The 144,179-nt window shown below is 41.2% G+C and overlaps 2 protein-coding genes and 1 long non-coding RNA gene across 4 annotated transcripts; 1 reads left to right on the top strand and 2 right to left on the bottom strand.

Annotated features, from left to right (window-relative positions):
- Positions 1-5,829: 5,829 nt before the first annotated feature.
- LOC137097086 (uncharacterized) lies at positions 5,830-13,458 on the bottom strand. The gene is made up of 2 exons (XR_010909965.1): positions 13,305-13,458; positions 5,830-6,208 (listed from the first exon to the last, which is right to left on the bottom strand). It is a non-coding gene; the product is annotated as an uncharacterized lncRNA (long non-coding RNA).
- Positions 13,459-37,322: 23,864 nt separating this feature from the next.
- LOC132776391 (solute carrier family 2, facilitated glucose transporter member 3-like) lies at positions 37,323-71,492 on the top strand. The gene is made up of 10 exons (XM_060777994.2): positions 37,323-37,583; positions 47,435-47,530; positions 53,639-53,799; positions 54,548-54,788; positions 55,797-55,959; positions 57,594-57,781; positions 60,986-61,090; positions 63,047-63,148; positions 65,556-65,759; positions 67,323-71,492. Exons 1-10 carry the CDS (start codon positions 37,569-37,571, stop codon positions 67,548-67,550), a joined length of 1,503 nt encoding a protein of 500 aa, XP_060633977.2. The 5' UTR covers positions 37,323-37,568; the 3' UTR covers positions 67,551-71,492.
- A 2,008-nt stretch (positions 71,493-73,500) lies between these two features.
- On the bottom strand, positions 73,501-143,352 carry ABLIM2 (actin binding LIM protein family member 2). 2 transcript variants are annotated; one of them, XM_060777996.2, is made up of 21 exons: positions 143,234-143,352; positions 121,952-122,092; positions 118,708-118,891; positions 116,501-116,610; positions 111,805-111,931; positions 109,770-109,863; positions 108,105-108,192; positions 107,640-107,698; positions 105,219-105,302; positions 104,164-104,310; positions 101,798-101,918; positions 99,477-99,575; positions 92,490-92,591; positions 88,905-88,958; positions 87,260-87,306; positions 86,129-86,273; positions 83,973-84,031; positions 81,983-82,037; positions 81,827-81,834; positions 79,612-79,692; positions 73,501-74,102 (listed from the first exon to the last, which is right to left on the bottom strand). In XM_060777996.2, exons 1-21 carry the CDS (start codon positions 143,247-143,249, stop codon positions 73,989-73,991), a joined length of 1,935 nt encoding a protein of 644 aa, XP_060633979.2. In that variant the 5' UTR covers positions 143,250-143,352; the 3' UTR covers positions 73,501-73,988. The 2 variants fall into 2 exon arrangements, with proteins under 2 accessions (XP_060633979.2, XP_067325055.1); XM_067468954.1 differs by lacking the exons at positions 73,501-74,102; positions 79,612-79,692; positions 88,905-88,958; positions 99,477-99,575 and having other exon boundaries at positions 81,741-81,834.
- Positions 143,353-144,179: the final 827 nt, after the last annotated feature.

Raw genomic sequence — 144,179 nt, 5'->3', positions numbered from 1 at the left:
CTAAGAGGATATGGAAAGGCATCAGAAAGAAATAAAAGCAAGTGTATAGTATGTAGGGTGTGGGGGTGGAGGAGAGAAAAGGAAAGAAAAAAAAGAAAAAAAGAAATATATATATAGTATTAAAAGCATAAAAATTGAAGTGTTAAAAGTATTTAGTCTCATTTTCTTTTTTTAAAAATATTTATATTCCACTTTATTTCTCCAAATGGAGACTCAAAGTGGCTCACAATAAAAAACATTACAATTTAAAATATACAAATATATAATAAAACAGTACATCATTATATACTATTATAATTATCAGTAGTATTATATTTCATTATCATTTCCTTGCATTGTCTTAACAAGTGATATCTCCTCCTGGGGGGGGGGGGGGCATCTCTCAGCTGATTGGTTCCCCAGCTGGAAAATCCTTGGCCATCATTTCCCCATGAAAGGGAATCCTTGTCTGGAGGTAGCAATGTCAGCAGCATTCTAAGCCAATCAGGCTGCAAATCCAGACCAGCCCCTCTAAGCAGAAGTTTTGAATAGCTGTCAAACTGTGTAGCATATCTTGCCTTCTATGTTTTAGCTTGTATATTTTGAAGCTTCCGCTATACTTTCATCCCTTTTGGCTGAATTGAACCTCTGTGGTTTGTCTTCAACCTGGTGATTATTCCTCTGTCCTGGCCCATTCTGTATAATTTGCACTCGCCAGGCACAGATCCTCTTATCCACAATCCTCATTGCCTAATACATTATGGTGTCACCTACACCTTTGGAGCCCCCAGTGGCACAGTGGGTTAAACCCCTGTGCCGGCAGGACTAAAGACCAACAGGTCTCAGGTTCGAATCCGGGGAGAGGCGGATGAGCTCCCTCTATCAACTCCAGCTCCTCATGCAGGGACATGAGAGAAGCCTCCCACAAGGATGATAAAAACATTAAATCATCCAGGCGTCCCCTGGGCAACGTCCTTGCAGATGGCCAATTCTCTCACACCAAAAGCAACTTGCAGTTTCTCAAGTCGCTCCTGACATGACAAAAAAAATCTACACCTTTTAAATTCTTGGAGTCATTTTCCTGTTTTCATGCCTGTTTCCTCTGAGTCTCGTCCTGCTTTCATATGTGTTCTGCATATAAATAAATCAGACAGGACAATAACATCCAGGCTTGCCTATTCCAAAGAGTAAATTATTTTGGGACAATTAGATGTCGCACCTTCTCTGTTGGTGCAAACTGTAATTTCTCATGATATACACTGTCATCTATAAAATGCAAGTTGATTTTCTTTCCAAATTCACTGGAGTCTCTCATTACTCTATGTAAGTTTCTGATATGATCAATTTCTTTTCTGAACCCAGTTTGTACATTTCTTGTAAAATCTTGAGCATGACTTCACTTTATGAGAGATCCAACCCCTAGTGTGCTTTTCTTGGATGCTGGAATGTAAACTGGACATCTCATTTTTTTGTTTGCCAAAAAAATAACTGGCAAGTTTTTGTTAGAATGTGAAAGGATTCCTGCTTTATATCCTGAACTAGAGATCATTCTATTTGTTCCTAGTAATTTTTGAGGTTTTTTCATCTTTGCTTTGTGGATTCATCTTCTAATGGTTGTTCTTTGAATAAATTGTCATTATTTCATCTCTTTTCATTGTACCTTAGTGTGTTCCTTCTGGCCATTTTTTATTTTGTCATGATTGTATAAAGTGCTCCTGTCTTGAGTATATAAAAACCATATTCTTGGTTTGAATTTTCATTCATTTCTTAGGTCTCATGGAAGAGATTTCTTAGTCTACATTTTGGTTGTTATTTTAAATTTCTTTCCATATATACGGATTTTTATATTTCATCACATAATAGTCACCACCAAATAATAGTAACACCCTCATTTTCTGGGTGTTAAAATGTTATTTTTGTTTTCCTCACCTAATAGTCGCACCCCCATTTGAAACTGTTCTTTCCTTCCTTCCTTCCTTCCCCCCTCCTTCCTTCCTTCCCCCCTCCTTCCTTCCTTCCTTCCTTCCTTCCTTCCTTCCTTCCTTCCTTCCTTCCTTCCTTCCTTCTCCAAAGGCAAGGCAGTTTAAAAACTATAAAATTGCCGCCTCTGAAGCCCCACTCTCTCCTCTCTCCTTCTTCTGAGACAAGGCATTTTACAAAACCTGGAATTGAGCTTTTTTTGGAGAAAAGGAGGGAGGGAGGAAGATCTGAATTCTAGAGACCTCAATTTCAGATTTTAAAAACTGTCATGCCTCAGAGAAAGTAGAAAAGAGAGAAGAATTGAGCTTTAGAGACCTCAATTTTATAGTTTTTAACTGCCTTGCCTTTGGAAAAAAGAAGGGAGGGAGGGAGATCAGCCCCAAATGACTCTGTAGTTTAAAAAAACAAACAGAAACTGAACTGTTTTGTTTGAGGTTGGATTTATCCCTCCTTCTCCACTTTCAGAGGTATGGCATTTTATTTTTTAAAAACACACAACAGAAACCGGATAATTAAAGGCAGGGTTTTTTTCCTCATGTAAAGGTCATGCACTCTTTTTCATTGAAAATCGGAAAGATGTGACTAATATGTGATGAAATACAGTATTATACAAGTTCCCTTTGCCTCCATAAGCAAATCCTGGAACAGTTGCATGAAGAATGCTGACTTTATTTCAGTTGCATTGGTCATGTTTCTCAGCTTTCTGTCATCCAATTAGATTTTTCTTTCTTTGACCCCCATCTACACTTCCAAATAATGCAGCTTCATAATGTAGTTTGATTGCATTACATGGTGGTGTTTAGCACCACAATAATTGCCATAGCTCAATGCTCTAAAATTATGGGTTCTGTGATTTTGTGAGATATTTACCCATCTCTGTCATAGAGCTCTGATGCCATACCAAACTACAAAGCTCGGGGTTCTGTAGAATAGAGATATGACAGTTAAAGTGATGCTGAACTGTTACAATTCTGCAGCATGGATGGAGACATAGAGGTGGAAAATAAGATATGGTTTTCCTCCTTACAACGTTCCCTTGCACCTCTGCATTTCTAGTACTCCCACTGTGCATTCTAATAGTTGTCAGTCCTTAGGATGTTGATTGTAAATTACGTGTTTAATGTAAATTACATGTTCAGTCCTTAAGATGTTGATTGTAAATTATGTGTTCAGTGTGGCACTGCCTCTTCCTGATCCTGCAAGGGTCACATAATTTTCTTAACTTCCTGCAGAGATTGCTTGATGTAGCCCTTCTGGGATCCTTGAGCAACTAATTTCCTTTGTGTCTCTTGCGTCACTCTCTGTTTCCTTGTAACTCTTTGCTCGTCTGCCAATAAGTCCCCTTTACACCTAGTAACAGCCCCTCCACATTCATATTCTCTTTCATCTACTAGTTAGACCTCCCTGTCCTCTGAAAAGAGTGTATCAGATGGCTTCTCAATTTACCTTGTGAGTTTTCAGATTTGAGGGTTTTTTCCCTCACACATAGATCTATAGCTGAATTTGGAAGTGATCCTTTTATCTCTTCCGTACTGTTTCTCATCTTTGCTCCATTTCATTTCCAATGTATTCTTCTCCTTTCCCCTCACTCTCTAAACTGTGCAAAAACTCATTTGTCGTAAGATTTGTACATATGATGCAATATCAAGAAACACAAGGGGTGCCCATGCAAAAAAGTAAGATTCAAAACACTGACCTATGTATGACTTTTGGATGAGTTCTGGAAGTCTTGTAAATGACTCAAGGTCTCTGTCTCAGGAACTGCTTCTTCCTCAAAAGGGATGGGTTTAATTCCTCCAAAGGGCCTCAAGAAGGATAGTGAGGCCAGATGGTGAGGGAGAAGCCCTGCTCTTTCCCCAAATGGAGCATCGAGGGGGGTTGTGACAGGTGGGTGAGTGGGAGGGATGCCTGGCTGATATAGCCAGTCAAGGAAGAAGCCCCTCCAACACATGGATGGCCCAGAGTCAGGCAGAGACCATATTCCCATTGAGGCTTTAATGTGGGAAGTGAGCAGAATTCTGGGAAATGCAGTTTAGGGTGGAGCCTTTTGAATTCTCTGCCACAAGGGTCCTTACCTTCCCAAACTACATTTCCCAGAATTCTGCTTACTACCTCCTCCTCCCTGAAAGTTTTGGTGGAGGAAAGCCCATATTTATTCTCTAAAGGGATTTTGAGATAAAAGGGGATTGTTGGGAATTGAATCAACCCTGTGTGATAGACAAAGTTGAGAGGCAGTAACTCCAAAATTTACCTAGTAGGTTTCTTCTTCTTCTTCTTCTTCTTCTTCTTCTTATTATTATTATTATTTCAAAGTCTGGATGGGCATCTGTTGGGGGTGCTTTGTTCTTTTCCTGCCTGTCAGATGGGGATTGAACTGGATGGCCCCTGGGGTCTTCCAGTGAAATAGTACTGGTAAGTTTGTTGGTTAAAATTCCCTTAAAAATCAGTAGATGTGCAAAGCTTTCTGAAACTTGGGGGAATGATGTCCTGGTTATGTTGTATCATTAAAAATAGAAATTCAAGAAGATAGCTCTTGTAGGTTTTTTAAAAAATGTTGTTCATAAAAATCAATGGATAAGTGAAACACTCTGAAACTTGGGGAGGGGTAACAGTGGTAAATGTGTTCTACCATTGTAGCAAGTTTCATCCCAATAGCTCTAAAAGTGAGGGAGAACGAAGCCCCAGAAGCTCCCTCCCTGCACAATTACATAACAAAAAAGTAATGAACATTTCAAGATATCATTATAGTTTTGATACCGAGCCCTAACAATGTTTTAGAAACACTTTAGAAACTATTTGCTCTCCCCCCATCCCTACCCCCAATTTAGTAATGAGTATTGAAACATGCTTAGTGGCAATGCAATGGATGGTTTCTAACCAAGAACTTTCTTGATTGCAGCTGCGGGTCATGTGTTGAGAAATAAAGAGCTTTAATATTATAGAGAGAAGAAAAAGACACGTCAACGGCCCATATTTATCTTGTTTAGTACACCCCTCCCTCTATATATATTCTCAGATCCAGTGCTTTGTGATAATTCCCCCCTCCTCTCTAATGATGGATATAGGATTTCAAGTAGAGGTGGAAACATTGGAGAAGGTAAGAAGATCTAGCTGAGACAGGGGTGCTCCTGGGTTTGAAGTGAGGAAATCCTTCAGTAATAATCACAACAATACAAGCAATTAAAATAAAAACATAGACAATAGACATATAACATTATCAATAAGACAACATACAATTAAAACTGTGGGAAGGTCAAATGTAAAATTAAAATTGGAAATAGTGCTGAAACATGGACGAAAAGGTGATAGTGGTGTTTGTGGAAAGACATATGAGCAGACCTAAAAAATATAAAGTATAAAGTGCATTAGAAGGACAAAGTGCTATGGGATCATTATTCCGGGAAGGCACACTGAAACAACCACGTCTTCAAGCTCATTAAACCCTTGTGACGGCTGGACTGCTGATCTGAAGGTTGTCGGTTCAAATCCACGAGACAGGGTGAGCTCCCATTTGTCAGCTCTAGCTTGCAGGGACATGAGAGAAGCCTCCCAGTAGGATAGCAACACATCCAGGCGTCCCCTGGGCAACATCTCTGTAGATGGCCAATTGTCTCCAACCAGAAATGACTTGCAGTATGTTCTCAAGTCACTTCTGACAATAAAAAAGAGAGATGTTGTGTTCTCTTCATTATCATTTATGCATTTGTCTATATCTCTTATAATAGGTTGGTTTAACCTCCAGTTTACCAGTAAAACTTAATTACATTGCCGTGCAATGATGTATGTCTAAAAAGTGTGCCGCTGACATGAAATGTTTGGAAAGCTCTGGTATAGATATACAGTCTCTGCAGCAGCAAAAATCAATAAATGTCCCACAGCTAGCATTTATTTTCCTATTTGGGATCTTACAGAACTTCCCATTTTGCCTCCTTCCTGCTGGATACTAACAGACAGTATTGTAAGGAATCTGCAATATCAAGCAATATGGCTACCTGCAGTTTTCCCCCCTCAATCTTTCTCTCTGTATACACACATTTTTGTGGACGTGTATGGCAGCACGCAGCCCAGAGCCTCCTAGTGATGTCCCTATAAGCCTTCTTTTCCTCTTCATTGGAGTTAAAAGAGAACTGGCATCTCATCATGTGACCTGTGATCTTACTTTGTGTTTTTACAGGACTTCACAGCATCTTCTTTCGGCTTGAAAAAAGTTGAGCTTGGGCTAGAGAAACTGAGACAATGGAAAAGGAGGCTGATGGAAAGAGACAAAGGAGCAGGAAATTGGATGAAAGAACAGGAGGAGGGGAACACAGAAAAGAGAAGATGGGAGTTATAAAGTGAATGGGAACAATAAAACAATAAAAACTATTCCCCAGAAGCCATCAGCTATTGGTCTGCCTGTCTGTTAGCTCGTAGCTTCAGTGGAATCTCTTTGCACACAGCCACTAATACACACATATCTGGTAGACTTGAAGATATGTCTCTGTAGTACAGGTGCCACATTTTCTGAATGTTGGATTATCTATATTGCTATTGGTCAATGTCTGGGCAAATGAAGCCACAGCCATATGCCATGCCCTCCCAATGTTAGCAGCTACACAACTTGCATGGGACCTCACCCCTCCTTGACCTTTGATTCACAATGACTGTTCGGTCAAGCAGGACAGTGGCCAAATTCTCCTCCCTACATTCATCCCATGCCCTGTTCCTTAGCTACAATTTCCACTATCCCATTCCCTCATCTTTATTAAATTATTATTATTAAACTTTATTTGTACCCCGCTACCATCTCTCCAAGGGACTCGGTGCGGCTTACAAGGGACTCGGTGCGGCTTACAATACAACAATAAAACAATAGCAACAATAATACAACAATAAATAAAGTTCATAAACAGAAAATAGCAATAAACATTAACAATAACACAGCGACATTTAAAACCTATGGCAGGGCCAAATGTACTAATTTAAAAAATTAAAAAATAATGCTGGGCATGACCAGGTGACATATGAACAGGATAGAAATTTTGGAGACGGATAAAGCATGCAGACAATCCTAGATCACTACTAAAGTGCGTTTAGGGACATATTGCTGGGAGTTTCCTTATTCTGGGAAGGCGCACTGGAACAACCATGTTTTCAGGCTCCTCCTAAAGACTGCCAACATTGGAGCATGTCTGATGTCCCTGGGGAGTGAGTTCCAAAGTTGAGGGGCCACCACCGAGAAGGCCCTGTCCCTCGTCCCCGCCAATTGTGCTTGCGATGGAGGTGGGAGCGCAAGCAGGGCCTCTCCAGATGATCGAAGAGATCATGTGGGTTCGTACGCAATGATCCGGTCATGCAGGTAGGTGGGTCCCAAATCGTTTAGGGCTTTGTAAGTAAGCATCTGCACATTGACTTGGGACCGGAAAATGAACGGCAGCCAGTGGAGCTCCTTAAACAGGAGGGCTGACCGCTCCCTCTAAGGAGCACCAGTTAACAATCTGGCCACCACTCGTTGAACCAATTGAAATTTCCGGGCTGTTTTCAAGGGTAGCCCCACGTAGAGTGCATTACAGTAGTCCAATCTGGAGGTGACTAAGGCATGGATCACCCTGGCCAGATCTGCCTTCACAAGGTATGGTCACAGTTGGCGCACGAGTCTTAATTGTGCGAAGGCCCTCCTGGACACCGCCGACGCCTGAGCTTCAAGTGGAAGTGATGAGTCCAGGAGGATCTTGTTTACAGTTTGGCCATATCTTACAGTAGTTGCCACAATACGTCATTGTGCATTGTTTTGAGTTTTAAAATGTTGTTTTATATGCTATAGTTTTACTTTATTTTATTGTAATGTGAGTTTATTTTATGCTTTGTTCTAGGCACTTTGTGCCATATGTAAGCTGCCCCGAGTCCCTTCAGGGAGATGGAGGCAGAGTACAAAAATAAAGTAGTTATTATTATTTGAAACACCATAAGATGAGTCCACAGCAGACACTCTGCTGGCTGTTGTATTGGATCACACGTCGGACACTTCCCAAGTGTCTAGGACTGTGTGATGTGTTGGCGAATAATGCGTTCAGATCTCAGTAAGGTGGCCTTTTGCAGCTGGCAGCTGGTAATCTTGTCGGCGCTGATTGTATTTAAGTGCAGGCCAAGGTCCTTAGGCACTGCACCCAGTGTGCCGATCACCACTGGGACCACCTTTACTGGCTTATTTATTTATTTAGTTATTATTATTATTATTATTAGTATTATTCAGAAACTGGAAAATCTTTAGCACTGCTTCTTGAACTAAAGGTTGTGACTCCAAATGTGCTCTCCTGAGTTTGGTGTTGAGGTCATTAAAAAAATTACCAACAGTAAAAGGTTTCTGGCTATCACCCATTTACACAAATATGTTAACAATAATATGCATTGTATTGTCAAAGGCTTTCATGGCTGGAATCACTCAGTTCTTGTGGGTTTTTTCGGGCTATATGGCCATGTTCTAGAAGCATTTCTCCTGACGTTTCGCCTGCATCTATGGCAAGCTTCCTCAGAGGTGAGGTCTACTGGAGCTGGGAAAAAGGGGGGTTTATATATCTGTGGAATGACCAGAGTGAGACAAAAGGCTTTTGTAAGTTGGGCTGGGTGTGGATCTTTCAACTGACCACCTTGATTAGCATACAATGGGCTGACTGTGCCTGGAGCAAACTCTTCTTGAAAGGTGATTAGATGTCCCTGCCTGTTTTTCTCTCTGCTGTTTTTGCTGTTGCAATTTTAGAATTTTTTTAATACTGGTAGCCAGATTTTGTTCATTTTCATGGTTTCTTCCTTTCTGTTGAAATTGTCCACATGTTTGTGGATTTCAATGGCTTCTCTGTGTAGTCTGACATGGTGGTTGTGAGAGTGGTCCAGCATTTTTGTGTTCTCAAATAAAATGCTGTGTCCAGGTTAGTTCATCAGGTGCTCTGCTATGGCTGATTTCTCTGGTTGGAGTAGTCTGCAGTGCCTTTCATGTTCCTGGATTCTTGTTTGGGCGCTGCGTTTGGTGATCCCTATGTAGACTTGTCCACAGCTGCATGGTATACGGTAGACTCCTGAAGAGGTGAGAGGATCCCTCTTGTCCTTTGCTGAATGTAGCATTTGTTGGATTTTCTTGGTGGGTTTGTAGATTGTTTGTATGTTGTGTTTCCTCATCAGCTTCCCTATGCGGTCAGTGGTTCCCTTGATGTATGGCATATCCTGGCTACCAGTATTAAAAAAAATCTGGCTACCAGTATTAAAAAAATTCTAAAATTGCAACAGCAAAAACAGCAGAGAGAAAAACAGGCAGGGACATCTAATCACCTTTCAAGAAGAGTTTGCTCCAGGCACAGTCAGCCCATTGTATGCTAATCAAGGTGGTCAGTTGAAAGATCCACACCCAGCCCAACTTACAAAAGCCTTTTGTCTCACCCTGGTCATTCCACAGATATATAAACCCCCTTTTTTCCCAGCTCCAGTAGACCTCACCTCTGAGGAAGCTTGCCATAGATGCAGGCGAAACGTCAGGAGAAATGCTTCTAGAACATGGCCATATAGCCCGAAAAAACCCACAAGAACTGAATAATATGCATTGTTTACAGTCGACTCTGCAGAAAATGCTTCAGTTGTACTCCACAAATAGGAAAATTAGGCTGTTTGACAATTCTTGCAAATACTGATTTATTTTCAGTAAATGTTTGATTTTTAAACCTATTTTATATACAGTAGAGTCTCACTTATTCAACCTTCGCTCATCCAGCATTCTGTATTATCCAACGTAGTCTGTCTCATGCCCGGATCCACAGCTATTTCAATACATTGCGACATTTTGGTATTAAATTCGTAAATACAGTAATTACTACATAACATTACCATGTATTGAACTGCTTTTTCTGTCGATTTGCTATAAAACATGATGTTTTGGTGCTTCATTTGTTAAATCCTAATGTAATTTGACGTTTAATAGGCTTTTCCTTAACCCCTTCTCAGTATCCAACATTTTCACTTATCCAACATTCTGCTGGCCAGTTTATGTTGGATAAACCAGACTGTACTGTATTTATATATCTGGGGTCACAAAAAAAATTTCTAAGGCAGAAAAGGGTTGTGAATGGAAAATGTTTAAGAAGCCTTGATCTAGGTCAGTATTGGTCAATATATGGGGCAAAGGAGGTCACAGCCATATGCTATAGTGCCATCCTAGAGCTGGCAGCTACACAACTTCTGCGGGACACACACACACAAATGTACACAAGTTTTGCTTTTACTGTGACTCTGTTTTGTCAGAAGGGCAGCACCCAAGTTATCCTCCTTACTTTAGTATCAAGAACGTTTGCCAGTTCTCAGCTTGGGTTTTCCAACCTGATAGGGCACATATTCTTGTCACATGAATGGCAGGCGGCTGCAGTTGAGGACAGTGAGTTTTGACCTTCTCAAAATAGTATTTCTAATTCTTTCCATGGGTTGGCATTTTGGTTGTACTACGCTGCATCAAATGTTACTGCAACATTAAAAAATCTATCCCTTTCTTTAGCCTCCCCATCATGTTTCTTGCATATGCAGAAACTGTAGAAAATAAATCTGTATACATTTCTCTTTTAAAGAGAGAGCTTTAAAAACAGGGATGGTGAATCTGTGGCTCTTTGTGTGTTGCTGGGCTCCACTCATTCACCCTCAGTCAGCACAATGAATGGGTTAGTGAACAATAGGAGCATTGCCCGATGCCCACAATACCTTTTAGATCAGACACACATCATTTTTAAAGCACCATCAGATTTTCCTTTTGCTTTGGACTGAGGGCAGCCTTTCCCTGCATGAAGAGTACCCACAGGTATCAATACATGAAGGTGTGGATTCAAACAGTGGAGTGACAATAGCAACACTCTGCACAGAGAATGGTTAAGATGTGGAAATCACAATTCTGATCCACATGGTGCTGTCACGAAGAGGTCACCCTTTATGTCCACTTCTGCATATGGGGACTCTGTGCCTCCCCGCTTATATCTTTAAGTGTGATTATTGCTTTTTCATATTTTATAAATTGTCTTCAGCACAGTTACTATGTAAATAACAAGACAGAATGTGAACACATAGCCGCATACACATATATCCTGTATAACACTTTCATCCTTTCATTTTAATACAATTTTTTCCCCACTTAGAAACAAAAAAGGCCATGCATGCAAACCTTTCTATTGATTGTCAGGCACAGTGGAGTTCTCAACACTGTACACTCCTCCCCACAACTGCCAGTGGACCTTGTAGTACATAGGATCCTTGTTTGACTTACTCAGTATTGTTTTTCTTTAATCACATGGCGGTGCTGTTTTGAATATGTCATCACTACCACCATTCTTGTCCATGCTCTCTAATCACTGAAGATGAAAGCAAACTCTTCTCCCCTAGTCATGCCAAACAGCATGGACTCCGTGACAGAAACATGTGTGTATGTGTGTATTTGTGCATAAAATAAAAAAGGAATATATATGTGCCTCTCCCTGCCCTCTTGTTACCAACCCCAATAGATTTCCATTCGGATGGGCATTTTTGCTACATGCATATGTGAAAAGCCATTCTGTACACTTGTCATGTTACAATGTGGGAAAAATGTTTGGGACTGGAGAGAAGGACAGAGACACGATTCAATGGCTTCCCTGGCTATAGCCATAAAGCAGCCTTCTGTGTGCTTTTACCTCTCTTGTCCAGGGCCTGGGAATCATGCTCTGAGCTAGCTCAATACATGGAAGGATGAAGAGAGAGGATTTCATGGGCCTGGAACTTGGTATGCGTTAGTTCAGTTGGTCCTGCAAGGGGTGAAAGCTGTCACCAGCCATGGCTATCACGAATAGGTTGATATGGGACCTCTTCACATGCAAGAACTATGTAGAAACTGTAGGAGCTCAGCCATTTCAGTCCTTCTGTTAGTGGCATGCACTGCATAAATGTGGCCTCCACTTTTTACTCTTTTTGAATGGGTCTGAGGGCCCTTCCAGACAGGGTGCAAAATGCGGGCCCTGTTGGACTTTTATCTGAGCTGTCCAAATTATGCCTCAGGTAAAAGAGGATGAATTCCTGAATTTAATAGATACCCCATTAGACCCAGGCCTTCCTGAAAGGCCCGGGTCTAATGGGGTATGGGCCCTGTGGAGGCAGACTCTTTGATGTGGAGGGCAGTGGGGGAATCTCTATGGCAAATCATGGTGCAGCAGGGTGAATCCATCACCTAATGCCCCACATCACTCGCTTGCCTGGAAAGTGTACCTTTCCAGCATGCTCCCATGCTGTCCCAAGCATTATCAATCTGTTAATTGGTAGTCTCCTTTGTTTAGATTTCCCTATTCTAAAACACTTTTCCGACACAGCTAGCGTGGAGCCTCACTGGAAGTAACTGCGTCGTATGATGAGATCCGGTGGGCTCCGTGCTGGCTGCATCGGCAAAGAGTTCTTCAATATGAAGTGCTCTTTGATATAGTGTTCCCAATATGATGGCTGAAGGGGACAATTCTGTCAGGGCTGGGGAACACATTGCCCCCCCCCCCCCCAGTCTTTGCCATAGGGTACATCAGATCAGGCCGGTTGTACAAAACCCAAATATCTATTTCGAGGTTTGATTTTGGGGTGGGCATGAGGACTTAGCAGACTGCGAGAGTGAAGCTGAGAACCATACATACAGCCTTTCAGGATTCAGCCTATGGCCCATACTTGACCCATTTGACCTATGGAGGGATTTGAGACATTTTGGAGAAATATATTTTGGAAAACCCTCTCTGTCCTGCCTAATATATTTCCTGGTCTTTTGGTTGTAAAATTAGATAATAAAAAGTACAGTAAGAATACAGCAACACAAATAGTAGAGAGAGGCACAGAAATGCATACCCCACTCATCCTTGGGAGCCCTTGTCCTTGCTTAGAACCAGATGGCCAGGCTTACAGATATACATGCATAAATAATAAAGCTGTATATCTGTGTTTATTCATAAGCAGGCCTACTCGGATTGGAACACAATCTCACACCCACTGTACACATTCAAATGCCAAGAGACTTTGCCTGGGATGACCGGTCAACCTGGGAAAAGACACTGAGAGCTCGCTGGCAGCTCCTCTCTCAGCGTGCGCATGTGACTCCACTGGCTCTGTCTTTGCAACGTCATCTGAAAAAGGATATAGGCTGAGTCATGTGAACATCACACACATTCAGGAGAGTCAGAAGAGCAGAGGGAGCAAAAGCCTCTGCAGAACAGAAAGCCAAAATAAAGACACAGGCAAAAGAACCGTGGTCCAGCGTAGATGATTAACATTTGCAAGATGAAAAGCAAAGGGCAAATGATGGAGAGAGAGGAGAAAGGCAACCACAAAGTGTGACTCACATTTTGCAGCAGAGGAGAAGGCAAGGATCAACATTCTGGTCCATGGACCAATTCCTATTGGTCGAGAGGAGCCAGCATCCCACTGAACTGATGTTCTGCACGTACACACCCTCCAGTTATGACTTCTCAAGCACTGCCTGCCTGGCACACAGGCCATCCTCCACAGGCAATCACAGTGAAAACTAATTATTTGTTTATCGGGCCTCTCCTTACTATATTTCTTTCTCTCACAGTGATCTGCAAAACTGACAGAGAGAGATCTCTGCCTCTGCTGAGAGATTTTATATCCTGCCTTTTCTCAAATTAGCTGACTGCAAGCAGCTATCTCTCATGCAAGCTAATATACTGGGTTGTGGTTTCTCACTTCACATCAGGCATAAAAATGTTTTGGATAACCCTATCAAATAATATCAAAAGTCATTTCCAAATAAATTTCTTCATTTACTTTATTCATACCTCACCTTTCTCACACACTTTGGTCACAATTTAAAACAAAGCGAATACAAACATTAGAAAACAATTACTGTTTTTTTGTTGGTTTGGTTTTTTTTTTCCGTTTCAGGAATGACTGCAAGTCGGTTCTGGTGTGAGAGCAGGCATGTACCTTCAGCCCCCCCCCCTCCCCAATTCTCATGGTGGTCCACGAGAAGGCCTTACTGGTACTTTATTTAAACTGTTATGTTTATTCATATCATGATCTGATCACCATGCTCAATATATCCCATATGCATGGGGGTATTGGGATAACGATACAAAACATTTGCTAGGGTAGACCCTCTTTCACTCACGTCTTATACACCCAGTCGTCCGGAATATACGGATCCATTAGTACTCCATGATTTTGGCTAATCCCCTTTGAAAGCCATCCAGGTTGCAGGTGAAAACGCATCTATAGTAACACAGAAATATCCATGTGAATAGGAATAAAATACCAAATCAAAATCCCTTACAACACACAGTGAAATGGTGAGATGTATAGTAAGCAATATGCCAGATGTTATGGAGAAATTACACCTACAGCCACATATCTTCTGAGCCATCAAACAAAACCTCAGACAAGGTACTATATGAATTTGGGCATGAGTATGTGCTCACCCAGGAATGTTTGGATCAATATTCTACATTCAGTACAGAAGAGTTCCAAAAGACAACAAAAGAAGGCATACCAATAGGATATAAACTCTTTGGTCCCCAAACATTTTAAAAAATGCAATCAGTATTTGTTTATGAAAATGAGTGCATAACCCAACTAGATGGGACTCTCTTCCATGTGTCTTACAGAAAAGAAGCAAAAATAAATGCAGAAACAGTGGTGCTGATAGAGAAGAGACCTGTCAATATTAGGAGATGAAGAGTCAGAGCCAGAAAGTGCGCAGATCTGAATGAGGCCTCCGAGCCAGGAGAGTTGCAAAAGCTTAACACACTCAGTAGCACCCAGTACTGCAACTGTCCTACATCACAAGAGAAGATCAAATCCCTAACTATGGGGAAAATGTGTGGCCGAAGGCTTTCATGGCCAGAATCACTGGGTTGCTATGAATTTTCCGGGCTCTGTGGCCATGTTCCAGAAGCATTCTGTCCTGATGTTTCACCCACATCTATGGGGCCTCCGGTGGTGCAGTGGGTTAAACCCCTGTGCTGACAGGACTGAAGACCGACAGGTCGCAGTTTCAAATCCGGGGAGAGTGTGGAAGAGCTCCCTCTGCCAGCTCCAGCTCCTCATGTAGGGACATGAGAGAAGCCTCCCACAATGATGGTAAAAACATCAAAACATCTGGCGTTCCTTGGCAACGTCCTTGCAGACGGCCAATTCTCTCACACCACAAGTGACTTGCAGTTCCTCAAGTCACTCCTGACATGACAAACAAACACCCACATCTATGGCAGGCATCCTCAGAGGTTGTGAGGTCTGTTGGAAACTAGGCAAGTGCAGTTTATATATCTGTAAAATGTCCAGGGTGGGAGAAAGAATGCTTGTCTGTTTGAGGCAGATGGGAAAGGCAGTTAAAGAAGAACTGGATGCTTTTCACAGAATCTTCTAACTTGTCGCTTGGAAAAATACCAGAATACAAGTGGATCTTTGAGTAAAATGTTAATGGCAAGAACTAAAGATATAAAGCAAAGGTAGCTATGAAAGCTTATTCCCCAAAAACATGGGGAACACACAAAAAGAAAACACTTTATATCAGTAGCAAAGCACACAATTAGAATAATGTAAAATATTGGGATGTGAAGATAGCTTTTGCGTTGTGATATACAGCAGTGTATCTATGCACTGCAACGACCAGAATTTGAAATACTTGGAAAGGAGATGTTAGAATACAAACTACAGAACCAATATAGACCAAGAACAGGCAGCTCTCACATGCGCTGCTTTTTCCATTAGGGGAGGTCAAAACAGGCAACAAGAAGCTGATTCAGTTTGCTGAATGAATGAAGGCTTTGAATCAAGCAACAGATCTTATTAAACCAAAAGGTGAAAATTAAATAACTAACGTATTGAAAGCTTAGTTCTAAAAAGATGCATATCCAGCACCTATGGAAATAAGGATCCTCAAAATAATCAGATATGGCCAGGCAAGTTAAAAAGAAGCTATAGGAAAGCTTACATTATTTTTGTGTGCCTTCATGTTGATTCTGACTTATAGTAATTCTATCATAGGAGCAGTGTGGCATGATGTGTTCAGATAGAATTTGCCATTGCCCTTCTATAAGGATTTTTTTTCGTGTCAGGAGTGAGAAACTGCAAGTCGTTTCTGGTGTGATAGAATTGGTCATCTGCAAAGACGTTGCCCAGGGGATGCCCAGATGTTTGATGTTTTACCATCCCCATGGGAGGCTTCCATCATGGGAAGCTGGAGCTGACAGACGGAGCTCAATCCTCTCTCCCCAAATTCGAAGGACTGACCTGTCGGTCAGCAGTCCTGCTGGCACAAGGGTTTAACCCATTGCACCACTGGGGGGTTCCTATAAGGATTTTTTTTTTACTGTGGTAGGAGCCCCCAGTGATGCAATGGGACTGAAGACCGACAGGTCAGAGGTTTGAATCTGGGGAGAGCGTGGATGAGCTCCCTCTGTCAGCTCCAGCTCCGCATGCAGGGACGTGAGAGAAGCTTCCTACAATTGCAGATGACCAATTCTCTCACACCAAAACTGACTTGTTGCTTTCTCAAGTCACTCCTGACATGAGAAAAACAGACAAACAAGCAAAACCAACTGCGGTTCCATGGCTAGATGGAAGTTTCAGCTCTCCTCCCCTAGGGCCCTTCCACACAGTCCTATATCCCAGAATATCAAGGCAGAAAATTCCACAATATCTGCTTTGAACTGGGTTATCTGAGTCCATACTCAGACAATGTAAGATTTTCTGCCTTGATATTCTGGGATATAAGGCTGTGTGGAAGGGCCCCTACTCTAGCATTCAAACCATAGTATCACATTGGCTTCCAAAGCTTCTAAAACAGTGTTTCTCAACCTGGTGGTCAGGACCCCTGGGGGGGTCACGAGTGGGTGTCAGAGGGGTCACCAAAGACCACCAGAAAAAACAGTATTTTCTGTTGGCTATGGAGGTTCTATGTGGGAAGTTTGGCCCAATTCAATCATTGGTAGGGTTCAGAATGCTCTTTGATTGTAGGTGAACTATAAATCCCAACAACTACAACTCTCAAATGTCAAGGTCTATTTTCCCCAAACTCCACCAGTGTTTACATTTGGGCATATTGAGAATTCATATTGAGAAGTTTGGTCCACATCCATCATTGTTTGTGTCCACAGTGCTCTCTTGATGTAGGTGAACTACAACTCCCAAAACTCAAGGTCAATGCCCACCAAACTCTTCCAGTATTTTTATTTATTTATTTATTATTTCGGGTACTTTTACCCCGCCCTTCTCAACCCCCGAAGGGGGATTCAGGGCGGCTTACAAAAAAGGCACAATTTGATGCCTATACAAATTGCACATAATGTACAAACCCATAGTTAAAACAATTATCACAGTTAAAACAATCAAAACAATCAATATACAACACATCATATAAAACTATTCACATGCTCAGCGTTCGTCTTTCTGAGTTCCAAATTCCATTCCATTAGTCATTTCCTGGCCATTGTCAAAGTCCTTTCTTTATCTGCCCGATTGTCCAAATGCCTGGTCCCAAATCCATGTTTTCAGTTTTTTTCCTGAAGGAGAGGAGTGAGGTCGCAGATCTAATTTCCCCGGGGAAATTTTCTGTTGGTCATGGGAGTTCTGTGTGCCAAGTTTGATTCAATTCCATCGTTGGTGGAGTTCAGAATGCTCTTTGATTGTAGGTGAACTATAAATCCCAGCAACTACAACTCCCACAGGACAAAATCAATACCCTTCCCCAATCCCACCAGTATTCAAATTTGCTTGTATTGGGTATTTGTGCCAAATTTGGTCCAGTGTATGAAAATACATCCTGCATATCAGATATTTACATTACTATTCATAACAGCAGCAAAATGACAGTTATGAAGTAGCAATGAAACTATTTATGGTTGGAGGTCACCATAACATGAGGAAGCATATTAAAGGGTTGTGGCATTAGGAAGGTTGAGAACCACTGTTCTAAAACATAATAACAAGGCTTTGGGAGACAGCTTGGTAGGCTTTGTGATTATGTAGCAGCAGAGAAAGGATGCTGATGTCTGATGTCAAAAGATTACTTTATTATTAATATCATCATCATCATCATCATTATTAATATAACTGAAATAGTTAAAAGGACACACCTGAAACAGCAAACACTCCTAGGCTGCTGAGGTTTGTAGACATTGGCTTTTTCACAAACATTACTGATTGGAAAATACAGTAGAAGTGAGAGACTATGTCCAGCGAAAACAGAGAAAGTGAGCTGCTGGGGTACATAAATAGATGTTACAGCTACACATTACTACTTGTCTTCAGTCTAACTGAACCCAAATCCTTTAAGACATGTTGAAGTCATTCAAGGACACACATGATTTCAGAAGGCAGAAGGAGTGATTTCTAGAGTTGAGGCACTGCCTAACTGAAGAAATACAGAACTCTTAAGTGTGAATAGTTTTTCACATCTCTTAGTAAGTAGAATGAGGATTTTTATAATATTTCATTATCATCATTGTGTTTCTTATCACAAATAATAGCCTTCTTGCACCTAAGACTTAGAACCTAAGTGAAGAGTCTGACTACAAATGCATTCCAGTGTGGTCCCCCAAGGTGTTCTGATATTTCAGAGAGATATACTGCTTGGTAAGTCATCCAATTCACTCTGCTTCCATTAACAACCATTCTCTTCCAGTTAACCTGATAAATGCTGTGGCCTTTAATGATCTATTGTAAAATTAGTACATGCAAACATCTATTAGCACATGCAAACAAGCGCCGGGATATTCCCCGCACTCCTCCCCCACATTCATCAGAGAGGTAGCAACCTACAAGGACATTTCATTCAAACTGACCTAGTTTTCATGCTCTTGGCATTGCTCCCAGATATGCCACTTTCTTCTATTGGGAGGGGTCGCATTAGAACTACCCCTTCGAAGTAGGCTGCTGCAAAGTCCTTCAGTTTCCAAAAGCAGAGCTATTAATAACGTTATAGTGGTGCTTGGGTGTTTCGAGATGTCATCAACTCTGCTAGTACCTAATATTAGCCTGCAGGAGTGAACCAGAAAGGAGAGGCTGGTTTCTTGTGATACTTGCTGATGTAATAGGCTTACTGAATTCTCCTGTCCTAATTGCTCCATGTTCCTTCTTTAATAATCTCATCTCCTTTCCAGGAACCGAATGTTTGTATGTGGTGTTGTCAAGGTTTGCCCGTGACATTTTGCTGCATAAGATAGGAGAATAAATTATGCTTCTCTCCGATTCCTGCATCAGTGTATATATTCCCCTCAAGTAGATACAAAGTTGTTGGTATTTTTGAGAAAATGTTCGTGCAAAATCAGGTGGGAAGCAATTCAAACAGGTGTGCCACATGCTTCCTGGGCTAAATATGAGTTCTTGAGACAAAAAGAATAGAAGAGACACAAGACATAAACCGTTTTTATTTGCAGTAATGTGTACTATTGATTTATGCATACTTTACAGTAGTTTCTTATCATAGAATCATAGAATCAAAGAGTTGGAAGAGACCTCATGGGCCATCCAGTCCAACCCCCTGCCAAGAAGCAGGTATATTGCATTCAAATCACCCCTGACAGATGGCCATCCAGCCTCTGTTTAAAAGCTTCCAAAGAAGGAGCCTCCACCACACTCCGGGGCAGAGAGTTCCACTGCTGAACGGCTCTCACAGTCAGGAAGTTCTTCCTCATGTTCAGATGGAATCTCCTTTCTTGTAGTTTGAGGCCATTGTTTCGCATCCTAGTCTCCAGGGAAGCAGAAAACAAGCTTGCTCCCTCCTCCCTGTGGCTTCCTCTCACATATTTATACATGGCTAGCATATCTCCTCTCAGCCTTCTCTTCTTCAGGCTCAACATGCCCAGCTCCTTAAGCCGCTCCTCATAGGGCTTGTTCTCCAGACCCTTGATCATTTTAGTCGCCATCCTCTGGACACATTCCAGCTTGTCAATATCTCTCTTGAATTGTGGTGCCCAGAATTGGACACAGTATTCCAGGTGTGGTCTAACCAAAGCAGAATAGAGGGGTAGCATCACTTCCCTAGATCTAGACACTATGCTCCTATTGATGCAGGCCAAAATCCCATTGGCTTTTTTTCTTGCTATTTGCTTGTGTCACACTTGAAGTATGAAATCTGTATATGCTCCATGGATCTGTATGTATTATTTCACTTATAAAAATTCACTTATGCTAATCCTCCAGTACTGAAAAATTTGAAGACTGGGTTCTTGTGAGCTCTGTTTAGGCTTTTCTCCTGCTTACTCTAGTATTCATTGAGACAAATATATTTCTTTGGCTGGGTCTACATTGCCATGGAACTGCACTATGAAATCAGTGTAAACTCATATAATGCAGTTTAATTGCATTATTTAGGCCTACACTCACCATATAATGCAGTTTCAAACTACATAAAAAGGCAGTGTGGATTCAGCCTTTATTTACACCAAAGCATCAAACAAATGCATGTTTAACATTTACACAAATGATCAGCCACTGCCATAAGGGACAGAGGGTTTAATCTATGCTGATGATCATGCAATCACTGCTCAAGCACGGAGCTTTGAAATAATGGAACAGAATCTCTTTAGGTGCTTTTACTGCCTATTACAGGGAAAATCAGCTGATTTCTAATCCATCTAAAATGCAGACATGTGCTTTTTATCTGAAGAACAGACAAGCATCTCGAGCTCTGGGGATTACCTGGGAAGAAACCCCACTGGAGCATTGCAGCACACCAAAATACGTGGGAGTTACTCTGGACCGTGCTCTGACTTACAAGAAGCACTGCTTGACTATCAAGCAAACAATGGGTGCTAGAAATAACATTGTGCAAAAGCTGACTGGAACAACCTGGGGATCACAATCAGACACAGTGAAGACATCTGCTCTTGTGCTTTGCTACACTGCTGCTGTATATGCATGCCCAGTATGGAATACACTGCACCATGGTAAAACAGTGGATGTGTCTCTTAATGAGACATGCCACATTATCACGTGATATCTATGCCGTACACTACTGGAGAAATTATACTGTTTAGCCAGTATTGCACCACCTGACATCTGTCGGGAAGTAAGTAAAGGTAAAGGTTTTCCCTTGACAATAAGTCCAGTCATGTCTGAGTCTGAGGGTTGGTGTTTATCTCCATTTCTAAGCTGAAGAGCCGGCATTATCCGTAGACACCTCCAAGGTCATGTGGCCAGTATGACAGCATGGAGCGCCGTTACCTTCTTGCCAGAGTGGTACCTATTGATCTACTCACATTTGCATGTTTTCAAACTGCTAGGTTGGCAGAAGCTGAGGATGACCACCACTCCCCAGATTTTTAAGTCAACAAATTTAGCAGCTCAGCGGTTTAACCCACTGCGCCACTGGGGGCTCTATCAGGAAGTAGTAGCCTGTAATGAAAGGACCAAGTTCTGTTCGGATATCAGCCAGCATGCCATTAAATCAAGAAATAGCTTCCTAAGATCTACAGAGATACTTGCTAGAACATCTCAGTAAGCAAGAGTCCAAAAGTGGCAGGTTAAAACCCAGAACCTCAATCAGTGGCTGATACCAGATAAGAAACTGATACCTGGGCAGACAGAAGACTGGGTGACTTGGAAGGTGCTGAACAGACTGCGCTCTGGCACCACGAGATGCAGAGCTGACCTTAAGAAATGGGGCTATAAAGTGGAGTCCACGACATGCAAACCACAGACCACTTACTAGCAGCCTAATCCTGCCACATGCACAGTGGAGGATCTTCCTACAATGACACCACAGACATTCGAAGTGGCCAGCTTCTGATCAAAGGAAATTTAGTATAATGCCAATTTTTTTTTGCTTGTGGTTTTTCTATACATTGTAACTGTATTCTCAATTCACTTCTGACATGATAAATCAATCAATCAATAAATCATAATTGCAGTCAAAAGACAACAGTTGAAAGGGATGCGACAATGGGTGATCTTCTTGAAAAGCTGGAATACATTTTAACAGCCTCGGGGGTGCTTGTCCATTAGCATTTCATAAGACTATAAACACAGCATTAAATCTTGGCCTACATTCAATTGTTATTCCAAACTAAAGTGAACCCATTGAATCTATCCCTTCTCTACTCTGATGGGAATTGGCAATGGGATTTAGACTTGCCCTTGGAAAAAAAGATTCTATTCTGATAAGTTCTTTGAACAAAGAGATCTGAGTAATCCTAAAGCGCAAAGAACACCTCAGGCAAAAGACCTGTTTCTTTTGCTGTTGGGAGGCTTCCATTTTTGTCCTCTAGCCAGCAGCCAAAGAAAATAATGGAATCATTGAAGAAATGGTGGGCTACCAGTATTCAAAGCAAAATGGTGGGAACATTATTCTACCTCCTCACCACCTGCTGCCTAAGGCAAGATTCTTACTTGGAAATATGCCATATCTTTCTTATTTGTGCGTATTGAGTCATGCATATAAAATTGTCCTTGCTGTTGTCTATATACATCATCTTAGACAAAAGGAAGATAACATTAGAATCATAGAATCATAGAATCAAAGAGTTGGAAGAGACCTCATGGGCCATCCTGTCCAACCCCCTGCCAAGAAGCAGGAATATTGCATTCAAGTCACCCCGACAGATGGCCATCCAGCCTCTGTTTAAAAGCTTCCAAAGGAGCCTCCACCACACTCCGGGGCAGAGAGTTCCACTGCTGAACGGCTCTCACAGTCAGGAAGTTCTTCCTCATGTTCAGGTGGAATCTCCTTTCTTGTAGTTTGAAGCCATTGTTTCGTGTCCTAGTCTCCAGGGCACCAGAGAACAAGCTTGCTCCCTCCTCCCTGTGGCTTCCTCTCACATATTTATACATGGCTATCATATCTCCTCTCAGCCTTCTCTTCTACAGGCTAAACATGCCCAGCTCCTTAAGCCGACAACCTCAACAACCGACAACTATTCAACAACATCAAAATCTTGATATGAGAAAAAAATGGAAATGTAAAGGATTCATGACCATCACTGTTGAGGTGGACTCTGATGAAGGCTTCCTTTGCGTAGGTGTCTGGCTAACCATGTAACACATTCAATAGAGTGGCCAAAAAAATCCCACTGTTCTTTCCAAACAGAAACACTGATATCATGCAAGCTAGGGATGTGTGGGTGGGAAGACTCTGTGTGAAAATTTTGCTCCTTTCTCTTGAACCTCCTCAAGGTAGCAGGATAGACATTTCCCACTTGCAACTCCTCTGTTCTGTTGCCTAATAAACAAAAGGACAAAGGAAGAGTCTTTGGGAGCCTCCACACTCTGGAATTAATGTAATTTCTCACCACTTTTAACTGCCATAGCTCAATGATATGGAATCTTGGGATTGGTAGTTTGGCAGAGAAGGCTAATTTATTTATTTATTTATTTATTTATTACTTGCACTTATTTACCGCCACTCTCAGCCCAGGGGGCGACTCGTGGCGGTGAACAACAACATAGACAAGACAATTTACAGTAATCAGAACAATACATAACATGCTACTACTACTTGACATATACTTATACTAAAAATCCGCTTCGTCATATCATGGGTCATAGTCAGTCTCATAGTCGTGGTCCATTCCGGTCATCATTGCCAAGATATAGCACTCAGTTAAAGGCCAACTCGAAGAGCCATGTTTTCAGGCTCTTACGAAAGGCCATAAGGGAGGGCGCCTGTCTAACTTCAGCAGGGAGGGCGTTCCACAGCCGGGGGGCCACCACCGAGAAGGCCCGCTCTCTCGTCCCCGCCAGGCGTGCCTGTGAGGCAGACGGGATCGAGAGAAGGGCCTCCCCGGATGATCTCAAGGTCCTCGTGGGCTCGTAGGCCAAGATGCGGTCTGCAAGGTATTTTGGGCCGGAACCGTTTAGGGCTTTGTAGGATAGTACCAGCACCTTAAATTGGGCCCGGTAGCAAATCGGCAGCCAGTGGAGCTGGGACAGCAGGGGCGTTGTGTGCTCCCTACGCCCTGCTCCTGTTAACAACATGGCTGCCGCGCGCTGGACTAGCTGGAGCTTCCGGGCCGTTTTCAAGGGCAGCCCCACGTAGAGAGCGTTGCAGTAGTCGAGGCGGGATGTGACCAAAGCGTGTACCACCGTGGCCAAGTCAGACTTCCCAAGATACGGGCGCAGCTAGCGCACGAGCCTGAGCTGTGCAAATGCTCCCCTGGTCACCGCTGAAACCTGGGGATCCAGGCTCAGCGACGAGTCCAGGGTCACACCCAAGCTGCGAACCTGAGCCTTCAAGGGGAGTGCGACCCCGTCCAGCACAGGCTGTAACCCTATACCCTGTTCGGCCTTGCGACTGACCAGGAGTACCTCTGTCTTGTCTGGATTTAATTTCAGTTTGTTCGCCCTCATCCAGACCATTACAGCGGCCAGGCACCGGTTCAGGACTTCGACGGCCTCCTTAGTAGCAGGTGGGAAGGAGTGACAGAGTTGGACATCATCTGCGTACAGATGACACCGCACCCCGAAACTCCGGATGATCTCACCCAGCGGCTTCATGTAGATGTTAAACAGCATGGGGGACAGGATGGAGCCCTGAGGAACCCCACAGGTCAAAGGCTGTGGTGTTGAACAGGAGTCCCCCAATAACACCTTCTGGGTACGGCCCTCCAGAAATGACCGGAGCCACTGCAAAGCAGTGCCCCCGAGACCCATCTCTGCAAGGCGCCCCAGAAGAATACCGTGGTCGACGGTATCGAAGGCCGCTGAGAGGTCCAGGAGCACCAACAGGGACACACTCCCCCTGTCTAGCTCCCGGCGCAGATCATCGACTAAGGCGACCAAGACCGTCTCGGTACCATGTCCCGGTCTGAAACCAGACTGTGGACCTTGTAGATATAGAACCATGACTCCCAGGATTCCATAATATTGAGCCCGGGCAGTTGAAGTAGTGTCAAACTGCATTAATTCCACAGTGCAGAGCACCCTTAATTTGAGAAAATGATGGAGCGAGAGCTTGCAGGCGAAATACTTAGATTTTATAGACTCTTTCTTTTTAGAAAAATATATTTGTTTGCATGTGTGCATGTTCTGTGATGGTTCCTGGATGGCTTCATGGACCTGGACCAAACTTGGACCATCATGGTCCAACTTGAAATACTGCTGGGATATTGGGGTGTTGGTGGTGGTTGTGTTACAGCATGATGGGATTTTGAGTCCATCCATATCCGGAGAGCCATGTGAATCCCACTGGCGATGGATCAGGACCAAACCCAGCACACATATCCATCTTAAAATGCCAGTGGAGGTTTGGTGGGGATTTACTGAGGATGATGGGATTTGTAGTTCATTCACATTTGGAGAGCCATGTGAGTCACACCAATGACCAAAAGCATTCCTTTCCTCCTAACTGAGCAGGCAGCATATCCTACTCACCACCCTGCATCTCCCAATATCCTTACCTTTTTACTACATAGCCTAAGGATGATGGGATTTGCACCCCAACAAAAAAGCTTACCTGTTTGACCAGCTAGACACAGACTCTCAACTTCTACCCACCCAGTTCTAAGTCTAATGGGAGTTCAACACTAGACAGATTTGAGGCTGGCGAGAATTGCATCCCACCAGATCTGGGGGTAATTGGCATTACAGCTGACCAGATCTTGACCTCAGGAGAGTTGTATCCTGACCAGGTCTTTGACAAAGAGAAAGGCATCTGTGGAATTCCTTGTTCTATCTATTCAGTTCATAAAGGGAGATGCAATTCTTAAAATAGCCTAAACCAAAACATGAATATTTCTCAATGCACTGCATAGAATTAAGCTGTAATATTCATTGCCATGGGCTATTGTAACAATAAATGATTAAGATGCTTTAGAATGATTTAAGAGTGGGAAGATGAATCTGTCAATTACTCCTGGTGGCTGAGAATGGGTAATAATAATAATAATAATAATAATAATAATAATGCCTATATGTAAGCTGCATTGAGTTCCCTCTGGGTTTGAGAAAGGTGGGGTATAAATAGGACAAATAAAATAAAATAATACAAATAATACTTTATTTGTATTCCACCATATCTCCCCGAGGGGATTCAGGGCAGATTCCAGCATACACAAACACAAAGGCAAACATTCAATGCCTAGAAACAATGAAACACAGATAAATGTAAAGGCTTCCCCTTTGGAGGGGTGATGCTCATCTTCTGCTCTAGGGTATACTTGATTAGATATTCAAAAGATAAGATACGGGAAGAAATGTTTGAAAGCATTTACACTTGTATCTTGTTTGTGACCTTGAGAAGCTGGCTGCTGCTTGAGAGAGAAGAACCTTTTGCCTGATTCAAAATAATGATTGTTATGTTGCGGGACATGGGAAGAGTAAAGAGGGGGCAGGGTTACAGATTATGATATTTATTACCAAATATTTAATAATGCTGCCCATCCTGGTATTGGTCTCAGAATGCTTGTGGGTGCTTCTGTCTTAGAATGCCCTAAGAGTGTATATACTCCGCCATGTACTTTCACTCCCTCTCCCTTTCAGCGTGTTAAAGTGAGCATATTTTTCTTCCCTCTTTGTACTAATTGAAAAATCAAAAGGGACAGCTTAGGTGGCCATTATCCATGCCCTCCTTCAGTCAAACTATAGATCTTCCCACAATTAAGTAGCACCCCACACACTTCCAGTTGTAAGAAGCATGTATGGCTATTCTAATCCTAGTCACCTTTCCTTGGGGATAAAGGTAAAGGTTTCCCCTGACATTAAGTCCAGTCATGTCCGACTCTGGGGTTGGTGCGCATCTTCATTTCTAAGCTGAAGAGCTGGTGTTGTCTGTAGACACTTCCAAGGTCATATGGCCAGCATGACTGCATGCTCAACCCATTAGCAAAGTAAGCATTTGCAGTATAGTTGATTTTGCTCAGGGGCGCTTTTGAGGCGCTCTTGGGGGAAAATAGACCTCGACATATGCGAGTTGTAGTTACTGGGATGTATAGTTCACCTACAATCAAAGAGCATTCTGAACTCCACCAATGATGGAATTGAACCAAACTTGGCACATAGAACTCCCACGATGAACAGAAAATATATATCAGTGATTGGTTGGGGGAGCGCCAAAATACTGTTTGCTTACCTTTGAAAATGACCTAGGGCCGCCTCTGACTGCATGGAGCACTGTTACCTTCCCGCTGGACCTATTGATCTACTCACATTTGCATGTTTTCAAACTGCTAGGTTGGCAGAAGCTGGGGCTAACAGCAGGAGCTCACCCCGCTCCCCAGATTTGAACCTGTGACCTTTCCGTCAGCAAGTTCAGCAGCTCAGCGGTTTAACCCACTGTGCCACCAGGGCCCCTAACTTCCTTGGGGTAGTTCCTCCCTTTTCCAGAGTCAGGCTCCTTTTCTGAACTGTCTAGGAATCTCTTCATACTGTCCTGAAACAATCTTATAATTCTTGTCCTGGTCTTGCCACTCACACTATGAATCTAGTAGCTCTCCATCCCAGCTTAGGTCCTCTTGCTCTAGGCTCCCTGCTGTTACAACCCTCATCTCTGCCACTCATTTTCTTGTCTCATTTTTTTCTTATCTTGGGTTTTCCCCCAGGCCTCTCTGCATTTTCTTCCAACTTCTTCTGCTCTCTTCCAGCCTGTGAAAACCACAGCTCTGTCAGTTTGTTTCAATCTTGATCACTGAGGAGGACTCTACTAGTATTCTTCACTCTGAAAGGTTTTGAATTAAAGTCAACCAGTGTTGCTGTGCCAGTGTTCATTTGTGACAGCCAAAAAGCACTCATTTCTGGATTATTTCCATGGCAATATGGCCTCAGGAATGTAAACTTCAGCATTCTTGGAAACACAGGTTTCTGTGCCAGTGTCCCAATCCGACTTTTGGAGAGAATGAATGCAAGCTGCAAATAGGATGATAAACCACTTTCTGGGCTACACAATTTCAGGATTTGGGATGAGATGATTTATGCACTTCTATAAGAGAGAGAAAAATTCATGTGCATGGACATGCACATGGGTGTGGGTGTTGTATAATTCAGTAATGTTATCCTCACAAGAGAAACCAGGATGGTCACACCCTTGCTTGCCTTTTGCAAGCCAGCTAAGACATTCCTTTGCCTTCAGGCATTTGGGGGAGGATGTGGGGCACATTACTGGGAAGTTGTTGGTGGGAGCTGGGGAGGATGAGTTTTAAATGTAATTTTAATTGTACAAATTTTGTTATTATATCTTCACTGGACTTTAACTAATATCGATGACACAAATATTTAATTGTTTTTAAATTTTGTATTTGCCATCGATTGTGACATGTTATTGCAAGTTGCCTTGAGATCCCATGGGAAGAATGATGCATAAGAAATAAAAGTATTATTATTATAACCTCCTAAACAGGTCTGTACAGGCCAATGGATACTCCACCACAGACATCAGAATTGCTGCAAGACCAAGAACAAGCCGCGAGAGTAAAGACAAAGATCCACCCAGAGGAAAAGTGTTCTTACCATACATCAAGGGAACTACTGAGCACATAGGGAAGCTGATGAAGAAACACAACATAGAAACTATCTATAGACCCACTAAGAAAATCCAACAAATGCTACATTCAGCAAAGGATAAGAGGGATCCTCTCATCTCTGCAGGAGTTTACTGTATACTATGCAGCTGTGGACAAATCTACATAGGGACCACCAAACACAGCACCCAACACACAAATCAAAAACCCTGAAAGGGACTGCAGACTAATTCAAGCAGAGCACCTGATGAACTAACCTGGACATCAACACAGAAATGATGGACCACTCTAACAACCACCATGTCAGAATACACAGAAAAGTCATTAAAACCCACAAGCATGTGGACAGTTTCAACAGAAAAGAGGAAACCATGAAAATGAACACAATCTGGCTACTAGTATTTTAAAAACTCTAAAATCAGGGCAGTAAATAAAGAGCAACACTAAAAAAAAAACCAGGAGAATTCCAGACAGGAAACTATCAGGGCCAGCTAACACTCCCAACAAAGGATCCCCCAGGCAGGAATCAGCCTGTCTTTGAAGCTACAAGGCCATTCAATGCTAATCAAGACGGCCAATTGCAACATTCACACTTGCCTCAAGCAGACAAGTTCTTTCTTCCATTCTGGACATTCCACAGATATATAAACCTCACTTGCCTAGTTTCCAAAAGGCCTCACAACCTCTGAGGATGCCTGCCACAGATGTGGATTTTATTTATCGTGTCAAGGGCAACCAGACAATTGTATTACATTTCTAACAGAGCAAAACAAACAAACAAACAGACAGACAAAAGCTTGGTCGTTGATTAAATGTCCTTTGACCAGTATCTGGCCACTTGGGGTGCCTCTGGTGTTGCCGCAAGAAGGTCCTCCATTGTGCATGTAGCTGGGCTCAGGTTGCATTGCAGCAGGTGGTCAGCGGTTTGCTCTTCTCCACACTCGCATGTCGTGGATTCCACTTTGTAGCCCCATTTCTTAAGATTGCTCTGCATCTCGTGGTGCCAGAGCGCAGTTTGTTCAGCGCCTTCCAAGTCGCCCAGTTTTCTGTGTGCCCAGGGGGGAGTCTCTCATTTGGTATCAGGTTCTGGGTTTGAGCCTGCCACTTTTGGACTCTCGCTTGCTGAGGTGTTCCAGTGAGTGTCTCTGTAGATCTTAGAAAACTATTTCTTGATTTAAGTCATTGACGTGCTGGCTGATACCAAACAAGGGATGAGCTGGAGATGTTGCTGCCTTGGTCCTTTCACTATTGGCTGCTACTTCCCGGCGGATGTCAGGTGGTGCAATACCAGCTAAACAGTGTAATTTCTCCAGTGGTATAGGGCGCAGACACCCCGTAATAATGCGGCATGTCTCATTAAGAGCCACATCCACTGTTTTAGTGTGGTGAAATGTGTTCCACACTGGGCATGCATACTCAGCAGCAGAGTAGAATAGCGCAAGGGCAGATGTCTTCACTGTGTCTGGTTGTGATCCCCAGGTTGTGCCAGTCAGCTTTCGTATGATATTGTTTCTAGCACCCACGTTTTGCTTGATATTCAGGCAGATGTGGATGAAACTTCAGGAGAGAATGCTTCTGGAACATGGCCATACAGCCCGGAAAACTCACAGCAACCTGTTGTTGTTATTGTTGTTATTGTTGTTAGAGAGTGAGCAGTGCTAACACTCTGTGCTTGCAGCAGGCTTGGGTACCATGCTTCAAGTGCTTCACAATATAGATGTAAGCTGGAAGTTGGAGTGTACAGATGACACCTGGAAGCATAACCACAGTGACTACAGTGAAGTCCAGCTATGATCTCTAAACCCACTAGATTGGGGGTCCTCAAACTAAGGCCAACAGGCTGGATGCATCCCTCCAAGGTTATTTACCTGGTCCTCTAGACTTTAGACTTAGGGTCTCCCCCTAAGTCTGAAACAACTCAAAGGCACACAACAACAACAATCCTCCTAATTAACTTAATTATCTCATCAGCCAAAAGTGAGCGCCCACTGCCCATTGAAATACTGACAAGTTTATGTTGATTAACATTGTGCTTCATTGTAAAAATTGTATTATTCTTTTTTTTCTTTTTGCACGACAAATACGATGTGTGCAGTGTGTGCATAGGAATTCATTCATTTTGTTTTCAAACTATAGTCCAACTATAGTTTTTGGTTGTGTCAGGAGCGACTTGAGAAACTGCAAGTCGCTTCTGCTGTGAGAGAATTGGCCGTCTGCAAGGACGTTGCCCAGGGGATGCCCGGATGTTCTGATGTTTTATCATCCTTTTGGGAGGCTTCTCTCATGTCCCCGCATGAGGAGGTGGAGCTGATAGAGGGAGCTCATCCGCGCTCTCTCCGGATTCGAACCTGTGACCTGTTGGTCTTGGCACAGGGGTTTAACCCACTGCACCACCAGGGGCTCCTACAGTCTGGGGAACTGTGAACTGGCCCTTTGTTTAAAAAGTTTGGGAACCCCTGCACAAGATATTAGAGTGCATATGTTTGCTAAGGTTCAGATAACTCTAGAAAGAGGACATGAGTGCAAGGAGAAACTTCTTATTACAGCAATCACAGCCATGCCTTTGAGATTTTGGGATTGTTGTCATTTGATGTTTTGCAAGAAAACGGCCAAGACAAATACACCCATGGGGCGACAGATCCGTACAAGAGATGAGCTTACAGCATCCCTTGCAGACATGACTCACTTGGTTGCTAGGTCCTGTTGCTGTGGCAACAGTGATAAATTCAAAAAAAAGGAAAAGATGCCCGGCTAAAGTCTTTCCGGGTTGAAATGAGGAAGGTGGCTTGAAGGACTGAGAGAATAGGAAATTCCAGACAAGCTCTAGCGGGCGTCACGTCTCCCGCGTAGGCAGAGCCCAGCAGCAGCCACCTCTGCCCACAGCTGCAACAGCATCATCTTTCTCAAACCCGCCTCTCCTCTATGGCTCGGAGGGTTTCCTTTTTGGCTCCAATGGAAGGCTTCTCTAGGGCCAGGAGGAAGGGGCCATTTGTTGACTGCCCATAGGAAGCAGAAACATAGTGCAGAAAAGCTGCAAAGGAAAGGAATGCTTCTCTTCCCACCCATTTTACAATTATATTTAATTGTAATTTTTTAAAACTGGGGGGCAGGGGGAACTACCCAAAAATGTCCTTATTGCAAATATGACTAGTGTAATAAATGAGGCAATGCTTATTTCAGTTTGGGATCTGGAATTCCGAGGTTCGGAATAACTATAACCTTTGGGAAGGCATGACCTTGGTAGAGACCCTAATTTTTTGTAAAGTATGATCTTCCTGAGAAGAGTTAAAAACTTGCTTGGGTCAACCTTCTCCGAGTGGTAAATACCCACTAGAATTCATGGAGCCCCCGGTTGTGCAGTGGGTTAAACCCCTGTGCCGGCAGGACTGAAGACTGACACGTCGCAGGTTCAAATCCGGGCAGAGGCGGATGAGCTCCCTCTATCAGCTCCAGCTCCTCATGAGGGGACATGAGAGAAGACTCCCACAAGGATGATAAAAACATCAAAACATCCGGGTGTCCCCTGGGCAACATCCTTGCAGACGGCCAATTCTCTCACACCAGAAGTGACTTGCAGTTTCTCAAGTCGCTCCTGACATGACTAAAAAACAAAAAAAACAAAACTAGAATTCATGCAAAGCAATTAGGTTTCTCAGTTGTTAGACTGATATACCCAGATAGCTCTTTGAACTGTTAGGAACAAAGATATGCCAATGCACAAAAACATACAGCAGAGTTTCAGAAGTGTTCTTTTCAGTTGCCCCAAAACATCCACTCTCCCATAAAACATTATTTATTTATTTAGCGCTTTTATATCCCGTTCCTCTCTACCTCCATGGAGGGACTCAGAACGGCAAACTGCAAAATTCAATACTATACAATAAATCTATATAAATAAAAATATAATGTTCGTTTGTGGGATTAACAGAACTCAAAAACTAGTGGGCGAATTGACACCAAATTTGGACGGCATACACCTAACAACCCAATGTATGTCCTTCACTCATAAAAATACTGAAAAACACAGCAGAAGGGACTTAAAAGCCCCAAAAAGATAAATGATGAAAAGCTAAATGACAATACAGAAAAAAGGAAATAAAGAGGGAGGGAAGGGGAGAGAAAAAGAAAGAAAGAAAGAAAGACAGAAAGAAGGAAGGAAGGAAGGAAGGAAGGAAGGAAGGAAGGAAGGAAGGGAAGAAGGAAGCATGGAAGCAAAGAGAGAAGGAAGGAAAGAGGTAGAGAAGGAAGAAAGGAGAGGAAGAGAGAGGGAAAGAAAAAGGGGGAAGGAAGGAAAGTTAGAAAAGGAAGGAAGGAGAGAAGGAAAGAAAAAAGGGAAAGAAGGAAGGAAAGAGGGAACGAAGGAAGGGGGAAGATGTAGAGAAAAAGGGAGGGAAGGAAAGAAGGAAAGAGAAAAGGAAGAAAAGAGAAACAGTAGAAGAGAAAGAAAAAGGGGAAAGGAGGGAAAGAGATAGAGAAGGAAGGAAGAAGGGAAGGAAAGATGGGAAGGAAGGAAACAGGGAATGAAGGAAGGAGGGAAAGGAGAGAAAGAGAGAAGGTTGGCCACAGCAACGCGTGGTGGGTACAGCTAGTAGCATCATAGAATAACATACACAATAAATAGGTTCTAAAATACATATAAAAGACAATTCATCAAATTAAAACAACATCCAACTCAGTCCAAAGCGTTGTGGTCAAATAACTCTTAATCTATACCGGATCATCCATCAATCTGCAAATGCCTGATTCCAAAGCCAGGATTTTAACATCTTGGTTTAAATCATGCACTCAAGAAACCAAAAAGGAAGTAGTATCTGTTAAAATAACATAGGTTTACTTATAAACTTCATGTATTCAGCATACAGGTACACTGTATATCAATCCAGTTACAAATAGGATTTGAAGTAGTTTCTCTGTGTATGTAACAGAAGGCATCATTCTTATAATCAACAGTCCAAAGTCTAAAAGTATCTCTCTGTTCTGAGAGTCTAATAGAGACTATAAAGCATTCTGTTTCTAGTGGCTTCTGTAAAGAATACTGTTTTTTAAATGGAGTCTGAGTCTGAATAGTCCCAGATCTGGTCACATGGTTTTCTGCACCTCCCACAACACAGAGTTAAGGAAAACTGCATACCAATACACACATACACAATACAGTAAGCAATCTGAATTATATACCTAATAAATAACTAGTTTAGGAGGCTTGAAGAAGGTTGCTATTTCCAAAAAGGCCATCAGTTTATTTAGGCCCTTTCTACACTGCCATATAAAACTGGATCCAGTTCAAAGTAGATAATCTGGATTTTACATGGCTTTACTCTTCTTCCTGCAGTGGCTGGTTCTCCATGGGTTTTGGACCTTTGCTCCCAGAATTAGGGACACTTGGTCAAGATGGCTTTGTTGACATCCCAAACACCTGGAGGACCAAAGGTTGGGATACGCTGGTCTAGGGGAAGCTCCCAAGACGGACACAAGAACAAAATATTGTTTCACAACCAACCAGTATTGAAACACATGCGTAAAGTTGTGGAGTTTTGACCTCCTTATCAAACAAAACCTCTCTTTTGCATCACTTGGGAGTCTTTAGTTAACCCTTCCTGGCAAGTCATTACTATCTAAATTTCTGCCTGAAATAGTTATCTCTGCGATGCAAAGATTTGCATGCAAGACCAGGGTTATTTACTCTATTTCGATAATTTTAAATAGCACTGAAGCAATAGCCCTGTTCTGTATCTTCCCGCTGCATAAGCAAAACTAAGGTGACTTGGAAAAAAATGAATTAAAAAGCAGGTTACAGGAAGAGAATAATTTTTATACTAAACTTTTCTAGATATCTGAAATGGACATTTTAAAATGTTGTTGAATACATGGTTTCTTCTAAGGCCAGACTAGTATTCTTCACTCTGAAAGGTTTTGAATTAAAGTCAACCAGTGTTGCTGTGCCAGTATTCATTTGTGTGACAGCCAAAGAGCCCTCATTTCTGGATTATTTCCAAGGCAATATGGTATCAGGAACATAAATTTCTGCATTCTTGGAAACACAGGTTTCTATGCCAGTGTCCCAGTCAGACTTCTGGAGAGAATTGATGCAAGCAGCAAATACAACAATAAACCACTTTCTGAGCTACACTCCGCTTTGAACTGAATTATATGGCAGTGTAGAAGAGGCCATGGTGTAAATAAATGATAGCCTTATAGTTGCAGGCTGCCCCCCTTTGTCTCTTGGCAACTAATATTTTTAGATTTGGGCTATCTATACTGTTATATAATGCAGTTTGATGTCATTGAACTGAATTATATGACAACCCTTCTACATTGCTATAATCCAGATTATCAAAGCAGATAATCTATATTATCTCTTTTGAGTTGGATTATATTAGTCTACACCCCCATATAATCAATTTCAAAGCAGACAATCTGGATTTGATATAGCAGTATAGAATGGGCCTGGGAAACAAGCTATACACGTTTGGATGATCTCGTGGGTTGAGTTAGGTTTTAATAACTACTTGTATTGGTTTTTAGCTTAGATTTTCGAATTTGTTGACATTTGAAGTATATAACCCCTTGGGTTTGATGTGGATCTACGGGACTGGGCCCCCCTGTTATGATCTGGTCATAGACCGTAATAAAGTTTACTTACTTACTTAATTACTTTTTTTAAAAGCCACACACACAAATATCCATATAGATAAATAGATAGATAGATAGATAGATAGATAGATATGAATGACAGGGTTGCCAAGTTTCCAATCAGGAAGGGGCCTGAATCCACACTGTCACATAACCCAGTTCAACACAGAAACTGCATTATATAGCAGTGTAGATGGGGCCCCAGTCTGCCACTGCATGAAACCCCTTACATCTCTAAGGCCCCTTCTACACTGGCATATCAAATCCAGATTAACTGCACTGAACTGGATTATATGACAGTGTAGACTCATATAATCCAGTTCAAAGCAGATAATCTGGATTATCTGCTTTGCTTATCTGGGGGCCCTTTCAGACAGGCCCTATATCCCACATCTGATCCCAGGTTTTCTGTTTATCTCAGATTATCTGGCAGTGTGGACTCATATAATCCTGTTTAAAGCAGAAAAGCTGGGATCAGATCCTGTGATATAAGGCCCTTCCAAACAGCCATATAACATAGAACTAGCTGTCCCCTGCCACACGTTGTTGTGGCCCAGTCTGTTGATCTGGAAAATAAAGTAATGAGAAAGTGTTGTTCTAATATATGTAATGTCTTTATGCTTGTGGGTAAACAGTATTTCTTGTTTTTTCTTTGTCAGTGTTGATGTGGACAGTGTCTGGTTTGTCCACCCTGGAACATGCAAGATATCATTGTCCTTCTTTAAGGGTCCCTTTCAAATCTATGACACTATATCTGTGTGAGTGTGAATCATATCTATCTATCTATCTATCTATCTATATCTATGGCTAGATGGCTCTTTGTCAGGAGGGCTTTGATTACGTTTTTTTCCCTGGTGAAGGGAGCTGGACTGGATGGCCTTAAGTATTTTCTAATGGTCATGGGAGTTCTGTGTGGGAAGTTTGCCCTAATTCCGTCATTGGTGGGGTTCAGAATGCTCTGATTGTAGGTGAACTATAAATCCCAGTAACTACAACTCACAAATGTCAAGGTCTATTTTCCCCAAACTCCACCAGTGTTTACATTTGGGCATATTGAGTATTAATGCCAAGTTTGGTCCGGATCCATCATTGTTTGAGTCCACAGTGCTCTCTAGATAAAGGTGAACTACAACTCCCAAACACAAGGTCAATGCCCACCAAATCCTTCTAGTGTTTCCTGTTGGTCAGAGGAGTCCTGTGTGGCAAGTTTGGTTCAATTCCATCGTTGGTGGAGTTCAGAATGCCCTTTGATTATAGGTGAACTATAAATCCCAACAACTACAACTCCCAAATGACAAAATCATAATTTTTTGAGTGATGGTCACTCCTTGTGATGTGAGACATTTTGTTGCCAAATTTGGTGCTATTTCATTCATTGGTTCTTTTGTTTTTAAGGTACTCATTATGCACAGAGCATTTATATATATATATAGAAGATATAAAGACAGAAAATCCCACAATATCTGCCTTGAACTGGGTTATCTGAGTCCACACTGCCATATAACCCAGTTCAATGCTGATAATGTGGGATTTTATTCAACTGTGTGGCAGGGGCACCAGAATATCAAGGCAGAATAACTCACAATATCTGCTTTGAACTGGGTTTTCTGAGTCCACACTGCCATATAATCCAGTTCAATAATCCAGTTGAATAAAAGTCCACATTGGGTTGTTGTAGGTTTTTCAGGCTATATGGCCATGGTCTAGAGGCATTTTCTCCTGACGTTTCACCTGCATCTATGGCAAGCATCCTCAGAGATAGTGAGGTCTGTTGGAACTAGGAAAAAGTGTTTATATATCTGTGGAATGACCAGGGTGGGACAAAGGACTCTTGTCTGCTGGAGCTAGGTGTGCATGTCCACATTATTTGCTTTGAACTGGTATATATGACAATGTGGGTTCAGATAACCCAGCTCAAAGCAAATATAGTGGATTATCTGCCTTGATATTCTCATACTGGTCATATGGCTGTGTAGAAGGGCCATATGAATCTCATCCCAGGCCATAGGGCCTGTCTGGAAGGGCCCTGGATTGTAGGGCAGTGTAGATCCAGTCTGGTTCTCCTAAAATTGGGCTGATGCCTTGCGTGAGATGATAGGATTAGATAGCTGGTGTCAGTTTTCTTATATATTTCATTGACCCCCAGCAGTCCGATATAAGGAGGGATTGATTTGAAGGCGAGACAATCCGTTTCCTTGGCTTCGAAAAGGCCCAAACAGCAAGATTGAGGGAAATGGCCCGCCCGATTCAGAATTCTGTGCCTTGCGCCTCCGTGAAACATTAAAAACAAGACAGCCGTGTTAGGAGAGCGCGCGAGCGGCTCGCCGAAACAGGAACTGGGACCGATGACAAGCACTCAAGTCACGACCATCTGATGCTGCCGGTGGATTTTTTTGTAATTTCGCCTGGGATTTGGCCCCTCCCTCCTTGGCCCCGCCTCCCATCGCCATCAGAACTCATAAAGAGACCTGCCCGGCTGCATCAAGGCAGTCGCCCTAAAAGTCGCCCCGAGAAGCGAAGCGAGGACGCTGCAGAAAAAGAGGAGGAGGATCCCCGGAGCCAAGCCTCATGGAGGGCAAAGCGGTAAGGGCTGCTCCATCATTCAGGACCCTGGAATAAGAACCAGGACCAAGGAGGGATTTGCCTTGGGAGTGGCGAGAGTGGAAGAGGGGGCTCTGATGGACAGTTTTCCAAACCAATGTTTGAATGGGCTGGCTTTCTTTGGGGGTGTAATGGGGGCAGGAAGCACGTGGGGCCCTTGCAGACGTGTGCCAGGGAAGGCTCAAAAGATGGAGGCGGAGGGAGATCTCGGAGAAGCTGGTTCACCTTGGAGCTCAGGCATTAGGAGCCTGATTAGGAGCCTTGCAACTGTGTCATTCCTATATAGAGATAGAGATGGGGATGATAATATGTGGAGATATGTGTGTTTCTGGAGCTTGTTTCCAATGCTCCTTCTACACTGGAACATACAATCCCGATGATCTGCTTTGGACTGGATTATATGGCAGTGTAGACTCATATAATACAGTCCAAAACAGATCAGGTGTCTTATTTGCTTTTAAAATCCTGATGGCCTGCTTTGGAATGGATTATATGGCAGTGTAGACTCATATAATCCAGTCCAAAACAGATCACGTGTCTTATTTGCTTTTAAAATCCTGATGGTCTGCTTTGGACTGCATTATATGGCAGTGTAGACTCATAATCCAGTTCAAAACAGATCTTGTGGTTTATCTGCATTTAAAATCCTGATGGTCTGCTTTGGAATGGATTATAGGGCAGTGTAGACTCATATATAATCCAGTTCGAAATGGATACATGGCTTATCTGCTTTTAAAATCCTGATGGTCTGCTTTGGGCTGGATTATATGGCAGTGTAGACTCATATAATCCAGTTCGAAACAGATCACGTGTTTTATCAGTTTTTAAAATCCTGATGGTCTGCTTTGGACTAGATTATATGGCAGTGTAGACTCATATAATCCAGTGCAAAACAGATCACGTGGTTTATCTGCTTTTAAGATCCTGATGATCTGCTTTGCACTGGATTATATGGCAGTGTAGAGTCATATAATCCAGTTCAAAACAGATCACTGATGATCACCTTTGGACTGGATTATATGGCAGTGTAGATTCATATAATCCAGTTTAAAACAGATCTTGTGGTTTATCTGCTTTTAAAATCCTGATGGTCTGCTTTGGAATGGATTATATGGCAATGTACACTCATATAATCCAGTTCAAAACAGATAACTTGATTTATTTGCTTTTAAAATCCTGATGATCTGCTTTGGACTGGATTATATGGCAGTGTAGACTCATATAATCCAGTTCAAAACAGATACATGGCTTATCTGCTTTTAAAATCCCGATGATCTGCTTTGCACTGGATTATATGGCAGTATAGACTCATATAATCCAGTTCAAAACAGATCGCATGTCTTATCAGCTCCGATAATCTGGATTATATGGCAGTGTAGAAGGGGCCCCAAAAGGTACTGAATCCATCTGAACACATTCTACAGGAATCGAGCATCAACCATGGAGGAGATGCATCCTTTTGCTCCAAGGGCCTTTCCACACCAAATATCAAGGCAGAATAACCCACACTATATGCTTTGAACTGGGTTATGTTGACTCCACACTGCCATATGCTCCAGTTCAAACCAAATTTTGGGGGATTTTCTGCTTGGATATTCTGGGATATAGGGCTGTGTGGAACAGTCCTGAGTTATCTGAGTCCACACTGCCATATACTCATGTTCAAAGCAAATATTGTGGGATTTTCTGCCTGGATATTCTGGGATATAGGGCTGTGTGGAAGGGTCCTGGGTTATCTGAGTCCACACTGCCATATATTCCAGTTCAAAGCAAATATTGTGGGATTTTCTGCCTTGATATTCTGGGATATAGGGCTGTGTGGAAGGGCCCTGGGTTATCTGAGTCCACACTGCTATATATTCCAGTTCAAAGCAGATAATGTGGGATTTTATTCAGTTGTGTGGAGGGGGCCTAAAATGCAATTTCCCAAACCCTGTACTAAAGTGAAGGGATTTTTGTTTTTGCTCTGTACTGTATTATTGTATTCCCAGCCAACAATGCGCTGCCTGCCTATGTAACAAATTTGAAAAAAAAATCTGTTCCTGGTTGGAAAGTGTTACATCCTGTTTAATTGTGCAATACTTACTATAAATTTAGTTATTATACTCCGGAAACTTTGGTTTTTTTGTTGCTGCCGCAAACTGTGTTGAATTGGTTGAGATTCTAGGAGATATTTATTGAAAACTAGAGCAAAATGTGCTGCAGGACATCCCGCAAAAACTTTCCCCCCCATCTTTTTATGATAGAAAGGAAATGGTATTTGTAACCCAGGAAGAAAAATTAAGTTACATAATATCATTCATTTATCTCTCTATTTTTAAATAATGTGGTACCTTGGTGCAACAAAACTCCACATAGATACTGGTTGTTTCTTCGTCTCTCTTTGCAAAGGGAAGGTCCTCCCAGGAATCTCTGCCAAGGACACTTGGAGGATGTGCCTCCCTTGCATCCAACAAGTGATACAATTCTGGAATTCCTTTCACTTTGAGAAAGGCTTCATAAATCTGGAGCCGGGACATGTGCCTATTCACAGTCAGTGCGTGCCTGCGGAGGAGAGAGCATGTGTGTGCATGAGAAAGAAAGAGAGCGAGCGAGCGTGTGTGCGAGAGAACATTTGCCTGCCAGATTTGTCACAGCGCTTTTAGCTCCACCCCACCCTCCATTGGATCGTTCTCTTTGGAGGAGAAGATGCTGCCAGGGGCTAAGCGTGTTGGAGAAGGTTTCTCACAGACCCGCATGGAGCCTCAAGGCCTTTCCCCGCCACCATCTTCCCTTCATCTTCTGTACAGACAAAAAGCAAGGCAGGAGGACTTCCCCAGCAGGGCCTCCTGCATTGCTGTGCTTAAGAGGAGGATCACAGGACTATCGGAGATGTAAAGTCATCCTGATGAGTTTGCAGAAAAAGGAGAGGAGTGTGAACTCTGGGTTGCTGTGAGTTTTCCAGGCTGTGTGGTTATGTTCCAGAAGCATTCTCTCCTGACGCTTCACCCACATCTATTGCAGACCTCTTTAGAGGTTGTGAGGCTTGGAAACTAGTCAAGTGTGGTTTATATATCTGGAATGTCCAGGGTGGGAGAAAAAACTCTTGTCTGTTTCAGTCCGGGCTAGCTAATCGCCTCCCAACAAAGGATTCCCCCAGGCAGGAAGCAGCAAAGCTTTGAAGCTGCAAGGCTGTTCAATCCTAATCAAGATGATCAATTGCAATGTTCACACTTGCCTCAAATAATAATCTATATCAGTGGTTCTCAACCTGTGGGTCCCCAGGTGTTTTGGCCTACAACTCAGAAATCCCAGTCAGTTTACCAGTTATTAGGATTTCTGGGAGTTGAAGACCAAAACATCTGGAGACCCACAGGTTGAGAACCACTGATCTATATAAATAAAAATGTAATGTTCGTTTGTGGTATTCACAGAACTCAAAAACCACTGGGGCAATTGGCACCCAATTTGGAAACAAGACACTTAACAACCCAATGTATGTCCTTCACTCAAAAAAAATTGATTCTGTCATTTGGGAGTTGTAGTTGCTGGCAGGGGTGGCTCACCCATTACGCAAAGTAAGCATTTGCAGTATAGTTGATTTTGCCCAGGGGCGCTCTTGAGGCGCTCTTGGGGTAAAATAGACCTTGACATATGCAAGTTGTAGTTACTGGGATGTATAGTTCACCTACAATCAAAGAGCATTCTTAACTCCACCAATGATGGAATTGAACCAAATTTGGCACATAGAACTCCCACGACGAACAGAAAATATATATCAGTGATTGGTTTGGGGGACGGGGGGCAAAATGCTGTTTGCTTACCGTTGAAAATTACCTAGGGCCGCCTCTGGTTGCTGGGATTTATAGTTCACCAACAATCAAAGAGCATTCTGAACCCCACCAACGATGGAATTGAACCAAACTTGGCACACAGTTCTCCCATGGCCAACAAAATACTGGAAAGGTTTGGTGGGCAGTGTCTTTTGGTTTTGGAGTTGTAGTTCACCTACATCCAGAGAGCACTGTGGACTCAAACAATGATGGATCTGGACCAAACTCTACACGAATACTCAATATGCCCAAATGTGAACACTGGTGGAGTTTGGGGAAAATAGAACCTTGAAATTTGGGAGTTGTAGTTGCTGGGATTCACAGAGCATTCTGAACCCCACCAACGATACAATTGGGCCAAACCTCCCTCACAGAACCCTCATGACCACCAGAGTGGGCCACAGAAACACGTGGCAGGGGACGGCTAGTAATAATAATAAAACTTTATTCATACCCTACTACCATCTCCCCAAGGGACTCGGTGCGGCTTACATGAGGCCGAACCCAAAGTACATCAACAGTAAAAGCAATAGGAAAACAATCAATATGACAGTTAAAGTAAATCTCATAAACAAAAGTAAACAATAAACAGTAACAATAACAACAAGCATTTAAAATCTATGGCTGGGCCAAATGTAATAATTTAAAATTTAAAAAATAATGCTGGGCATGGACAAGGTAGGATATAACTGGGATAGAGTTTTCAGGTAGAGATGGGGCGCGCAGACAATCCTAAATCAGTGATAAAGTGCATTTAGGGACATATTGCTGAGGATATTTCCTTACTCTGGGAAGTTCTTTCCCCATCCTTGACATTCCACAGATATATAAACCCCACTTGACTACTTTCCAACAAATCTCAGAACCTCTAAGGATGCCTGCCATAGATGTGGGCAAAACGTCAGGAGAGAATGCTTCTGGAACATGGCCACACAGCCCGGAAAACTCACAGCAGCCCAGTGATTCTGGCCATGAAAGCCTTCGACAACGTAGTGAGAGCTCTGTCTGGTCAGAGCTGGGTCATAAGTGTGCAAATGTACATGCATGTTTTTATGTGTCGTTATTAAGCAATTGCATAGGAAACCCAGTCCTTTGCAATCGCTTGGTATCACGTTGTATTGGAGGATGAGGCTCTCTTCCGGTGTGGGCTGTTGAGCAGGAAGTCCTTGGTTCAAACCTCTTTCCAGCTACAATGTCATGAGCTAGTCTTGGGCAAGCAACTGTCTATGACAGAAGAGCAGTAATGACATACTTGACTATTTGGCTGTAATAATTATGGAGCGTTGAAGGACTTATACATTCTAAGGTGTTATTATAACACTCTGTCTTGGGAGATTCTCATCTTTCACAACCAAGGCATTTGCATAGATATTTTGGGATATTGTACTTCTGTCTCAATTAGAACAACTGCTTAAGTGGTGAAGCAGACATAAGTAGCAGCAGGTTTGATGTCTTAACTACTTAAACTGTGTATACATGAAAGGTGAATCATATGAACTCAGACTGCGTGCAGAATTCTTCCCCAAAACATTCTTACACTGTTCCTATAAAATAACCTTCCTCCTTTCATTTGTTTAAGACCACAAACTTCACAAGGAATAAAATGTCTGCGAGTAGGAGAGTAATAGGAAAAATAACACAGCCAGAAATATGGCTTCTTCCACACAGCTGCATAAAATCCATGTTGAACTGGATTATATGGCAGTGTGGACTCAGATAAACAAGTTCAAAGCAGATATTGTGGATTGTCTGCCTTGATATTCTGAGTTATATGTGAAAGGGCCCTTAGCCCCTTTTACACTGCCATATAAAATCCAGATTATCTGCTTTAAACTGGATTATAAGGCAGTGTAGACTCATATAAGCAGATAATGTGGATTTTCTGATTTGATAACCTGGATTATATTGCAGCGTGGAAGGGTTCTCAGGGTTTATATGACTATAAGATAAAGGTAGTCCCCTGACATTAAGTCCAGTCATGTCTGACTCTGGGGTGTGGTGCTCATCTCCATTTCTAAGCCGAAGAGCCAGCGTTGTCCGTAGAGACCTCCAAGGTCATGTGGCCAGCATGACTGCATGGAGCGCCGTTACCTTCCCGCCGGAGCGGTACCTATTGATCTACTCACATTTGCATGTTTTCGAACTGCTAGGTTGGCCGAAGCTAGGGCTGACAGCGGAAGCTCACGCCGCTCCCCGGAATCGAACCTGCGACCTTTCGATCAACAAGCTCAGCAGCTCAGTGCTTTAACCCACTGCACCACCGGGGGCTCTTCTTATATGACTATATAACCCAGAATATTAAGGCAGAAAATCCCACATCTGCTTTGAGCTGGGTTGTCTGAGTCCACACTGCCATATATTTCAGTTCAAAGCAGAAAATGTGGGATTTTAATGGCCCCAGTGTCACTCCTATATTTTAGATCACCTTTCATGTTTTGCTAAATTTGACTCAGGCTCAGTGCGTGTTCCAAAACACACATCAGCTTTTGCAAACATACATGCCTCCATATAATCTAGTAATAATCTAGTAATAATTACTAGTATTAGTCCTCCTCTTTTTTGCAGCTATGATCTATTCATAAATATACCAAAACAAGAAGAGTCCTGTGACACCCATGCAATGCTATTAGTTTATTTATTTCATTTCAAAAGCATTGCATAAATTAGTATAAAAACACTGTTAGTTAAAAACACTCTTTGTAAGCTTTTCGATTTTTATGGTTGTTCAGGCTCATGGCTTAACCAGATTGGTCTTTTCTTGGAAGTGACAAACTCTCAGCCTTAGAGCAATGTGCATACCCTTTCCAAAATACAGACAGTCCCCAAGTTACAAACAAGATAGACACTGTAGGTTTGTTTTTAAATTGAATTTGTTTATAAGTCGGAACAGGTACATTTATTAAGTGTAGCTCTTGCCAAAAGTATGCATTTCTTAGCTTTAGATAGCATAGGGAAGTGTTAACATCCTTGTGGTGTTTGCATTTCACGTCACTTTCTGTCCCTGTGATGAAAGGATTTTGGAAAATTTGACTTGTTAAAGTTCAATGGAGACTCCTTTTCTCCATGATAACTCTTTCAGGAGTAAATTTCTCTTCCTAGGGGTAGATTTCTCTCACTTCCAATTGTTTGTAAATTGGGTATTGCTTGTTGAAATCTTAATTAAATTACTTCCTTCCTTATGGGGTGGATGTACTGACTGTGATCCTCAGGACTGTGGTTTTTGCCTCATGATAGGCTTCATGCTGGGCTTTTTTCTAGATGTCATTTGTTTGTCTTACAGGGGCTATGGGAACCCACTGAAAAGGATTCCTAAATTGTCTCACCTTTGATATTTTAGCCCTCTTCCATTTGCCATCTTTCCTTCTGAGTTAGCCTTTCTATCAATATATTTGTATACTCCCCTCTGGTGGCTTAATACAAGTACTGCACATATTTAATTTTTTTTTTTGTAATCCTAGCACCAAAAAAAGATTTTTGATATTTGAAAACCCACTAGTATTTTAAGTTCTATCATAAAAGTTGTGTGTGCTATGTTTGATCCAGATCCAACAAGTCCTGTAGGAGCCTTTACGAAACAAGCAAACATACATACACATTTTCACTTTTATCTATATAGCGTTTTTATTTCAAAATGTGGTAGAATACTTTGATGGTATTTCTGCAGCAGTCTAGTGGACTGTTTTTGTTTTTGTTGTTGTTGTTGTTGTTGTTGTTGTTGTTGTTGTGTGCCTTCAATTCTGACATGGTCACCCTGAAGTAACCCTTTCACAGAGTTTTCTGGTGTTGAGAGAGGGTGACACCAAATGCATTTCCATGGCCAAATGTGTGATCAAACCCTGGTCTCCAGAGTCATAGGCCCCTTCTACATTGTCATATAATCCATATTATTAAATCAGATAATCCACATTATCTGCTTTGAATTATATGAGTCTACACTACCATATAACCCACTTCAAAGCAGATAATCTGGATTTCATATGGCAGTGTAGAAGGGGCCCCAGTCTCAACACTCAAACCACTGGATCACATTGGCTCTTCTATCACAGCTACCCCCAGAAATCAAATACAAAACACTCTTCTGGATCACTCTAATTAGGAAGATCCTATCCCATCTCTCCAGTCGCTTTAATTTTTACAGAACAAGGGAGTGTGAATTGAGGCCCCTTCTACACTGCCATATGATCCAGATCATCAAAGCAGATAATCCACATTATCTGCTTTGAACTGGATTATATGAATCTATACTGCCCTAAATTCCAGTTCAAAGCAGATAATCAGGATTTTATAAGGCAGTGTAGAAGAAGCTTGAGAGAGTTCGCAAGTAATCTTACACATCAACACACAAATGCCAGATTTGCTGAAGAAAAGTCTTTCCTGGATTGACAACGCTGTAGAATGTGACCAAATTACCCTTCCCCGTGCACATAGAAGGGTAATTTGCACTCAGACAGGCCCTATATCCCAGGATATGGTTTTTTTGCTTTAAACTGGATTATATGAATCTGCACTGCCAGATCATCTGGGATAAACAGAAAACCTGGGATCAGATCCTCGGATATAGGACCTGTCTGGAAAGGCCCTAAGAGGGATGGACAGAGAAACCAATCTTTTGAATAGCCTTTCCAGTAACTATCTCCAAACACCCTCAGGCCCTATTGTTGCATTTCAAAAATATTTAATGGAGGAAAAACTGACATGATGGGTTTTCTGGGAAATTATTTTTTCCACATTTCATCCTAGCTCTGGAAAAAGTAACAAGAAGCCTTTGAATACTTAATTAGGCTCCATTATATTGTCTTCCTTGATCTGAACACGAACACATTCCAGATGTGCTAAGAGGCTATCAGTAACTCATCTCTCCCAAAAATGGTCTTCATGAAATTTAGCAGGGGGAAGGTACCAGCCATTTTATGGGATTAACACTGAATAATATGGTGGTCTGGTCTCAGAAAACTAGCTGAAGTTTTGAGTTGCTTTGCTTCCATATGTCTCCAGACAGAAAAATCAAATCCTAGGGCAGGTGACAGGAAGAAGTGACTTTATATGTCAAGTAGGTTGGGCACAGATCTCCAACTGGCACCAGGGCGTGCATACAGTGCAATGTTGGTGTATCACGGTGGAGTGGGGAGTTAAACGTAGTAATACATGCATTCGGTGTATTGTGTCAATTGCATCCAGATCGGAAGTAGAATGCCAGTATTGCCACCCCTGAGCTTCTTTATTTGTACAAGTTCCAGCTGTCATTTTTACTCTCCCCCAATGGTTTTGGGTTGCATTTGTACTTAGTTAGCAAGCTTAATCCAAACTTTGAGCCCATTGGCTCAGAACCATGACATCTTTTTACTCTTTATCTCCCAGTCTGGTTGGAGGAAAGTCAGTTGTGCTTTATGAAAGTACGAGCTCTTAGATCCCAAGAAGCATATTTGTGTGTGTGTGTGAAATATACATAAAGGAGAATATAATGAGAAAATATTCTGGAGCATTATACCTTTTCTAAATTCTCTGTTGGGATATTGGGTGGGAAATGGGAGATTTAGCTGTTTTGTGTAGCTACTAACATGGATCTGCATTTCTTCATTTTTGAATGGATCTGTCTTGTTTTTTCAAGAACCAATTAAAAACTTTCCTGTTTAGACAGGCCTTTAGTGAAGGAAACTAAGCTGGAGTAATAAGAAACATCATAATGTTTATGGACTGGAATAAAGTGCAATATAATCTGACATGATGCCACAAGAATGTGTATATTATTGTTTTAAACTGTTTATTCTATGATTTATACTTAGCATCAACGTATTTGGATTGTTGTTTACATTATTTTAATATGTTGTAAGCCACTTTGGGTCCCATGAGGGAGAAAAGCGGGATATAAATAATAATAATAATAATAATAATAATAATAATTATTATTATTATTATTACTCTGATATTTAAGAAATGATAAAAGGAGATCCATTATGTGTAATTTTCTTTCTGGAAAATGTGAATGAAGTAACCACTCTTTCTCCTTCCGTTCATCCACAGAAGATAACCTGCCCCCTTCTCTTTGCTTTGATTGTTGCTGCCATTGGACCTCTCCAATATGGGTACAACATCGGTGTCACCAATGCTCCTGAGGAGGTAAGACAGAGAAATGGACACTTAATTGACTTTAAACCTAAGTTTCATTGATAAGCACAGGATTGGATTTGCCAGGAAAGTTGAGAAATGATACAGCAGATGTTGAGCAGGAGAATACAAAACTGGGGCCACCTTGGAATACAAAACTGTCACTTGTAGTAGAGATGCAAGCAAAACCATGAACAAATCTAAATTTAGACTGATCAAGTTAGATGATGTGCTTAGCACATTTTTAGAAAAGGTGCTCCCTCAATCAATAAAAATGTCTGTCATAGCATATTATTTTCTAGAAGTGTGGATCTTGAATGTGGAATGCTTTGTTTTGAAACTGATCATTAGAAGGCAAAGATGGACTTAATTCACAAGACTAAATTGTTCAAATCAGATGATATGCTGAGCACATTTTTAGAAAAAAATTGGGGAAAAGTCTGTTTGCTATACCATTTGATTTCCTCTACTGTGCACCTGGAACTACGGTCCTTTCCAAACAGCTGTATAAAATCCACATTGAACTGGATTATATTGCAATATGGACTCAGATAACCCAGTTCAAAGCAGATATTGTGGATTATCTGCCTTGATATTCTGGGTTATATGACTGTGTGGAAGGGCTCTCACTGCTCTTAGAATGCATTGTTTTGTAATTAAATCACTCAACTACAGAACTGATGTTAATTTGCAAGTCCAGTTGTTGAAGCACTTATCTCTGAGGAAATCACCTTATAAGAGGAAGTTAACTGAAGGATGATCAGCAGAGTCTGTGGGATGGAGGTGGGGTTTGTCAATGGCTGAAATTCAGTGTATGATCACTTGCTTTGCCTATCAGTGGAATTGTAAAATTCCTTCCTTTCAGAAGTAAGTGGGAATAGAAAAGCATTGTTCTCTCTCGGGAAAACAGAACAATTGTCATCTGATGTTGGAATGTGTGTCACCCTGGCTATTGTGTTTATGCAGCATGACCATTTTCTTTCCAAAATTAGAGTTGTGCCGAATCATTGTGACTGGAACCCACAAGCCACAGATAATTTCTTGTGTTGATAGCGGAGAGTTAAACTATTGCTGCATCTGTGTGTCTTCAAGTTCTTCCTTTGCTAGGGGTTTCTTACCAACATTTGTTTAGAGTAGGTTTGCTATTTAACATATACATGAAGCCACTGGGAGAGGTCATCTGGAGCTTTGGAGTGTGGTGCCTTCGATATGCCGATGACACTCAACTCTTACTTCTTTCCACCAAAAGCCAAGGAAGCTGTCCTGATCCTAAAGCAGTGCATGTCATCAGTAATGGACTGGATGAAGGCAAACAAATTGTAATTTAATCCAGACAAGACATGTGCTCCTGGTCATTTGGAAGGCAGATCAGGGAATAGGGATCCACACAGTGCTGGATGGGGCCACACTCCCCCTGAAGACACAGGTCCTCAATTTGGGGGTCCTCCTAGACTCAGTATTAAAGGGATCTTTGGTGGCCAGGAGGGCCTTTGCACAATTAAAACTTGTATGCCAACTGTGTTCATTCCTTGAGAAGCCAAATCTAGACATGGTGATACATGCCTTAGTTACATCCCATCTGGATTACTGTAATGTGCTCTACTTGGGGCTGCCTCTGAAGTGTGTTTGGAAACTTCAGCTGGTCCAAAGAGCTGCAGCCAGGTTTCTAACTAGGGCTGATTACAGGGAGTGGACAACCCCTCTGTTACAGCAGCTCCACTGGCTGCCAATTTATTTCCAGGCACAATTCAAAGTGCTGATTTAAAGTCCTATACGGCTCAGGTCCAGGCTATTTGGCTGATTGCACATCCTTGTACAAACCTGTCCAGACCTTCTCTCACTCCCACCTCCTTTACAAGCTCAGTTGGTGAGAACAAGAGAGCCGTGGTTGCCCCTCAACTCTGGAACTCCCTTCTTCTCAGGGAAGTCAGAATGGTCCCCTCCCTGCTATCCTTCAGGCAAGCTTTGAAATAAGGAGTTTTTTGAGGTCAAGTTGGGTGTTATGATTTTAGGTTTTTGATTGGTTTTAAGGGTTTTAATTGTTTATTTTTAATACTGCTAATGTTTCCCTCTATTTGGATTTTTGTGTATTTTTAGGTTTTAAATTATTTTGTATTGGTTTTGTTGTGAGCCACTTTGAGTCTCTTTTTTAGAGAGATAAAGTGGGATACTACTACTACTACTACTACTACTACTAATAATAATAATAATAATAGAGAAACAACTGGAAAGGATGACACAATATGAGGATTTAAAGATCGAGCTACAAAGACTGTGGCACAAGCCAGTAAAGGTGGTCCCAGTGGTGATTGGCACACTGGGTGCAGTGCCTAAAGGCCTTGGCCTGCACTTAAATACAATCGGCGCTGACAAGATTACCATCTGCCAGCTGCAAAAGGCCACCTTACTGAATCTGCACGCATTATTCACCAATACATCACACAGTCCTAGACACCTGGGAGGTGACTGACGTTTGATCCATTACAACAGCCAGCAGAGTGTCTGCTGTGGACTCATCTTGTGGTGTTTCTAATAATAATAATAATAATAATAATAATAATAATAATAATAATAGTTTGCCTTGGCCTTCCTCTGAGGCCAAGAGAATGTGACTTGGCCAAGATTTACAATGAATATTGTGTGCCTAAAACATTTTTTTTCTTTACTTGAGAGTAGATGTGAATCCAGTTTGAGTCCCCCAAAGATTAAACCTTCTCAATTACTTCCCTCTGTGAAGGGGATGAAAGTGGGGAGCAGTTAGAAAGGAGGAGGAAATAAATACCACTGGCTCCAATTCAGATTTTTAAAGAAAGCCCCCACATATAGTGTGTTAGAGGGAGAGGATTTGGAGAGAATGATAATTTAGAGGGAAGCATTAAGCATCCAGATGAAAAAAGAATTGAAGTTCTGCAGTGTGATGCATATTTAATCCTGACAGTCCAACCAAATTGGAAAACTAATCCTGGCAGTGGGACATTATTGGTGGTTCCGAACTAATAAATACGGAGGTATTTCTTAGAATCATGGAACCATGGAGTTTGAAAGGGCCTCATGAGCTATAGAGTTCAGTGCATGACATCCAGCTAAAGCATCTCCAGCAGATAGCCCGAAGATAATAAGGGAGACCTGACTATTTTGCTAGGCAATTGGTTCCATTGCTGAACTGCTCTCAGTTGAGAAGTTTCTCCGAAAGTCAACTGAAATCAAGTTTCTCATAACTTAAAACCATTAAACTGGGTCATACCCTCTTAGTTGATATTAAAGAGGGTAATTTTTGAGAGAGTGATTTGAATCCCAAGTATTGGTTAGGGATACATCGAAGCAGACTACTTTCAAAGCATCAGAGGGAAGAGCTTGGTTATGTTCAACCCATGAGCAAGTCTTCAGAACTAGGATCTGAGTCAGAGAAAAACTGTTCTTTTTCACGAATCCTAATCAGTTGTTTCATTATAAGTAATTAGCTTCCATCCTAGTATAATTTTTGCTGCTTTCCTTCATGTACACTGTGTACTCTTTCAATCTGGTTGGTTTGGAAACATGGCCTTCCAGACTACATCTTCCATAGATCCCAATCAACATAGTCACTGTGGATTCTGGGCACAGTATCACCCAAGGGTTACGTATAGCATCTAATTTTGCAGCCCACGATGCTCACCATAACTTGTTGCTGTCAAAAATTCTTTTTGCTGTCAAAATCCTAAGGCAAACCATTGCATTCAATATAGACAATGGGGAAAGGAAAATATTGGCTGCCTAGTTGAATTTTGATCATAGAATAGTCGGCATCATAGTGAAAAATCAATGTAATACTGAACATCATATTAAAATCAAATTAAGGGGTTGCAGGTGGTGCAATGGGTTAAACCTTTGTGCTGCTGAACTGCTGACCTGAAGGTTGGCAGTTTGAATGCACAGGACGGGGTGAGTTCCCGCTGTTAGCCCTAGCTCCTGCCAACCTATCAGTTTGAAAACATTCAAATACGAGTAGATCATATCTATGTCTCTGCAGCGTATAAGTAGATCAATAGGTACCACTCCGGCAGGAAAAGGCAAAAAAACGCTCCATGCAGTCATTTTGGCCACATGACGAGGAGGCGTCTATGGATAATGCAGGCTCCTTAGCTTGGAAATGGAGAAACTCCTCCAAAGCAGGAAATGAAGCTTTTGTATGTGCATTTGTGTCTCATCATATTTCATTGTAACAAGGCATTGAATGTTTGCCTATGTCTATTTATATCAGGGGTCCTCAAACTAAGGCCCGGGGGCCGGACACGGCCCTCCACGGTCATTTATCCGGCCCTCGCTCAGGTCAACCTAAGTCTGAAACTACTTGAAAGCACACAATAACAACAACAATCCTATCTCGTCAGCCAAAAGCAGGCTCACACTTCCCATTGAAATACTAATAAGTTTATATTTGTTAAAATTGTCCTTCATTTTAATTTTTGTATTGTTTTAAAGTATTTTTTGCACTACAAATAAGATATGTGCAGTGTGCATAGTAATTCATTCATCTTTTTTTTTTTCAAATTATAATCCGGCCCTCCAACAGATTGAAGGACTATGATCTGGCCCTCTGTTTAAAAAGTTTGAGAACCCTTGGTTTATATGCTGTAATCTGCTCTTAGTCCCCTCATGGAGAAGGGTGGAATATAAATAAAGTATTATTATTACTATTGAGTAATTAAATAAAATAATAATCACATATAAGTGAAATCATTGTTTTGTTAACAACCAGTGGGACAAATTTTAATGAACTTAACTGTTTAATGGCGATTGAATTTGTTTTGGTATCAGCTAATTTAACATTGATTGTATGCATATGTAACAAAGTTTTAGGCATTTTAAACTGTAAAGCAAAATATATGCAGGCTGCAAGCATTTTACTAAGTTTGAGGAGTAGTCCTCCGGCCCATGGAAGTTGCTCTCCTCTGACTCAATATATTGGACTCAAGTCTGTACCTTTTAGCGAATTACTAGTCTTCCCAGTTAAAATCTTACCCATCTTCCTATTTCATTCCTTTAAAAAATCATGCAAGGGATAAAACAAGAAGGGAAGAATATCATTATGGGGGCGGGGTCTCCAAATAATGTGTCTAGAAATTACACCATTAGATTATTTGGAGGAAGAGGGATGGGACTAGTGAAATGCGTAGGTTGGCTTCTTTTCAAGAATGACTCACGTATACCACATCCACCCTAGTTCCCGTAATATAGATGTCATCACTAGACGGGATTTCCGACAGGGCTGAGCCAAGCTGCTGTGCTTACATGCCCTGCTTCCACCTGGTGGTAAACACAGGACATGTATGTGCAAGAATCTCAACATCAAAGAAAACCAGCATTAGTACCCAGTTTCATCAGGGTGATTCCGATGCAAAAGTATGCAGAATTCCTGTAACCCTAATAGTCGTGATCAGTAGAAGAGAGAATTTCAACAGATGTAGCTTTTCTTACCTCTATATGTCTGATTGCACCAGCCAAGACCCCCTTTTTATTATTCAGAAGCTTTCTATGCATTGAATGATAGTTTTGGATGACACTTACTTGTCTTTCATTCAGTTATATTCTCTTTGCTGTGCTTCTAAGGTCACTTGGTTAGAAAACATGTTTCAAATTTTGCCAAGATGCCAAGAACAATTGGGATTTTGAGATATACAGTGATTAGTACCAGGCCTTCTGATTTAGTATTATTTTGTCACATCTGATGGTTATTGGCAAAGGAATGTGGCAGACATGTGAAAACAGCCACTGGCAAAGAGTCACAAGGACACAGAGAAGCAAACATCACAGATCTGCCAATGTGACTGTGGCCCCAAAACCGCATTGTATAATCAGCGTAGACTCATATGATGCAGTACAACGGAGCCTGAGTCTCTTGTTTACATCTGAGTATTTTTCCCCCCTTGGCAGCAATTTTAAAACATTGTGCCTTTCTGACATACTTCTAAAACTATCTAAAATTACTAATCCTTTTATAATCCATTCAGATTTGCTTTTTCTCCCCTCCCCCTTTCCTTTTGTGTGTGAAGAAGATATTATTTCATAGGTATTAAAATGTTCTTATGTGACCATCAAAACACAGTTCTAATCCAATGTCTGTTTTCTACTGTTCTGCAGATTATCAAGAACTTTTTCAATGAGACATGGACATATCGAACAGGAAAACCTATCTCTGAGAATCTCAAAACTTCACTTTGGTCCCTCTGTGTGGCTATTTTTCCAATAGGCGGGATGGCCGGCTCATTTTCTGTTGGACTTTTTGTCAATAGATTTGGCAGGTATGTTGGAAAGAGGAATTTCACAGTATTCTTCTCTATTTGGAGCATGGGAAGGAGATAAGATGGAAAAGGGATGGGAAAAAATATTCATAAACAAGGAGAAGACCAGTGGTTGCACGATTCATTGGGAACTCAAAGGATCCCCTTCTAAGAGATGAGGGTGGGATGCTTTAAGATGGAGATTTGAAGCTTCACAAAGAGCAACAAAACAGAACAAGGGAAGACCCAACACAGTCTCCCAGGAAGTACCTCTTGCATGCCCTCATATTCAGATGAGTGTGGAAGTCTTGTTTTCTTCGGCACAGTTCCCAGAAACTCAACCAGTAATCATGCTGACTGGTTAGTGCAGTGGTTCTCAACCTTTTGGTTCCCAGGTATTTTGGCCTACAACTCCCAGAAATCCCAGCCAGTTAACCAGCTGTTAGGATTTCTGGGAGTTGAAGGCCAAAACATCTGGGGACCCACAGGTTGAGAACCACTGGGTTAGTGGATCATAGAAGCTGAAATTCAAAAACTATTGTTTTCCAACCTCTGCAGATATGGCTTCTCTGATGTATTTTTGTACATGAATGTTCCACTTGTAGCACAAGTCCTTTGTTAATTAGGACTTATGTGTCATTGCCCCCTCCCCCACCCCGGCACCTTCTCAAGCACCGAAGCTCAACCAAGCATATAGCTATCCTCTATCTAGTTGTTTCCTTTCTCCCTGGTTTTATATCTTAATGCTTTTTTTTCTCCTCTTGTACAGACGAAACTCTATGCTGATGGTGAACATTCTGGCCATTATAGGTGGCGTTTTGATGGGCTTATGCAAGTTGGCAAAGGCTATGGAGATGTTCATTATTGGCCGCTTTGTCATTGGCATCTTCTGTGGCCTCACCTCTGGCTTTGTTCCCATGTATATCAGTGAGATCTCTCCCACCGCTCTGCGAGGGGCTTTTGGCACCCTCCAGCAGCTTGGCATTGTTGTGGGCATCTTGGTGGCACAGGTAAGCCTGACTTTTTCTTCAGTTGCAGCAAAACTGCACAATTTTGTGATTTATTGCTAGTGTTTAAGGGTAGTTAATGCCTGAGGCTATAATCCTGCCTGTCCCTATAACTCAGTTGACCTGTGACTCAGTTTAAAAACACACAAGAACTAGTTGGACAAAAATGTTTTTCTGTGTATACCTAATTACAGGGATTTTGAATAAAAAAATAATAGAAACCTTGCACAAAAACTTCATAGTTAGCCATTTTGGTGTTGCTCCTTCTGATGATGTCACTCAGTGTGATTTGAACCTCCTGCACACCCCTAGTGATACCACTGATTCTGAAAGCATTTCGGGTTTAAGAGTGATTTAAAATGCTTCAAATAAATCGGTTAAATGGGGTCAGATGGGTGAGGATTTGGGCAGCGCTATCCTAGTACAAACTGCCAATCTCTTATCTCTGGGATGTAGATCACTGTAGAGTAGTGGTTCCCAACCTGTGGTCCTCAATAACTAAAATATGATCTGCGGCCTCACCGTTACTATACCTCTACAACAAGAGCAACTGGTCTCATGAAATCCTCTTATAATGCTGAGGCATATTAAATATGGTTTTCTGTAGGTGAGCAGATGGCAACTCCTGGATGGCATATGTTCTGTATCAGAAACTAGAGCTGATGTGGTCTATCCAATACAATTTTCTGAATCGGCACCCCTAATAACCAAACTGAATGTAAAGTTGACAAAAAAACTGATTCATAACCCTTTTGGTACTAATGTTGGAGAGTGGTCCCTGGTCAAAAAAAGGTTGGGAACCACTGCTGTAGAGAAACTTGAGATCTATAACAGAATCGGCAGCTCCTCAGCAAACTACAGTTCTTGGGGATTCATGCAGGAAGTGATGACAGTTGAAATGATATAAAACAGATGCCATCCAAATTTAGACATGCTGTAGTCAACTGTCAATATACAAGAATAGTTCCTGATCCTTCTTGTCTGTCTTTCTCCATCAAATTCTACAATTAGATCTTTGGCCTAAACGTCATCATGGGAACAGAAACTCTATGGCCACTCTTACTAGGCTGCACCATTGTTCCATCCATCCTCCAATGTATACTGCTGCCATTTTGTCCTGAAAGCCCACGTTTCTTGCTGATCAACAAGAAGGAGGAAGACAAGGCACAATTAGGTAGGTACAAAGTAAAAGCATTACCAAACAAGCAACTCAATTCCCTTCTGCCAGTACATATTTTTGTGTTAGGGCCACTATACCCTTGTGTCTAAAAGTAAGGGTTTCCCCTTGACATTAAGTCTTAATTGTGTCTGATTCTGTGGGGTGGTGCTCATCTCCATTTCTAAGCCAAAAAGCCGGAATTGTCTGTAGACATCTCCAAGGTCATGTGGCCAGCATGACTGCATGGAGCGCTGTTACCTTCCTGCCGAAGCGGTACATATTATCTACTCACATTTGCATGTTTTTGAACTGCTAGGATGGCAGAAGCTGGGACTAACAGCGGGAGCTCACCTTGCTCCCTGGATTCGAACTGCTGACCTTTCGATCAGCAAGTTCAGCATCTCAGCAGTTTAACCCACTGCGTCACCAAGGGTTCCACCCTTGTGCTTACTGGAGTATAAATATTGTACTTTTTATTATCACCTCCTAACCACCACTTTTGAAAGTCAGTAATGGTGGATTCCCACCATTTATTTAAACAGAATTGTCTGCTTACTATCATACTTGGACAGGACAGTGTTTCAAAATACAGTGCTTTGGGTGTGTTTTAGATTGAAAGTTGTAAATAAGAAAGTTTTAATTTAGATAAAAGTGTAAAATAGTTTAATGTTGTTATATGCTATGCAGTTGCGATAATGTGTTGCATTATTAATTAACAATGTGTTGTTGATGTTTTACTTTAAAATACAAGACATGTCTTCTAAAAACATTTGGAAATAAATTCCTAAATCCTATTGTTAATTCTGAGTAAAGCAGACTCACTGAATCAATTAGAGTTAGGTATTGATTGACTCACAATTCAATCATTGCTCCAGTTGATCTAGTCTAGTTGGGATTAATCAACAGGATTCGAGCCAATGAGTAAATGTTTCACAATATTCAAAAATATGCATCATTAGCATGACTGAGGTCAAAATGACTAAAAGTAGCAATACTGGAATTTTTTATATGAAGAAAACTTCATAACATCTACTGTGCTACTTCAAAGTTTTGGCTTTGCGGTGAGGAAATGTAGGAGAAAGAAGTTGCATCTTATTAATAGCATTCTCAGGGAACAATCTTTGTGGGAATGATTATTGAATTTATTTTGGTATTTTTGAAAAATGACAGGAAGCATTTCTAGGCCTCCAATATGGGTTCATAGATCCGGGTAGTTTATAGAATTTTCAAAAGCAAAATACAATGGCAATCCCTTCTCCAAAAGAGGGTGGCAGACCTAATATTACTCCCAAGTAATTGGAAAGAGGAGAGGAAATCCGGATGGCAAGGGATGGATGAGGCCACTTCTACACTGTCATATTAAATCCACATATTAAATCTGCTTTGAACTGGATTATATGGCAGTGTAGACTCATATAATTAGTTCAAAGCAGATAATGTATGGCAGTATAGAAGGGGCCTGAGAGGATTTGGGTAAAATTTGGTGATAATTAATTGGATTTGGCTGAAAGTCAATTCTTCTCAGAACTGAGCAGAAAATTAGGACAATATCGATTTGAAGAGGTAGGGGGGCATCTCATCTGATATAAATTAAGAAGAGTCATTGGTTTGGACTTTCATAAGGCTGATGTTTGATTCCCCTTTTTAAGTTCTCCAGAAACTTCGTGGTGTCCAAGATGTTTCGAGTGATATTGATGAAATGAAAGAGGAGAGTGTCAAGATGTCCCAAGAGAAGAAAGTGCCCATTCTTGAGCTCTTCCGCTCTCCCAGCTACCGCCAGGCCATTATCATTGCCATTTCACTCCAGCTCTCTCAGCAGCTCTCAGGCATCAATGCGGTAGGTTTTCTTCCATTCCAAGAACTTGTTTCTTACCTGCTAAATACCTATGGCATTAATAGAGATAGTACCTTATTCTGAGTGGCTGGTTTTCAGAGAGAGGGGTATCCCACAGGGGAAAGGAGGGATGGTGCATTAAGATCATTGGGTGTTAGGCAGCTGCAGTAATTCACTCCCAGTTCTCCAGACATATTATTGAAAGAGGTGTATACACCAGCAGAATCTATATGCCAGGTAGAGGTCATTAGAGGTTGAATTGTTAAATTGTTTTAGGAACAGAGAGATGAAATATTGGCAGTATGATCTTAATTTTCTGAGATAGTCAAGGTCCAGCTGACCTAACAGAAGCTCAGTCTGTGTTGAGGACATCCCAGTCTAACTTTGTGTCAGCATTTTTGGTTGTGTCCTTGCACTGTAAACCGTTTGGATGTGACATAACTCACCTCCTCCCTCACCCCTTGTGATGTTCTGTTGACTTCTGCCCCTTCCTAATGCCCTACAGATTTTTGAGTTAGGACTGCTTAGTTCTAGTACCATGACATTGAGGGCCCTTCCAGACAGGCACTATATCCCAGGATCTGATCCCAGGTTTTCTGTTTATCCCAGATTATCTGGCAGTGCGGACTCATATAATCTAGTTTAAAGCAGAAAACCTGGAATCAATTCTGGGATATAAGGCCTCTCTGGAAGGGCCCTTAGCTGGGAGTAATGTTTGTGTATATTTATAAAGTTGGTTGTATTCCGGCATTGAATGTTTGCTGTATGTACTCTGCCCTGAGTCCCCATTGGGGTGAGAAGGGCGGAATATAAACGGGTTGTAGTTTTTTTGGGGCTATATGGCCATGTTCTAGAGACATTCTCTCCTGACATTTTGCCTGCATCTATGGCAAGCATCCTCAGAGGTAGTGAGGTCATTACCTCTGAGGATGCTTGCCACAGATACAGGTGAAACGTCAGGAGAGAAGGCCTCTAGAACATGGCCATATAGCCCAAAAAAACCTACAACAACCCAGTGATTCTGGCCATAAAAGCTTTCGACAAAACATGGAATATAAACGCTTCAAATAAATAAATCCAACTGAGTTCTCCTTGATTTATTTCAAATTATACAGGGCTAAAGTAACTTTTTAAAGGATTTTGAACAATTCTATAAACTGGATGTAGTTCATGATTTCACTACACCAGTGCAGGGATCAATTGCAGGATCTGTTCTTGGATACCAGCTTGAGAGCTATTCCTTGCTCTGAGATGGGCAACTCTTTCACCACTCTAAATCTGTGAATTGAGTAGCTGTTAAGGGCACAAGACTAGTGCCACTTAAAAAATACGGCAAGTTACTAGAATTGAATACATTGGAAAAAGAATCCAAAGAGCTATAATCTCTGTAGGAAGAAGTATAAGAGAATGGATGGATCAAAATGTCTTGTTAAAATAATTCTCATAAAAGACCTGCAAAACAGGTTAGGCTGAGGATAATGCTCGGCACAGAGAGAGGCAGGCTGGTGGAGTAGATGTAAGAGGCTGGGTTCCCTCAGTAAGTGAAATGCTATGATAATTGTATTGCTTTCTTTTATATATTAGTAATGACTGGTTATGTGGACAACATAGATCTATTCTTGCATTCCTGTCCTTGATATTAAATGGAATGGAATGGGGATAATAAGGCTTCTCCTTCCTCCCTGGCCCCAGGCAGTCCACATGCTGGGAACAAGAGCTGTAAAAGGGAGCCTGCAATATGGGCATTGCCTTCTCCTGAAATTTATGAGCTCAGATCATAAATTTCAGAAGAAGGCTCCCTCCAACACAAGGATTTTGTGGGCAATGATAGGGAGGGCCCATTGCAGAAAGCCCAAATCTTTTTTGCACACAGTTGCAGTTTCATAGAGAAAATGACTGCTACCAAATACAATTGTCTCTCTGCTTTTAAGCACTGCAATTATAAACCAAAACAGAACATCATAAAAACAGAGTATTAAAAAATATAATAGAAAAGTAAAATCAAAATATTGTTTACAGTCAACATGGATAACAAATGATTGGGGATATATAGAGCACTAAACAGAATACCACAATATTACAACCTGTGAGAAAATATACATGAAACACTGACAAAAAGTAGTATTACAAATATAGCAGGAAAATCAGGAAATAATGCATGATATCTAAATAAATCCAGTCTAAAGGGCCCTTCCAGACAGGCCCAATATCCGAGGACCTGATTCCAGGTTATCCCAGCGCCCTTCCACACAGCTCTATATTCCGGAATATCAAGGTAGAAAATCCCACAATATCTGCTTTGAACTGGGTTATCTGAATCCACACTCAGATAATATGGGATTTCTGCCTTGATATTCTGGGATAAAGGACTATGTGGAAGGGCCCCCAGATTATCTGGCAATTGGAACTCATATAATCCACTTTAAAGCAGAAAACCTGGGATCAAATCCTGGGTTATAGGGCCTGTCTGGAAGAGCCCTAAGCCTTTCAAGGATTACAAGCCAAACTATAACAAATAAAGAAAAATAACGGGCACTGTCCATTCAGATAAGCGCCCATTTAAAAAATCTATAATATATTTATACACTACTTGCTGCATTAATTTTCTCTAATGAAGCAAACATCCTGTATTGTGATGAAGGACATATCCACACTGACTGTTTAAAGCAGTTTCAAACCAATATTGCTGAAAGTGGTTTCACCATGCATATGATTACACAGGAAATCCTGGAACCGGTTTGAGGCCTTGATGGTGATTATGCAAACCACAGAGTCCCGATGCACACAAAGGGCAGCTTTTTGTGCACAATATAATAATAATAATAATAATAATAATAATAATAATAATATGCCCCACTCCATCTCCCCCAGGGGGACTCGGTGCAGCTTACATGAGGCCATGCCCATCAGTACAGTACACACATTATAATACAAAAACATAATAATACCAGGAAATAAAATACATACAATAAAAACATAACAATACCAGGAAATAAAATACACAAAAGAAAGCCCTTCATATGTTACCTGCATGTTGCAATTTTAAGTCTTGCTTTGAACTGCGTTAAATGGTCAGTGTAGTTGGGGCTGATGTTTGTATATCAGCAGTATCTCCTGGTTATAATAGTGATTTAAACCAGCTAGCTAAGATCCAATTCTTTTTCCTTTCATTTTGAGTAATGGATCTCCACATTTCTCTCCCTCTAGGTGATATACTATTCAACTGGAATATTTGAAGCTGCTGGTGTGAAAGAGCCTGTCTATGCAACCATTGGCACTGGTGTCATCAACACAGTTTTCACAGTAGTATCGGTAAGTATTACTGAACATATATTAGGTTCTCCAATTTGTTTTTGGAATGGGATGGTATGTTTCCATAAAGTGACACCAGCATTCATGTTTTGGGCAAGCATGCGCTTGCTTACTTTCTCTGCTACTACTGAAAAACATAATCTTTTTCAAAGTTCCTTCCATTGCATCTTCTCTAGATTAGAGCCATTGGGTTAAATGCAATATACAAAGTAAAGCAGGCCTAAGTTTATGGATTGCAATAGGGAGAAGCCTGCTTAATTCTGCAAAGAATTTAAGGCCTTATTTCCTCCTCCTGCTCAGCCACCTGGGAACCATATTAGCAGGAAGTGCTGATTGAGTCAGATCCTTAGACCTTGGGAGGTGGAATGCTGTTGTCAAGTGAGGGGTAAATGAATAGTGCCCATGTTTGCATTCCTCCCTGATAATGAAATGCCACCTTCAACTAGAGGGTACTAAGCTTGGGCTCTTAGCCAAGGTGACCTGGAGCACATGGTTATATCGTGTAGGACTGCAGATATTGATTTAATCAGTTGGGTAGCTGATTAAAACTTGGGAGTGTGTCTTTCTGGAATTAGGCCATGCTTTAAGAACACACTTGCTGAAGTTTGATGTATTTTTGTATCAGAGAATGAGAAATGAAATATTGCAGGTGGCTTTTCTTCTTCATAATGATTGGCATTCTTACACTAAAGCTCCTTCTACATTGCCATATAATCCAGATTATCAAAGCAGATAATCCAGATTATCTGCTTTCAACTGGAGTATAGGAGTTTACGTTGCCATATAACCCAGTTCAAAGCAGATAATATGAATTTTATATGGCAGTGTAGAAACGACAGGTAAAGTTTGAAGACATGGCAGAAGAAATTTCAGGCAGGTGAGAGACAGAATCACAAGAACTTCCAGAATCCTTATATAGAACGCACATGTTTTAGTCAAGGCCCACGGGCCAAATCTGGCCCACCATATCATTTTATGTGGCTCGTGAGGCTTTCAATGCCAGGGCAACATAATTACATTTATACAGCCTTACAATAAGGAACAGCCCTTTGAAGGCAACAATAAGGCTGATATTTATTTATTTATTTATTTATGGCATTTATATGCCGCCCTTCTCACCCCGAAGGGGACTCAGAGCAGCTTACAATATATATATATATACACACACACACACAATATATTATATTATTAGCATAGTACAGTATCAGTATTATATATTACTATATTGTACTATACCGTTATATTGTAATATTATTAGTAGTATTGCATGTAATATAAATATATAATTATAATAACATATTATTAGCATTATAACATATTACATTATAATATTATAAATATTATATGTGTATACAATATATTATATTATATTACATTATATTATATTATTAGCATAGCACAAGAGACAAGATGGAACTGTCCTCTGGCCCAGTGAAAATTGGTTTGACACCCTTGTCCTAGGGCCCTTCTATATCCCAGAATATCAAGGCAGAAAATCCCACATTATCTGAGTGTGGACTCAGATAACTCAGTTTAAAGCAGCTATTGTGGGATTTTCTGCCTTGGTATTCTGGGATATAGGGCTGTGTGGAAGCGCCCCTAGAAGATTGCAAAAGCAATGTGTTGTTTCTCTATTAATTAGTACTGGGCATCACTGCTAAATGGAGCGTCAGAGCCAGTATACCTCTGAATGTAAGGGGATTGAAAGATATGGCCATTGTTGGAGGGGTAGTTGGCGTTGTTCTGTAAAGCTCATAAAAAGAAAAGAAAAAGATCTTTTAGAAACATCTCTTTGGTCGGCAAGCTTTATCATCTTGTTTTCCAAGCTCAATAAACCGCATTAAACCTACAAGGCTTGTTGAAGGAAGGACAAGAGACACTGGTGGCTATAAGAGAGATAATCCCTACTTTCAGTTCCTGGCAAAAGCAATGTGTTGTTTCTCTCCCATGGTGCAGCTCTTCCTTGTGGAGCATGCAGGGCGCAGGACGCTCCACTTAATTGGCTTGGGAGGCATGGCTGTCTGCGCAGCGATCATGACCCTCAGCTTGGCATTAAAGGTAAGCTGTCAGAATTATCCTTGAGCAGAGTTAGAATATCAGGGCTGTCTCAGGTCAGGAGATTAAGTCATTCAGCTAGACAGTGTTGCATGGGAAGGGGGTCTGTGCCAGTGTTTATGTGCATGCATAACAAAACATTGCGAAACATCTCACAAATGAATTGTGGAGGAAGCTGTTGTGTGCCAGAAGTAAATGTGATATACAAGAAAAGGTCTCTTGCATGATATATCTATGAAGAAGAACAAGAAATACTATTTTACGGACCATGTTAAGAGTTACTTACAGCTGTTGGATGCAAAAAAGGTTATACCATGATACATTTGGATTGCTGTGATTTTTCTAGGCTGTATGGCCATGTTCCAGAAGCATTCTCTCCTGACGTTTCACCCACATCTATGGCAGGCATCCTCAGAGGTTTTGAAGTCTGTTGGAAAGTAGGCAAGTGAGGTTCATATATCTGTGGAATGTCCAGGGTGGGAGAAAGAACTCTTGTCTGTTGGAGGCAAGTGTGAATGTTGCAATTGGCCACCTTGATTAGCATCAAAAGGCCTTGCAGCTTCAAAGCCTGACTGCTTCATGCCTCACTTGCCTGGTTTCCAACAGACCTCACTACCTCTGAGGTTGCCTGCCATAGTTGTGGGTGAAATGTCAGGAGAGAATACTTCTGGAACATACAGCCTGGAAAACTCACAGCAACCCAGTGATTCTGGCCATGAAAGCCTTCAACAACATATAATACATTTGTTTCTCCTACCCCCCCCCCCCCAATCAATACAATTATTCCTGTGGGTTTGGTATGAGTGCAAGTTCACACCTATTTTTAAGACGGAGCCCCCGGTGACGCAGTGGGTTAAACCCCTGTGCCGGCAGGACTGAAGACCGACAGGTCGCAGGTTCGAATCCAGGGAGAGGCGGATGAGCTCCCTCTATCAGCTCCAGCTCCTCATGCGGGGACATGAGAGAAGCCTCCCACAAGGATGATAAAACATCAAATCATCTGGGCGTCCCCTGGGCACCGTCCTTGCAGACAGCCAATTCTCTCACACTAGAAGCGACTTGCAGTTTCTCAAGTCACTCCTGACACAACAACCCCCCCCCCCAAAAAAAACCCCCTATTTTTAAAAGGTTGAAACCTTTATCTTGATCTTGGGTTAGAAGAAGCCAGCAAACTGTTTCAAGACCAGACTTAATCTGAACCCAGCTCAGGAGCAGGCCCATGTATAATGCATTGCAGTAACCTAAATTTGTAATCAGATCATAGATAGCATTAGTCATGCTATCTTGGTCTGAGCACGCTTTTTGCTTAAAAACAAACAAAGCTTTGCTGACACTTCAAGAGACAGCTTGATTGTCCCCAACAGTCTGGGAGTGTCCCCTTTGAAATTTCAGACTCAGTGCAACAAAGGAATGGTGTGACATCATTTGATATATTAAGATACTCATATCCCGCCCTATATTATATCATTTCTGGGTAGCATAGACTAAAACCAATTGAAACAATATTTGTGGGGGAAAATAAAAGTACTTCAAATGTTCTAAAAAGGCATCGAAGAATTGACTAACACTGAATAATTAAACAAACTGAAACAATCTAAAACCATGTACATAGATTTGGATCTTGGCCAATTTCCCGACATTCTTTGGGGAATGAGGACAGACTATCTTTCCCCTAAGAGTGCATGAAGTGTGTTCCCAGGAGCAGGCCCGTAGCCAGGATTTCAGTTCGGGGGGGGGGGTGAGTTTTTTTCAGGGAGGGGGTTGGGGGGGCTGAGCCTGAGAGAAAGAGGGTCTAGCCTAGCAAACCTTTTGTATCATTACCCCAATACCCCCATGCATATGGGATATATTGAGTATGGTGATCAGATCATGATATGAATAAACATAACAGTGTAAATAATGCACCAGTAAGGCCTTTTCGTGAACCACCATGAGAACTTTGGGGGGGGGGTGAAGCCCCCCAAGCGCCCCCCCCCCCGGCTACATGCCTGCCCAGGAGACTTTCTGTACAAAATTCCAAATGGCCCTTGCTAGACTAGTGAGGGATATTGAAGCTATTATGTGAAGCACTAGAACCCTGATCTTCATATAGGTCAGTGTGAAAGTCAAGCACTTCACTCTACTGCCAAAAATCAATGCAACCTTGGGGGAAAATCCCAGCAATATCACAAATACTAAACATTTCTCAGCCAAATACTTTATCTCAACAATAGAAATAGCGAATGTCAGCGGTTTTGCAAAATAGAGCCTGTTTTGCACATCTTGGATTGTGAATAGTTTGTTCCTTGCTAGCATTTGTAAAGATGTCTTCAGTGGTGTTCAGGGAATCTGGATGCTTAATAGATTGGGTGGCTGAGGCCTTCTGTATAAATATGCCCAAAGTGATTAATTTTCCATTTTTCTGTTGCAGGCTACTGTGACCTGGATGAACTACATCAGCATTGTTGCTACTCTTGCATTCGTTGCTTTGTTTGAAATTGGCCCTGGTCCCATCCCTTGGTTTATTGTGTCTGAACTCTTCAGCCAGGGCCCTCGTCCAGCAGCGGTGGCTGTGGCAGGATTCTCAAACTGGACATCCAATTTCCTCGTGGCCATGCTTTTCCCATACGCTAGTGTAAGAACTGTGGTTTGAGCATTTAGGCTGGCATGCACACTATTGGGCAGTGCAGCTTTTTGCTTACAGTGACTGAAATTATGATCAGCGGAGGAGGCCCTGCTCTTGGTCCCATCCCCGTCACAAGCTCGGTTGGTGGGAACGAGAGAGGGGGACTTCTCCCTGATCACTCCCTTATCTCTGGAACTCTGCCCCCAAAGAAATAAAAATGCCCCCATCCTCCTCTCCTTTAAAAAACCCTTGAAGACACACCTTTGCACTTTGGCTTATGGAGAGGAGGAGGACTAGGACCCTCTAGATCAGGGAGTTGTAGGTGTTTTGGCCTACAACTCCCTGAAATCCCAGCCAGTTTACCAGCTGTTAGGATTTCTGGGAGTTGAAAGCCAAAATATCTGGGGACCCACAGGTTGAGAACCACTGATCTAAATCAATTGGAATATTTGCTGATTTACTTGTACTTCGTGGCCACTTGGGTACACTTCAAGAACAACTATAACCAGCAAATTTCCATTTATTTTAGTTATATATTTATAATCTGAGATGTTTTGATGTTGAGTATGTGATTAGTGTAAATGGTTTTGTATCTTGGTTTTCATTTTAACGTAATTTTTATACAATAAGTTCACTTTCATTATTATGTTTATTATATTGCATTATTGTTAAAAAAAAATTGCATTTGTCCAGGCATTGAATGTTTGCCTTTAGGTGTTGTAAACTGCCCTGAGTCCCCTCAGGGACAGAGGGTGGTCTCTAAATAATGTTGTTGTTGTTGTTGTTATTACATAATATAACAACAGATTGAAAACCAAAAGAAATTGAGGAAACAACCAAAGGCACATAAAGAGATATTATAACGGTGTGTGCGTATGTGACCTTGTTACATGTTTCATCTATTGTGGGATTTCAAAGATGAGGGAAGATATGAGGAAAGAGGTGAAAGACAAACTCTTAATTCAATGATTCTCAACCTGGGGTCCCCAGATGTTTTTGGCCTTCAACTCCCAGAAATCCTAACAGCTGGTAAACTGGCTGGGATTTCTGGGAGTTGTAGGTCAAAAACATCTGGGGACCCCAGGTTGAGAACCACTTCTCTAATTGGATCATTCCATGGAATGGTACTTGGGAAAGCAAGGCCATCATTTAAGATTTTCATGTGACTTCTGAGCATGAAGAAACAGATTCAGAACACCTCCTTTCACGATGTATATGAGCCAACTTTGGCCCATTTTGGTTCTCCCATTAAAGCATCAAGAGGTTACAGTAGACCATGAATGGTAGAACATTAAGACTGGAATATGCTCTGTCTTGGGGGGGGGGGGGGGTTAGGCGGCTTTTCTGCAAGCTGCCTCCAATTCTGCAAAAGCTTCCTATGTGGGCACATGTTGCAGTATAAGTTTTGTGGTCTTACTGTGGCCTGAGGCAGAGAGCACTGTCACTCTGCAGCAAAAAGGGGATCTATAGCTGTAATTTATGATTCTTGTCTTTGTAGCCGTGCTTGAACTTTTATGTAGGTCTGATGTTATTGAAGTGTAACCATCTCTCTTTCTCTCATTTTCTTTGCAGCTATACTGGGGCCCATATGTTTTCATCGTCTTTGTTGTCTTTCTCGTCTTCTTCTTCTTCTTCACCTTCTTTAAAGTCCCTGAGACAAAAGGCCGGACTTTTGAAGACATCTCTAGTGGATTTGAGCGGCGAACAGAGGACGGTATTGCTTCACCTCCTGTGGAAAAGAACTCAATGGTGGAATTGACAAGCATACAGCCTGCAAAAGATGACGCTGCCGGCGTTTAAAAGGCTCTGTTCTTGACACCTGCTTGTCATTGAGGTTAATCCTCATGGGGGAAAAGCCGCTATAACCTTTAAATTGCTGCTATTTTTTCATTTCCCCTCTCAGTTCCTTGTGTCTGCCAAGACTTTTGCAAAGTACTAAACTATGAAAAGGGTAGGGAGCCTTTACCTGCTTCCATCACTTGAAGGTGTTATGGCAAATCTAACCTCATTCTTCCCAACTTGCTCCATTTTGCCACTCATCTAGAGAGACTTGAGAAATATTGCTGATTTTTCTCTCTCTCTCCCTCTTTTTTTTAATTCCACTCATGTTGAATTGTTACACAGGGGCTAACGCATTTATGTCTGTATTGTTTATTAACAGCTTCGGAAAAATGCTTTTCTGAACGCGAGCTAGCAGCTCCTCTTTTGTTAAGACAACTTTCTATACTGTGAGTGTAGAAAGTGTCCAAAACGTGGGATTTCCTCTGCCGGGAAAGATCTGTTAAATCTATTTATTTCATCAATTCGGAGGGATTGGGAAATGGGGTAATGATACAATGGATACTCCTTCTCTTTTTTGTACAATCAAAATATTTTTATTTTCTAGAGTGTATTTATTTATGTGTCACATGAGTTGTAAATATTTATTTTTATGTAAAAAGATGCTTCTATGTATAAACGAACCAGAGCAGATGTTTTAGACAGACGTTTTAAGGTGAGAAGGACTATGACTGTAAAAAGAATAGGATAGGCAACGGGATACCAAAGAGAAGAGAAGTCACTTTGCAGACAGGTGTCTGATCCTGGGTGGATTATGGCTCTCCCACTTCAGGGTTGAATATGTTTTCAGAAAAGTGGGACTCTGGAAAGAAAAGCATGCTTTCTTGATGTGCTCCATGCTTGTCAGAATATTTGGTGAGTGTGTTGAAGACTTTTTTTATTAAGTACTACTTGAAAATTGTGTTGTGTAAATGGGACGTTGCAACACGATACATTCACTCATTGTTCACAAATGAAGGACTGCAGGACAGAACTTGGAAACATAGGGTTTTTTTTTTTACTACAATTCCAATACAATTAGCCCACTGCATTTGCATGTTTGACTTTTGTGGATTTAATTGAAACATTATCTCTAGGAATCTATTAGATCCCCCAGTGAAATTGTGGTCACCTTCCACGAGAAGTTGACCATAACATCACACTGGAGGCCCTAGAGTAGTGGTTCTCAATCTGTGAGTTTCCAGGTGTTTTGCTTACAACTCCCAGAAATCCCAGCCAGTTTACCAGCTGTTGGGATTTCTGGGAGTTGAAGACCAAAACATCTGCAGACCCACAGGTTGAGAACCACTGCTCTAAACATCTATCTAGGCCTCTCTAGGTCCTTCAGCATGAAACTATGGTCAAATTCCACCAGAAGTTGACCGCAGAGCTCTGCTGGAAGACCTAAATATTCCTAAGGGTTTTTTCCCACTGTCACAGGGCTCTTGTGCCCCCAGCTCCAGTGAATGTGAAGGATTGGCTATATTTTTGTCAGTATGGGGTGTATATTATTTTCCCCCTGTAACAGGCCATAGGAATTGTAGTGAAAAAAATTGCATGCCTTTGGCCCCTTTTTATGATAAGACTTTGAAGACATGAACGGACATCTTGTGGCTGCCAAGATGTAGGACAACTAATGTGGGAAGAACATACAAGACTCTTTCAAGGGCTAATCTTCAGTGATAGACATGCCCCTCACAGTCTGCAACTCTACTGTTTTTGGGGACAAAGGACAACCATCTCAGGCCAACCCTGATGGCCTCTCAGCCGTGGTCCCCTCTACTGTACTTACCTTTCTGCATTCCTCTTGTATATTAAATTTCATATTTTGTTGTCTTCTAAAGGTACAGTGATATATATGAGTCATAATTGGAGTTTCAGTTACTATTTCTTTGCTGGTGGCAATAATGGATTAGCCTTGTCCTTTTTTTTTTAAGGGATGAAGTCTAACTATAGAAAGAGGCAGACTACCTTTTAACTTGAATTTTGGTAATTAATTATTTCATTGTGAAATGGAAATGTATGGCAAGTTCTCAATGTGAGAAGTTGTTAGCATACGCAAGTACGAACACAGACCAAAGCTACTAAAGAATACTTTGAAAACTAAAACAAAATGTAAGCCTATAATGTCTGAAACATCTGAATAGTTCTCAATATTTATTGATTGTATTTAACTGGGGTTTCTTTTGGCTAATTTTCCATATATATTATGAGCATCGTGCATACAAATGTATCTCGCTGTACTGTATATGTTGGGGTTGGAGTCCGAATTTAGAGGCGTGCTTTGAACTGGAATATATGGCTGTGTGGATTCAGATAACCCAGTTCAAAGCAGATATTGTGGGATTTTCTGCCTTGATATTCTGGATTATGGCTGTATGTCAAGGTTCCCAGTTACAAGGGATCCCACTTTACCATTGCATAGCCTGACTGGTTCCTCTGACTCTTGTGATGGATTTTCGGTGGCTGGAAGGACTGCCATGCTGGAGAAGGGAGAATGGCCAGCTCTACTTTAGCCTGTCAAGTTGCACATTCCTAAATTTAGATTGAATCTATCATTACTGGGATATATTTTTATAGGTGCATAATGATAATATATTATAATTTAGTCTGTGAAAGTTACATTCCAGAGAAGCTCCATGTGCACTAGTGGCTTCTTCTACTGTTTCTGCTCAGGGAGTGAAGGGAAAGATGGGTCAAGTTGTGGTGATATGTACACCACAAACCTAAACTAATGGAAGGACGTGTCCTTTTTGCAGGGGATCTTCTGTGTGACACTTTACTAAGCCATAGTTCTTGGTATTCTTTGGGATGTCATGAAGTTAACACATTAGAAAACTAGTACGGTAGACTTTCAGTTAATTGTCCCCTGTGGGGATTAGTAGAAGCTCTATAAATGTAGTTTCTGGTTGCTTGAGAGTTAATATTAAAAATAGGCCTAATGCTATACCTCATACTATGCCATAAACTTGGTATTGACTTGATACTAATATTGAAATACTGTAGTTAAAAGCAAATTTAAGGTAAAGAAATTAAGACACAATTTTGCTATATTACATACATATTTTTAGTTTTTATTTATTATTTCTTGGATTTCTAACTGGTTGCTTGAAATTCCACTTGCTAGAATTCTGGTTAACTGAGAGTCTACTGTATTAAGTTTGTACTTTTGAGAGGACATGCGCTGCTACTGGGAAACATGATGCTAATGTGTCTTTCTTTGGACACAGAAGTGTGCATTTGTGACTTGAGTGTTAGGTGAATCTAAGGGAAGAGGATCCTTTGATGTCACATTTATTCACATGAAGGATAACTTCACACAAGCAACTCAGGTTCCTTCTACACCGCCATATAAAATCCAGATTATCTGATTTGAACTGGATTATATGGCAGTGTAGACTCCGATAATGTGGATTATCTGCTTTGATAATCTGGGTTATATGGCAGTGTAGAAGGAGCCTCACACTATTAACTGAAGGCAAAACTGGATGGTGAACCATACAGATGAGATATATTTCTAGTTCCCCTTTGAGAAATAATCCAATCTATATGTCAAACTCAGCTTCTATAATTGGATCTGCCTTTTCTTGTTGGAGTTCGTTCTGTTTATCTTTTAAACTTCAAATCTCCTTTATTTACCCCACTGAGACATAATGTGCTTTCATGCAGCTCAGTTCATCTGGCTTCAGTATGTGAATATTGACATCTTCAAAACAAAATTGTTTCTGTATGGGTGCAATAGCATTCCACATTTTGTGCCCCTCTGATTGCTGTGCGCGCGCGCACATGTGTATGTGCACAAAGGTGTATGTTACTTTCCTTTTTGTTCTTTATGTTGTAAATATTTCCAGTGGGTTTTATATGTCTTACTCTTGTGAATATGTTGATTTTTTTTAAATAAAAGATTCGGGTGGAAATTTTAAATGTATTTAATTTCTTGCTTTACTGTTTATTAATTTTTAGTCTATGTATTTTGTTTAACAGTGGACTATTCCACTGTGCTGTGCATACATTGTGACCCTTGCCAACACAAGACTACTTTCAAAGCTTCTTCCCAACCTTCATCATTCAACTTTTGTTTGGCTACTCATCAACAAATAGGTTCTTCATAGAGATATTGTTATGCAGGCATGGGCAAACTTTCTACCCTTGGGACCACATAGTGGGCCCTGGAGCGGGGTGGGCAGATCAGGAGGGAGGTGGTTCTCCCCAGGTCCCCTCCATGTCCTTTCCTCCCCTTCTTCTCTTTCGGAGACAGAAAGTGTAGGAAAGACAGGAAACGCCTGGATTCCAAAATGGTTAGCCTTGGTCAGGTTGAGATGATGGACAGGAGAGGAAAAGTGTATCCATTAGACTCCATATTGCCTACTCCTGATATAGAATCCTAGACTGGAAGAGACCCTTCTCCCGCCCCCAGGACCATCCAGTTCAATCCCCTGCCATGCAAGAAGGCACAATAAAAGCACTCCCAATTGTGGAAAAGTCTCCAGAGAAGGAGACTCCATCACAGTCCAAGGCAGCCTATGCCACTCTCCAACAGCTCTTACTCTCACAAAGTTCTTCCTAATCTTTTTAGTCAAATCTATTTCCCTGCCATTTGAAACCATTGCTCCCATGTGCCCTGGTCTCTAGAGTCAGTTTTTCCCTTCCTCAGTGGGACACTCCTTTTTTGAAACCGTTCTTTGATTGTGGTTCCTATGTTCCCTCTATACCTTCTCTTCTCCAAGCTAAACATCCCCCAGGAGAAAAGGAGGAAGTAAAAAGAGAAGGAAGGGCAGGAAGGAGGGAGGAAGGATGGATGGAAGAGAATGGAGGGAGGGAGATAAAAGAAGACAAAAGAATAGGTAGGTATGAAGGAAGGAAGGAAGGAAGGAGAAAAAGGGAAGGAGAGAGGGATGCAGGAAGAAAGGACTAAAGCAGTGGTCCTCAAACTAAGGCCCATGGGCTAGATACGGCCCTCCAAGGTCATTTACCCAGCCCTCGCTCAGGGTCATCCTAAGTCTGAAATGTCTTGAAAGCACACAACAACAACAACAATCCTATCTCATCAGCCAAAAACAGGCCCACACTTCCCATTGAAATACTAGTAAGTTTAAATTTGTCTAAACTGTTATTCATTTTAATTATTGTATTGTTTTAAAGTGTTTTTCGCACTACAAATAATGTATTTGCAGTATGCATAGGAATTCATTTTTTTTTTTGAAATTATAATCTGGTTCTCCAATAGTTTGAGGGACTGTGACCTGGCCCTCTGTTCAAAAGGTTTGAGGACCCCTGGACTAAAGGATGGAAGGGAGGGAAGGAGGAAGGAAAGAAGGAAGGAAGGATAGGATGGTGAGAGGGAGAGGACTTGAGAAAAGAGCCCAAGGGGCTGCATCCGGCCCTTGGGCCTGGGTTTACCCATGCCTGTGTTATAGGCAAATGGTATATATTACTAATAAGGTGTTAAACCCTTAAACAGTACTTCCTTAAGTGAAGAAAACACTGCAGTAATAAACCATATAACATTCAGTTACAAAACCATATTTTAATGGGGACACCAATGTGTGCATATAATCAGGATTCATTACACATTCTTTGTACCAGAATGAAATGTAGAAAAAATAGAAATACACAATCGGAATTGCACAACTTTATGATTTTTCCACACAAGAATGTACTGATTGTTGTGAAGATTTAATTTTTAACATGAACTACAGCTGAAATAACCCAAAGTCGAGAAGCAAGTTTCCACCAAAGTAAATTGTTCACACATTTTCAAATCAAGCCTGTTTATCTACCATGAGTTGTTGGTTGAACAGCCTCTGTTGTAGTCTGAACACATTTATATTACAATCTGTTTTTACTAAAATAAAATTTTTGATCTCTTTCATTTGCATCTTTACATTTGAAACAGCAGCCTGTATTTAAGTGAGAGAATGAGACTTAAAAGTGCTTTATTATAGGGTTGCTTTTATTCCTAAAAAGATTTCACACACAAACATTGGCAAGAGTGACTTTCCAACATGCTTTTCTTTGGCCTTTATCACATTTGCTTCAGAGTAATGCTTTCCTAAAAATTCTGGGGACGTTCATTCTTATCTCTGTTTTCATTGTTTACACGTTTTGCTTATTAGTGCAACAAATGGTGACTTCTTTTGCGATCAAAATGGCACTTGTTTCTTTCCTATTTTTTGGCAACAAGCAAGAGCTAAAGCAGCAATTTAAATTAAAGCAAGGTTTGTTATATTGTTTAGAGACCCAGCAGTGACTAAGATATTGTCTGGGCAACACAAAAGCACTGTCCCCTCTCCCACGTTTGTTTCTGCTTCCCCATCCCAAACACGATGAAGCTGGATAAAGGGTCAACAGCAAGTGCACATGATAAAATTGTGGCTAGTGTGTAGGTTGTTTGTATCAAGCACGTTTCTCTGTGGTGTGCTAGAAAAGCAAAGCCTTTTTTTTAAGGTCATTCCGCTTCCAGAGTGCAAGCCGCTCAAATTGCTCAATGCTCATTTTGAAAACTTCCTGAAACTCTTCAGGTGTCAAGTGCCGCTGAATAAGGGGGAAAAAAGAAAAGAAAAACATGGGGAAAAATCCTTCATTTTAAGTATATCAGTAATAAACAGTTCTAATAATAATAATAATAATAATAATAATAATAATAATAATATATTTGTACCCCGCTACCATCTCCCCAAGGGACTCAGTGCGGCTTACATGAGGCCAAGCCCACAACACATACAATAAACAAAAGCAATAACAATAATCAATACAAAACACTTAAAATAAATTCAAAACAGAAAATACACAATAATACACAATAAGCAATAACAATAACATATCGCAACATACAGCATTTAAAAAACCTATGGCCGGGCCAAATGTAATAATTCAAATTTCAGTTTTAGGCCCCTTCCACACTGCTCTATATCCCAGGATCTGATCCTAGATTATCTATTTATCCCAGATTATCTGTTTATCCCAAATTATCTTTTAATAATAATAATAATAATACACATTATTATTATTATTATTATTATTATTATTATTATTATTAAACTTTATTTGTACCCCGCTAGTATCTCCCGAAGGACTCGATGCGGCTTACAAAGGCCAAGGCCTCAATACACAACATAACAATACACCTAAAGCAAAATTAAGACAGTTAAAGCAATATAAACAACAAGCAATAAACAATACACTAAGACACAATAAAACTGGGCCGGGCCAGAGTAATGGGTACAAGATTAAAAGTGCTGATGTGACAAGTGGTATATAAGGCGTTATAGGGCAAGTGCAGAGTGCGATGTGCAACAATCTTGGTTCTAATAAAGTGCTTATGGGACTTGTTGTTGGAGGGTTCCTATTCTGGGAAGGCACATCGGAACAGCCAGGTCTTCAAGTTCTTTCTGAAGACTACCAATGTAGGGGCCTGTCTAAGATCTTTGGGGAGGGTGTTCCAGAGTCGGGGGGCCCCCACAGAAAAGGCCCTGTCTCGTGTTCTATCTCCCTGAGGGGACTCAGAGCAGATTACGACATACACAAATAGGCAAACATTCAATATACACAAATACACAGGACAAAAGTAAAGGCTTCCCCTCGCATCTCTGGCTTCTGGAGGTGGTGCTCAACTCTGGCTATGAGGAGGTGCTCTTATTCCATTTCCAAGCTGAGAAACTTGTCCACAGACACCTCCTAGTTACCTTGCCAGCATGGCTGCACGGGCACCTTTTATTAACTTCCTGCCGAAGCAGTACCTATTGGTCTACTCACATTTGCATGTTTTCAAACTGCTAGTTTGGCAGGAGCTAGGGCTAACAGTGGGAGTTCACCCTGACCCCGGTGGCGCAGTGGGTTAAAACACTGTGCCGACAGGACTGAAGACCGACAGGTCGCAGGTTCGAATCGGGGGAGAGGCGGATGAGCTCCCTCTATTAGCTCCAGCTCCTCATGCAGGGACATGAGAGAAGCCTCCCGCAAGGATGATAAAACATCAAAAATCATCCAGGCGTCCCCTGGGCAACCTCCTTGCAGACGGCCAATTCTCTCACAACAGGACCTGCAAATTTGAACTGCCAACCTTTAGGTCAGCAGATTCAACAGTTCAACGGTTTGATCCGCTGCATCACTGCAGCCCCTTTATTCCTGATGATGATGATAATAATAATAATAATAATAATAATAATAAACTTTATTTTTACCCGCCACCATCTCCCCTATGGGGATTCGGAGCGGCTTACATAGGGCTTGGCCCAAACAACAATTACAATAAAAAGAACCAAAACACAACCGAAAACGCAAACAATAAACAAAATCATAATTACATAGAACATATGAATGCATAACAATGTAAAAATCACAATAAACACAGACACAGAAACAATGGGCGGGCCACATGTAATTATTAAAAACAACTAAATTAAAACTAAAAACTCAGACAAGATAAAAGAGAGAAGCAGATAATATGCGGAGTAGTACTCATCAATGGCAGGGGTTGTGGAGTCAAGCTTTCCCACAAAGGGGGGACGTCTACTCTAATGACAGAATTATAATTTAAACAGTCATGTGAAATAGTATACCTACTCATCGTGGAGAGTCATATAATCCGGTTTAAAACAGATAAACTGGGATTGGATCCTGGGATATAGGGCAGTGTAGAAAGGCCTTAGACTTTATTAGAATCAATACTTATATATGGGACATCATTTCCATAATATAACAGTCAATCATTTCTTATTTAATATCTTGTTTTACCTCTGCACCTGAGATCATCATTACAAGAGGAATCCTAGTAACACTTGTTTGCAACTTGCTTAAAATTAACTCTTGTGGCTGCTAAGCTGCCCAGTTACTGCAGTTATTGTACAGCTTACTTGCAGCAATGAAGAGCCATTACAGCAGCCTCTCTGGTATTTGGAAAAGCTGTGTCCCTTGGAATCATCAAACTTCTCTATTTTGCCTGATTATTTATTTCAGAATATCAGACAACCAAGGAATTGTGTGTTACAATATTTCCTGCATCAGTAATCAGTCTGGATCATATACAGCAGACCCGCACAACATCTGGCCTGCAAGCTGGATGTGGTCCACAAAGGTCTTCCCTGCAGCTCACAGAAGGCAGGAGGGGAAGCCGAGGCCCTTCGCCAGCCTTGCACAATTCTCATGAGTATGGCATGATGGCATGAGGCTGGCAAAGGGGCAAGGCTTTCCCTTGTCCCTTGGCTTTTTCCAATATACTTATATAGCCAGTCAGGGGCGGCTCAACCCATTACACAAAGTAAGCATTTGCAGTATAGTTGATTTTGCCCAGGAGCACTCTTGGGGCACTCTTTGGGGGAAAATAGACCTTGACATATGTGAGTTGTAGTTACTGGGATGTATAGTTCACCTACAATCAAAGAGCATTCTGAACTCCACCAATGATGGAACTGCATCAAATATGGCACACAGAACTCCCACGATGAACAAAAAATATATATCAGTGATTGGTTGGGGGAGCAGGGGATACTGTTTGTTTACCGTTGAAAATTACCTAGGGTCAGGGGCCTGTACCCTGTGTATTCTGGGTATGCATTTTCTAATGTTAATTATTTTTAAAAACTCATGATTGCTAATTGGTACATGCTTGAATGCATCTCCAGGTTTTCTAATTGTTTAGGTAATTAGCAGGGTAATTTTTTTTACATTAATGTGATTTCATAATGAATCAAAATCTTACATAACAAGTTTAATGAATTGATATTTATTAAAACTTCCTGTTTTATAATATGGTTTATAATAGTTGCATAATAGTTAATTCATTAATTATACCTTTGCTTGGGAAATGAGGTGCTAAAAGCCTATTCACAGCCTGAAAAGGTTTCACATAACTGCTGTGAGTTTTCCGGGCTGTATGGGTATGTTTCAGAAGTATTCTCTCCCAACGTTTTGCCCACATCTATGGCAAGCATCCTCAGCGGTTGTGAGGTCTCCTGGAAACTAGGCAAGTGGGGTTTATATATCTGTGAAATGTCCAGGGTGGGAGAAAGAACTCTCGTCTGTTTGAGGCAAGTGTGAATGTGGAACAATCAAGACCAGTGTATTGTCGAAGGCTTTCATGGCCGGAATCACCGGGTTGTTGTAGGTTTTTCCGGGTTATATGACCATGTTCTAGAGGCATTTTTACCTGACGTTTTGCCTGCATCTATGGCAAGCAACCTCTGAGGATACTTGCCATAGATGCAGGCGAAACATCAGGAGAAAATGCCTCTAGAACGTGGCCATATAACCCAGAAAACCTACAACAACCCAATCAAGACCAGCTAATCAGCTCCCAACAAAGGATTCCCCCCAGGCAGGAAGTAGCCAAGCCTTGAATCTGCAAGGCTATTCAATGCTAATCAAAGTGATCAATTGTTTTTTTAAAAATATATTTTTATTGATTTTCTTAGAATACATCAATACATCAATACCTTCAATACTCTTATATTCCACCCTCAATTGATTACATCAAGTATAAGTGTATTTATATCTTGTATACTTTTTTTTTCACCTCTGTGCCCCCCCCCCTTCCGAGCCACTTCAATTTACATTCTCTTTCCAAAATACCATTTCTTCTTGTGGAGGTAATCTCCCATCTACTTATTTTAAGCCATTCTCAATAAATTTTCCCCAAACTTCATCAAAGTCGTTTTCCTTCCATACCCCTTTCCTGACTCTTAACCTACATGTCAATATATCATTTATTGCTATTTTCCATAGTTCTTTATACCATTCTTCAATTGATATATTTATTTTACCTTTCCAATTCCTCGCTATCAGTAATCTTGCTGCAGTTAACATGTTATCTATTGCATTTTTCTGTTTTTTTAATTTCTTAATATTATATAGTGACAACAGTGCAATGCTTGCACTTTTCCCTATCTTCATATCCATTATAGCTTCTATCTCTCCAAATACCTTCCCCCAAAATTCATTTACATATTTACATTGCCACCACATATGTATATATGTACCCACCTCCTGGCAACCTCTCCAACAATTTTTGTTGGATTCCCATTAATATTTGCAATCTTTACTGGTGTTAAGTACCATTTCCAAATCAATTTATAATAATTTTCTTTAACACGTATTGATAAATTCTTTAAATATCTTTGATCCCATAATTGTACCCAATCCGCTTCTTTTATTCTAATCTCTAGGTCTTCCTTTCACATCTCTCTTAATGTTGCGCCCTTTATTCCCCCCCCCCCCCCCTAATATCAATTATTATCTTATACAAATTGCTGGTTATTCCATTCAGCTTGTGGTATCCTCCCGTAGCTCTTTCTTTTTGGGATGATTTGTTCAACTTGCGTAACTTTGCCTCCTTTCCCATTATTTTTTATCCAATTCTTGAACCATTGCAAAGTGATCAATTGCAACATTTACACTTGTCTCAAACAGACAAGAGTTCTTTCTCACACCCTGGACATTCCACAGATATATATATATATAAACATCACTTGCCTAGTTTCCAACAGATTCCACAACCACTAAGGATACCTGCCATAGATGTGGGTGAAACGTCAGGAGAGAATGCTTCTGAAATATGGCCATACAGCTCGGAAAACTCACAGCAACCCAGTGATTCCAGCTAAGAAAGCTTTTGACAACACATTGAAATTTCACTTATTTTAATTTCATCCCCTTACAGTTGCCAAGTTCTGCAGGCCTGATATACAGTATTCTGGATCCAGAAAGTCATTTCCTGACATCTGTATCTCTAAATATCCCCTCCTGGAAACAATTCCTGGGGTTCGACCATTTCAGTACTCCACGACTCAGGGAATTTATTGTTTTAAGGCAAAAATAAATTTCAGACTGAGATGGGATGGATTTGTGACTCCTCTGATTCTTCCTTCAGCACAACAGAATCAACATCCTTACGAAGACAGCTGAATTAGAAATTCAATGACTAATTTTGAAATGTTGTAAAATATGTATGAGTCAATCCTATTTGAAATTCAGAGGCTTTGCACATTAGAATTATAATATTCATGGCTTTGACATTTTAAAATGTATATGCCGATGCCTTTCTTACCTCCAGCCTGGTTCTATCCACATCCTTTGGTAATTTCACTCGAACCCTGTTTGTTACAATAAGGCTTTCATATGGATAGACCTGTAACAAAAGAAAAATCAGGACACCTAGAAAATCAAATTTTCCTCATAGTAATTGTTACATGCATTTGGTACATTCTTACATCACAGTAACAGAAATCCACCTAGAGCATCCACAGAAGATAGCCTTAAACCTCTTCCCAAAGACATCCACAGAAAAGAGACCTCACCATCTTTCTGTCCTTTGTCTCTTGATTGGGTATCTTTACTGCTGTATCCTCATGAAGACATAGGATGCCATTCTTCCATCAGAGCAGTTCTGAATTCCTTCTGTATTGTCTACTACTTCTGGGAGTTTCCTTATTATTACAGGCTTCTCCCTTTCCTTTAGTAGTTCCTTTCTGTTGGTTCTGTAGGGTCAGTTCTCCCTGTTTTCAATTCTGATGTACTGAAGAAGCTCAACACATAATTGTTGAGCACTGACCTTCTCTTCCAAGTCTGTACTATACTTTTTGTATTAATTTAACATGGAATAATTGGGAAAAATTAAAAGAAATAAACCAAACCTTTTTTGGAAAAGGCCAATCCAAGGTAAGATTTTTTTTTTTTGTATTGTCAAAGGCTTTCATGGCCGGAATCCATGGGTTGTTGTAGGTTTTTCCGGGCTATATGGCCATGTTCTGGAGGCAATTTTTCTCCTGACGTTTTGCCTGCATCTATGGCAAGCATCCTCAGAGGTAATGAGGTCTGTTGGAACTGGGAAAAATGGGTTTATATATCTGTGGAATGACCAGGGTGCACCTGATGAACCAACCTGGACACAGTATATTATTTGAGAACACAGAAGTGCTGGACCACTCTCACAACCACCATGTCAGACTACACAGAGAACCCATTGAAATCCACAAGCATGTGGACAATTTCAACAGAAAGGAAGAAACCATGAAAATGAACAAAATCTGGCTACCAGTATTAAAAAACTCAAAAATTACAGCAGCAAAACAACAGAGGGGAAACAAACAGGCACATGAAATCACTCTCAACAAAAGATTCCCCCCAGGCGCTTCCAAGCCACTGAATGCTAATCAAGGTGATCAGCTGAAACATTCACAGCTAGCCCCAGCAAACAAAAGTCCTTTGTCTCACCCTGGTCATTCCACAGATATATAAACCCATCTTTCCCAGTTCCAACAGACCTCATTACCTCTGAGGATGCTTGCCATAGATGCAGGTGAAACGTCAGGAGAAAAATTGTCTCCAGAACATGGCCATATAGCCCGGAAAAACCTACAACAACCCATTATTTTTTTTGCTGTGTCTGCAAAATGCCTTACTCTTCAACACTGGTCATACCACCATTCATAAGAGGGCATTAGAAAAGGCTGCATGCAGCACACATTTTTTCCTTTAATACTTCAATTATGTTCCCTCTTAGAGGGCAGGAAAAAATAAAGTATTATTATTAATAATTATTATTTAAACTTTGTGAGCAGTTGTTATAATTTGTTATAGATGTTTTGTTCATGGGCAATTTATTCATTTTTATTGTTTTATGGCATTTAATTTTTGCCATCTTTGATTGAGCCCTGAGTCCCCTTGGGCAGGTAGGGTGGGTTATGAATGTTATTGTTGTTGTTGTTGGAGATAGGGCAGGTCATGACTAAAGTTGTTGTTATGTTGTTATGTTGTTGTTGTTATTGTTATTATTATTACCACCTTCACAGTGGTGGCCCCTCGGCTATGGAATGCCTTGCCGGTAGACATCAGACAGGTACCTTCGTTGCTGACGTTTCGGAGAATGGTCAAGACCTGGCTTTATGAACAAGCGTTTGGCTAAGCAATGCAACCAATCAAGGAAGACGGTAAATGGAACATAGGAACGGCACAAGGACTATGAGAACGGATCTGATTTCAACTGAGGCGTTATATATGTTGTTTTGTTGATTTGTGTTGTCTGATGGTTAATTGTTGTGGATCGATGTTGTTGATCCTGTTTGTTGCATTGTTATGTTTTAATTGCACTGTAAACCGCATTGAGTCGCCTGTTAAGGGCTGAAAAATGCGGTATAGAAATGAAGCAAATAAATAAATAAAATAAATAAATATTATTATTATTGCAGTTACTTTATTCTCTAATGCTAGAGGCCTATTTGAGGATGATTTTGAAGTTCTTCTGTTCTTCACATGATCCTTACCTTGTATTCTGTAAAATAAAAAAAAATACACATTATTGGCAAATTAATTTAATTCCTGGTGTCTATAGGTTTTATTCTGAGAACTTAAGACATAATTATTTTTCAGGTAACTATTGTCAAAAATGAGATAACTGTATTGATAGAATGACGCTGTACCTCTTTTTCCCCAAGCAGCATCCTGGTCAGCATCATATTGGCTCATAGTGGCGGCCTATCAGAACAAAAAAATATATCTCGTTTTGGCAAAATATTAACATTTGTGGAGTTCAAATGCTTGCTTGATTATTTATGTCACATTTTTACCTGTCTTGGTTACAACTTTTTTCCTTTCATTATTTCATCTATTTTTGTGAGCTCAAGTACAATTTTCCTTGAAGGAGAATACTCTGACAGATTAGGAGGCAAATGATGCATGAGGTTCTATTTTACATAATTAATGACATAAATATGTAATGAGTTTTTTTATCGTGTCAGAAGTGACTTGAGAAACTGCAATTTAAAAGTAACTGTGATTTAAAAGTAAATACTACAATGATTATTACCCACTGAGGTTATGCATTAAAATGTTAATGGAATGGCAATATTGACTACATATATGGCCGATTGCCATTTTGGAGGTCAAACTATGATCTGAGCCATTTACACTGCTGGATTTGATTTGGTGACAAAATCTTTTTGTTATGTAATAAGTTATGCAAGTAGGTTCACTTTTTAAAAAAGGTAGATTACGTTAATGCAAAATGCCAGGAAGAATAATACTTATTTAAAATAAGATGTGTTCCTTCCAATTGTTGTGTCAATAGAAGAGTAAGAATGGAATAAAAGAAACCAAAGAAGGAAGGGAAGAAAAAAGGAAGCACAAAAAAGGAAGATAGAGAACTGAAAGAAAGAAGCAAGAAGGGGAAGATGTGAGAAGAAAAACAGGGGAAGAAGGAAAGAAACAAAGGTGGTGTATAATGAAAAGGGAGGAAAGAAAGAAATATCCACGAAGAAAATTCTTGTCCCGGTATTAAATGCTTGCCGTATATATGCTGTGCTTTGCCTTGAGTCCACTTCAGGGTGAGAAGGGTGGAATATAAATGTTTTAAATAAAAAATAATTAAAAAATAAAATGAAAATCCAGACAATGCTGGGTATATAACACTAATATTAAAATAAAATTAAACATGCAAGTCAATTAAAATATTTTAAAATACTTAAAACAGTGAAAATAACCAATCCCTGCTTGACACATATAGCACTGAAGAGAAACCCTTCTCACGTGGTTTTTAGAGGGCAGTGATGCTCAGAGATAGAACATATGCCTAGTTCAATCCCTATAATATCTGATAAAAAAGAAAATAAAAACTTCATTCTAAGAAGGATCGCAGTCTCATGCTCTGAGAGCCCCTGACAATCAATGTTGAGTCCAGATAAACCAGAGGCCAACTGGGATCCCAGCGAGGTTGCATGTGGCCCCTTAGGATGAGGAAACACTGGGATAGACACTCTGCCCAGTTACCAAAGGGTGGAGAGTCAGTCTGATAAAATATTGCATGGCATATGTTTTTAGACATAATAACTGGAGCAGCGTACAGGGAGCACACAACTCCCATGTTACGCCAGCTCCACTGGCTGCCAGTTTGCTACCAGGCACAATTCAAAGTGCTGGCTTTGGCCTATAAAGACCTAAATGTCCCTGGCCCAATTTACCTGTCCAAACGCATCTACCCTTATGAACCACCGCGGAGATTATGAACTTCTGGGGAGGCCCTGGTCTCGATCCCACCACCATCAGAGGCGTGTTTGATGGGGACGAGAGACAAGGCCTTCTCAGTGATTGCCCCTCGGCTATGGAACTCCCTTCCTAATGAGATCAGGTCAGCCCCCTCCTTCTTGTCCTTTAGAAGGATGATAAAAACGTGGCTGTGGGACCGAGCCTTTGGGACTGTGCAATGAGGCAGCGATAGGAACCCTTAGTATGCCAACCAAATTCGATATGGTTGTTGAGACAGTTTTAACTAGTGGATCTTAACGTTGAGATATGTGATTTGAATCCTTTTGTTTGCAGTTTATATGTTGTGCTCCGCCCTGAGTCCCCTTTGGGTGAGAAGGGTGGACTAGAAATGCTTTAAATAAATAAATAAATAAATAAATGTCTACTTACGTGATGTAACCCATTCTTGCCATAGTCAGGAAGTGAAGCAGATTTGGAATATGGAAACCCTACAACAGAGGGAAAAAACAAAACAAGAATCTTCATTAAATGCATAACAATTATAGTTGTCCCACCACATTTGCAAAACGTTCACAGATTTTATTATTCCCGAACTATTTGCTACTCCCCTACACCATTTTTCCAGGGATTCTGATAACACTGTGTCCATACTGGCTCATGTTTGGTGAAGCCAATGGGTAGAGGATGGGATGATCAAATAGGGAGTGTGTGTGTCTGTGTGTATTTCCTCTTTTACTCATTTGATTGGGCAGATGGATAGGAAGGAAATGGGAAACGGAGCATGAGGAGGAAGGGTGCATGCATGCATTTCCTTGCATGCTCACTCCCTCATTTAGATGGTGGGCAGGGGAAAAGGGGACAGGATGGAGGGATTCAAGGAGAGAAGGGGGATGCTAAATGGTTCTGTGGGACACGTGGAGGGGTCTGGAAAAGGAGAGGGGAGAAAGAGAGTCAGGGTGGCAGCAGTGGGAGGAGGGCAAGGGTAGTGGGAAGGGAATGTGGCAGCTGCTCTTACAGCAGAGGCACAGGCACTCCATCTGTTTGCCTTGGAGACCCACACACCACCCATCTTCCTTACTCATGTTTCCCCATCCACCCACTCACACCTGAATGTGTGAGTGCACACATGGGAAAAGGCATTCCTATGCTTCACCTCAATAGGCTTCCAGTCCTCTCTCCTTCCTCTCTGTTTGCCTGAGCAAACAAATAAGTGAGCAAGGGAGGGAGTGCACACAATCATGCTCATTCCTCATGTTCCTATTTTAACATATTTTAAGATCCTCAACATTCAAATAGAGAGCATTCTTTAAAAGACATTTAAGGGCAACTATATTCAATCACATGCCAGCTGGAGGTGGTGATGCTGGAACCTATTCTACCAATGTTTCTAGATCACTACTCTACCAATATTTGCTACTGATAACACTATGTAACACGTTTTTTGTTCCTGGTTTATAAATGTCTTTACTTAATGAGTTCTATCATTGAAACATAGAAAAAGTTTATTCAACTTCAACAAACTTTATTTTTGCAGGACATCCTGCAGCACATTTTGCTTTAGTTTTCAATGAATATCTCATCAAGTCTCAACCAATTCAACATAGTTTGTGGCAGTCAAAAAAAGGAAGTTTCTGGAGTATAACAACTACTTTCAAAGTAAGTTCTACACAATTAAACAGGAATAATGCTTTCAAATAGATTTTCTCCAAATTTTGTAACATAGTGTAATTGTACTAACAATTCTGCCAATTATTTATAATCCTTTCAAATTTCCAAAATACTACAGGATACATTGGGCAATTAGAGAATTGGGAAATGAAAAACCTAATACTAAAATGAGTGAGCTAAGCCGATAATTTACAAAATCAACAAGTGAGCAAGGCATATAGTTTACAAAACTGAAAAAGGCTATTAGTAAAACAGCTAAATAATTTTGGCGACCAGTCACAATAATCTTAATATCGCCAGATATGAGAATTCCATCTTACCTATGATCTTCTTAAATAGTGTCCCTCTTTTTTCAGCCAAAAAAGGGAAAATATGTGGACAAAAGCATGTCCTTGCCCACTATTAATGCACATTCTTTCAGAGAGAGAAAATGCCAGTTTCCAAAGTTGTGTGTTGTATGAATCCAGTAATAATTCAAGAAAATAGGCACTTTCTCTTGCTGCAATCATGCTTTCTTTCTAGAGGCACTACTGAGTTTCATGCTTGCCTTCTTGGCTGCATGTTGACGTGGTCAAATGTGAGACTTCCCATCAGGGACCTCCTGTATAACATTGCTACAGGCCAGTGGTTCTCAACCTGTGGGTCCCTAGTTGTTCCTCCTCCTGATAGACACCAAAACCAGTGGATGTTCTAGTTCAGTAGTTCTCAGCCTGTGGGTCCCCAGGTATTTTGGTCTACAACTCCCAGAAATTCCAGCCAGTTTACCAGCTGTTAGGATTTCTGGGAGTTGAAGGCCAAAACATCTGGGGACCCACAGGTTGAGAACCACTGCTATAGGCTTATCTTTCTGAAATAACTGCATTAATTAGACTGCAACCCAATGATCTTTCCACAGCTGAAGATGGGGGAATGCTTACTTAGGTAGGTACAGTTTGCATTGTTGTTTAACCGTTGAAGTTCTCTGTCCATTCCGGGACTTTGTGGAAGTGACTGAGTATCCAGATCAGGAGAAATGGTTCTGGCATCCACATCCTCCTTCAAAGTCAGCCAACTTGACTTAAGCTGAACAAAAAAATCCCAATGATACATATTTCATGATTCCATGTCAGTTCACGCAGGCAAGCAAACATGCATGTAAAGTCAGCAGTATACAGTTTTAGTAGAAATTAAATGCTCACTTGCAGGATTTGGGCTTGCTTGGCTATTTTCTAAATTACCTTAACTTCCTCGGGAAATCCTCTTGTTCTCACTTTGCACAGTGTAGTAAACTGTCTCAACTCTAGACTTTTTACTGCCGGTTTACCCTAATATAGTGACAATGATGCACGAAGAGCAGTGTGATAGATTATTTGAGCCTGAGGAAGTGCAAATGACATTTGGAGTAATCAGACATATGGACAGGAGGTAGTGATGACTTCTATGTCAGTGTATCTGCTCCAAATTCCAAAGGTGTTGAACTTTATTCCAAAATCTTTAAAGTTCAAATTAAAGTCCAGAGTATCTGCAGCACTGACACAGAAAATAAGGTCCCATCTACACTGCCATATAAAATCCAGATTATCTGCTTTGAACTGGATTATATGGCACTGTAGACTCATATAATCCAGTTCAAAGCAGATAATCTGGATTATTTGCTTTGATAATCTGGATCACATGGCAGTGTAGAAAGGGCATTGGGCACAACTGGAAGGATCTAGGATAAGAAGCACAACTGGACTCGGAGAGAGGTTGGGAATGCTGTTTTAAAAAAAGTAACACAGTAAATATTACTTGTTAGAGTCCTATTCAAAATATTGTTCCTTTGTGAATTTTGTTGTATTTTGCTGCATGGCCAACACAGCTATCCTTAAACACGCTGCTTTATGAGCAACACATTAAAAATATCAGCAAATTCCAAAAAGTGACCCTCACATTTCTGAAGACCAAATGCTCCTTGTTATACTTTAAAAGAAGTCAATATATTTTGTTTGTGAACTAGCATGTTGCATTGGTTTGAATGTTAGACTCTGGTGTTAGCAAATAATTCTTCCATTGCCATCTACATTTACCTTTCTGTTGTCTTGATCACTGCTGTCACCATCTGATTTTCTTGATGCTAGGCAATAAATAAAATTTACCAGAGTTAAAAAAAAATCCAGCATGAAAAGATACTGATTTTTTTTAAAAGTGTATCTAAACCTAACATCTTATATGTATGAATGAGCAAAAGACAGATTTACAGAGTGCTGTCATGGATAGTAAATATAAAATCAATATACAAACAATGTATGCTTATGGGCATTTTATGTCTGCTTTCAAGAGACGAGGAGAGAAAAATGCCATGTGACAATGGGCACAGCATAACATTATTTCAGCTAATCTGTCTCCACATGCAGTCCAAATGAGATAGGAGGTTCTGGGTGAGTAATATTCATAAACATGAATATTGAAGCCTAAAATAGTTTTTCAGACTGAATACTTCCTCAAGTGGTAGGAGTAGGGTGGTCATGTGTGAAAGAAGATATGGCTCATGCATTTTTATAGTAGCAAAGAAACCAGACTTTCATTAGCTGTAGCCTATCATTGTGCCCAAGAAGGGAAATCCTAAAGCTGCTCCCTTGACGGGAAAGAGCAGAGCCAACAGGGAATACTCAGAGGCAGTCAAGCAATGCTGTCACACACAGGACACACACACACACACATGAGGCGTGCATACACACATACACACACTCAATTAACCAGAACTCAAACAACCGAAATCCTCAAGCAACTGGAAAAACATTGAAGAAATAATACTAAAATTGCACAGTGCATTCGCAAAGTTGTTTTTATAATATAGGCGGTACGCAAGTTACAAACATATGACTCATAGGACCTCATCAGATAGGGGTCCCTAACATGGGTGACAGCGGGGGAATTTGTCAGGCAGCATGGTGAATCCATTGGGCAGCAGAAGAAACCACCGCCAATCCCCCACATCGCCGCCTTCCCCGTCACACAGGCGAAAGTGTCACCACCCAGCTTCCGCACATGCTGACGCTGTTGTAGCCACCTGTGTTCACAGGGCTTTGTCCTAGGACACTTCCAGGACATAGTCAAGACAGAGCCCCACCAGAAGTAGCCCTGCGTTGTGTGATGGGTTACGGCATCACTCATTTCCCTATTCCCATGTGATTTATTGCATTTTCTTGGCCACTAAGATTTCAGGATTTCAGGAAGTATTTCCCAGGCAAAAAATATCATTGTGTTCTATAGCAGAGAATCTATATTGTAGGGTTGTTGTAGGTTTTTTGGGCCATGTTCTAAAAGCATCTATGTTGTAAATGAACCCGCAGCAAACACAGTACTTTAGACTACACACCCAGCTTACAGTCTGTAAAGCTTCTCATACATGGACAAGGAAAATGAAGAGAGAGAAGCACAACTCTACCATCCAAGTTAATCTTACCAAACATGTAATTTATCAAGATTTTGGGGGAAATAACCTGAATTTAGGACTGAAGCAGACTTTTGAAGACACATGCTAATTTCTATCAATAGCCAGCTACACAAGGACAAACAAAATGTCTGTCTATCTGGACACACTTTCATGCAATCAGAGTTGCATTATAACCAAATGTGAATGAAAAGGCAGCACACATTCAGAGTTAGCATGCGCAAGGAGCGGAAAGGACCTGGCTAGAGCACAATGCAGCAGAGAAAAGCAGACTGTACCATGCTGTCTGTAGATAGGGGGCTTCCTATAGATGTTATCTTTTACTCCAGAGTCTAAGAAGAAGAAGAAGAAGAGGGAGAAGAAGGAAGAGGAAAAGGAAAAGCCAAATAGTAAGCAAACAGATGAAATATGATTCTTCTTACTCTGAACACTTTCAAAGCTTTCCAACCACTTTTGTATCTTGATGAATGTCATTGACTTTAGAGCCCCATGTTCTGCTTCATTAACAAAAGCAGTACCACAGAACCCTCCTTCTGTGAACAAAAGCTGCCTCCAAAGCAGACCCCTGGGACTGAGGCCAATGTCAATGTCAAGTTTATTATGGGTGCATCTACACTGGAGGATGAATGCAGTTTGATGGCATTTTAGCTGCATAGCTCAGTGCTTTTGTTCCAAAGAGTGAATGTGCATCAACAAATTACAGACCCCAGATTCCATAATATTGAGCCATGGCAGCTAAAAGTGGATCAATCTTTCCTTCTTTGATAAAATACAATTTGAACAACTAGGTGTAAAGCCAAAATGATTTTACTCATTCTTAATGAGTCTATGCTCAAACTCGAACTTTCATGGAAGCTCTACGATTATACCTTTCATCACATTCTTTCCTACAAAATGTTGTCTCAGTCTAAATCTGAGGGTCAGGAATTATGAGGAAGCTCTGCAATTACCGCTGCCAACATTCAAAAGGTATTGCAACACAATTTGGAAATATGCTGTGAGATCCTGTTATGTTCCTTGTAGTTGTCACTTTGTAATGGTGATAGTGTTCAGTTAGGGGTTGGTCATAGAAGTTAATATCTGTATATTAGGGCTGGGCAACCATGGAAAAATTTGTTTCTAAACTCGATTCGTTTTTAGGGGGTTTTTGCGTTTTGTTTTTTAAAAGAATTCCTAAATTTTTCTTTAAAAAAGTTCGAAATTTACGAAATTTCGGAAATTATGAAACAATTTCGAAACAATAATGAATTGATTCGTTAATGGCGGACGCGATTGCGCCATACGCTAAAAAAACCTCCAAATGGGACAGGGGGAACTTCTAAAGCTTCCCTCTCCTTCTGTTGTTGACTGTTGGTGTGATAATTTATTTTTTTATCACTGATAAAACAAACAACAACTATAAAACTTGCACCAGACATACGGAAATAATAACGAAACAATTTCGAAACGATTTCGAAATGATTTCGAAACAATTACGAAACAATTACGAAATGAGTTTAAAAATTCGTTTCGATTTTTAGTTGCTCCTGAATGGTTCAATATCGGATCGTAAGCTACTTTAAATACGAATTATTAACGAATTACGAAATTAACGAACGAAACCGCCCAGCCCTACTGTATATTGTTGTTGTTGTTGTTAACAATAACAACCAACAACAACTTGTATTTGTTACCTGCCTCTCCTCATGGCTTGAGGTGGGGTACAACATAATTAAAACACACAGATAACTTAAAGCCATTAAATTATTTTAAAGTAGAACAAAGATTAAAAGATCCATACCTAGAAAATATAGATTTAAATCCATACTTTTAAATTGACTGTGTAGGCTTTCCAGAAGAGATACGGTAAGTCTTTAATTACGATTAAGTTCTGACAGCTCATTTAGCTGTTGAATCAATTCCAGCAGATCATTCCACAGTCTAGGGGTGACCAATGAAAAGGTTCTCTGGGAGACAGTTGTAACAGTTCTAAATGGTTGAAGTAAATATCCCCCAGAGAACCTAAGCATATAGGGCAGATTATATGAAAGAAGTCAATTCTGTAAGTAACCTGTACCCAAACCATGTAAAGTTCTAAAGATAATGACCAACACCTTCTACTCTGCTCAGAAACTAATTGGCAACCAGTGGAATGATTTTAGTGCAGATCACTCCTAAATGACATTTGCAACCAATCTGCATTCCATAGTTTGAAGTTTCCAAACTTGGTACAGAGGTCACCCACTGTACGGCATATTGCAGAAGTCTAACCTTGAGGTTACCAGTGACTGCACTATTATCTTTCGGTTTTCCAATTCTAGAAAGGTGAGCAGCTAAAGCTAACAATAAGCACTCCTGACTGTCACATCTATCTGGGCTCACATTTGGAGAAATGAATCCAGGAGAATTCCAAATCCATGAATTGTCTTTCAAAGGAGTTGAACCCCACCCAGAACTGGCTGACATACTTCCAACCTCAGGTTAGGACCCTTAATAGTAAGCACCGCTTTATGTGGAGGTGTACTTTTCTTCATCCAAACCATTACATCTTCCAGGCATTAATTTACAGGGGCCACACTATCCTTAGTGAAGGCTACTTTTGAAGGGATGGCAGAAATGTTTTTGGATGTCATGTGTGTACTGACAGAATCTCCCCTCATGCCGCTAGATCATTGGTTCTCAATCTTTGAGTCCCCAGGTGTTTTGGCCTACAACTCCCAGAAATCCCAGCCAGTTTACCAGCTGTTACGATTTCTGGGAGTTGAAGGCCAAAACATCTGGGGACCCACAGGTTAAGAACCACTGCTCTAGATGACCTCTTGTAGCGTTTTCATTCAAATGTCAAAACGGACTTGGGATAGAATGGCACCTTGTGGAATACCACATAGCAGCTTCTTTTTTAAAGCACCATCATCTGGAATTTGCCAGAGAGGTATAATCAGAACTACTGCAACACAGTGTTTCCAATTCCAAAACCAGAAGGATAATATAGTCAATGGTACTGAATGTCACTGGGAGATCTAAAAGCACCAACAGCTAAATACTCCTCTTGTCAGTGCTAAGATGGAGATCATTCACTAAATAAACCATAGCAGTCTCAATTCTACAAGATGCTCTGAGGCCAGTTTGAAATGGGTCAAGTAAATATGTGCCATCCAAGACCTGGAGTAGGAGGGCAACTGCCTTCTTGATCATCTCATGCAAAAAAGGAAGATTACAAACTGGTTGGTAATTATTAATGTCCAGAGAATCCATGGAGGGTTTTATCAACAGCAGTCTAACTAATGCTTCTTTTAAACAGGATAAACAGTCCCCTTCCCTGAAAGATGCATTAATAACATGTTGTATTTGAGATAAAATTGCACATCCTCCATGGACAACCAGTCAAGAGGGGCAGAGATCGAGAAAACACCTTGTCCTCCTTATTTGCCTCAGCAGCTAGTCCACATTAGTAGTATTCACAAACTGAAACGGATCCACTGTAATCCTGCTCACAGAGTTGCTGGACACCTCATTATCAACTTTCACTGCAATAACTTTAGCTCAACATGAATTTGCAGATGCAATATGTGTGGAGAAGAAATCTTTCTTTATAGCACATATTGCCACCTTATAGGAATAAAGAGATCCTCTATACTGTGTCTTGTCACATGGAAGTTGAGTTTTCCACCATTGGTGCTCTAGTTGTCATCCTTTTTATTTCAGTTCCCTGAGGGTCTCTGTATGCCAAGCAGCCTGGTATACTAGATATTTGACACCAAGTACTTTTTAATCAAATTTCTCAATACTGCTAACATCATATTGGGTTTTTTAAACATGGTTACAACTGTAAAATATTCAAGATAGCAGCAAATAAAGAGCAAAGCTAAGCAATGGATGCCTACCTGGAACATGAAAATGTCTAGGTGCTTGCTGATAGAAAGATGGTGAAGACTTGCTTTCTGAATACATGGATAAGCTTGGAGTGCTCCGACCACTTTCACTGCCTCCAAGGAGAAGAGCAAATAAAAAAGCACATAAAACAAAAAATGGAAAGCAAAGTAGAGAAATTCAAGCATAAAAAAGGCTTTTTTCAAAATAACTTGTTAATCCAACAGGGTTTTTTTGAAATGGTTATGATAGCCCAAATTATTTGTCAATATTCTGGTCTCTTAATTCTGCAGTACTACTCAGATCCTGTATAGAAGTTAGTTTTCTTATATTTAGCTACATTGTACAGAATGGTTTTAAATGCCTTAATGAAGAATTTGTTCCCAAGTTTTTACCAATCTGAGCTGCGCCTTCTCCTGAAGAACCTTCATCTGGAATATTGCATGTACAAGGCAGAGGATTCCCAGCTAATCAGTTCATAGGAACATATAAAACCACATAGTTCTTATTTGCTGGCCCAGCCCAGGGATGGTAACGGTAGTGGCCCAGGGAGTGGTAAACACGCTAGGATATCCTGTCCAAAGCAGTGGGGTGGAAATTATGTGACTCTTCCAATATTGTTGAATAGCACATTTGACTAGCCCTAGTCAGCACAGTCCTAAAAATTGCAATTCAACAGCAATCGAGGGGCTGTGTGATCCCCACCTCTGTCCAAGGGCCTGGAAGTACAACAGAACTCTGCAGGTGGGTCATGATTGGCTGGTTTAGTTGACCCAATTTGAGTATGGGACCAAAGCTCATGTGGTGTTAAATGTGGGATTGCATTTAAAATGTCAAATTTCTTTTGGCTAAATAATGGTTGGGAGGATAAGAAGGCTAGGAGGGGATTAAGCAGCTTTAAGGATGGGGGATTTTCAATGGGAATTTATGCCTTGATCTCTCTCTCCCCCTCACGCACACACACACATACATATAAACACACACAGACACAAAGAGAGAGCTGTTATTTAGAAGAAGAAAAACCCGGAGACATGGCATGCAGCTGTGCGTCTAATGTTCTATCTGCAGTGGTCCATGGAAACAGGAACTGCTAAGAGTTGAAGAATGTGGTGAGCTTGACTGATTTTGAGCTTTCCTGGGCTGCTTGTAAGTAAATAAAAGTGCTGGAAAATCAGGACATTCCCCTCCACCCAACCTACACACGTACAGACATACACACTTGCACATGCATGCATGTGCACACACATGCATAGTGCACTTTGTTATTTCCACTTGGGCATTGCAGGTAAGCTGACTCAGTCATGCTGTTGGAACACATAACATTCCCAATCCACTTATCCAACTCAAAAATTACAAATGCATAAAGGTGTGTACATGGAACCTAGAGAGATACAGCTGGCTTTGCCCATTCTTCTCCCCCGCTCTTTGGGAACAGGAAGCAATGAATGAAGCCCTCTCAGTGAAATCCCCTTACCTTCCCCAATTGGAGAATGAGGCAGGTATATTACAGTGGCTTCAAGGAGTGCTCTAGAGGCCTGTGGCTTATATAGGACCCCCACCCCTTCACTAGGGTCAAGAAAGGGCTTTAGGGTGGATCCCCATCTTCAAAATAATTCATTATCTCGCCTTACTTCAAGGCCAGTGCTGTTGGAACATACATGAATCCTGGAAAGCATTGGACCTCTTTATTAATCCCTTGATTAATAAAAAATATAGATGTCCTGCTTTTGAGGATTCTCCATACTAAATGTTCAGTATGGAATCTGCATGCTTCATTCACTCACTTTTTATAGGGCAGCCCTTGTCTTTGGGAAGCAATTAATGGATATAGTCCCCAAAATGAAATCTGAGCACTTAAAGAGTATAGGCCACACCAACAATGACTTGTGGTCAGGGGCCTTTTCATATTGCATAATGATAGTGCTATATTCTTTTTTATTATTATTATCACAGTAGCATCTTAAGGAATTTTGAGTTTTACAATCAAGGGATAAGTGTTTAGATTTCTTTGTCAGAGAACTTAATTGACTCACCAAACTACCGTGGGCTCTCAATAACTATAGGAATTGGTTCCAGGTCCCCCCATGGATAGTATAATGCTTAATTCTCTATTAAAAATGGAGTCGTGTTCTTCTGCTGCCCATCTCCACCTTCGGGCAACTTCAGGGAACACGCTATTAGTAGCACTGCCACTGCTGCTCACCATATATCTGTGGAAGTTGCTTGCCATTCTGTGACTGAAGGCAGCAGTTGTCCTCCTGCAGTAATTCATAGAATCATAGAGTTGGAAGAGACCTCATGGTCCATCCAGTCCAACCCCCTGCCAAGAAGGAAAATTGCATTCAAAGCACCCCTGACAGATGGCCATCCAGCCTCTGTTTAAAAGCCTCCAAAGAAGGATCCTCCACCACACTCTGGGGCAGAGAGTTCCACTGCTGAACAACTCTCACAGTCAGGAAGTTCTTCCTAATGTTCAGAAAGAATCTCCTTTCTTGTAGTTTGAAGCCATTGTTTCGTGAATGACCAAACAGGCACTTGTTGCCCACACTAACTGCCATGTCATAACAGAAGCTGCTTGCCATTCAGGGATTGGTGGCAGCATTCCTGCGTGGCAGGAGCAAGGCCAATCTCAGGGTGATGAGTAGCCTCCATGGGGACACGGCAAGTGGCAGTAGTGGCTGATCATGAGCTCGTGGATAGAGAGAGATGAATATGCAAATCCTGGGGTTCCAAAGGATGCCACTGTGACAGCTAAAGTGGAACACAGTGGTATAACTGATGAATCAAGCATTGAGAAATTTACATGCAATATAAAATATACAAGAATAAAAAAGGGAAAAGCCTACTTTGAATTAAACCCTTCAGAAATTATTGAAAATAGACGTAGAAGATTGCAAAGCAAAAGTGTCACATTAGTAGAAACTGCAGTCGGTAAAGCGAGTGCAAGACAAGACTATATTTTAGAACAGAAGTCAGAGAGCATAAACAGTCACCAAGGGCCCTTCCAGACAGACCCTATATCCCAGGATCTGATCCCAGGTTTTCAGTTTGTCCTAAATTATCTGGCACTACGGATTCATATAATCCAGTTTAAAGCAGAAAACCTGGGATCAGATCCTGGAATATAGGACCTTGTCTGGAAGGGCCCTTAGTAAAGAAGTGTAAAACCCTGGGAATAGTACAGTTATGATCTGTCTCCCAATAATAAACCTGAATTTCTTTTATTAGCTCTTTATTCCTGCCTTCTAATCCACATACCTTCACTCCTAATCATTCTCTAGTGTGTATCCCCCCATCTCAGCCTGTATATTATCATATTTTACAACCAGAATAGCATTTTAAATGTTTCCTACTCTCCATAGGGTCATTTCACATGGATTTGACACCCTCTGTTTTATATTTTACTTAGTATTAGTTATGTTCAGATCCATCTTAATGAAGGATGATTTTGAAAATAATTTTATTGGTAGGTTTTTTCTTATAAAACCTATAGATTAATAAGTTTTACATATTTTAAGAAATATGTTGCCTGCTTTTTATTACTTTATTCCTGACTCTATTGAGAATTCTTTCCAAGATCATGTGCCTGGCATGACTGCATGGAGCATTGTTACCTTCCCACCAGAACGCTACCTATTGATCTATTCACATTTGCATGTTTTCGAACTGCTAGGTTGGCAGAAGCTGGGGCTAACAGTGGGAGCTCACACCACTCCCCGGATCTGAACCTGTGACCTTTCGGTCAGCAAGTTCAGCAGCTCAGTGATTTGACCCACTGCACCACTGGAGGCTCCTGTGTATTAAATATATTTTTATTTATTATTTTTATTTATAGTATTGGTATCCTACTTTTCTCTCTCTCAAGAATATTCTTGAATTGAAATAGCCAAGAGATAATATGGCAAGAACTTTAAAAAAACAAAACAAAATGTAATAATTTCACTTAATCAGAGATGGCTACAGAACCATCAATTTTAGCATAATCTCACAAAAGTGTGATGACAAACTTTATTTTCTTTCAAGCTAAAGTTCCTTAGGAATATCTTCAGGATGTGATGGTAAATACGGCCTTGTTGAAATAATGTTAGATCGCTTCTGGTTTGTATTCCCTTAGGACATATAGTTCGTCCTTTATTGAGCGTGCCCACAATATTTTATATACATATTGGATTATCAAGTCATGGGTTTATAATGCCATAGCCAAGGTATCAAACTATGGAATGTACTGCTGCTTATGCACAAATTGACTTCCTCTTGTGTTAACAAGTGGCCTTTCAAATAATCTCATATTTCCATTATGTGAATCAAGTCTAAATTGTACTCTAAATGGCATTATAAAACATCTGGGCAAACAAAAAAGAATTCAATAAGGAGGTGGGGGCTAATAAAATAATGCAGGGTGTTAGTAAGCAACCAGAAGCTCAAAACAGACTCTAAATACTGTACAACTAAAGCTAATTTAAAAAAACAACAACACTTTATCACAACTTGAATGCGAGCAATGGATAGAATGAGATGGACATGTGTGTCAAGTCTGTTCTTGTCAAAGTTCCTGGTAAGGTCATGATGTGTTTATTCTGTGCATTTTCTCCCACACACATGCATTTTTGATATAGGCATCCTCTGACCAAAACATGTCTGGTGTGAATTTTAGAAAACAGTGCTGTATTTTTGCACTCTTTTAAAAGATGTGCATGCTGTCAAATTCCTCTTGTTGTTATTCTATTGGATGCAATGTATGTCCATAATTGTATGGATTTCTGATGAGAAACTGTGTCTGTATCTATGTTTGCTTCCTTGAGGTGCAGAATGTATGAACCCATTAGAAACACACCTTCCTCACACATCTCCACATATGACATGGATATTGTTTTGGAGAATACGTAGCATCTCAGAATGAACTAAAGTTTGTGGATGGACTTCCACACTTTAGCACAGCCTTTAGAGTGGGAGACAGTTGCCTAAACCCATCCATTTGGGAATAATTGATCTGTCTAGTTTTGGAAACAGATATCCAATTTTCTTCTCTTTGGACCCAACATTCTGCCAATCTGTTTCTCAAGAAAGACTGGATGATGGATGATAGCTTGACCAAGGGCTGCATTTATTGACTCTCCATCGAACAACTGATTTCAGCTTGTTTTAAAAACACACTTCTACAACTCTGACCTATTTGTGAAGATGAGCCACGGCCACTACAATTTCAGATTGGCTGAAATGTAGGCCACAGATTTTAAAAACTCATACTTCTCATTCAGCTCCCATCTACCAATGAGCTATTAAACAAAATTAACAAATCAACTTTGGTGTTTGGACTTTCCTTATTCTATAATATTTACATGGCTGAAAGTGAGAAAGCAAAGCATGAGAATGCCTCTTTTGTGAATTTCACCTCTGCTATGCAAACACTTCTATTCCATTGAACAGATGAAAGTAAAATGTGTAAATTTTATGTCTTCTTTTTGAAGATTGTGTGGAGATTTGAATATATGGTCACTCTATCTACTACATGGTCATGGTCAATGATGAGTTTCTACATTTTCCACATTGGTGTTTCCAGAGACAATAATGCTGGAACCTATGTGGTTTTGAAATGTGATGTTTCTATTTCTGCCTTTTACTCAAGAGTACAATCACATGGTGGAAATTGTGGTTTTCTAAAGTTTTCCCAACATTTTCAAGTAGGACTAGTTTTCAGTGGACCATTTAGAGGAGCACATCAACACAACAAGAGAGTAGCTTATTTATGAAATGTTGTGGTATGTAGGAACTATCCCCTTAACAAACAGGCTTAGATTGCAATAACAATTCCCTCTTTTCTTTAGCTATATTTTCCTTGAAAGAACTTAATTTGCTTTATCTGCAACAGTGGTTCTCAATCTGCGGGTCCCCAGGTGTTTTGGTTTACAACTCTCAGAAATCCCAGCCAGTTTGCCAGCTGTTAGGATTTCTGGAAGTTGAAGACCAAAACATCTGGGGACCCACAACTTGAGAACCACTGATACAGCATGTTCTCAGGACTCTAGCCAGCAGCCCCACACAGGATCTTACAGAATCAGGGATCAAGGAGAAATCTGGTTATCCAAAAAGTCTTTCAAAACCAGAAGTGCTCAAAAAGCAAATTCAGAGCTTTCTTTGAGCCTCCAGAAGTGCCAGCTTTTCAAAAAGGCAAGAAAGAACTGCAATGTTCAGATACCCTTGGCTACAGCAAAGGACTTCACAGATACCTCAAACACTAGTAACTCCTGTTGAGAAAATTAAGGCATTATTGATAACTATGGGTCTACCCCAATTGCTGGATTCTCAACGTAGTTTACTTGGCTAGCATCTGTTACCAGTTTTGGAGATTTGAATCTCCTGCACTTGGCTTTCCTGACAATGAGGCAAGACTTGGTTTGTTTTGGCAATGGACTTTTGTACTCACACATGAACACAAATTATATCTACAGGTCTTTCCCTGGTGTGTAGGGATATTGAGAATTCTGTGCAATCACTACTTGAATTTCAGGAAACCTTTCAGGACAAATCTTCTGCAGCTTTTCATTTTCTGGCCAGAAACATCTGCTTTCTAATCTTATAATTTTATGTATATAAGATCTGGACACAAATGAATGACACCAAAAAATATCCTGAACTTGAAAGAATCACAGGGCTGTTCCTTTTCTCCTGAGAGACTGGGCACCCTTTTTCCCCAATAAGGATATAAAAACTGTAAATTAAAATTCTGAAAAATGAAGCCCAGTTTTGTTTAATATTACTATGGGATTTATATGTTGAAACAATCCTATGCCATTTGAAAAAGTAAACATATGAGTTTTAAGTATCAACAATCATGTAATATCCAGTGAAAAAATGATTTGTAACATATATAAAGAAGTTACTCACGAAAGTTAGAGAAGAAAACTATTCATTAGAGAGGCACATGCACACACAACATTGAAAAACCACACTTGGGAGATGTCTACAGTTACCACACCACAAATGTCATTCCTCGACCTTACCTTTGAAGAAAGGGATGTAATGATGTCTGAATGTAGATGTAAGGCTTGTGTATTGGGGCAAGGAGATGCAGCTACTGGTACCAAGTGTCTGAGTACCAGCTAGGGGGCAACAGAAAATTAAGTGAAAACAAACGTCTCCTCAGTTATGCACTAAGCTACAAAATACTTATATCAAATAAATGTCTTCTTGCAGGAAAAGTATCCCATTCATAATGCGAATGCTTGTTTGCATTGGCTTGCACAGAAACAAGATGAGGCACAGAAGTGTTTTACTTTGTGGCCTGTGCCTCACCACCTTGGAGGAAGCATCTCCATTCTATCACTTGGAATTCGGTCCAGTTCATTTCAAGGCGAACCCAAGACATGGGAATCCTATCCTTTTAAACATGAGCAGACTATCCCTGGCGCCAAGCAAGCAAACTGTTAAGACACTGATGACTTGTTTAATTTTACTTAGACACTTGGCCTCCCCATCAAAGGTATCATGAGTTATCTCCAGAGAACAGTTTTTCTGTCTACATGCCCATATCTTCATCTCTGCAATTTTTGTTGCCATCTCTCTTTGTAACCCTTGGCTTGGCTAGTTCAGAACAATAATTCTTTCTGCAAGTCAAACATTTTCACTCAAACATTGGGACAAGTGGGCTTCCATTTGTCTGGGGTCTGTGTCCTGATGCCTTGCTCAGTCTTGAGTACTATGTCACCAATCTGCACAATTTATCATGTTCCCGGCCAAATCCAGCTACCGGCCAAGTATTTTATTCTGCCAGGACATAAAAAGCCGGTGTCCTGTTTCAATCTTGTTTTCATACTTGCTCCTAAAAAGTAACACATATTCTATAAAAAGAAGAATATGTGTCTGTGTTGGTGTGCATGTGTTTACGTCAATTAAAAGTTTAGAAATTCCTTTCTAACTATAATCTTCTGTGCTTTGCACAAAAGCAACTACTAGTTGCAACTACACAGCCAGTGACTACAATGAATGCTATATCATGACAAACTCTTAACAGAATACAGATTTGATTTAGTTTTAAATACTTCTCCTGTCCTCTGCTAAGACGATTTAAAAGTTATTTATTGTTTGGTTTGTCTCAGGCTGACCATTTGGCATTTTTTACCAGCTGCCCATGGCCTGGGGAGGGGAATTCAACCCACTCCAGCACAATAGTAGTCCCTAATCTTTTTGGACCATGGGCCAAGAGAAGTCATTTTTTCTCCTGTGCTGTGTCTTCGATGCACAGAAAAACTGGAAATAATGTCACTATATTCTTTACCTCTGAAAAACCAATACAATATTTTCCCTCCAGATAGTATGACTTTTAAAACTGCAAGTGCTGCAGAGAATTGATGCATCTTCTTTTTTCTGTTTGTTTTTGCCTTTCAAATCATGCAGGGATTTAAACTCCACCAAATGAACTTCCTGGTTACAGGTTATTTGAGAGTGGAATAGGCTTCTTGGGAAGGTGGTGTCTCCTAAAGTGGAAGTCCTTAAACCAAGGCTGAAGGCTCATTTCTCAAGAGTGCTTTAGCTGTTTATTTCTGTATGATGTGTGTATGTGTGTCACTCTGCTCTCAGAGGATGGACATGTCCACAAAACCTAGAATTCCTCATATACAGGGGGCTTATATGCTTCGGCCAGGTCTACACTGCCCTATAATCCAGTTTGAAGCACATAATCTGGATCTGGAAACTGGATTATATGGCAGTGTAGATGTGACCCTCATTTAAGTGTACCTTTAGAAGAGATTTTCCTTCTAGTAGATCTAGGTGTGGGATTCCAAAGGTGCTTACTATGCACCCAAACTCTCTATAAATCTAAAAATGGCAAATAAAAATATTCATGTAGAAATATTTGAACTCTGTTTTTCCTTTTAAAAACAAGCCCATGTAATTAACAAAATATTTAAAACACAACAATAAAAGCACATGAAATTTCTCAATGCATTCAGGTGTTCAATGACAGCTTCTTTCTGGACACAGAACACAAAGATATTCGCTATTTGTTAGTGACAGATGCTTGATTCATCTACTCCGCTTTTTAAAAATCCCCCACTTTTCATATAGGTCTTACATATGCAGGATTTCAGTACAGTATAGTGCCCCAAGATACTATTTTAAGTATCAGGTATCACACCCCACAAATTTCATTGTTGTGTTGTGAATTATTTCATTTATCACACCATATATGATATGTGTAATAAATTGCAGGGTGACAACATAACTGTATTTTTTGCTTCATGCAGAAACCTAATGACTCTAACATTATCAAGGTAAAAAGTAAAACCATTAGAAAGAGTAAAGGAGCCTCTTCCTCAGTTACCTGGTCTGCTGTAATTCTGAGGAGAATGGCAAGATGGGGTGTTGCGACCATAACCAAGTGAGCTAGTGGAACTAGGGCTTGATATTCGATGCTGTTTGGAAAGCCGGTCATCATGGTCACTCTAGGAGTAAGAGAGGGATGAAAGACTTTTACTGCCATTACAGAAGGGAGAATGTTAACTTATAAGTCAAAACAATTGTCAGATTTGTATTTATTTGACATCATTCCATATTTTAGATTTGATAATAATAATAATAATAATAATAATAATAATAGTTTTATCTTGTTCTGAAAACAAAAGTTAAATTCCATCAGAGATTCTTCACGTTTAACACCTGCATGCACCAGTCACACACATTTGCATGTTTGACATTGTAGATTTATTTGTGGATTTATCACTGGCCTTCCAAAGCCCTCACCTTTCCATCCTAAAGCCTGAAGACTCCACATGTATTTATTTATAATATTTATATTCCACCCATCTCACCCTGAAGGGGACTCACAGTGGATCACAGAACACATATACAGCAAACTTTCAATTCTCTCATACACTGACAAGGCAGACAACTGTGCATAGATAGAGGTATATATAGGCTTTCCAATCTTCTGCATCTTGGAGGCTGTGCTCAGTTCTGGCCATTAGGGGCGGGGGTGCTATCATTCCACTTTCCCTGCCAAAGAGCTTTTGTTCGTAAATTCCCTCCTTGATCAAATCACCAGCATTTTTTTCTGGCATTTCCTTATGGATGCCTTAAATACCTCCCTGCTTCAAGCGGTACCTATTTATCTACTCACATTGCTGTTTTCGAAACTTCTAGGTAGGCAGAAGTTGCGCTAAAGACGATGAGATCACCCTGACTCAGGCTTTGAACTGTCAACCTTTCAGTTGGCAAGATTTACCGCAGCTGGCGGTTAACGTGTGCTAAAGCCCGGCCCTTGCTGTGCTAAATTCACAGTAAATCACCCAACAGCCAGAGCTCCCAAAGCATGGGGCTGCTGTGCACGTAACAGCCTTAAGCTTGGACTGGCTGGAGAGCTAATTCTCTCACTCACCAGTGCTCTCACTTACCCAAGCCAGCTGCTATGTGAGATTCGGGAAGCAGTTGGTGATAGTCATTGCTGCTGCTTTGCTCTCCCAAAGCTCCCACTCAGATGTGGCAGACATCAAGAGAGCACAGCACCAGTGATTAACCTTGCCAACCACTTCCCAAAGCCAACACAGCAGCCAGCAACAAAAGGCTTTCACTTGAAGTATAGGGTTGCTGTGTAATTTGCACAGCAGTCCAGGTTGTGGGAGAAAGGCAGTAGCTGTTATCACTTGTTATGTCCTTCCTCACAGGACCCCCAAGTGAATGTACACACAGCAACAGCAGGCTTTAGGAAGCTGGGGTGGCTGCAGGGCATGTCTGCTGGGTACACATTTGTCATATCGTCCATCTTTGCAAAGTCACCCTCCCACTGACTCTGCAAGCCCTCCAAGAAGCTATGCCCAGGAAAAGATAGGTGGGTGTCATGACCAGCAGTTTGGTGGGTTTGGTTTGGTTGCTGTGGAATGATTGGAAAAGATTAATCTCCCTACTGTTTGCAAGATGTCAACTCTCCCTATTAAGTAATGGTTCACAGGCTGCAAAGATTGTTTGGGAAGGACTGCTGATAATATCTGCATAGTTTATATGCATGATATTCATATTTTTTTTTCTTTTGCTGAATAGTCTTTGTCACAGACGTACTTTATGAAACACAGTTTAAACACAGCTTTCTTTGCAAGTAAATGTAACAAAGTATTGTCGAAGCTTTCATGGCTGGAATCACTGGGTTGTTGTAGGTTTTTTGGGGCTATATGGACATGTTCTAGAGGCATTCTCTCCTGACGTTTTGCCTGCATCTATGGCAAGCATCCTCAGAGGTAGTGAGGATGCTTACCTCTGAGGATGCTTGCCATAGATGCAGGCGAAACGCCAGGAGAGAATGCCTCTAGAACAGTGGTTCTCAACCTGGGATCCCCAGATGTTTTTGGCCTACAACTCCCAGAAATCCCAGCCAGTTTACCAGCTGTTAGGATTTCTAGGAGTTGAAGGCCAAAAACATCTGGGGACCCCAGGTTGAGAACCACTGCTCTAGAACATGGCCATATAGCCCGAAAAAACCTACAACAACCCAAATGTAAAAAAAACAACAACAACCCTACGATGTATAAGAATACACACATTCAATTGAAAAAAAACTTGCGGATCTTTTTTCTTACACAAGTTAGGATTGAAATGCTTGAACTTATGGCTAACAAACATTGGAAAGTCAGTCATAATTCTATTGTTCAGATCAACTAACTCCACACACATAGAGATGTGCATATGCCATGTCAATACCTCCACATAACTGTGCCTCTCATCTGTCACGTAGCTGATATATGGAGAATAGGAAATCATATCCGGACGGTCTATGTCATAGATGGCCTTATTCTTAGGAAGAGCAGCCAAATCTCTGTAATCAAGGATTTCATCACCAAGTTTGGCCTAAAAAAATAACAGGGGAAAAAAGGAAGAATGCCTTAACACAGAAACACCAAAGGAGAGTGGAACCAACAGTGTTTTCCATCTTTCTCTCTTTCTTTCACTCAGAATTTTTGGGAAGCCTGAACATATCTTCACCAGCTTTACCGCAACAAACAAATTAAGTTACAATTTGCATATTGTATCCCAATATTAAAATCACCATATCTTGGCTTTCTGCTTCATGTCAGAAGAGAGGCAATCTGCAGCTGCCCAAACTACAATTCACACTTCCTCCAATGAATGTCCAGCTTTCTTCCTCCCAAATGAACTTGTGCTCAATATCACAGGCAACAGGGGGCCAGGGGCCTAAAACAGTCACCCCATCAAAGAATAACCTGCTGGAGTTCAGAGAAAGTGCCTGTCTTGGAGTACACCAAAACTAAGCATTTAGGTCACTGTGGGGGCAGATCAGCTCGTAGGCGGCCACAAAACGGATGCAGGCTGATCCTCATTAACCCTGGGGAAAGATGCTTAATGTGGCTGCACCCGGAGTTAAAATAACTCAGGGAAAAGCCCAAATCCTGAACCAGGATATGACAGACAATCTTGCACACAAAATGGCAAGATTTTCACCCAAATATTATATTGAAGACTCATAATGCTCCAGCTATTATGAGATTTCACTTAGACCTGGAAGCCTCAGTTTCAGCAAAGGGCTCTGTGCAATGTTCTCCCACACTACAAAGGTGCTGGGGATGACTTTCTTCAAGGTAACTGAATTTTCCAAAATGCTAACAATTTGTGGTGATGCTCATATCGATAAGAATCTCAATTTTTCATACAGTTTACTTGTGATTTTCATCTTCCTCTCATGCTCCTTTGCTCTCATTTTGTTTCCAATAAGTTTTTTTTTTACCATGGATACTTACATAAATCACACGACTTGGGGAACCAGATGTACTTGAAGCAGGTACTGAAATTATGCTTTCAGATGAAGTTCTAGTTTCCTGCAGCTGAAAAGAAATAAAGTATTTTTATTAAGTACTAATTAAAAGAAAACATTTCATTTTAGCGCATTCTTTGAACCGCAGAACATGCATTTACTGGACAACAGAACTATACCACATTGCAAAATACATGGTACATCTTTAGCACAACATGCTTTATGTCATTTCTTATCTCAATCATGAATGTTTTCTCCAGTTATATTTGCAGGCATTCTGTTTTTTAAAAAATAGTCAGATGGACAGAAGTGTAAAAAAAATACTAATTAGCTTGTTTTAAGACAGGGGCCCTCAAACTAAGGCCCGGGGGCCGGATGAGGCCCTCCAAGATCATTTACCCGGCCCCCGCTAAGTCTGAAATGACTTGAAAGCACACAACAACAACAACAACAACAACCCTATCTCATGAGCCAAAAGCAGGCCCACACTTCCCATTGAGATACTAATAAGTTTATATTTGTTAAATTGTTCTTCATTTTAATTATTATATTGTTTTTAAGTGATTTTTGCACTACAAATAAGATATGTGGTATGCATAGGAATTCATTCATGTTTTTTTCAAATTATAATCCGGCCCTCCAACAGTTTGAGGAACTGTGACCTGGCCCTCTGTTTAAAAAGTTTGTGGACCCCTGTTTTAAGGGTTGCATTATGGCTCACCATAATTCTTATTGGGTTGGATCCAAGTTATTTGAATGACTGTATCTTGTTCTAATGTGTATTTTAATATGTTGCTAGCCACCTTGAGTCCCATTATTAGAAGATAAGCAGGATGTAAATGAATATAATTTTTAAAAATTGTGTCAGAAGTGACTTGAGAACATTCAGCAAGTCATTTCTGATGTGAGAGAATCTGCCGTCTGCAAGGATGTTGCCCAGGGGATGCCCGGATGTGTTACTATCCTGCTCGGAGGCTTCTCTCATGTCCCCGCAAGCTAGAGCTGACAGACCCCATCTCATGGATTTGAAACGACAACCTTCAGGTCAGCAGTCCAGCCAGCACAAGGGTTTAACCCATTAGTAATGCAAATATTACTAATAATTGCAATTCAACACTGCTTTAAAACATGGTACGAAGTCATATTAGTCTCTCCCACTGCATGTTAGTGACATGTTAAGTCTTGGAAATCATGTGACATATTTAGAGCATTTATTTATTTCTGCAATTATGTGTATGCAGTTTCAGTAAATGCAGAAGAGAGTGGGCTTTTACTTTCACCTTGAAACTTGTTAACATCCATGAGGAATTGTTTTACTTCTTATCTGGCAAAGAACTCTAACACGATTTGTTGCCGAAATGACATCATGTCAACAAGAGTGTTATTAATACTCGATGATCCTGAAAACAGGTTGGGGTACTGAAAAATTAAAGGTTCTGCACCAATATAATTGATAACAAGAAGATTATTTTAAATATATATATTTAAAAGCGTTTATGGGATTATTGTGAAAGAGAAATATTTCACATACAGGCAGTACCTGGGTTAGAGACAAGATAGGTTGTGTAGATTTGTTCATAAGTTGGATTTCTATGCAAGTCGAAATAGGTCCTTTTTAAGTGTAACTCCACACACACACACAGATACAGAGAGAGGATTGCATAGGGAAGGATTAATACCCTTGTGACATTTATTTTACTGTCTGTGCCCCATTCGGAAGATTTCACCTACTGTGATAATTGGATTTTGAAAGATTTGGCTTGTTGTGGAAACAAGGATTGGTGTGAAAGCTTCAGTGGAAACATCTTTTTTCCCCATGATAACTCTTTCAGGAGTGAATTCTTCTTCCTAAGGGTCAGGCATGTAGCCAGGGGGGGGGGGGGGGGGGCTCGGGGGGCTTCAGCCCCCCCCCCCCCCGAAATTTTCATGGTGGTTCGCAAAAAGGCCTTATTGGTGCATTATTTAAACTGTTACGTTTATTCATATCATGATCTGATCACCATACTCAATATATCCCAGATGCATGGGGGTATTGGGGTAATGATACAAAAGGTTTGCTAGGCTAGATCCTCTTTCACTCAGACTCAGCCCCCCCCGAAACTCAGCCCCCCCGAAACCCCCCTGAAAAAATTTTTAGCCCCCCCCCCCCCAAAACGAAATCCTGGCTACAGGCCTGCTAAGGGTAGATTTCCTCTCACTTCTCATACTTAACTATAAGTCATACGCAAGCCAGATGTCTGTAACTCAGGGACTGCCTGTACAGTTCTTTTCACAACACCCACACCCAGGTTTTTACCACTTTTTCAGTGGAAAAATGGACAGGAAAACCTCATATGTATATTTCTGATGTAAGTCTGCAGCAACCTAGACAGCCTATAAATGAACATGAAATGCACACTTATTTTACCTTGGCCTTTTCTTCAGTTTTGGCTGCCTGTCTACAGGCGGGATGCCAAATAGAAGCCCCTGAAAAGTAGAGTTTGCATTCCAATTAATTTGCTATTTTCGTAATAATTTGCACTACAAGACTTTATTCACAGATGCATAAAGATCAAAGCTATATCATAAGATTTTGGGCAGCCTTGAATTATACCTGAGATAGATTAACTCGTATGATGAATTAGATGCTGTGATTAGTTTAGAACATAATGTTTTTCAGCAGACATACTGCCCACTGCAAATAAGTTTTCAAAAAATTGTATTCCATATTTTGTTTACATTTTTTTCTACCACATTGTTCGTATCCTAGGAAAGCCTCATAATCTAAATAAAAGTAAAGCTGTGTTTATCATAGAAAATTATAATAAAAACAAATTTAATTCCAAATAAACTATATTGTTCCATGAAATCCAGGAAAGATTTTTCCCTTTACCTTGAAGGTACATTTCTTCTCCTTCTGAAAACATCTGGCTGCACTTGACACATCGTGCACACATAGGGTGATAGTGCTTTTCTCCTGCCTGTTGGCGAACAAATAGAAAATGGAAATGCATTAAATATAGATTATTTGCAGTGAAATCCTATGTATGCTTTTGGGGAGAGAAAAAGTGGGGTATTAATATTAATATTAATAATAATGCCACATACAAAAGCAATTCTCAATTCATTAAATGGGCTTCAGTCCCAGGTAAGAAAGATTCAGAATGACTCATTACCTCTGTGCAAGAAAGAATGGACTTGCTTCAGTTGATATTTTATAGAAAAAAAATCCTGCAGATGGAATAACTATTATGTTAGAAGGAAGTCTAGAAAAAAATGTAATAGGAGGGAAGAACAAAACCATATGTGACTGTCTCCAACCCAAAGTACGGGACATCACTACAATGGGAGGGATGAAGGAATGGCTAGTCAAATACAATTAGTGTATAGATGTCAGGCAGTGTTGCACTGATCCATGTATATATCTATGTGTGTGTGTACGGATTTGTATATATAAACATGCGTAAGGGCCGCAGTGACACAATGGGTTAAACTCTTGTGCTGCTGAACTGCTGACCTGAAGGTTGGCAGTTCGAATCCACAGGACAGGGTGAGCTCCCTAGCAGTTCAAAAACATGCAAATGTGAGTAGATCAATAGGTACCTGCTTGGCAGGAAAGGCAAAAGGACACAATACAGTCATGCCGGCCACATGACCAGGAGGTGTCTACTAACAATGCAGGTTCCTTGGCTTGGAAATGGAGAAGCACTACCTCCAGAAGATGGAAATGAAAGGAGAAGCCTTTACCTTTGTCTGTGTTATTTGTATTTTACTGTAACAAGGCACTGATTGTTTGCCTGAGTCCCCTTGTGGAGAAGGGCAGAATATAAATAAAGTGTTGTTGTTATTATTACTATTATTATTGTTTCATTTTTAAATAGATATGTACATTTAAATAGAAAATGTGGAAGGTTATTGCTATTACTAAAAGGCAAATCAGGGGATAGTACATAAAGTTTGATTCCCCCTGAATACAAAAATTCACAACTTGGGAATACTCCTGGATTTAGCTTTGAACCTGATGATCCAGGTCCCTGAAGTGATCAGGAGCGTTTTTGTGTTTATTAGTTTATGTGCCAATGTGCCCATTTCTTAAGACGTCAGATTTGGTCACAATGACATATTTTAGTTACATAGTGTTTGTATTATTGTAACACACTCATTATGTGGATGCCTTTGTAAAATATTTGGAAACTCTATCTAGTACAACTGGACTGACCTTGAAGGAGCTGGGGGTGGTGACGGCCAACAGGGAGCTCTGGTGTGGACTGGTCCATGAGGTCACGAAGAGTCGGAGACGACTGAACGAATGAACAACATCTAGTACAAAGAGCTGCAGCCAAAGTGTTAACTGGTGCCAGTTACAGGGATTACCACTCCCCAGCTACCAGGCAATAGTTCAATTCCTCTGGATGCAGCTCTGCTCATGCTCAATACAAACACCAAAAAATTGGTCATTGCCCATCTTCCTGTCTGTCATCTTGCCCTTCTTATAATTATGTTGGCAGGATTTCATGCACCACAAAATGTATTAATTGTAAACAGCATGTTCCCTTACTTCCAGAACTCTTCCTGTAATGTATTTTTCACAATTATCACATCTTATTCCGAATTTGGCATGATAGTCCACTTCACAGTATGGAACCCCATCTCTGAAAGAAAGAAAACAACAAATGCATCGACAACTCCCCAAATGGATTGTTCAGATGGCAAATGTCACCATTTTTTAAAAAAAATTCCGTAAAATTGGGTGTCCTGCTTCTCCTCCTCCCTCCCCCTAAGCAGAGCCATTCCATGTTGTGACTGGAAGCAGGCCTTTTCCTGGGGGTATTTGGGCTGCTAATTCAGAAAATTGCATTGGATAGTCCACATCAGCTCTAGATTATTAAATATGGTTTTCCGTGGGTGAGCAGATGGTGACTATTGGATGACATACGTTCTGTATCAGAAACTAGAGCTGGTGTGGTCTATGCCACATCAGCACCCCAAATAACCAAACCAAATCTAAAGTTGACTAAAAACTGATTCATAACCCTTTCGGTACTAATGTTGGAGAGTGGTCCCTGGTCAAGTGGTCCCTGGTCAAAAAAAGATTGGGAACCACTGGTTTAAAGGAAGATTAGGTAAAATGATGAAGGATAAGGTTACTTGTGACAGATCTATGACCAATACAGTATGTCACACATTATCACTTGTTGGGGAGTAAGAGTGGGGTGTGCTCGGTTTGTGGTTTTCTTTGGCCCCTTCTACACTATATAAAATCCAGATTATCTTGTTAGAACTGGGTTATATAGCAGTGTAGACTCATGTGATCCAGTTGAAATCAGATAATGTGGATTATCTGATTTGAAAATCTGGATTATATAGCAGTATAAAAGAGGCCTGGGACTCTTATCTTCATATATCTTTAGATGTGTCATGCAGAAAATGGGAAGACATATTTTATGATGCTCCAAGGACAGGCTGAGAAACTATGGGTAGAAATCAATGACAAGCTAAACATTAAGGGCCGTGGTGGGGCAGTGGGTTAAACTGCAAAGCTGCAGAACTTGCTGATTGGAAGTTTGGTGGTTTGAAGCCACAGATGGGGTGAGCTCCTGTTGTTAGCCCCAGCTTCTGCCAACCTAGCCATTCAAAAACATACAAATGTGAGTAGATCAATGGGTACTGCTTCAGCAGGAAGGTAAAGGCACTCCAAGGAGGTCATGCCAGCCACATGACCTAGGAGGTGTCTATGGACAATGCCGCTCTTTGGCTTCAAAATGGAGATGAGCACCACCCCCCAGAGTCAGACTCAACTAGACTTAATGTCAAGGGGGAACCTTTACCTTTTTAAACATTAGGAGAAATTTCAATAATACAAGCTGCTCAGCCTTGAAACAAACTACACCAGAATACGATAGACACTATTCTGTTGCAGGTTGGATGGTCCCAACTTGGGATATTATAACTGCTTCCTGGATTGAGGAGCCACAGGTTCAGACTATATGCCTGTCTTCCAATTCTGTGATTTGTATGTCAATTGTACATTAATTGCCATACTAAAAACAGCAGAACTATGACAGGATGCAATGTCTCTCGTAGGCGGGTACTGATGACACGAACTAGGTCAGTCTCTTTATCGAGGATCATGTCCTGGATTAACCTTCTTTTATTAATAACTGACCGGGCATTAGCCAGCAGCAGCTAAAGCATGGATTCATGACATCACAGATAGATCTTATAGCTGGCTTTTCTATTCGTAATTAAAAGGGAAGTCAGCCCATGCTGAATATATACACATTCTATAACATCAATGTAATTATTTGGAGCGGGGACTGAACAAATTCAATGTGGAAAAGCAAAAAATAAAGGAACAGGACACCATTGTATTAGAAGTGATGCCCTCTCTAATGCCTATTACTGTGTTGCAAGCACTTGACATTAAACAACTTTAAAAAATATGTAAAAAAAAAGAATAGCTGACAATCCTCAGACTTAATCTTTTCTCAGGTCTACAAATCCGATAGCACAACATGCACGCACAACTCATTTTGAGAACACAACACAAGGAACTGTTTGAAAAGTAAACGAATTCACCCTTATCAACTTACCTGCTGATATATTCAGCACTGAGAAGTTTGCCACATATCTTGCACTTGAAACAGGTCAAGTGCCAGTGCTTGTCCAATGCCACCAAAGATTGTCCATTTTTTATTTCCAAGCCACAGTTTCCACAATCTGTTAAAAATGTGGAAATAGTTTTAAAAATTATGCCATACATATAATTTATGAGGCTTCTGAAAAATAAAAGCATATTAATCTTTATGCACGTATTCATATGACTGAGAATGACAATAAAAACTGGGCACCATACCTGTCATGCAGTGAATGGTTAACTACGAAAATTATAGGTTAAAGTCCCAAACACCTTATATATTCAAATTCTGACTCCTTTTAAATTAATACACATACTTTGTCAGATCTGAGATTGAATTTGGCTCTTCAAGGCTCCTGCTTTCTTCTGCTGTGGTTCTCCACATGGCAATGCCCACTTGTGTAATTGTGTAATTGCCTTTCTGTTTTTTAAATTGAATTAAATAATACATATTGGGTAAACTAAATTACACAGAAATAAACACAGAGGGGGGGACACAAAAAGTGATGAAGATTTATAGCAGATTCAAGCCCCTTTTACACTGCCATATAAAATCCAGATTAACTGGTTTGAACTGGATTATATGGTAGTGTTGTTGTTGTTCATTCATTTAGTCGTCTCCGGCTCTTCGTGACCTCATGGACCAGCCCACGCCAGAGCTCCCTGTCGGCCGTCACCACCCCCAGCTCCTTCAAGGTCTGTCCAGTCACTTCAAGGATGCCATCCATCCATCTTGCCCTTGGTCGGCCCCTCTTGCCTTCCACTTTCCCCAGCATAATTGTCTTTTCTAGGCTTTGGTAGTGTAGAGTCATATAATCTAGTTCAGATCAGATAATGTGGATTATCTGTTTTGATAATCTGGATGATATGGCAGGGTAGAAGGGGCCTACATTAGGCCTACTTTAATTCTCATAGTTTGTTTATTTATTTGCAGTATTTATATTCTGTCCTTCTCACCCCAAAGGGAAATCAGGGCAGATCACAGAATACATATACGGCAAATATACAGTGCCATTTACACACTGACAAGACAGACAATTGTACATAGATAGAGGTGTATATATAGGCATTTCCCATCTTCACCATCTTGGAGGCTGTGCTCAGTTTCGGCCGGGGGGAGGGAAGGGTGCTGCTGCCCCATCTTCCCTACCAAAGAGCTTTGTTTGTAAACATCCTCCTTGATCGAATCGCCAGCATTTTTCTGGCATTTCCTTATGGGTGCCTAAAGCCCAGCACCTCAATCAATGACTGAGAAGAGTGGACTACCTGGAAGGCGCTTTTTTTTTTGTCGTGTCAGGAGTCACTCCTATTGTGAGAGAATTGGCTGTCTACAAGGACGTTGCCCAGGGGACGCCTGGATGATTTAATGTTTTTATCATCCTTGTGGGAGGCTTCTCTCATGTCCCCGCATGAGGAGCTGGAGCTGATAGAGGGAGCTCATCCGCCTCTCCCTGGATTTGAACCTGCAACCTGTCGGTCTTCAGTCCTGCCGGTACAGGGCTTTAACCCACTGCGCCACCGGGGGCTCCATCTGGAAGGCGCTGAACAAGCTGTACTCTGTTACCACAAGATGCAAAGCTAACCTTAAGAAATGAGGCTACAAAGTGGAGTCTGAGTGTGGCGAAGAGCAAACAACAGACCACCTATTACAATGCAGCCTGAGCACAATGGAGGACCTTCTTAGAGCAACACCAAAGGCACTCTGAGTGGCCAGCTTCTGGTCAAAGGACATTTAACATAATGCCAAGTTATTTAAAAAAATACTTTGTTTTATTTTTAAATTCATTTTAACTGTACCCTTCTTCTGATATGATAAATAAATAAATAGGTGCCTTAAATACCTCCCTGCCTTTAAGCGGTACCTATTTATCTACTCACATTTTGCTTTTGAACTGCTAGGTAGGCAGAAGCTGGGCTAAAGGCCAAGAGTTCACCCTGTCTGGGGCTTCAAACTGTCAATCTTTTGATTGGCAAGATTTACTGTAGCTGGTGGTTAACCTGCTGTGCTAAAGCCCATCCCTATGTTCAATGGATATAAGGAGAAAAAAAACTATGTCTGTATCCAGCCCACTGTTATCATGACTTCTAAAATATAAAAATATGAAAAAAAATATAATTTTCTCAACAAAGGCATCTCTTTGCTTCCTGAATAGCTTTTTGAGATCAAGATGATTTTGAAATGATTTGAACAAACACCTTAGATAGAGAACAAATGTCATTTAAACACAAGAGAATGTTGGGATCACAGCTATGTTCAGTGGGCTATTAGTAGTCCCTGTAAATGCATAACAAGTAACCAAACCATGCACAATCACTGCACCCCATGATTATGCACATAATGTATCCACAAAGAATGCACTCAGCTCCAATCAACACATACACCTTAAGTGCATTTTCTATACCCTTGAACCTTTGGGCATAATTTCCAACAGCCCTCCTTGGGAATTTATTTATCTCAACAGGACTTTGTACAATGGGCAATATGCACATTGTCTTCAGGATGTGTTCCCGTAAACCACAGTCCTAGGCAGTGTATTGTCTCATTCTACGCAACCCATGCCTTTTCTTCCAATCAGTTGTGCAACTGGGAAAAAGGAACATGGTTGAAAACTTTTTCTCTCTTCCTTGTCAAATACACCCACTGCTCATCTGTTCCCTGTCATCAGCTGAGCAGTGAAGGGAGCAGGATTACAATGCGAAAAGCCTGAATAAAATAATTCTCGTACCACATTATGGTAAAGTTTAGAGAAAAGCTTAATGACATTACAAAGTGGTTATGATCTTTATCAGTATTGTGTTGGGGCAGATGAAAGAATGAAACTGCTCCACATTTCTTAGTTAAGGTCCCTTCTACACTGCCATATAAAATCCAGATTATCTGCTTTGAACTGGAATATATGGCAGTGTGGACTCAGATAACCTAGTTCAAAGCAGATATTGTTCAAGGCAGTGACATCTCCAGCTCATCCCTTGTTTGGGCATCAGCCAGCACGTCAACGACTTAAATCAAGAAATAGTTTTCTAAGATCTACAGAGACACTCACTGGAACACCTCAGCAAGCGAGAGTCCAAAAGTGGCAGGCTCAAACCCAGAACCTCAACCAATGGCTGATACCAAATGAGAGACTCCCCCCTGGGCACACAGAAGACTGGGCGACTTGGAAGGCACTGAACAGACTGCGCTCTGGCACCACAAGATGCAGAGCCAACCTTAAGAAATGGGGCTACAGAGTGGAATCCACAACATACAAGTGTGGAGAAGAGCAAACTACAGACTACCTACTGCAATGCAACCTGAGCCTTGCCACGTGCACAATGGAGGACCTTCTTGCGGCAACACCAGAAGCACTCCAAGTGGCCAGATACTGGTCAAAGGACATTTAATCAACTACCAAGCTTGCAAATTTTGTGGTTTTTGTCTGTTTGTTTGGTCTGTTCTGTTAGAAATGTAATACAATTGTCTGGTTGCCTCTGACACGATAAATAAATAAATAAATAAATAAATAAGCAGATATTGTGGGATTTTCTGCCTTGATATTCTGGATTATAAGGCTGTGTGGAAGAGGCCTCATATAATCCAGTTCAAAGCAGATAATGTGGATCATCTGATTTGACAATCTGGATTATATGGCAGGATACAAGGGGGGGGGGGGGGAAGGTAAACAGTGAAGAAATGGGATTTAGGTTCGTATAAAAATTAACATTTATCTACAGCCTCACCAACGTGTCAACACAGGAACATAGGAGGCTGCCTTAGACAGAGCTAGGTCACAGTTCAGTACTGTCAATTTTGACTGACAAGTAGGCTTTCAAACAGCCCTACCTTGGGAACTGCAAGGTTGGAATCTGGGGCCTCTTGCAGGCAAAGCATGTGCTCTGCCACTAATGTATTGCTCTGCACTAAGGTTGTGTGGAGAGCAATACATCCTTAAACAGTTTTCATAATAACTGAAAGGAAAGGGATAAGTTTGAATCTCTCACTCCCACAACCTTCTACCATTACTGAACTGAAGAATAAAGAGCAGCCATACAGCACAAAAAGAGCCTTGCCCCCTTTCTTGCAGTGTAATAACCAATACAATGCTCACAAATACTTGTCCATCAACAGAAAACCAAAAGTCTGTGTCCTAAAACCCAGATTGGTTACTTTTATCTGTTAACTTATTTTCTTAAAAAGTAGTATAGACACTGTTCGCAAATGTTTTAATTCCATACATTTAAACACGCTACAAAATTGATTTATAATTTAAATATCTAAAGGAATGTGCATTTGGAGTATCTTCACAACTTTGGTTAGGGTATCGATCAACGACAATGTTTCACACTTGCAATAAAATATTACTGGATGCCAAAGAAACTATCTGATAAGAAGTGGGAAACCTAGAAAATCTTTCCAAATGCTGAAGTTTATAATATTCTAGCTACTAAATATTTTAGTCTGATATACAAAAGTCAGCTGCTGCAATCAACACATTATGTATCAGATAAAAATATCTATTAAAAATGGCCTGTAAATATTAAAACATTCAGTGTACATCTATTAATAAAACATCAGGCTGAATTTATTTATTTACTATATAAATATAGTAAATAAATAAATAATAACTGGGGCCAATCCCAGTTACAATAAAGTAAAACAATCTGTGACTTACTTCGGAGGGCTGGAATAGAGACGTTGCTGCCAGCAGGTGGCAGGGAACATTTCTGACAGACACAGTCCTTGCCATTGAATGTGACACGGTCCCCAGGAGGAAAAGGCTGCCTGCACAGTAAGATAAATTAGATATAATGTGGAGATAATCCAAAATAGGAACACACAACATGAGTCTGGAATCGTATGGTGATTGCACACAGTATATAGCAAAATGGTGGCCATGCCAATTTTTTGATGTATAAAAACAACCATGTGGAAATGAAGTTCCAACAAGTCAAAACCTATAGGCTTTCTTGCTCACTCTATATTATTCTCAGGGCCCTTCCACACAGCCCTATATCCAGAATATCAAGGCAGAAAACCCCACAATATCTGCTTTGAATTGGGTTATCTGTGTCCACACTCAGAAAATCTGGGATTTCCTGCCTTGATATTCTGGGACATAGGGCTGTGTGGAAGGGTCCTCAAAGCAACAGAATTGATTCTTCCTAATTTTTAACCAGTCAAACAACAGAGAAGAAGAAGAAACTGATCAGCTATTACACTGACCTATGTGGTCACCAGGTCATACCTTGTAGACATACAATACCTTGGTAAATCAGTCACTATTATGAGGACTTGCAGTCAAGACCTATAGGGCAAATTAGGTATGTAATAGACCATTCAATAAGCAGCTTGATTTCTTGCAGCTTACTCAGGGAGGTACCCAAGAGGTGCCTCTCTAACAGCAGCAGTAAGTAGCAGTGGCAGCAACCGATGACTGTGAGTAGCTCAGACCACTAGTTGCACTCACAGTGAACCAGCTAGAAAACACCTCCTAATGCAGACTGGCTGTATCAATGGCCATTTTTTTCTCCTATGCTTATATTTGCAGGATCTTCAGAGCCAAGGTAACAAGAGAGGGGTTGCCCAGGAAACTGCTAATGTCGCCTCAATAGACCATTTTCCAAGGCACATTACCATGAATCTGTAGACCTCAAAAAGCATAAAGAAGCATCTGTAGATACAACTGGCCCATACTGGGAAGCAGGTACCAAGTAATGCACTAACAGTGATATTCTACTTGGCCAAAGCAGAATAGGATCTTGGTCTTCGTTTGCTACACAGTTTATATGGTAGCCTAGCAGATACAACACAAACAGTATGTAGAGAACAGAAAGAAAAAGGAAACATTTTATATGTCAGATATAATAATGCCACAAATCACAGAGGAAACAGACAACAGATTTAGCATGTCCTGGACTTATCAACAATTGGTCACAGCCTACATGATGGAGAGGGACTTGTTCTCTATTTCTTACTTTTCTGGCAAGCCATACAGGGTCGTAGCCAGAAAAAAAATTCGGGGAAGGTTGACAATTTTTTTTGGGGGGGGGGGGTTGAAAATTTCGGGGAGGGTTGAAAATTTCGGGGGGGGGGTTGAAACCTGCCTCCTAGCTCACGCTGAAGCAAAGAGCACAGCAGGGGGCAGAGCAACCTTCAATAGCCTGCAGCTCCACCCCTGTCAACCACCTCCACCAAGTCTGGCCTCCTTAATGAGTTGCTTGGTTGCTTCACTACATCGGCTATTGCTGCAAGTAATGACAGTGTGAATAAATTGTCAATATTTGCTTGAGATAGTGCTTCAATTCTGGAGGGACTCTTAATTTTTTGCATCTCATAGACTTAGCATAGGGATTTGGTTAACCAGTTAAAATTCATGAGTAAACCAGGTTTTTTAAAAAAAAATCTGAAACATTTCGGGGGGAGGGGGGTTGAACCCCTAAAGCTACCCCCTCGCTACAGGCCTGAAACCATACAGTAACCAGTTGAGTCTCATTACACAGGAGAAGAGATGTGACATGGTATAAATACATCACACACTTTTTTGTGGAAAGAAAGGGCACATATGTTGTCTGTAAATAAAATACAACATAGCATAACACCTCTTTGCTGAATATATATTTTTCCTTCCCAAATTCTTTTCTTGACCTAGCAGAAGAACAAGTTGTGTTTCCAACTTAGGTTTCCGGGTTTAAACCATGTAAGGAACATACAAAATGATGCTAAGGTTTCACCCATACACCAGACTCAGGCATAACAAAATTTCCAAGACTGAGATCTCTGTGCATAATAGAAAACCTGGCTGAGTGGTGAGTAGATATTTTGCTCCACCTCATTTCAATAATAAACACACAATCCAAAGTTTCAGAAAGAGCAACTTACCTGCAGACCACGCAGACAAAACAATTGGGATGATAGGTTTTCCCCAGCGCCGAAACCACTTCTCCCTCAATAAACTCATCACAGCTAAGGCACCGTGTGCCATACAGTCGCTGATAGTCCACCGTACAGATAAAATCTCCTTGTCTTACAAAAAATCCACCTTGGGCCAAATCACATCCACACGCTGTGGACAAAAATAAACCATAATGTTTAAGAGAAGGAAATCCATTTCTTTCTTTCTTTCCTTGTAATAAACTTTATTATAGGTTTCCAAACAGATCTTTCTCAAAGTCACTTTCTCATCAGATAGTGATAATTCGATAAGCACCCAATTAAATGTCTCTTTTCTGATAAACAACACCAAGGCAAGAGAACTGTGATTTGAAATCATTCTAGGTAGAATTTTGATAAACTTTTAATTTTATGATGTATAGACTTGGATATCAAAAACATGTAAATCCTTGAAATTGTAGTGTGGTGCACAATATTCATATGCTACATTGGGGCCACAAAACAGACTGCTCAATGCATGTTGAAGCAGACATCAAGTCAGAAACAGAATGATAGAAAGTCCAAAACAACCTAGAATATGCGCTGCAGCTGACCATAGTATATCTCATGTGTGCCTCAGAACTGGGATAAAAAATGCAGAGCATTTGTAAGGACATCACTACAGGCATGTAGCCGGGGGGGGGGGGCCTCGGGGGGCTTCAGCCCCCCCCCCCCGAAATTCTCATGGTGTTTCGCGAAAAGGCCTTACTGGTGCATTATTTAAACTGTTATCCTTATTCATATCATGATCTGATCAACATACTCAATATATTTATTTATTTATTTATTTATTTATTTATTGCAGTTACTTATACCCCGCCCTTCTCACCCCCGAGGGGGGACTCAGGGCGGCTTACAAACAAAGGCACAAATTCGATGCCTGTCATATATAAAACAGTATATATAAAACAGTATAAACATTTAGCAGCATTAAAACATATCACTACATAATATAATAAAACAATTTCATGCACAGTGAAATTCAGAGTTCCGAAATGTCCATTCATTCCAACAAATTCCTGCTCATCAATGGGTCCTTATTTTAGCTGCCAGAATGTCCAAAAGCTTGGTCCCAGATCCAGGTCTTCAGTTTTTTTCTGAACGACAGAAGGGAGGTCGCTGCTCTGATCTCCCCGGGGAGTGAGTTCCATAGGTGAGGGGCCACCACCGAGAAGGCCCTGCTCCTCCCATATGCATGGGGGTATTGGGGTAATGATACAAAAGGTTTGCTAGGGTAGACCCTCTTTCACTCAGGCTCAGCCCCCCCCCGAAACTCAGCCCCCCCCGACACCCCCCCTGAAAAATTTTTAGCCCCCCCCCCCCCCCCCGAAACGAAATCCTGGCTACGGGCCTGCATCACTAGCACTGAAGCACTTTAAAAACACTTTAAAAAGAAAATACAGTGAAAGAGCCATTCATGGTGACTACCAAGAAGGCAAAAGGAAATGCCATCGATTCATACGAGTTGTATTAATTAGCACACCAGTGAGAAAGATTCTTTGGATGTGCTTTTTCTTTATTTGTTCTAATTTTTGTAAGCCACCATGGGTCCAATTTGAGATTAAAATAATTAAATGCATACCGTAAAAGTAATGATAGCAATAATAGAAATATGTTCACTAATACTTATTATTTAAACACTCAGGCTGCACTTTCTGTGTTTTATTTCTCTCTGACCTTACTGTTTACATTTCCATTCCCCTGCCAACCATGTGTGGTATATATACTTGTAAGTTAATATAACATTGAATGCATCTGATGAATTAGGCTACAGGTAATGAAAGCTAAATCTATCATAAATCAGCTAGTCTTTAGTGTATCACAAAGTGCTATATGGATTTTGATAGTACAATTAAAACATTTACCAGCATTTCACTTTATTTTAAGCTTTTGTCACTCATTCGCTGTCTTCTTGCATATGGCATCTTCTTGTGTAATCTGAAACACTCACACTTCACAGTATGTTCTTATGTGGGATTGGATTACACACAGTAGTTTTTAGAAGATGTATTTATAGACCAGCAAATAGAGTAGATCTGATTCATACCAATTCCCTGTTATTAATTTACACGTGGCTTACCTTCTTCATTTTTAATTTAGCTGCAATACTCTCAAATCTTATAAGATTTTCAAACTGATTTGTTTCTGAAGATACATGTCAAACTAATCACTGTAAATTAAGTGCACATTTATATAATGTTCTTCCACAAGTAATATAACACAAGAGCTGCTATATGAAACAAGATCCTTTGTAGTATAACAGTTTAATGTAATGCAAGTTATAATGAAATTATATGAGAACACTATTTATTTTCTGTAAATAGAAAAATCAATGTTATTTTTGCTTCTGCAGAAGGCACTGTTCACAGGCATTCTCATTTTGTGGAAATGCCATACCTTTTCCCAGGGGAAGAATAAATAAAGAAGAGAAATGCTAATGAAATAAAACAACCATAAGAGGAAAGTGAAGCAAGTAATGAACTTAGGAAACAATCTGAAGATGAAGAAATTAATGAGCAGCTTCAAGTTTAGTAGACAAAAAGGAACACGAATAAATGTTGGAAGTATCAGTGAGCACAAACAGTACCAATGGAGAGGGTTCCAACAAAATGCTTAGCTTTCGGAGTAGATCCTTTCCAATGTGGTGTGCACATCCACAATCTGATCCATGAGGGTCTGCTTCCAGAGGCAAACCAAGAATGGGCAACTTTAGAAGTCTCTGCACAGACTCAGAAGAGGAGTGGCCAAATCAGAAGACAGCCTGGCAAAATGGCACTACCTAGAACAGTAGTTCTCAAGCTGGTAAACTAACAGTTGGTAAACTAGCTGCAATTTCTGGAAGTTGTAGGCCAAAACATCTGGGGAACCACAGGTTGAGAACCACTGATCTTGAAGAATCCTCCACCTTGTGGGACTGTGGAGCAGAACAAACAACTCCACATCTATATGCTTGTCAACAATGTCCTGTCTCATGCACAGAGGAAGAATTGTATAAAGCTACAGACAATGCCGTCGCTATTGTCTGTTTTTGGTCTAAAATTATTTAGCCACTTTTGCTCCCTCTATTTTATCAGTTTTATACTTGTTTATGCAATGCTTTTGACACAAAATAAATAATGTTTGAGTTACACAGACCCCAAATTCAGTTTTTATGTTATGATTCCACATACAGATAATAAAAATTAATACATACCTTTGCAAACAAAACACTTAATATGGAAATACTTCTTTTGCACTCTTAGCACTTCTCCTTTGCATGGATTGCCGCAATTATTGCAGAGGATTGCTGCACCAGGTTTCTCCAAAAGGCTGTGGACAGCCTGAGGTTGAGAAGCTATGAAAAAGAAAAGTTGCTTCAAGTAAGTCATAAGAAGATCTGCTTATGGACAAGCTCCATAAATATAACAATATATCATCACAACAAAGTACCACATTCCCAAATCATATGGCACTGCAGATAACCAAACATTACTATGGTTTATCTTCTTTTCTGCATAGTCAAAGCCATGGTATTCTCTGTAGTAACCTACGGATGTGAGAGCTGGACCATAGGGAAGGCTGAGCGAAGGAAGATAGATGCTTTTGAACTGTGGTACTGGAGGAAAGTTCTGAGAGTGCCTTGGACTGTGAAAAGATCCAACCAGTCCATATTTCAAGAAATAAAGCCTGACTGCTCATTGGAGGGAAGAACAGTAGAGGCCAAGATGAAGTACTTTGGCCACATCGTAAGAAGAAAGGAAAGCTTAGAGAAGATAATGATGTTGGGGAAAATGGAAGGAAAAAGGAAGAGGGGCCGACCAAGGCCAGATGGATGGATGGGATCCTTGAAGTGACTGGATTGATTTTGAAGGAGCTGGGGGAGGTAATGGCTGACAGGGAGCTCTGACGTGGGCTGGTCCATGAGGTCACGAAGAGTCGGAAACAACTGTACGAATGAACAACAACATCTTTTTTTTCTGAGGTGAAAAATCAGAACTAAAGATTACAACAACCCTCTATCTTGTTAATCCACAAGTGGACAATTTTCATCCCACAATGGGCCATGGAACTGAAGTTTTCACTGGAAATGTAATCCAGGTAGTTGAGTTCCAGTTTGCAATTGCTAGCGTTTTGGTGAACTCACAGAGGTGTTTGCAGTTGTGGGCTTCATGTAGCGTACGGATACTATAAGCACCAATGTGTTAATCCTTATAAAATCATAGTAAAGGGTGCTGTTTGATCTTTATTTTAATGTGTCCCAATGAATTAGCACATGTTCTACAGCATGGATTTCTCCATTTCGATGCTTATGCAGGTAGGGTCTCTTTTCATGATTTTTGTAAGATGTCATCATTGTTATTTCTGTGAAAGATATTGGATATACAGTGTACTGTCACGCGCTGGGCCTATAGCAATTGGCTTTTGAACAGGACGTGCTCTTTGTGCCCAGCGGGAAGCCGGGGTGCCTCGAGTGAGAGGCCCTAAGGATTTTCCTATACATAGTCTTTAAAAGCTTGAAAAGTTTAACGAAGTCTTTTATTATTGCTTAGGTCTTCAACAAAACAATCAAATACTTCTCAGATCTTCAACAGGTCAAACAAATACTTCAAGGCTTTGAATCAACTGATGGCTTTCTTAATATTGTCCACAAGAGACAGGCAACTGGCTTCGTTAACTGTTTCTTTTCTTTAAGAGGATAACCCTTTTTAACCCCTCCTTGGACAATCTACTTTCTAAACTTTGCTGGTGTGGGCTCTACTCCCGGCTCCAAACTGTTTCTTGGATCCCGAGTAGACCTACCAGTCAAGGCTTTGTAGATTCTCTAGCTGGAGTCCTTTGGAACTCTTTTTCCCTGGAATTTCATAAGAAACTAAGCTTCTCTACAGGTGGAGCTGATTCACGTCCTGTAGCTAAGCTTTCAACTGTAAGACTGAGCTAAAATGGCTCCCTTTCCTTCCTGAACCCTGGGGAAAGGGGCGGAACTAAAAAACCCAACGATGACAGGCAGGTGGCTGCAAACCAAGGGAAGCCACCTTATTGCAAAATGCATGGAACTTTGAAATACATGCAAATACTCAAAGAAAGAAAAGTTGGAGCTCCTGCTACAGCCGTACCAGCACATACAGGCACTCCTCATGTTATGAACAAGATAGGTTCTAAAGGTCTGATGTTAAATTGAATTTGTATATAAGTTGAAACAGGTACATTTCTAAATGTAAATTTGGTGATAGATAGATAATTTTGGATAGCATAGGGAAGGGTTAACACCCCTGTGATGTTTGTTGTTTTTTTTGTCTGTGCCCTTGTTCAGAAGATTTCACCTCACTTTCTGTCCCTGTGATAATTGGACTTTGAACATATTTGGGTCATTGTGGAAACAAGGATTGGTGATAAAGCTTCAGTGGAGACACTTTTTCCCCATGAGAACTCTTAAAGGAGTGAATTTCCCTTCCAATGGGGTAGATTTCTCTTACTTCCTGCTCTCTCCCCCCCTTTCTTAACTATAAGTCGTATGTATGTTGGATATTTGGAACTCGGGGACTGCCTGTATAGTAGACACAGCAAGCGATTACATTAATAGATTATTATATTATAAGCAGTACACCACACTTTTTTAGTTGTACTATTGCATGACTGGTGATAGCTCCTAGCTAAGCAGTAAAGTTTTGCAATTCAAGTAAAGACTTCAGTGGTTAAAACCAGCACTTTAAATCTGGCCCAGAATCTCACTGGATCTATAGCAATTGTTTAACAACAAGACTGGCCAAGGCTCAAGCAAGCTTGAAACAGGAGTCGCAGGAGTGCTATTTTGGGATTGCAGAGAAGTGCGAGAAGGGCAAATATTTCTAAGGGAGGGAATGAAAAAGGATACCTTTTTATCTATCTCTCACCAAATCCTAAAGCTCAGGTTCAGAGGCTAGTTTCAAAGTTTTCATTATTTAATAGCAGAAGTGGGGAAAGTTTTCTTAAGAGTAGAAAATCATATTGCTCTGGATTTTAACTTATAAATTGATAAACTGATGTCAACATTTTACACACACACACGCACATAGTATGCCAAAACCACTACCTCCTTTGTGGTAAACCATATTTGATAGGCACTTGACCGTGTTTTATACTTGGATATCCAAGCAACCTGAAGGTGATAAAGGGAGTTCAGAGAGAACACAGATTAGCTGACAAATAGCAAAGGACCCTCAACCCTGCAGTCTAAAGAGACAGAGGTGGGGAAACCACATCTATCAGTATTAAGGCCTGACACCTGAATAGGGCTTCTGCTTATCTCTATAGGCATCTTTCCAACTGGTACAGAAGTCGGGATTTCCACACTTCCAGTTTCAAGCACAGTACAAGAAGTGTTTACAATATGTCCCACAGAAGTGATCTGAGCGCTCTCTGCTGTACTTCTGAACTGGTATAAACTTATTAGTTTCAAACAAATCGTGCAATCTGTAATCATCACTGCACACAGTGAAGATCATGGAGATGGTACCATGAGTGACACTTGATACCCAACTGACTGATAAGTGGCCCAAAGTATAGGAATCCTGCAAGATTAACTATTCTTTCTATTCGTTATCAGACCCATCCTAGGTTTTCTCTTGCTTTAGCACATCTTAGGTTTGATTCTTCTCAGCTGATGTTCTTCATTCTCTCAGAAAGATAAGTGCACTTTGTATATCTGTATGCAAGTATATGTGTGTGAATGAATGTGGGCTTCACTTGCTGCCTGTGTCCTTTCCTATTTGTCAAACACTCCTCTCTTTACCAGATCTTATACTGTATGTCTCCTTTACACAGACCACAACATAAAGGAGCTTCCAAGATCATTATATGTTGCTTAGGCTGGACTTATGTTCTTTTTTTGTTTTTGCAGGGGGGGGGGGTGCTATGTCTTGTACTAATGAGAACAAGGGGTAAGACTACATACAGTATTAGTCTCCTGGATGATGCTGTGCCCTGAGCTGGGAACAGGAGTATTGCATGTTGTTCAGTGGCATCACAAGTTGACACCACCAAAACAAGTGATACCTTAATGATCGTCTATAAAGTTTTTGTGAAAGGTTTCAGCAAGATTTGTTTTTATATAAAAGATCCCTGTACTTAAATATAATTAGAGAAAAATTAGATTATGCATACTTCAATATACCTACAAGGTTAAAACCCTATGCTAATTTATTTTTTGTATCTTATAGTGTGCATGTGATCTGGATGTCCCAATTACAGTAATGCTTCGCATCACGTGGCTTCATCTGTACTTGTTACAAGCTCATGTTGTTGTTTTTGTTGCTGTTGGGGTTTTTATACTACTGATTCTGTCAAATTTTCTGGCATTTTAATTACAACACTGTGCTCTGGTCTAGTATGGGAGGAGAACCTTGGGGGTGATGTCATAGCCACCTCAGATAGTGGAGACAAGGAGTTGCTAGAGGACCAGCAGAGGACATGGAGGCCAGCAGATTCCAGGAGTCTGCACTGCCTAGCTCAACCACAGTTGAAGATGAGCCTTCAGCAGAAGCAGACACTCCCCAGCAGTCTGGGCATGCTGCTCTTGAGGAAGCTGAAGCAAACACATCTTAGCAAGCTACAGAAGAGTCAAACATATCCACGAGGGGTGTGCAAAATGGCACAGAATCCATCCTGTTTTCATTTTGAATTTTGGGTGCCCCCTGCCCCCATTTTCAGGAAGATTCTTCCCAAAACAGAAACGGAACTCAGAGTTCTGAATTACAAATCCAAACGGCCCTCCTCCTAATCTCCCAGAATTTTCACAAAAACAGAATTGGAAGGGGGGCATCCAAGTCAAAACAAAACAGAATGGATCTGCACACTCCTAATACCACACCTCTAAAGCATCAGATAGTGTATCAAAGGTCTGGTATATTAGCTCAAAAACACTCTTTAATCAAGCAGCAGCAGAGACTTTAACATATAAAGTTTTCAGTGTTGTGAATCTCTTTTGCAGCAGACAAAATTGTTATCTGACTCAAATCCAACACTTGTTTGTTCCTGATATGACTGTTACTTTACCAGCTTGAGTCTACTGATTTCTGACTTTGGCTGCCTGGACTTTGGATTTCGGCATTGGCTCACACATCTCTGTGCTTTCGTTGTAGATCAGCCAGAAGCTGCAGGGGCTGATGGTTTAACTGATGCTTTAGAGAGGATTGTGAGCTTTTCTGTGGCACAAAGTGATAGGTCCCCAAGTTTGGAAAATTCAGGACTGGGAAATGATAATTATCTCTGTAATGAAACTGGTATGGAAAGTACAGGGCTTCAAGGCCAGTCGGGGAGCCAGAAGTAGCAACAGCAGATAATGAATCGAATGAAGAGCTGAGTGATAAGGAGGGTATCCAGGAGAACCCACCTGTACCTACAGAGATCAACAAAAGTCTTCATTTACAAATCAGAGCTGAAAATAGATTGCATCAGTCAGAGATTATGTGGGGAAATTGTGGAGAAAATTCACAGGAGACATAATGCTTTCATGGGTGTTTATTAAACAACAAGTTGTTTACCTTAAGGGCAGTTCAGACAACATCATGTTAGAGTGAGAAGCTAAGCCTGAGTTCTCTGGTTCTTGGTTCAAGTCAAGCCTTGGTTTTGGATTGAATATATCCTGAAAGTATTCTATTCACCTGTTCATATATTCCTGTTCACGTTTTTAGTAGTCATACCTTCTTACTTGTGGACTTATGCTGTTCCTGTGATTTCTGTCTGTTCTTGGACTTTGTCACCTCTGGAAATTTATGAAACATTTGGATTACTGTTTGGTTATCACCTGTTGTTAAACCGTTTGGCTTATAAATCTTGCTTCCTTATTCCTGTTTTTTATATGCTCTTCATGTGTTTTGCAATAAACTGTTTGCTTATATTCCTGGACTCTTGTGTGGTGCGGTGGTCATAGGTGTTTCCAGGCCTGGAGTGCAACAGCTTTGTGCTTCTGACTTCAGATCTGACTTTGCTGTTATTCTGGCTTGACTTCCATGGACTTTAGAATTTGCCTTCTCTGGTATCGAATTCTTGACTTTAGCTGCCTTGTTTATTTAAATAAGCTCCTGATAATGTTGCCGAGTTTACAACAGGTGACACCATGAGTGACTGTACTGGGTGACATCAACCCTATACCGCACTGATGTTCACTTGAACGTGATTCCAACATTTAACCGTATGAACCATGCCTGTGTGTTTGTTGGAAATGTCACCAAACGGAAAAATCAACATAACTAAATGTTCATGGGCTCTTTTCTTTTCAGAGCTAAGAGAAAAAGAAAGATAGCATGAAGTATATGAGGAAACATTTTTCCAACCTGCTCCAACCTCAGAGGGAGTAAGCAATCACCTGACTGAAATTTAAGACTAACTCACAAGTAAAACGTTGTCTCTGACAGGAGGATTTATCTCAGAAGGAAATTAAACTGAATTCTAAGAGAGCCAAGGCTACTTAGGGGCCCAGATGTGTCACAGGGGCCGGATACAGTCAGCCCCTTGTCCCAGAAGCACCCGCATTAAAATAATCCAGATTAAAATAATCCAGATGTTTCTGGGGGCCTGTCCAAACCCACCCCAGAAAGTGCTTGCTTTCTGGGGTAGGACTAGCCCGAGAGAACATGTGGAGGCCCTACGCTCCTCCCCACAAGCCCCCAGATTCCTTTAAAAACTAAGAAGATTTATGTGGTCTCCATTAAAAGCCCCAGCAAGCTTTCCCGGCACGTAAAAATGACATGCCAGGAGAGCGGGGGGGGGGGGGGGGGAAGAGGGGGAGCAATTTTCCTCCCTCCCCCGCTGTCCTGGCATGTCATTTCTACATGGGAAAGCTCGCCGGGACTCCTAATGGAGACCACATAAGTTTTTCTTTGTTTTCTAATGGATCTAGGGGCTTGAAGGGAGGGGAGTGGATATTCCCACAATTTACCAGGCTTATTTAGCCCGGTAAACAGTGGGAATACAGTATGCAGTCCAGACCCAGAAATAGTGCATTTATCCCATGCCTTCCAAGAAGGTGTGGAATAAATGCACTATCAAATTAATTTGTTACAAACCAGGGGTTTCTTGGTTCGTAGGGAATTAATGCGGGACTGTCCAGAACATTGTCTGGACAGCTCCTCCTTTATTGCAGGAGTTCCCACAATAAAGGCCCTGTCTAGACGGGCCCAGGAAGGCCAGAAGACGAGTTAAAGGTTAAACAATGGGGGGATGATCAAATAGTAGGAAAAGAAGAGAGGCCTCAAGAAAAATAAAGCCTTGAACTGAGGAAAGGGACGCCTTAAGGCTCTACAAGAAACAAATACATTATTGGCAAGATGATATAGAAGACAAGGGGGGAGAAACAACAGAGGAACTGAGTTGCACTGGGAGGAAGAGTGGCCAAAAGCACCTGGACTGAGCAGTACTTGGCCAAGAGGTCTGGCAAACTTCACACAATGCCATGGGTTCATCTTTTTAATCACCCAAACAGAGTCCACATGACTTTAAAAGCTTTGTGGCTGACAGGAATGTAACAGATGCCACTTCCCTTATCATTGCATGTCAACAGAGGGGGAAAACTACAGCTGTTACATTCCTAGGCAGCATACTGCACTCTAAGGCACAGAGACCCAGCTGCAGCAATGTAGTACAATTTTGTGAATACAGTATGCAATTTTAGTTTTTAAAAAATTGTCGGTTGCTTAAGAGTTCCGGTTGCTCGAGTTCTAGTTAGCTAAGAGACTACTGTAACATAACAACATAAGTCACTCAGGCCCCTTCCAAACAGCAGTATAAAAACCCACATTATCTGCTTTGAACAGATTTATATGGCAGTGTAGACTCAGAAAACCCAGTTCAAAGCATTATCTGTTTTGATAATATGGAAGGGCCCTAGAAAAAATAGCAATGTTGGTAATGCATTCCAGGCAGGCCCTATATCTGATCCCAGGTTTTCTGTTGATCCCAGATTATCTGGCAGTGTAGACTCATATTATTCAGTTAAAAGCAGAAAACCTGGAATCAGGTCCTGGGATATAGGGCCTGTCTGAAAGGGCCCTAGGTTACCACTAGACCCAATCAAGGAAGCCATCATCCTGGGTTAAAAACACCTGAGCAGGGCTAATGATAGCAAGGTGACTTAGATATCTCTCATTCATACAGTTCATACAGCTTTCGTATGATATTGGGTGCTAGAAACAATATCATACGAAAGCTGACTGGCACAACCTAGGGATCACAACCAGATACAGTGAAGACATCTGCCCTTGCGCTGTGCTACTCCGCTGCTGAGTATGCATGCCCAGTGTGGAACACATCTCACCACACTAAAACTGTGGATGTGGCTCTTAATGAGACATGCCGCATTATCAAGAGGTGCCTGCGCCCTACACCACTGGAGAAATTATACTGTCTAGCCGGTATCGCACCACCTGACATCCGCCGGGAAGTAGCAGCCAATAGTGAAAGGACCAAGGCAGAGACATCTCCAGCTCATCCCCTGTTTGGGTATCAGCCAGCATGTCAACGACTTAAATCCAGACATAGTTTTCTAAGATCTACAGAGACACTCGCTGGAACATCCCAGCAAACGAGAGTCCAAAAGTGGCAGGCTCAAACCCAGCACCTCAACCAATGGTTGATACCAAATGAGAGACTCCCCCCTGGGCACACAGAGGACTGGGCGACTTGGAAGGCGCTGAACAGACTGCGCTCTGACACCACGAGATGCAGAGCCAGCCTTCAGAAATGGGGCTACAAAGTGGAATCCTCGACATGCGCGTTTGGAGAAGAGCAAACCACTGACCACCTGCTGCAATGCAACCTGAGCCCTGCCACATGCGCAATGGAGGACCTTCTTGCAGCAACACCAGAATCACTCCAAGTGGCCAGATACTGGTCAAAGGACATTTAATCAACTACCAAACTCACACATTTTGTATTTTCTCTGTTTGTTTGCTTTGTTCTGTTAGAAATGTAATATAATTGACTGGCTGCCCTGACACGAGAAATAAATAAATATACATAAATCAAAGCTGATTTGACAACAATTAACAATAAGAAAACTCCATAATCAACCCAGACAAGTAGAGTGACATGATAGAGATTGAAACTTATATAAATTTCTGGTTCATTGAACCTAATCTGTAACTGAGCCAAAATATGTGAGACCATAGTAAATGTTCACTGGATTAAGTGATAGTACTGAGCCACATTGGACATGCACCTTAATTTGATACATGCTAATATGCAAAGGGATCTTGTAGCACCATAGAAACTAAATGAGAGAGCTAAATTGTAGCATTGTTGTTATCACTTGCTGTTATTATTATCTCTTGATTGAGACACAAAGAAGCTCACAACAGTAAAAAAAATACAATTTAAAATCCACAATATACAATTATTAAAACAGAATTAAAAATACAAGTAAATTATTTATTTATCCTATTTATACCTTGCCTTTCTCCACCCCAAGGGGGACAAGTTAAATAATTTAAAACACATTAAACTGTTAAAATAATCAGATACTCTATGTACCCTTAGCTTGCTCTTAAAATCTTTCTTCTTTAAAAGACTGCTTGAATAAAAAGGCTTTAGTCTGCAGGGAGGAGGCCAGTCTGGCTTCCCCAGGCAAAGAGTTCCAGAGGTAGCATCTGAGAAGACTACAAGCCCTGCCAGCAATGGTGGTAGGGCTAAGAGGACCTCTCCTTGTGATCTCAAAGCCTGGACAGGTTCATATAGTGAGATATGATCTACCAAATAGCCAGGATTTCAGTCATGTAGGGCTTTATAGGTCATGGCCAGCACTCCAAATTGTGCCTAGAAGCACACTGGCAACTAGTGGAGCTGTTGCAACATGGTAGTCCAGGAGGATACCCAAACTGTGGCCCTTTGTCTTCAGAGGGAGAGTAACCTCATTTAGCACGGCTGGATCTCCATTCTCTGATCTGCCTTCAAACTGACTAGAAACAGCTCTGTCTTGTCTAACTTTTCAATTTGTTTGCCCCCATCCAGTCAATAATAATAATAATAATAATAATAATAATAATTGTACCCCGCCTCCATCTCCCCGAAGGGATTCTGGCTGGGTTACATGTGTCCATATACTGATGACAGACTCTGTTTTACGACTAGGACAGCTTCCTTGGCTATCTCACTGAGGTGACGCAGAAGAATATCATGGTCTATGGCAGTAGTTCTCAAGCTGTACTTCTCCAGGAGTTTTGGACTTCAGATTCCAGTAATCCCAGCCATTTTACCAGTGGTTAGGAATTGTGGGAACTGAAGTCCAAAGCATCTGGAGAAGTATACCTTGAGAACCATTGATCTATGGTATGGAAAGCTACTGTGAGGTCAAGTAGAACCAAAAGGGACACACTGCTCTGTTAAGTTCTCTGCATAGGTCATCCACCAAGGGGACCAAAATTGTCTCTGTCCCATAAACAGGTCTGAAATCATATTGAAATGGCTCTAGATAATCTGTTTCATCCAAAAACCCTGGAATTGGGAGGCCACCATGTGCTCCAATATCTTGCCTCAAAATGGAACTTCTAAACACGGCCAACAGTTATCCATTATAGAGGGATTCGGGGGGCAGCCTTATTAATGCAGTCCTCACAGCTACCCTCTTTAGGCAAGCTGGAATTCTGTCTTGATCTAGGAAGTCACTGAAAACACCCTTCATCCACTCAGACAGTTCCCTCTGGCCTGTTTGATCAGCCACATGTGGCCCAGAACACCTTTGAATGTGGTCCAACACAAAATCATAAACATACTTAAAACATTAAGGGGTTTTTATTTTTTGTAACTAAATTGTGCGGTTCTTCTGTGCAAACTTTTAAAATAACAATGGAATAGAATTGAATGATCAGAGTATGTTAACTCTGTAAATATCAAAATATTATCCACAATCTGCATTATAATTGCAAGTCTTCTGAAGATGCCAGCCACAGATGTTGGCAAACATCAGGAGAAAATGCTGCTAGAATGTGGCCATACAGTCTGGAAACCACACAACACCCCAGTGATTCTAGCCATGAATGCCTTTTGCAATACAAACAGTTCGGTCAGTAGATGAACTTGACAATTTAAAAAGACCCCCTGAATAGGGTGGCAAGGCCTTTGTTTTGCTTATCTGTAGTGGCAGATATCATGAAAACTATGCACGGACATTTATTTTGCTTATCTGTTATTGTCAGTGTTAGCACATTTTATGTGTGCCCCAAAAACAATTCTTCTTCCAATATGGCCCAGTGAAGCTTGGGTCTAGAACAGTGGTCCCCAAGAACTAAAATATGGTCCTCACCAATACTACACAGTTGCAACGAGAGCAACTGGTCTTGCGAAATGGGGATGTCAGAAAGGGAGAGGCTGACTACCCACAAAAGGCACGACAAAAAACCTCCTGGTCAAAAAAAGGTTAGGAACCACTGGAGTAGAACATATGTGGTGGCTCCAACCTCTCGAAGGATCCTATCCAAATGTTCAGGCTGAAGAAACTGAAAAGTATCCATCAACATTGGACAAGCAGGAGCCAAGGTTACATCCACTGGAACTTTATTAACTACAGCATCAATTTCAAAGCAAATCTGCGCAAATATATCTGCAAAGTGCCATGCAAATTCTTCATGGCTGTTGAATGGTCAACATTTTCCCCATTACTCCTGGCACATAAGAAGCTTCCACAATTGTAGCAGGCCATTGATTCCAAGATGCCCAATTGCACACCTTTTGTTGAACCACAGTGGGGGGGGGGGGGGGGGGGGTTGGGGGGGGGAGGTACATCTTAGAATTGGTAAAATACAGTATTTGTTGTTGAGATTCCAACCCCAACCCCAAGATCATGACTATTTCAGAAAGGAAGACTGTTGAACAGAACACCAACTGAATCCCTTTTTTGTCCTAGCTTACCCATCTTTAGGTAAAGGCTGATCTGGCCAGGTTGGTCCATGCCTTGGTCACCTCTAGATTGGACTACTGTAATGCGCTCTACATAGGGCTGCCCTTGAAAACGGCTCGGAAATTTCAGCTAGTCCAGCGGGCGGCGGCCAGGATGTTAACTGGTGCTCCTTACAGAGAGAGGTCAACCCTCCTGTTCAAGGAGCTTCACTGGCTGCCGTTCATTTTCCGGTCACAATTCAGGTACTCACCTACAAAGCCCTAAACGGTTTGGGACCTGCCTACCTGCGTGACCGCATCTCCGTTTACAAACCTGCATGCTCCCTCCGATCATCTGGAGAGGCTCTGCTCATGATCCCACCTGTGTTGCAGGCGCGTTTGGTGGGGACGAGGGACAGAGCCTTCTCTGTAGTGACCCCCCGACTCTGGAACTCTCTCCCTAAGGACATCAAACAAGCCCCAACATTGGCTGTCTTTAGGAAGAGCCTGAAGACCTGGCTGTTCCAGTGTGCCTTCCCAGAATAGGAAACTCCTGGCTTCAAGTCCCAAATGCACTTTGTTAGAGATTCAGGATTATCTGCACATTGCACCTACCGCCAAATACCTCTATACATTACCTGTCAGGTTCAGCACTTTTAATTTTTGTCCATTACATTTGGCCTGGCCCCTAGGTTTTTAATTGCATCACAGTGTCATTGTTTTACTGTTCTATTGTTTTGCTTGATGTTTTATTATTTGCTTATGAGTTTTACTGTGTATTGTATGTTGCTGTTGTCGGTGGCCTCGGCCTTTGTAAGCTGCATCGAGTCCTTCGGGAGATTTTGCGGGGTATAAATAAAGATAATAATAATAATAATAATAATAATAATAATACACACTCAAATCCCGCAGGCTGTGGGATGGGACATTCTCCCCTCCCCGCAAGTCTTGCCTGCTGTTTTACAGAAAAATATAGTGGTCAGAGCCGAGAAAGATTATCCTCCCCATCCACCCAATACACACACAACCCTTATCCAACCAGGTTTCTGTAATACAGGCCAAGCCAGTATGCTCATCCAGAATCAGCTCCTGGATTGCATTTGTTTTCCCATTTACTGACAGCAGCATTTTCAGCCCAGGATAAGCTTTCATAGATTGTCAACTCCCTTAGAGCACATACTGCTACTATTGTACCTTGAAATTAATTAATATAGGAAAGATTTAGCAACATGTGTGTGTGTGCCTTTTTAAAAAATGGGTCTCCTTGTTTGTGTGTTGTTATGATCCTGCAAATAGAACCGGGAATGGAACTGGCTAACAGGCACACCTTGGTGCTATCCTAAAATACACATTCTAAAGCTGGTCTTTTCATATCTCCATCCACAAATTCTTTGTTGTCCTGGATTTTGCATGTGGCTTCATTCTATTACCATGAGAATACTTTCATACTTTGTCATCATGATTTCAGCATCTCCTGGGCACTTATATAGCCTACATACTTTATACACAGTATGGAATGAGAAGGAAGGTTTTTGCATGCTCCACTTGCTAATATTGTGTATGTGTTTGAAGCATTTAAAATTGTATCTAATATCCTAGACTATGGGTTTATCGAGTCCACCAGTTATTATTTACAAAGAACTCTCAGATCTAAAGGTTTCATAATAAAGCTCCCCAAAAGATAAACTACTGGAGAAGGAAGCATAAATTATTCAGAATTCTTTATCAAAAGTAGTTTTACCCTACATACTTAAATTTAAATCTAGAAACTTTAGTAAAACAAAAAACAACCCAAGAATACTGGGTTGGCTTATCTTTGGGCAAATGTGACAATAACAACAACAACAACAACGACAACAATAATAATGTACTACCCGCCTCTCCTTGCAGCTTGAGACAGGTTCCAACATGCTTAAAACAGGCAGCATGGGTGCTTATTCCTCTTCACAGAATGACCTTGACTTATCCATGAGTCATATCAAAATTCATAATTTTGGTCCCCAAACCTGCCCATGAGTACATTTTCTTATCTTTAAGAAAATGTACTCATGGGCAGGTTTGGGGACCAAAATTATGAATAAGTAATTTCTGACTAGCTGTAGAAAGAATTCAATAATCTATATATCTTCTATATACCTAATGAAAGTGAAAATATGTATGTGTGTATGTGGCTGGGGTGCCCACTTCCAGACAGGCTCCTGCTTCCACAAACAGCTTTAACTGACAGTGCTGAGGAGTCACAAGAAGCCCTCCCTCCAAGGACATTTCAAGTTATAGCACACACTCACCACCCAAGGAATGCTTTTATTCGGGGAAAATTTCATCCTAGATTTTAAATGTTTCTTCTACCACAGACATCCCAGTGTTTCTTTCTCACTCCATTGGTGTGGAATTTGCATGATCTCGCCCATTGCCTCTCCCTTAACCTTTCCTATTCTTCTCAACTCTGTCTGCACAACAAACAGAGCAGAACTAATCAACAACTAAACACACTGGAGGAGTTTGATGGATTGACTCTACATACTGGAAGTTGTAGTTCACCCTGCATCAAAGTAGAGCACTGTGACACCTACTGACAATGGACCTGGACCACATTTGGCACACAGAGAGCACACTGAACCCCACCAATTATGCATCTAGAGGAAACTTGCCCAACACGACAAACTTTTAACTACTGATGGAGTTTTTTTCCTTTGTATTTTATTGCGTTGTTGTGTACATTTGTGTTTTATTTTATTGTAATTGTTGTTTGAGCTTGGCTTTATGTAAGCTGCCTCGAGTTCCCGTTAGGGGAAATGGTGGCAGGGTATAAATAAAGTATTATTATTATTATTATTATTATTATTATTATTATTATTTGTCATCACAGGGAGGAGGGAGCATGCTTGTTTTCTTCTTCCCTGGAGACTAGGACACGGAACAATGGCTTCAAACTACAAGAAAGGAGATTCCATCTGAATATTAGGAAGAACTTCCTGACTGTGAGAGCTGTTCAGCAGTGGAACTCTCTGCCCCAGAATGTGATGGAGGCTCCTTCTTTGGAGGCTTTTAAACAGAGGCTGGATGGCCATCTGTCAGGGGTGATTTGAATGCAATATTCCTGCTTCTTGGCAGGGGGTTGGACTGGGTGGCCCATGAGGTCTCTTCCAACTCTATGATTCTATTATTATCATCATCATTATTTCAGGGGATTAACCTGGCATGGTGTGAGTTGTAGTTCACCCACAACCTTATGCATTTTGTAAAATAAAACAATGACTTTTTCAGTAACCCGGGCAATGCCGGGTACCCAAGCTAGTTCATTTATAAATGTTCAGTGGGTAATACAAGATCACATTTCTGACCAATAGGAAACCCCACCAAAACATAACTTCTGTCCCAATATGCAAGCTATACAGGAAATGTGAAATACATATTTAATGTATAGTTGCTTCCATTGTGGCCCTCGGCATGTAGGTGAACATTTGCTTCTTTAGTCTGGCTTTCATTCTTATGTTGTATTATAGATCATAACTAGATAATGGTAACACCCAGCTTCAAGTCCAGCATGACAACTGAATCCTAAATATAGTTATTTGGAAGCAAGCCAGTGAGATTATCCTCTGAGTGAGTTCTTCAGCTTGACAACCAATGTCCTCCTGAGAACTTGGGGTGGAGAGTTTTAAAAGGGAAGCCAGAAATAGAGAAGAGAATAAAGAGAACAGAAGGTAAGAGATACAGAAAGACTGAATCCTCCAGAGCTTTAGGGAGATCTGGAGAGAGGAAATGGTTGTTAATTATTTTGAATGAAACCAGTGGGTGAAATCCAGAGAAACCGCAGTATTATAAAGAAATGCTTTCAAGCATCTGAAATTACAAGTTGCTTTGGAAAATAACCCACAACCTCTTTGCAGTCCATAAATATTATGAACACTGTTTTGTGACTGTCAAACAATGTCTGCCAGCTTGTCAGTTAGATTTGTTGTATGAATGTAGACCAATTCTTTGGCATATTGTTTCTGTGCTCTTCTACATGTCGGCTAGTTCCAGGCTTTTTCTCAACCATTTACGGACCAGAGACAGCTGGGGAACTTAGGTTTTTTACCACACTATTTTTGCAATTACTGCTTTGAATAAAATCACATCAGGATCTTAATCAAGGATACAAACAACCGTTGGAACGGGAATCCTTGGTAACTGTAATTCCAAATCGAAGCCATGTATGCATCCCACCAATTACAGTACAACACAGCGCAAAGCTACCATTCTACATTGATGTATTTGTGTATCTGTAGTACTTTAAACCAAACATACATTGAAATTTAATAAATAAGAGAAATGCTGCTTGTTTGAAATGATGGGTCTGCAAACAGCTGATATTGACAAGGAACGAAGAGGACGAAGGGGATGAATCCAGGCCTCTATTGTACAGAAAACCCCTAAGTTATGAACAAGATGGATTCTGTAGATTTGTTCTTAAGTTGAATTTGTATGTAAGTTAGAACAGGGACATTTTTAAGTGTAACTCCAGCCCAGGCCCGTAGCCAGGATTTCGATTTGGGGGGGGCTGAGTTTGTTGGGGGGGGCTGAGTCTGAGTGAAAGGGGGTCTAGCCTAGCAAACCTTTTGTATCATTACCCCAATACCCCCATGCATATGGGATATATTGAGTATGGTGATCAGATCATGATATGAATAAACATAACAGTTTAAATAATGCACCAGTAAGGCCTTTTTGCGAACCACCATGAGAATTTCCAGGGGGGGGGCTGAAGCCCCTCAAGCCCCCCCCCCCCCCCCCCCCCCCGGCTACATGCCTGCTCCAGCCAATATAACTCTATCACCAATCCTTTGGATAGCATAAGGAAGGGTTATCACCCCTGTGGTTTTGTTTTGTCTGTGCCCCTGTTCAGAAGATTTCTCCTTACTTTCAGTTCCTGTCATAATTGGATTTGGAAAAATTTCATTTGTTGTGGAAACAAGGATTGGTGATAGAGCTTCTATGGAAACCCCTTTCTCCCATGATAATAACTCTTCCGGGTGTGGATTTCCCTTCCGAGAGGTAAATTCATCTCACTTCCTGTTGTCTCACCCCCATTCTTAATTATGAGTCTTTTGTAAGTCAGATATTTATAAGTCTGGGACTGCTATATTACAGTCAGGCTCCCATATCCATGGATTTGACTGTCCACGGCAAGAAAATATTCTTTCTCCTGCTTAAAAAGAAATTCAAAAGGCAAATCTTGATGTTGCCATTTTATATAAAGGATACCATTTTATGATGATGCTGTATATATAATGGGGCTTGAGCAGCCTCAGATTTTGGTATCCATGGGGGAGTGGGTTCGGATACCAAGGGTTCACTCCTTTTTAGTTCAACCGTCCTATCCAGTGCTGAGGGACAGACATATGAGGCAGTCTGAAGTGACCCAAGGGATCCAGTGGTGGGGTAAGGATCTAAAACAGGCATAAGCAAACTTTGGTCCTCCAAATGTTTTGGACTTCAATTTCCACAATTCCTAACAGCTGGTAAGCTGGTTGGGATTTCTGGAAGCTGAAGTCCAAAACACATGGAGGCCAAAGTTTGCCCGTGCCTAATCATAAACCCAAGTCCAGCACTCTGTCTACTGGACTGCCCTGCTCCCTCCCCTTAACATCTGGGCAGCATCATTTCAAGCTTTTAAAAGTATAAATCCCACTTGCTGAGTCTCCAACAAGCCTCACAACCTTTGAGAATGCCTGCCATAGATGTGGGTGAAACATCAGGAGAGAATGCTTCCGGAACATAGCCATACACCCCAGAAAACTCACAGCAACTCACTTCCAGGGGTAGTTCCTGGGGTAAAGCTCTGGTAATCACACTCAGGGCCCTTCCACACAGCCATATAACTCAGAATATTGAGGCAGATCATCCACAATATCTGCTTTGAACTGGGTTATCTGAGTCCACATTGCCATATAATCCCATTCAATGTGGATTTTATACAGCTGTGTGGAAGGGGCCCCAGAAAATAAAACGGTAAGCAAAATAGCAAGGAATGCGTTTGCGGGCTGTTGAGTGGATCCTCCCTCCACCAAGTGAACTGACTGTACTTAGTTTAATCCATAAAGGATTAAACAGATTCGAAATGAGGGGGAAAGAATCCAAAAATAGGGGAAACCCTGGTGTGCTTGCCACAAAAGGGTGGTGGAGGCATTGGGAGTAAAAGCAAAAAGGACAACATAGATTCGGGAGCAAAGAGGCAGTGAGGGAACATCTGGCAGATGACTCTGGCCCCATCGTAAATACAGTTCCAAATTCCAAATACAGACAGTCCCCAAGATTGGTTCGGTAGGTTTGTTCTTAAGTTGAATTTGAATGTAAGTTGGAACAGATACTTTTTTAAAGTGTAACTTCATCCAAATGTGTATGTGTGTATGTTTATTATTTATTTATAAATAAATAAACAAATATTTACTGTATTTTTACCCCATTCTATCTCAACCCCGAAGGGGACTTAAAGCACCTTATATTTATGTATGTGTGTGTGTGTATAAGCTTTGGATCGCATAGGGAAGGATGAATACCCAAATTACCCCTCCCCATGCACATGGAAGGCACTTTATGGCAAACATAAAAGGGAAAGTAGCCTTGGAGACTTCAAAACAGCCTACATGCAGCTTGTGGGGTGCATTTTTACACCCTCAATATAGAGACTCCTAGCCTTGTAAAGATAATCTATGGGACGAATAAAAATAATGTAATTGATAATCCGATATTGACCAATATTGACTAATGGCCTCCCAAACCTGAATTTCATAGAATAGGCATGCAGTAAATATAGGGCACTTCCAGACAGGCCCTATATCCCAGGATCTGATCCCAAGTTTTCTGCTTTAAATTGGATTATATGAGTCGGCACTGCCACATAATCTGGGATAAACAGAAAACCTAGAAAAAGATCCTGGGATATAGGGCCCTTCTGGAAGGGCCCTGTGACATTTGCTTTGTTGTCTATGCCCCTGTTTGGGAGATTCCCCCTCCCTTTCTGTCCCAGTGAGAATTGGATTTGGACAAATGTAGCTTGTTTTGGAAACAAGGGTCGGTGACAAAGCTTCATTAGAGACACCTTTCCCCCATGGTAATATATCTCCCAGGAGTGAATTGGGGCTCTTCCACACAGTCATATATCCCAGAATATCAAGGCTGGTCATCCACAATATCTGCTTTGAACTTGGTCATCTGAGGGCCCTTCCACACAGCCCTATATCCCAGAATATCAAGGCAGAAAATCCCACATTATCTAAGTGTGGACTCAGTTCAAAGCAGATATTGTGGGATTTTCTGCCTCAATATTCTGGGAAATAGGGCTGTGTGGAAGGGCCCTGACTCCACACTGACATAGAATCCAGCTCAATGTGGACTTTAGGGCCCTTCCACAGAACTCTATATCCCAGAATATCAAGGCAGAAAAATCCCACAATATCTGCTTTGAACTGAGTCCACACTCAGATAATGTGGGATTTTCTGCCTTGATATTCTGGGATATACGGCTGTGTGGAAGGGCCCTCAGATGACCAAGTTCAAAGCAGATATTGTGGATGACCAGCCTTGATATTCTGGGATATATGGCTGTGTGGAAGAGCCCCAACTCTGGGTTATCTGAGTCCACACTGCCATATATTCCAGCTCAAAGCAGATCATATGGGACTATATTCAGATGTGTGGAAGGGGCCTGGGGGCCCTTCTAGGGTAAAGATAAAGGTTTTCCCCTGACATTAAGTCCAGTTGTGTCCGACTCTGGGGTGTGGTGCTCATCTCCATTTCTAAGCTGAAGAGCCATCGTTGTCCATAGTCACCCACATGATCATGTGGCCAGCATGACTGCATGGAGCATCGTTACCTTCCTGCCGAAGCGGTACCTATTGATCTATTCACATTTGCATGCCAGAGCAGCACCTATTGATCTACTCACATTTGCATGCCGGAGTGGTACCTATTGATCTGCTCACATTTGCATGCCGGAGCGGTACCTATTGATCTACTCACATTTGCATGCCGGAGTGGTACCTATTGATCTACTCGCATTTGCACGCCAGAGCGGTACCTATTGATCTACTCACATTTGCATGCCGGATCGGTACCTATTGATCTACTCGCATTTGCATGCCAGAGTGGTACCTACTGATCTACTCGCATTTGCATGCCAGAGTGGTACCTACTGATCTACTCACATTTGCATGCCAGAGTGGTACCTATTGATCTACGCACATTTGCATACCGGAGTGGTACCTATTGATCTACTCACATTTGCATGCCGGAGAGGTACCTATTGATCTACTCACATTTGCATGCCAGAGAGGTACCTATTGATCTACTCACATTTGCATGCCAGAGAGGTACCTACTTATCTACTCGCATTTGCACGCCAGAGAGGTACCTATTGATCTACTCACATTTGCATGCCAGAGAGGTACCTATTGATCTACTCACATTTGCATGCCAGAGAGGTACCTACTTATCTACTCACATTTGCATGCCAGAGTGGTACCTATTGATCTATGCACATTTGCATACCGGAGTGGTACCTATTGATCTACTCACATTTGCATGCCGGAGTGGTACCTATTGATCTACTCACATTTGCACGCCAGAGTGGTACCTATTGATCTACTCACATTTGCATGCCGGAGTGGAACCTATTGATCTACTCACATTTGCATACCGGAGTGGTACCTATTGATCTACTCACATTTGCACGCCAGAGTGGTACCTATTGATCTACTCACATTTGCATGCCGGAGTGGTACCTATTGATCTACTCACATTTGCATGCCGGAGTGGTACCTATTGATCTACTCACATTTGCATGCCAGAGTGGTACCTACTGATCTACTCACATTTGCACGCCAGAGTGGTACCTATTGATCTACTCACATTTGCATGTTTTCGAACTGCTAGGTTGGCAGAAACTAGGGCTGACAGCAGAAGCTGATGCCGCTCCCCAGATTTGAACAACCAGCTCAGAAGCTCAGTGCTTTAGTCCACTGCGCTACCGGGGAAGAGGCTTCTTGGGAACCTTTCTACACAGCCCTTTATCCAGAATATCAAGGCAGAAAATCCCACAATATCTGCTTTGAACTGGGTTATCTGAGTCCACACTCAGATAATGTGGGATGTTCTGATATTCTGGGATATAGGGCTGTGTGGAAAGGCCCTGAGTCCACACTGACTGAATGTGGATTGTATACAGCTGTGTAAAAGGGGCCTCTCCCTTCCAATGGGGAGACTTCTCTCACTTCCTGTTGCCTCACCCCCGTTCTTAACTAGGAGCTGTTTGTTTGTAACTCGAGGACTGCCTGTATATGGGGTTCTTCCACCCCAAAAAGCCTTTTGGAAGCGGAGACAATGACGTGGTTGAGCAAGGGCATGGGCGCACAGCCAAGGCTCAGAGGTTCCTGATCCCGAGGCTGACCCACATCGCTGCCGCATTCCCGGAGCTTTCCTTCCCCCCCCCCCCCCGTTCCTCTCAAGCCATCCCGGGGAGGCAGAACCGGAAGGATGCTCGAGACAAGCAGGAGACGGGGTGGCGGCGCAGCATCCTCTGCAGGGAAGGGGCGACCACAGCACCAGATCCCCCCCCCCCCAATAAAAAAGGCAGATCCGCATGACAACGTGCCTCCCGCTCTCCTACCTGCCTCGGTGCTCATGTCGGCCAAGCGGGGGGAGGCATCCCCCGGGCACCTGTCACGCGGCTCAACCCCAGAGTCCAGCCAGCAGCAAGCGGAGGAGGAGAGGCGGAGGGATGGGGAGAGAGAGGAGAGGGGGCGAGGGGGGGCAGCTTCTCCGCCAGACGCGGCTGCGATTGGCGCTCTGAGGCTCCGGGGGCGGGGCTTGTTGCTGCGGGAGCGGGAGAGTGACAGAGCGCGCGCCACGCTCGCCCCCCTCCCCTTAGCACTCTTCTTTGCCGCGGTCCGCGCGCAGCCTCGCCCCACTCGCGGGAGGGAGGGAGAGAGGGACTGCAGTGCAGGCGGCGCCAGGGGTGTCTTTGGGACAGATCCCGGCTCGATTGCTGGAGCCTCGCCAGCTTGCCTGGTGGACAAATGCCTCTGTCGCTAAGCACACACGCCCTTCCCTCCCTCCCATGCACGCCTTTCCGATGGGCATTCAGAAAGCGCCCCCCAGGGACAGTTCCATAGAGATCCTATCACTAGGAGGTGATTCCTCGCGTGATTCCCTCTCCAGTTCGAATCCTTTGCTCCATGTCTAAGGGCCCTTCCAGACAGGACCTATATCTGAGGATCTGATCCCAGGGTGGCAGTTTATACCTGATTATCTGGCAGTGCGGACTCATATAATCCGGTTTAAAGCAGAAAACCTGAGATATATGACCTGTCTGAAAAGGTCCATATTGGGTTGTTGTAGGTTTTTTTGGGCTATATGGCCATGTTCTAGAGCAGTGTTTCTCAACCTTCCTAATGCCACGACCGCTTAATACAGTTCCTCATGTTGTGGTGACCCCCAACCATAACATTATTTTCATTACTACTTCATAACTATAATATTGCTACTGTTATGAATCGTAATCTAAATATCTGACATGCAGGGTGTATTTTCAGTCACTGGACCCAATTTGGCTA

Source organism: Anolis sagrei, chromosome 5, assembly GCF_037176765.1.
Source record: "Anolis sagrei isolate rAnoSag1 chromosome 5, rAnoSag1.mat, whole genome shotgun sequence".
Classification (NCBI taxonomy): domain Eukaryota; kingdom Metazoa; phylum Chordata; class Lepidosauria; order Squamata; family Dactyloidae; genus Anolis; species Anolis sagrei.
Note: the sequence above shows the minus strand (reverse complement) of the source record. Positions and strands in the feature narration are given on the sequence as shown.

What these genes read in the sequence shown, in the direction of transcription:
- LOC132776391 (XM_060777994.2), top strand. An exon ending in AGCTCTCAGGCATCAATGCG is followed by an intron (nt 57,782 to 60,985) that starts GTAGGTTTTCTT and finishes CTCTCCCTCTAG; the next exon opens with GTGATATACTATTCAACTGG. An exon ending in CCCTCAGCTTGGCATTAAAG is followed by an intron (nt 63,149 to 65,555) that starts GTAAGCTGTCAG and finishes TTTCTGTTGCAG; the next exon opens with GCTACTGTGACCTGGATGAA.
- ABLIM2 (XM_060777996.2), bottom strand. An exon ending in CCCTATCTACAGACAGCATG is followed by an intron (nt 87,307 to 88,904) that starts GTACAGTCTGCT and finishes TTTATTGCCTAG; the next exon opens with CATCAAGAAAATCAGATGGT. An exon ending in TGCAAACTGTACCTACCTAA is followed by an intron (nt 84,032 to 86,128) that starts GTAAGCATTCCC and finishes CCTCTGTTGTAG; the next exon opens with GGTTTCCATATTCCAAATCT.